Source organism: Fundulus heteroclitus, chromosome 4 (assembly GCF_011125445.2).
Source record: "Fundulus heteroclitus isolate FHET01 chromosome 4, MU-UCD_Fhet_4.1, whole genome shotgun sequence".
Lineage (NCBI taxonomy): Eukaryota > Metazoa > Chordata > Actinopteri > Cyprinodontiformes > Fundulidae > Fundulus > Fundulus heteroclitus.
Genome location: NC_046364.1, coordinates 30,704,034 through 30,847,404, shown reverse-complemented (window position 1 = coordinate 30,847,404; position 143,371 = coordinate 30,704,034). Strand labels below are relative to the sequence as shown.

General features: G+C 42.0%; 4 protein-coding genes and 1 long non-coding RNA gene across 10 annotated transcripts in view; 2 read left to right on the top strand and 3 right to left on the bottom strand.

Annotated features, from left to right (window-relative positions):
• myo1ea (myosin IEa) overlaps positions 1-51,592 on the top strand; it is a 69,514-nt gene extending 17,922 nt beyond the window's left edge. The window contains exons 2-29 of one of the 2 annotated variants that reach the window (XM_012882425.3): positions 12,069-12,212; positions 13,025-13,114; positions 15,250-15,344; positions 21,654-21,741; positions 24,369-24,458; positions 25,277-25,408; positions 27,568-27,702; positions 27,867-27,999; positions 31,876-32,072; positions 32,178-32,258; positions 32,529-32,615; positions 32,703-32,786; positions 34,138-34,305; positions 35,002-35,087; positions 37,167-37,248; positions 37,440-37,546; positions 38,826-38,924; positions 39,069-39,213; positions 43,536-43,650; positions 43,767-43,936; positions 44,030-44,175; positions 45,468-45,614; positions 45,711-45,868; positions 45,955-46,041; positions 46,138-46,345; positions 47,760-47,795; positions 49,798-49,967; positions 50,062-51,592. In XM_012882425.3, coding sequence (XP_012737879.1) covers positions 12,069-12,212; positions 13,025-13,114; positions 15,250-15,344; positions 21,654-21,741; positions 24,369-24,458; positions 25,277-25,408; positions 27,568-27,702; positions 27,867-27,999; positions 31,876-32,072; positions 32,178-32,258; positions 32,529-32,615; positions 32,703-32,786; positions 34,138-34,305; positions 35,002-35,087; positions 37,167-37,248; positions 37,440-37,546; positions 38,826-38,924; positions 39,069-39,213; positions 43,536-43,650; positions 43,767-43,936; positions 44,030-44,175; positions 45,468-45,614; positions 45,711-45,868; positions 45,955-46,041; positions 46,138-46,345; positions 47,760-47,795; positions 49,798-49,967; positions 50,062-50,138 — 3,357 coding nt within the window. In that variant the 3' untranslated portion in view covers positions 50,139-51,592. The remainder of the gene's footprint in view (positions 1-12,068; positions 12,213-13,024; positions 13,115-15,249; positions 15,345-21,653; positions 21,742-24,368; positions 24,459-25,276; positions 25,409-27,567; positions 27,703-27,866; positions 28,000-31,875; positions 32,073-32,177; positions 32,259-32,528; positions 32,616-32,702; positions 32,787-34,137; positions 34,306-35,001; positions 35,088-37,166; positions 37,249-37,439; positions 37,547-38,825; positions 38,925-39,068; positions 39,214-43,535; positions 43,651-43,766; positions 43,937-44,029; positions 44,176-45,467; positions 45,615-45,710; positions 45,869-45,954; positions 46,042-46,137; positions 46,346-47,759; positions 47,796-49,797; positions 49,968-50,061) is intronic. The other variant, XM_012882426.3, reaches the window with a different exon arrangement.
• Positions 51,593-55,474: 3,882 nt separating this feature from the next.
• Positions 55,475-91,524, bottom strand: rnf111 (ring finger protein 111). Of its 3 annotated transcripts, none has more exons than XM_036136369.1 (15): positions 91,038-91,524; positions 84,608-85,550; positions 80,428-80,560; positions 71,189-71,343; positions 68,740-68,937; positions 68,251-68,627; positions 66,507-66,753; positions 66,028-66,385; positions 65,811-65,936; positions 65,597-65,714; positions 64,812-64,895; positions 59,253-59,348; positions 58,879-58,965; positions 58,336-58,439; positions 55,475-56,181 (listed from the first exon to the last, which is right to left on the bottom strand). In XM_036136369.1, the coding sequence occupies exons 2-15, from the start codon at positions 85,473-85,475 to the stop codon at positions 56,064-56,066; spliced, it is 3,069 nt and encodes a 1,022-aa protein (XP_035992262.1). In that variant the 5' UTR covers positions 85,476-85,550; positions 91,038-91,524; the 3' UTR covers positions 55,475-56,063. The 3 variants fall into 3 exon arrangements, with proteins under 3 accessions (XP_035992262.1, XP_035992263.1, XP_035992264.1); XM_036136370.1 differs by having other exon boundaries at positions 58,879-58,962; XM_036136371.1 differs by lacking the exon at positions 58,879-58,965.
• Positions 91,525-94,490: 2,966 nt separating this feature from the next.
• sltm (SAFB-like, transcription modulator) lies at positions 94,491-113,176 on the top strand. Of its 2 annotated transcripts, none has more exons than XM_036136368.1 (20): positions 94,491-94,660; positions 96,304-96,391; positions 96,488-96,543; positions 100,976-101,003; positions 102,212-102,785; positions 103,451-103,494; positions 103,592-103,689; positions 105,437-105,586; positions 105,679-105,791; positions 105,875-106,035; positions 106,109-106,200; positions 106,287-106,343; positions 106,430-106,572; positions 106,666-106,846; positions 108,550-108,668; positions 108,870-109,040; positions 110,178-110,474; positions 110,557-110,650; positions 111,784-111,938; positions 112,027-113,176. In XM_036136368.1, exons 1-20 carry the CDS (start codon positions 94,526-94,528, stop codon positions 112,136-112,138), a joined length of 2,868 nt encoding a protein of 955 aa, XP_035992261.1. In that variant the 5' UTR covers positions 94,491-94,525; the 3' UTR covers positions 112,139-113,176. The 2 variants fall into 2 exon arrangements, with proteins under 2 accessions (XP_035992261.1, XP_035992260.1); XM_036136367.1 differs by having other exon boundaries at positions 106,106-106,200.
• Positions 113,177-115,496: 2,320 nt separating this feature from the next.
• Positions 115,497-121,003, bottom strand: LOC118562973. Its single transcript, XR_004930932.1, has 2 exons — positions 116,276-121,003; positions 115,497-115,858 (listed from the first exon to the last, which is right to left on the bottom strand). It is a non-coding gene; the product is annotated as an uncharacterized LOC118562973 (long non-coding RNA).
• A 26-nt stretch (positions 121,004-121,029) lies between these two features.
• On the bottom strand, positions 121,030-140,052 carry mindy2 (MINDY lysine 48 deubiquitinase 2). 2 transcript variants are annotated; one of them, XM_036136366.1, is made up of 9 exons: positions 138,587-140,052; positions 138,360-138,417; positions 135,356-135,420; positions 128,697-128,855; positions 127,655-127,757; positions 125,601-125,743; positions 124,020-124,193; positions 123,534-123,698; positions 121,030-121,707 (listed from the first exon to the last, which is right to left on the bottom strand). In XM_036136366.1, the coding sequence occupies exons 1-9, from the start codon at positions 139,490-139,492 to the stop codon at positions 121,519-121,521; spliced, it is 1,962 nt and encodes a 653-aa protein (XP_035992259.1). In that variant the 5' UTR covers positions 139,493-140,052; the 3' UTR covers positions 121,030-121,518. The 2 variants fall into 2 exon arrangements, with proteins under 2 accessions (XP_035992259.1, XP_035992258.1); XM_036136365.1 differs by having other exon boundaries at positions 121,030-121,704; positions 123,510-123,698; positions 138,587-140,050.
• Between the last annotated feature and the right edge of the window lie 3,319 nt (positions 140,053-143,371).

Below are 143,371 nucleotides of genomic sequence, written 5' to 3'. Positions count from 1 at the left end.
GGTTGCTAACGAGCCAGCGGTTACCTGCCCGCTCAATTTTGGTTTCCACACCTGCATCTTTAAGGGTCATTCTAGCCTGACAGTTTTGTTCAGGAGATTCATTAGACCACACAGGTAATTGGTAACGTCTCTGATAAATGGGTTGCTTGGGCATACCCAGTGGATGTCTTTGGTTTTGGTACACAAATCCAAATTAGGGACTAAATAAAGCTTGGGATCAGCATCATGATAGGCCAATATTGAGGGAGTTTGTAGGTGTACGTGGGTCTCACCTTGCCAAAAACCGACATTCAATACTGATTTAAGCCTATACACATTAGCTCTTTCAATGATGGGAAGGTTTAGCATAAATCCTATCTCCAAGTTGTCAGGATTTACAAATATCGGAATTGCACTACCTAGGCTGTGCGCCAGGTGTATTTGTGGTGGTTGTAGTGTTTCACTAGAGGCAGATTTGAGAACCTTTTCAACCAAATCTACTGGTACCAGGTACGGAGGAATCCGTCCTTCAGCAAGGCTATTTATGGATGAACTAACCTCTCGAGTGAGGTCCTGCATTAAATCTCTAACAACCTGAGTATACATCATGTCATTCTTTACCACTTCTGTGAGCGTTTCCAAAGCAATGCATGGTGTTATGGCTGAGTGTGAAATTATAGACGTGAAGTTATGTATGGACATTTGCTTTGTTAGTGCATGTTTAAAATGTCCTAATTAAACGTGCACTTGTCCTATTTAATGCTATGCATTGTTCTCTTCGGCGGGGGCGGAGTTAGGCTCCCTTCCCTGTGAGGAGAGTTTAGTGGACGGTTTAGTTCGGTTCGAATGAACCCATGTGTACTCTGGACTTTGCACGCTGGCTTCTAGGTTCTTTCGAGGCCACGCGAAAGTCGTTCGGAGACGGTCTTTTAAGTCAGTGATGCACTGGTGTGCCGTGTAGACGGTTGTCACACTGACGTCTTCGGGCTGGTAGATGAGATTCAGGGGAAGTGTCCTTTGTCTTCCTGTCATCATCTGGAAAAGTGTCACCCCTGTGGAGCATGGTGAGGTAGAGCGGACTAGCATTAGGACCAGGGGAAGCTTTGTATCCCGGTCCCTGTCATGGCTGCTGGCATGTTCCTTTGACATGCTGGCCACGGTGCAGTTCATTCGCTCCACCTGTCCGGATGACTGTGGGCGGTAGGTGATGTGGAATTTAACTTCCACGCCCAACATGTTGAAAAGCACGGTCATAATGTTTGACGTTCCTCTGTCCGAGTCGATGGACAGGGGAAGGCCCCACCGGCTGAAAACGTGATTTAGCAGCAGGGCTGCTGTGGTGACAGCGGTGTCATTCGGTGCCGGCAAACATTCGACCCATTCTGTGAAACTGCCTGTTATTGTCAAAAGATATTTGTTATTTCTTGACGATTTGGGGACTGGACCGATCCAGTCAGTCTGCAAATGTGACCATGGAAATATAACCCCCCTTCGCTGAAGCAGGGCTTGGTCTAGTGGTCGTGTGGGTTGTAACTGGCTGCAGGTTAAGCAGCCTTGTACATACTCCTGGGTGTCCTGGACCGTTGAAGGCCGGGACGTCACCTGTGGGAGAGTTGTCAGATTAGCTTTGCAGCTTCTGTGTTCTCCTACTGGTGAGTCATGGACGTGTGTCAGTGTGATCCCAAGTTCGTTTGAATCTTTGGGCTGAATGGGCTGAAACTCATAAAACAGCTCCTTAAGTGCCATTTCCTCTGTTTCAGTGGTCAGTGCATCAGCTTTTTCCAGCTGTTGCATAATTTCTGTTTCGAAACCAGGGTAGCGCTCAGTGGGTGAGTCCCGGTCTCCTGGTTGATTTGGTGCTGGTTCTGTTGGGTCGGTTGCTGTCGCATACACCAACAGATTTCCTTCAGCTTCAAGCGTTGCACCACAAATAGATCCAGCAGGCCGAGCTTCATGTCGCCTGATTTGGATCATGCTGGAAGGAAAAGTAAACACGGTGTCTGGAGAGTCCTGTCTTGTGCCAATCTGTGCATAAAGTATGCACACCCCCGTTGCTTTCAGAAGCCGGCGAGGCCAGTCTGCTGAGAGCAGGTAGTGGCTGTGTTTTGTTTCAGCCAGATGGGGCTTTTCACGGCACAGAGAGCTGTACAGATCTCTGCTGATCGCAGAATTCTCTGACCAAAGAGCCAGCAGCACATCTGGCATGAGTGTGTTTTCCAGGTGCACACCTTCAGCCACTCTGGGGTTATAGGGTTCAACTCCAGAGTGTTTAAGTGAGCAGAGGAAAGGTGTGTGGCTGCAGAGAGAAGTTCTCTGATCGGAAATCGGCTCTGTTGAAGGCAGAAATGGTGCTAAGAGTTCTTTGGGCTCCTCGGAGCATGTCACCTGGTTGATAGGGACGGACAGTCCACTTCCAGAAGTGAGGGGCTTGGGGGTCCCCACTTGGGCCCAAAGGTGACCATGATAGCAGTCAATGAGTGGGGCTAACCTGTTCATCAGGTCCTGACCCACAAGAAAAGGTTCTGTGTCCAAAGTACATATGTAGATGGGGTGCACCAGGGTCATGTCACGGAAAGTGATGTCTAACCACGCCCGTTTGGTGATGCATGACTGATCCTGAGTGTAGCTAGTGATGCCCACGTTACAGGTCTCCACCTGGAACGGTTTCCCAAGAGACACCATAGCTCTGGTCACCTCATCAAACAAATCTGAGCACATTAGACTGATCTCGGAACCCGTGTCTAAAAGAGCATTTGCAGTTACACATCCTCCGATAACTGTCGAGCAGTATAAGCGGTGTGCATTTTCATGATGGTTTAGCTCACCTAGAAACCTTAGAAAAGGGGCTTTCTGATCACCTGCTGATGGGATCTTAGAAGGTTGTTGGTGATTTTTCGGTTGGTCCCCCCCCTTAATCAGATAAACTCTGTTAGAAGGGGAAGCCTGTTCCACGCCTAGTCATGCTGGCTGGGGTTTTGGGCCTGGCTTACCTGGAGGGTCGACAGGATTGGATGATGGCTGGGACGGCTGCGGCGCGATCTGACGCACTGTTTCGGCTAGCAACCTGCGAAAAGTCTCCTCTATCTCCTTTCTCATTGACTCCTCCATGCGCAGGTTCCAGCCTTTGTTGTCATGTGTGCTTTTCGACCTTTCTGGCCAGTCAGTTTGCTTACCGTCTCGGGCTGGATCCGGCCTGTGCCATTTTTGAAACCTCTCACCTTCCATGCTGCCATGCTGACCTCTCCTATCCTGGGAAGCTTTCTTCTGCTGCGGCTCAAAACCATGTTGCTTCTTAGGACCAAATCTAGTTTTAGGTTTGAAGGGAGGCATCTCATGTCCCTCCAGACCTAAACTCTTTTCTGGTTCGGCTTGAATCTGCAGAACCTTTTTATCACTATCGGCTCCTTTGTTGGGCCGGACACGTGTTTCCCATGCCACCTGCGCGTATTTCCTGATTTCCTGCATGGTAAGTTTCTTGGTTCTACAATGCATGGTAACCTCATAACGCACGCTTTCATGAAGATTATGGAGGAACAAAGATTTGAAAGTGTGGTCTTCCTCCAAGCCGGGAGCATTTCGTCCCTGAAAGTAAGCAGCCCGCAAGCGACGGTAGTACTCTTTTGGTGCTTCAGTTCTCTTTTGCTGAATTGCAAAAGCTCCAAGAGTGGCCGAAGCTGGGTCTGTAAACGCCGAATATTCTTCTCTTAAAGCCTGACAAAGAGCTGAATAACGGTCACGTGTAGCTGGAGGGAGGCTTTCTATGAAAACATGGACACTTCTGGACGTGGTTTTCCAGATAAGCTTCAACTTTTCTCGAGCTGAGGGGCTATATAAGTCTAGCAGACAGCGCTCTACCTCTCTGAGATAGTCATCAATGGTGGATTCTGTATTGCTAGGATCAAAACGCTCCATGTCTCGGGCCAGGGACTCAAGTTGACGCATCCGCAGTCCCTGTTCAGGGATCGGAGCTGGTCCATCTGAGTCCTCTCCTGACGACTCCTGCCTGCGGTAACCAAGATGGGAGGGAGGCTCCAGTTCTGACCACCTACCTGGCGGAGGCGGCCGTTCGTGGGATGCCGGGGGACCCTCCCTGTCATGAACTCTTGTCTGTGGACGCAGTTCAGAGGAGTGGGGTTCCCCTGTGTCCCAGGAACGGTGCTCTCGTCGCCCTGGTGGGGGGAAAAGATCATAGCGGGCCGTGTCAGGGGTCAGGTGGGAAGCAGGTGTTTTCCCATGATTTACATCATGTGGATCAGTCCTGATTGCCACCGTAAGTTGTTTAGGCATTTCTTTCCGTATCACACTGCTATATCTGTCCTGACCTTCGCTTACCCTTCGCTCAGAAGGTGTCTGAGGGCCTAGTTCATCCAATGTCCTCCAGGTGTGATCTCCATGTTTTCCTTTGGAGTCCTCACACTCAGATCCTTCTGTCTGCAAGCTAATGCGATCCTCCTCTCGCTCCTCTGTGAGATGACAGCTGCCCTGAACACTTTTCTGTTCTAGCTCCCTAACTCTTTCCTCAGCTGCGATCCGTATCTCAACCTCTCTGTTACGCAGATCGGTCTCTAGCGTTAACCTTCGGTGGTATAACGCAGTTAATTCACCCAAAACATCTGCTACCAATCTATGTTTAGGTTTGCTCTGGACCTCCTCCACCAATTCCTGAATTCTCCTCTCACAGTCTTCTATGCTAAACTGATTCAGACGGGTTTGTTCGTCCGGTGTCATTTTAAGCAGTGAGCTAATGACATCCTGGGCCTCCATTCCAATGGAATGGTTTGGACCTTCAGCTCCTTCAGCTGAAGAACCGCTACTATCCATTCTTTGTCAGCTATGGATAACAACACAACAGGTAACAACCTGTAGTTTAGCTCAGCGCTAAACAACAGACAACAAATAACAACGCTGTATTCTAGCTTAGCACTAGGTAACAACGCATACACTTTAATTTAGCTCAGCGCTAAACAACAACTGCTAACAACAACTGTTAAGTGGCTTCACTTTAACTGTTAACAGCAAACACGCACTATGACTGGCACTTTAACTGCAGTAAGTGGGTTCAAATACGTGCGTTTAATTAGGCTGCGCAGGGGAGAATCAACCCTGCGACTTACAACTCCTTAGTTTTAGGAACGGTTAATATGCTTGTTTAACTTTGAGAAAATTAACTTTGAGTGACATGGACCACTAACCTTTCGGCCAGTAATTAAATGATAAAGCTGTGGCTTTGTTTGTGATGCAAGTTATTTCAGAACAGGTGCTCTACACATGTGTGGAAAATAGCAGTGTCTTGGAGCTTCAGAGGTGGCAAAGAATGACAGTTAAAAACCGCTAAATTGCAACCTTAGTTTCAAAATCACAGCTCAATTTTGACCACTTATGATGAGCAGAAGGGGGATAAGGGAGGAAAGAGAAAAAAAAAAAGAATAAAATAAAATTAAAAAAGACAAAGGGGCGTAACCGTAAGGTAAGTTTAAAGAAACTGACTTTCAAAACTGTCCCTCCGGGACACTGAGCGATCTAAGCTGTCTTTAAAACCGTGACTGCAACTACCTATCCTGGCCACCAGATGGAGGCAAGGTCTCTCTTTTCAAAGCAGAACACGACACAGACTCTGATTGACAAGTAGCAGACGCTGGCTGCTGTGTATTTCAATCTAGCTGACTTCCAGTCCAGAAATCAATATTCAAACCCCAGGTTAACAACCTCAAACCACCACAAACACGTATATATTTAGTAATGATACCTCCTTAATCAATTATGACTGAATAGTCCTTTTGGCAAGGTGAGCAGTCAAAATGCTGGAATATGGATTGTGTTCATTCAATTCATAAGTTGCTGGTTATTCGATTTAGTCTAAAGGAACGCCAATAAGTAGACTCCAGCCCACCCAGGGACGCCAATTTATGCTATGCCATAAGCTGGTTGAATATGCTTATTATTATTATTAATTATAATTTGGTATTATAATTTAAATAATAAATCATTCAACTCAAAATTCCGCTATAACAAATATAGTTCAAATGGTGGTGATGTTAGCTATAAGCTTATAAGTATTTATACCACTAATGTATTAGTTAATTTGCTGTTATGAACTCATTTATGCTGGAATAAATGATCAGGTCGGACTGTTAACCGACCAGGTTTATCCAGCAGGCTGTGAGAACCCCAATGTAACTGCAATTAGAGTTTAAATCCTTATTCCTTATCACCATCCAATGATATTGTCTCTGTATTAATATCAGATGTTAACTCCAAAGGAGGTTAGCTCTGATTTCTGAATAACCAGGCAACTGTGAATTGGACTGAACACAAAACAATGTCTATTCCGCAGTGGTTGGTTTTATTGAACCAAAAGCAATTCCCTGTTACAGTAATTCTCTGATTCAAACAACTTTGGAATTCTTACTCATTACTAAACTAACATGCAAAATATATATGTGGAAATAAAGAACAAAAACAAAAATAAACAATGGATTAAAATGAGCGGTTAGCAGATCTTAACTTAACTCAAAGTTGTTTAACACCGCCCTCGAAACACCGGCATTTCACGTATCAGCATTGATAGACAGAACAGCTTCGGGAATCTCACTGGACGCTTTGATGTCTTACACAAAGCTAGTTCAGCTAAGCTACCTACAGTCCAGATACCGTGACCCTCCCAAGATGGCTGCTACGATGACGTATGAGGGGAGGTCCTAATGACGTAACCACGCTTACGCTGATAGGATAATGCCTCGCTTCGAGGGGCGCAGCTAACTGGGAGTTTAAAGCGAAGCCCGCGACTTGCTCGGACAAAAGATTAAATCGATAAGAAGAGCGAAAAGAGAGAGGGGGGAAGCAGGGAAAAAGATTAAAAGAAATAAGGTGGTAACCCACGGCGGGGTTATTGATGGATCACAAATCAACACAGCAAATCAATTGTACAATGCATGCACATACAAAGAAAATGTTCAGCAAAGTAATTCCAACTTCGTCGTGGAATAAAAGCATTAACCAACACCTACAAAGTTCTACCGCCTGCCCAGGCACTTCTAAACACCCTGTTGGTGAGACAGAAATGAAAGGGGAAAAAACCCCGTTACTTTGAGTTGCCTCGGGGCTGGTCCGGAACGCTCCGAGTGTGGCTTTCTGGACGCGCTTCGACGAGCGCAGTTGTCCACAGGCTGCAGCGGGACGGGGAAGAAGCTGCTTCGTTTCTTCCTCCGGGTTCAACAGTCGCTTTGTTGGCCAGACAAAGCGGGGTCCTCTTCGATCAGTGGGAGATGCGGCGTCTCTCAGTCTTTTGATCAGAGGGAATTTAAAAAGTACTTATTTAAGTCGACCTCCTGTTATAAAGCAGGGAATAACCGTTGCGTCGAAAAATCTCGGTCCAGCGAGCAATCGAACACGTGGCGTGGGAATCAGCTGTGCGTGTCTTCTCGGGTTGGCTAAAAGCCAGGGAAGAAGAAAGATGGTCGTGGGTGATCGGCTTTTATAGCCATCATCATAGCAACCTTATCTTGATCGGCGGCCATTTTGCCGTGTTGCGTGATGGGAGTTGGTGGCCATTTTGACCACATGAGTTGGTGGCCATTTTGACCACATTGCATCATGGGTAACGTAGTCCGTTACGTCCCGAATTGATGCAGCTTTTGTCACGTATGAACTACATGAGTTGGTGGCCATTTTGACCACATTGCATCATGGGTAACGCAGTCCGTTACGTCCCGAATTGATGCCCGCTTTCTGTCACGTCTGAACTGGCACAACAGTATACTATGCAACCGGGGTTGATTTTCCAGCGAGGCTCCCCCCAGAGGGCGAAAGTAAAAGTGCACTGTCATAAAGATGCTCAGCTGTTCTGGTTTCTCCGTCAAGCCAGGCGCGGTTGTTTTGAGCTTAGCAGACAGGCGAACGCAACGAAAAGTAAAAAAACGGCAGTACAAACAATGACTAACACAGTGAAAGTAGGAACATGCACACAGAGAGAGAGAGAAACCATTCCAATGTTACTTACAATCGCATCAGCAGAAACGCGAGGTCCGCGTCAGCCTTGCAGCCTTCTTTTTTTTTTTTAGCTCTCATCATTCAGAAAAAGCTTGCCCGATGTTCACCCGTGTACGACTCCTCTCTCTGTCCAGAACCCTTTTCCTCTTTCTTGCCTGCTCCAACATGGGCTTTCTCTGTTTTCTCGCTGGTTCTGCCATGATAACTACACAAATATCGCCACTGCGCTAGCAACGAGCATGCCTTTCACTGGGGGCGTGTAGCAGTTCTCGCCGTAAAGCAAGACCGACTCTCGCGATGCACACGAGACTTCTGAGCCTGTGGGTGCGGGCCGAGGGCTCCTGCAATTGCAAGTGCGGTATTTCCCCCACAGACCACCAGGGCGGCCGAGAAAACCTTTGTTCGACCTGAAATGACTCATTTAATCATCCAAAACGGTATGGAACACATTAATTAACTGAAAAATGTTGCATAGTATGCCTTTAATCTCAGTGTTTTATGCGTCAGGATAATAATCCCCAGTCATGCCAGCAGGTCCACATCTGAATGATTCACAAACAACTAAATGAATGTTGTGGCTTATAGTCAGTGTTAAATCAGACTGATGTGCTTGTGACAGGATTTTAATACTCAAAGGAGGGAATTGTTATTGTTTTTTCACTTGGACCAGGTTGGTTTGGATCAAAAGTATTTTTATCCTAAAATGTGTTTTTTATGAAGCATTGAAGTGTGTCAGGAAAAAGGAAAAAACAGAAGAAAGCTGTTAGAGGCGAACACATTGTGTTTTTCTACGTCATTGTTGTTGCCGGCTCTTTGACTACTGCCACCAGTGGATTGACTTCAACCCAACCCTTCATGCTGTCTCAAACCAGAGTTGAAATTATCTGTAGATAATCTTTGCATCACTTTAACTTTGGGTGAAATCTATATTTCTATGTTTTTCTCTTTTTTTTGTGTGTGTGTTATTTTTGGATGGGAGTGAAAGCATAGCTCTTTGCTCTCATGGCCATATACACAAACCTGACTAGACTTGACCTTTAAAAACTGTTACGCCGTGTGATTTGAGGACTCCCCGAACAACATTTTGCTCTTACAGGAACACACTCCCTGAATTAGTCAGAAAAGCTGTTAACATTCCTCAGCGCTGCTAAAACCCCAGACTGTAAAGTGTTTCTAATTTGGTTGCCTTAAACGAATAAATTTACCCTGCAGGACATGAAAGGCGTCAGGCCCTCCTACGGGACTTAGTCATTTAAAGCTAATTACTGAAAGCCCAATGACTTTTACTGCTCCTTGATCCTTGATTTATTTTTTATTTATTTAATGGTTTTTCAGCGGCTGCATTTGGTCCGTTCTGACCTAATGCAACGTTTGTATTGGTCTTTCTTTTCACACATGGAGCAACATTCACATTAATGTGTTTTTAAATCTAAAATCCCTGTTGCAATTTAAACATTACATCACATGATTCAATACAGAACAAGATTCCCTAATTTCTTAAGGTGCTGATAAACAAAATGCCAACATTAGTATTTTATGAGATAAACTCAAAGTTTGACTTCTATCATTATTATAACATTCAGTTCTCTTATAGGTGTAGATAGAGTTGAGATGTTTTTTTTTAAATTAATATCTGAGGCAAATTTGAAGGCATGTTTACATTGACCACATTCTGAGACCTTTATCAGCCAGACCTCGTTTTAGACCTCATTGTGGGATTCATTTCATCCACATTCAGCCAACGTGGCTGTTAAAACAATCCCAGAGCTGAAGCCAGCAGGTTTTCTTGCAAAACCAGTTGTTTCTTTGTGATGTAGCATAATTTAATATGTAAGCTTGTTGCTGCAAACTAAGCAGATGGATGCTTTTGCAGGTGGTTAGATGACTAAGCAGCTTCAGCAGTTTTGGCTCTTTCTGTTTGGTTTAGTTTTAAATCGGTGAATGCTGATACGCTCATTATGAACAAATATATATTATTATATGTAAAGCTTTGTATTTTTTTTCCTCAATGTTGCTGTTTTATGTTGCACACTTTACCTAACAATTACTACATCCTGTTTTGACATGTTTGTTAGAATCAAGAGTATGTTATTAATCCAATAGGGAAATTAAATGTTTTTGTAAGTCATTATTGGAGTTTCTTCAATGAGTTGTTGTTAGAAACGGTTATAAGTTGGGAATATGAGACTAAAAAGGTTGTGAAACTACTGGATTAAAGGATTATTTAAATCTAATTTGGGGAAAAAAAGTCTGATCTTTCTGAAATACAGAAAAGTTTTAGCCTATTAAGATTAACAGGCTATTTTACTTTTTTAATGCATTAGCTGCTGTTTTGGTTTCACATGAAATCACCGCTGCATCTTGGTCATGAAATTTACACTTATTTTAGCCTCCGGGAAGAAAAAAAGCCCTTTAAAACTAGAGATGCACCAGTGATGCATAACCTGGCCAACATTATTTTCTTGTTTTCTTTGAGGTCGGACCTACTGCTTTTTAATTTAAATTATTTTTTTCTGATTTTCTTTTTTTATTCTTGGATCTTAAAATACAAAGAATTGTGGCAGAGGTTCACGTGTAGTTCTGAATCTAAGAAAAAATAAAGACACTACAGGTTCATCTACATTAATGCATGAGAACATTATGTCCCTAATCTTAAACTTATTAAACTCAAAAAGTGCATCAGAGTAGACAAATTGATCATGTTGGCCTACCTATCACCAATCAAATGTGTTAAAGGGGAAATTAGCCAATTCTGATCTTTGGCTGATTGATTTCTGTTTCTCTACAAAACAAAAGAAAAAAAAAGAAAAAAATCAACACATGGCTAAAATTGAATGTTTTTTTCCCACAGATTATTGAGAATGGTACAAATGAATTTACCACATACTATTTTTAGTAAAATTCCCAAATATATCTGACATTTGTTTTACTATCTTTTGAGAAATGCTGAGGTATGCATTATTTTGGCCTGTTTCATAGTATTTTATTCACAATTTAACCACAAATGTGTGTGTATGAATGTGTGTGCAATTGGGTGAATGTGGTCCTAGTGTACAGTGCTTTGGGTGGTCAGTATGACTGGAAAGGCGCTACATAAGTTCAGTCCATTTACCGTTTCCTTTTACAAAAAGTATTTATTAAATTAGATAATTTACATTAAGTTTACGTATTTTGCCCTAAAATCATATGTTTATTCCTGTTACATCTGTTACACTGTTAATACAGAGTCTAAAGCAGAAATTTAATCCAACGGTATAAATCTGACGATAACAACCCACTATGAAATGGCAAAATTGTCATTTTCTTGTAAGTTACACATGAGATTACCATTTATCTTGTGTTACTCACTTATAAATGAAAATCGTAACTTAAACCTATGTGCTGTCGTTGTTCGATTGGGTGCGTGACTTTTCTCTCTCTCTCCCCTGCAGGATATTGTTTAATTTGCAGCATTGTTCTTCCCTCTGCTCATATTTCCCCTCTGAAGACCGCGGAGGTTTAACCTGTGTGTGTGTGTGTGTGTGTGTGTGTGTGTGTGTGTGTGTGTGTGTGTGTGTGTGTGTGTGTGTGTGTGTGTTGACTCTTGCCCCATACACCCGTTCTGGTTTTTTGAGTTGTTCTCTGCAGCCAGGAGAAAGAGACTCACCCTTTCGCAGCTCACTGTGATTCTCGTCCACAGTAGCCAAGCGGCTCTGACTCACAGCGCATGATGGATGACCTCAGATCTGAGACGCGCTCGGCTACAGGAAAAACAAGGATGTGGAGGGAAGGAGTGTTGGGATGTGGATGAAAGTCAAGTCTCGGCATCTTTTTAACACTTGAATAAATAAGACGCAGCACTTGTGGGACTCTGAGCTCGCGTTATTTCAAAGCAAACATTGTCCACGGTCTTGCAGAGGTCAAAAGATTTGCACGCTTCGACTTTTCGGCTTGAGGTTTATCTCATTAGTTCAACAGGACGACTAAAAAAACCCACACCGCCTCGTATTGTAGAAGTGCATCTGGTCAAGCCTGATGTCAGACTCTAGATTTGTTCACGCCATTGTGCCTCTCTGACTGAGCTAACAATTGTGCATTGTGTGCGTTTGTGTTTGTTCCAGGGGAGCCGGGGCCACTACCGGTACCACTGGCAGAGCCACAATGTCAAACACAGCGGCGTGGATGACATGGTCCTGCTCAGCAAGATCAGCGAGGACGGCATCGTGGACAACCTCAAGAAGAGATACATGGATGACTACATCTTTGTATCCTTTTTGCTCGGCGTTTTCGTACCCCTGTGAGAAGTGGCCGCTTTCCCCCCCCCCGAATAGCTGAATGCCCGCTCACTGTCACACGCTGGCAGTGAGTAATCCTCCACGGCAGTGTTCGAAGGTGACAAATTCCCCCTGAGATTCTGCCATGAGAAGGCTGGAAAGGGCCTCTTTGTGTGCGTGTGCCCTCACCCAAATATCTGGCTGCTGTTCCTCCCGTGAGTCAGACGAGCTGCAGTTTATCTCGCAGGGGCGTGCGAAGCGTAAAAGAAAAGGCGTGAGCAACAGCAGACTGCTTTCGGGACAGGATTTTAATTCAAGTGTTCTGCACAAATGCAACATTTAGGCTTTTATTGCATGGTTTGCTGCAGACGTAAGCTGCGCATGACGTGCAGCGAGATGAATGAATGAATAAACTCTTTCAGTGTTCTGAAAGCGGCTCATTGCAGGGATCGTGTAGTTTAGTAAATGCTGGCTGTTTTTTTTTTTTTTTTGGGCTCTTCAGCACTGAGTCAGGCCTTTTGATTTGGGTCAGTGAGTAGCTGTAACTGGGAGGTCTCCACGCTAAGGCCGCGGGTCACTGTGGGCCACCCACAATAGCAGCTTTATTTGCCATGAGCGGCCTTTCTGTGTTCGGAGCATAAAACCTCAGCATTACATGGAAGGTCCATTTTTACTGGGATTTCTAAGCCCTTATTTAGGTCCAGTCACCAAATTCACCGTTTCACTTGTACTACAATTGGTTGTAATGTGATATTGTGTCTTCCTCAATGGCTTCTCTGATCTTTAACCCGTAATCTCACCAGACATACATCGGCCCTGTGCTCATCTCTGTCAACCCCTTCAAACAGATGCCGTATTTTGGAGAGAGGGAGATCGAGATGTATCAGGGCGCCGTAAGTACATCCAAACTACGATACTATGCACAACAGATTTTTTTTTTTTTTTGTCTGGGGGGGAAATTTGAGACGATCGCCGCCTGAAAGACACAAAGACCGGCCGACGTTCAAACTTTCCAGCAGCTTGGCGCAGATGTTTCTGTCAGAAACGGGGATTCAACCATTGAGTGCGCTTGGCAGCACCTTCTCAGAACAGCCTGTTCAAGTCTGTTGACTCCCTTGGCCAGCCTGCTGAGCGTGGGCCCGTCTCCTTAAGCCAGGAGCAGACTGAAATCCAGTTAAATCTTTGACAGACTGTGAGAACGCTGAGGGTCTCTGCCTCAAGAACATTTTACTTTCTTAAAGATTGAACACAACAACTCTGCACTTTTATTTTTATTTTTATTTTTTTTTTGTTGGCAGGGTACAACTGTGAGGTCCAGGGTGTAGATTATACCATCCCACGTGTAAGGAGGGCTTTACTTTTTCTCTACGAAAGCCAATCCCTTACAGTACAGGGGTGTGCTTTCATTGGATGGACTCTTTTCAGTATTGGCATTTACACAGGTTACAACAGATCTATTTCATGAGGAATAAAACGTATTATGTCACAAACAAAGTATCATGGAGCAAAATTGCCATTTGTTTCTCATCATCATTAAATTCAATAAATATATGGGTAGAATGAACATTTTCATGCTGTTTAGTTTCGTTTTATAGAGAAACAATGCAAATGTGTGCCATGTCTATTTTGTTAAGTCCCCACTTTCAGTAATTGTAGACCTAGTTTCTACTGCAATTAGACTTTTCTTTTTTTTTTTCCAAGACTAAATATTGAACTTTGTCCCCTTTTTTGCCAAATAGCTCAAAGTCAGTCAGATTGGATGAAGAAGAGCTCTAAAGAGCAAATATCAAGTATTGCCAAGTTTCTCAAATAGATTTAAGCTCTTTGCTCTGAACCAGGGTTGGGTGAGATCGAGTCCTCAAGAGCCAGTGTCTGGAATGTTTTAGATGCTTTCCATGTTCAATGCGCCTGATTGCAATTAATGATTCATAACGAGGCCTCTGCAGAACTTCACAACATGGTAAGGAGGTAATTCATCATGTCAGCTGTGTTGCAGCAGGGTTATATCTAAAACATGGCTCTGGAGTTGACCACCCGGGATCTTGGACCAATCCAGTGTGGCTCTGGTTGGTTTTCTCCCAGGATTTTCTCCTTTGTTTGGCCTCCTCCATCCTTCCATCAACCCCAACCATTTTCCCTTTTCCTCCCCAAGAATAGTATCCCCGCAGCATGATGTTTCTGCCACCATGTTTCACAGTGTTGCTGTTCGTTTTCCTCCACACGGTGTTTTGTAGGCCAGACAGTTTATAGACCCCAAAACCTTCTTTCACACGTTTGCGGCGTAACCTTTGTGGCTTTTGGTAGACTTTAAATTGGTTTTCCTATTCTTTCATCAATGGCTTTTTATTCCCACTCTTTTTTATATATATATATATATATATATATAGATATATATATATATATATATATATATATATATATATATATATATATATATATATATATATATATATATATATATATATATATATATATATATATATAAGAAGTGTGTAAAATAGACAGATGATCTATGCAGACTTAATCTGGGCCTCTTGGCTGCTTCCCTCATTATTTCTCTTCTTGCATGTCAAATTGTTCAGATTTGCATTTGCAAAAAAAAAAAAAAGATAAAAAATAAAATAAAACCCTGAAACAGGTGTGCTGCTGGAGAAGAACTGCCACTAGCCCATGTGAAGAGTATGCTGAAATTAGTTTAGAAATGTTTCAGAAGTTAAAAAAAAAATGCTTTCTAGGTTAAAAGTAAATACATACAACTGATCTCACAGTTTTTAACCACATTTCTAAATGTCTTTTTTTAAAAGTTTTAATTCCTGTGGTAGCAGGATGTACCCTAGGAAACGGATGGAGCCATTTTAACATAATTTCCTCAGTCTCCAAACTGTTTCTGAATCTATTGCTGTTATTTTTTTTTAACTTCATTTGTCTTTTTTTACAAACACCATTGTTAATAAGTTGTCTTTGCTGTTTCTCCTCTGGGATTCATGCAGACCAATACTTTTAACACAGCTCTTTTTCGGACTCCTAGGCTCAGTATGAGAACCCTCCTCACATCTACGCCCTGGCAGACAACATGTACAGAAATATGATGATTGATCGTGAGAACCAGTGTGTCATCATCAGGTGAGGCCGTTTAAAAGCATTATGAACGTTAGCGTCTCCTCCTCCTGTCTCATTGTATGAGTTAATGATGTAGGACAACCTAGAAAGCAACACCAGTTAGAAGAGAAACTTTTTCCATTACTCTTTTAAGTGGACTTTTCTTTGTCCTTAAATTAAATGTTGTTGTTTTTTTTTAATCAAATACTTGAGTGCTGGGGGAGAGAAAGATGAAACCAGGAGAATTTGATCTCTGCAGGGTTGATCTGTGAGCTCACAAGGGAAGACAAAGCTGTTTAGGTCACGACAATATGTGAGAGTAAGAGGAGAACAGGCCAAACGGGTTCCACCGCATGTTTTGGCACAGCTGACCGACTGGGAGTGTTGTGCTCCCGTGCTGTTTTCCATCACAATGGTGTCAGTTTCAGTCAAATCCAAAATGCTGAAAATCTGATTACATGCAGCAGAGAGGACTGATTCAAGTGCAGCTGGATCTGCTCTGATTTGGCTCAGGATGTGCGCTTAGGAACACGGCAGCTGTTGGCCTGTATCTCTGAGGAACTTCCTGGGTTGGACAGAAAGAACACCTGTCCCTTTTTATAAAGTTTGCTGGTGAACATTTTAAAGCCAACAAAGCTGGAGACAGAAAAGCGTGCGCTCATGTTTCCAGTCATATCCTGTGTGCCAGTTATCCGAGTGGCGCGGTTCCCTTATTGCTTACCTCATTATGAGTGACCCCTGCTTCAGCACTTTGGCCGTTGTTTGGACAGCCAGCAGTCGCTGGTATTTCATGATTGACTAAATCGGCAAACAAAGGCTGGGAAGTGGTTTTATGATGAACCGGTATCGGTAAACAAAGGCTGCAGTGAACTACTGACAGTGCATTGTGGTCAGCTGCAGCCTGCTGTGGCTCTTTCTCTCCTTCTCTGAGAAAATGGTTGCCCTGATGATGAGCCACACAGCTCTGACCCGCTGTATCTTCTAATGTTTATCATCCTCTACTGTAATTTAAAGAGGAAGTGTTACGTTTTTTTTTTTAGTTTCAGCTTATTATAGCTTTGGTGTTGTCAGATTTTCCTTCTAGATGTTGATCAGTACTGGGGAGCCATTTTAAAAGTAAAGCACACCCTCTGTCAAGTCTGTGGTTTTCACATACAGTGGTTAAAAAAGTTTATTAAATAGGACTTTTCACATTTAACCGTGAGAAAAAACTGATTTTAAAAGGCAAAAGACAAATCAAACAGTCCAAATTAATAACAAAACTAATACAATTATAAATGTTTAAGAGATTGTGTTAAATGTGTCAGTAAAACACATACAACAGACTCCGCCAGATTTATTACGCAATGAAGGGAAAACCGAAAAGGTCTGTGAAACAAAGTTCAAACACTCAAGATAAGGTAGTAGCGCCTCTTAGCCGTGTTGAAGTATTTAACGTTTCTAAACCAATCTCAATCCATAAATCAGTCTGATAGATTTTTTTATTTACCTTCCCATGCAGCAGTCTCTGTCACCTTTAAAAAAACCTTAAAATCAGTCAAATATTCAACACTCCAAAAACATTTATGCAAAGAAAATCAACAGATTTTTGATTTTAGTGAATAGCTCTGACCATTCAGTGTCACATGGACATTTAATAATCTTCAATATTTCCCTTTATAATCCCACAGAGGGGAACTTTGTCTCTGCTCCTTAAGGAATGGGTGATACTTGGTGTGCTGCCACACTGAGCGGCGCACAGAAAGCAATCTGGTGTCAAGGGTCTTGCTCAGGGACCCGGAGTGACCCACTGAGCTTTGAACCAGCAATCTTTGAGACCTTTCCCAGATGCAAATGCCTAGCTCACTAAAGCCACTAGGCCACCACTCCCACTTGTGTAGAAGAAATAAAATCACCTAAAGGAAGCTATTAAGGGGTGCTGGGCACATGTCCAGTGGGTAAGCAGGAAAATAAAACAAAATCTTGCAGTAGCTTTACACAAAAATAGATAAACATAACGTAGTGTGCGTTGCAAACTCAGTCTTTGAGACAAGAGCTGTGTCAGTTTGTGCTGCCAGTGAAGAAAATAATGTTATTTCATCTAAAACATGTTCTTTGTGCTCGGATCAAAAACCTCAGCTGTCTTTTCCTGTAGCCAAAATATTATTTCATGACTATTTTACACGTGTAATCATTCTAAATTGGCTAGAAGAAAATTAACAATTACCTTTATTTATTTATTTATTTATTTATTTATTTATTTATTTATTTATTTGACAGGGACAGTACAATTAAACATTGCAACCAAACAGGTGGCCGATGTCCAAGTACATAAGGCTTGTAGCCATGGGCTAATTTGCAGCCTTCGTCCCTGGTTAGGCTTTTAAAAGGTGTAAGCATTAAGGGGGAGGAAGGTTAGTAAAGACACACAAATGCATAAAAAACAAGATAAGTTAAAACAAACAATACAGTACAAGCCAGTTTAGTGCTCACACTTTTGATTGTCTTTGAGCCATTTTTTCAATCTTGTGGAGAAAAGTCAAACATCAGTCTGTGACTTAAGCTCCAGAGGCTTAAAAGTTATAATTAATCACAAATTATTTTAGAGCTCGCTGGATTTCCAAAATGGCAGAATTCGATCATCCATACACGTTGACAAGCGTTTTACGACATAACGTCACACCGATATACCTCTAGGCCTCAGGATGCCACCTGCATGGGCATATTGAAGACACCTGGAGTAAACGTAGTTCCTTTTAGGGTCCAAGTCAAATCTGAGGTGTTGTTGTGCTGTGCATGCGTAGAGAAACCCTGTAATTTTAAAAGGATTGTGGTCTTTTTACCGTCTGTAAAGGTTGAATTACTGCAGCTAGATTTCCTCCTTCAAGCTCTAGATTAAATCGGGCTTATTGGGTCTTACTGAAGTTTGACTAAAACCCAGTTTTATTATAAATCCATCTGTTTAGACATCTGCAAAAGTTTGGTAAGAAAGACGTAAACCAAGGAGGCTTAGCAGCCCCCTATACCAAGTCTGGCTAAAAGCAGCTTTAATTGGCATATTTGTCGCTTATATCGTAAATTATAGTTAATCTGTAATCAAGCACAGTTGCAGGTATATATTTCAGGTTTCCAAACACGTTTACTGCATGGACTTTGCCCTCTATCTGGTGCGTTTCTGCTGTTTGTGGTGATGTATTGTTCCTACTCATTTTTTATGCTCCAATGAGGTTTCAATTGTCTGTCAGGAAAAAAAAATATTACACAAAGTACATTTAGTATTAATTTGGTTTACTTTGGAGGATTTTGAATGAACTTATTTTTCAGTCAACGACTTTGACTCCAGTTTATTGTTGACAGGCCGATAATGTCGACATAGTATCATCCGTGTGCATTAAGTCTTTTGTTTTCTGGGGAAGCCTTCCTTTTCAACTTCCTCTCCTAGGACGTTAGAGGGGCAGACAAACAATACGGGGCCCAACAGACAAGCAATGGGAGTAGCATAGTGTGTTGTTTTCATAGTGGTCTCCACAACACTTAAGATGTAATATTGTATCTATCATCTCAGAGACCATTTTCCTGCTGGTTTCTTGTGCTCTTATTATGTATGTAAAACAAACAAGCGGAGGTGAGTCTGGCCACTGAAAAAAAGAATTTACACTTCATAGCATGTCCTTCTTTTCACTGGACATAAATACATCAACATGCCAGATTGTATCGTTACATTTTAACCCGGCAGGCAAACAGACCTTTAGCCAGAATACATTGTTAAACGGCATATGAAGTCTGTCATTTGTTAACTGAATTACACGCTCAGCCTTTTGTTATCTGCTCGGTGTTAGCATTTCATGTAATATCAAGTTTTAATTGTAAAACGGATCCTAGAAGCTCAGAATGTATGCTATATTTTCAAACACAATGTCTGCAGCTGGCTGCATTAGGATCCAGACTACAGCGAGTAAATCTACAGTTTGGCGCCGACTGTACAGCCTTTGCATGGTTTAAGTTTGTAATAATTTACCCAATGCCTCTTTTTGTGTCTTGTCTTGTGTAACTTGTCCCCTTGTTTGCTCTGAGGTAACAATGCCTTTAGGATTTGCGAGCAAAAAAAATAATGAGGCAGAGCGAGAACGTGACTCTCGCTGGAACTTGAGCTTAAAATAGCTCCTCAAAGATGAACTTTCAGGAGGAAAAAACAAAAAAAAACAATACTTTGAGATGTAGATCAGATGGGTTCTGAGACTGAAAGTGGAGCGTCGAGTTTGAGTTTTCTCGCAGTTGCTTCTTGTTGCCTGACTTTAAAGTGTGCCGAGGAAATCCATGCGATGTTCTAAGGATTTTGCTAAGCGCACGGAGTTACATAGGGGGATGGGTGCAGCCGTATAGAGACTGCTGTGTAATAGAGTCGCTTCCATGACTTCCTCTGGCAGCCCCTTAACAGTCTGCAGCTGTGTTCCTCACAGCAGCTTCTCTCTAACCTGACTCTACTCTGAGGCAAATGGCAGAAAAAAAGAAAAAAAAAAAAAAAAGAAAACAGACTTCACCGTCATTTACTGCCAAACCACGCGGATCACAGAAAGTAGAACCCCGGTACAGTTAAAGGCGAAGAGGGGGAAAAAAGTGTGGAGGGAGCAAGGAAAACTATGCCCAGATGTGACTGCTACTTTTTCTGCAGTCGAGCCATAAGTTTAAAACCTCTTAGTGTGCCTTCTGTTTTCAGAGCCGCATCTCTTTTACCGATCAGATATGATGGCCGGATGAAGAGGGAACCCAGTCTAGGCTGATGGTCAGACTTAATCAGAACGCTTTAGTGTAAAAAGTTGTCAATTAATCTGCTCTTTGTCTTTAGACTGAACAGACGCAGCTCAGTACTGCGCCAGTGTGTGCTGTGGTACCAGCTTACTCTGTTAGGCTTTTGTGTCTACGTCTAAGAAACATGTACAAGGATTGCCTTTTGCACCCAACTCCATAGATTTACATGGAATCACTAAGCTTCTAAGGGTAGTGTGAAGCACAAGATGTTTCAATTAAGCTATTTTGGTTGGCATTTTAAAAAACAATTATAGTTTGGTTTAAGACTTTATTACCAGACGTTTTCACTCACCAATCCAATTAATTGACGTTCAGGTGTCTCAATCAACTCCGTGGCTGCAGGTGTGTAAAATCCAACATCTGGGCATGCATGCCGCTTCTACAAAGATTATTGAAAGAATGGGTCGCTGTCAGGACGCCACCTGTGGGGCGAGTACGTGAGTCAGTAGCTATAGGACTCAAAAAGTCAGATTATTTCGAGAACAGTGGGTAGGAGGCTTCGTGGAATTGGTTCCCATGGGTGATTGTACATCACCAAGTACAGTGCGACCCTTTGATGCAGTGGTTGTAAAGCATCCTACCTCTGGACTCTGCAGAAATGATCATGCCTCTGTGTCTGGCAATCCAGTGAACTAATCTGGAATTGGGCATTTGCCAGAAGAGCGACTCCCGGCAAATCGTAACACTTGCTCTTCGAAACAGTGGGCTCCTTCCTGTTCCAGCATGACTTTGCACCGGCACACAAAGCGTGGCCCCAAAAAGAAATGGCCTAGAGAGTTTGGTTTGGAAAGACTTGGCTGACCCGCACAGAACACCTTGGGACGGCGGAGACCCCAATTCAAGCCGTATTGTCCAACATCAGCGTCTGACCTCATAAATGTGCTTCTGCAAATTTACAACACCAGTGACGAAATGGATTATTATTTATTTTAAAACCCTTAAATTATTGTCTATATCTGTAGAGACAAGGCAAGACTAATGGAAAGATTTTAAATCCCAACAGTCCACTTGTGAGCCTATAACATATATACATGTATATTTTCAGAAAACCTTTTGGGTTAGGACGCCCAGGTGTTGCTTAGTTTCAGTTCTACAACACGGGTCCATAAAAGCTAAAGCCAACACGGCAAGCAAGTGTTTCCCAGGAACCTGAGATGTGATCTGAACACAACGGCGGTGGTTGGTCCTGGAAGCTACTCCTAGAAGAGCAGAGCTTTGAGAAGGACCCAAAGAAAGCAAGATCTGTGGGATTTATGCAGAAATGTGCATGCAGACTAGTGGGCTATCATCTAAGCCAACTTTATACATCTGGCGCAACACTTAACAGTGGCAGCTACAGAAATGTTTTTGAACAATGACTAACGTTCGGCATGCAAGAGACTAAACGTGGAGCCTCCAGTGTGGAAAGCGAACGACTTCGGTTCAACCTGCGTCGATTGTTCAAGCAGATTTTAAAGTCTCACAAACCCTTAGATGCTTTTAAACGTGTCCCAGAGGCTCATTAAAAAAAATGTGTTTTTTTTAAAGATTTTCTTTGAATTTCAGCGGAGAGAGCGGAGCAGGGAAGACCGTGGCAGCCAAATATATCATGGGCTACATCTCCAAAGTGTCAGGAGGCGGACCCAGAGTGCAGGTAGAGATCTGATTTTCCTTTTTTTCAGAACACGACATAATAGTGTACATGATACATGTCTCTGATGCATACAGGGTTTGATGTCTGGGGGGGAAAAAAACCTTGAAGTTCAGTGTAAAAGAGGCTGTTATCAGATTTTCAGAGAAGTCCAGTAAGCTGATAGGTGGGACCAGTTAACATAGGACCCAAACCAGCTCTGGTTAACTAAACAATATTTATAGAAAGCTGTGATATTGTTTGCGTATTTAAGGCAGACCTTTGTGAACGTTTGCTCTCAATAGACTCAGTCGGCAGAACATTTTCAGCAATTAAATGTCTCTGGAAGTGATCCTAAGACTTGCAAATCAGCTTCAAGTAATGTTTGTACAACTGTTTTAACACTGCGATGATTTTAGTTTTTCTCAACTTCTCTGCACAAAATATTCATTATGCTTAGCTTGTGACAAACACCTTTTTGAAGGTTAGTGGGTGTGTTTTTTTTATCTTATGTCTATACTTATCATGCAGTAAAAGGTAATTTGAAGCCAGTTGTATAAACCCAAAGAAACCTGTTGTTTTTTTCCGTCCCCCCTCATGTTCATCCCTTTTATTATCAGCCTACCATCAGCCTCTTACTCACCCAGCCCCCCTGCAGCCATCTGGCTCCCACCCCCCCATCCCCCCAAGCCCAGCAGATGTCTAGTTCCTAATCTTAATAAAGATCTAAAGTTTGATGAGGAAAGGCCCACACCAACATTGTTTTTTTTTATATACATTTAATGCGCTCAGAGCTGATTCCACCAAGGCAGAATCTGAAATGATGTGCACCTGTGTTGTTTTCAGAAGAGTAAGCTGCAGCTGCTAAGGTCATTTATGAACGCTGCTTACTTGTTACTCTTTGTTTATTTAAATGCTAAAGCTTTGTTCGTCCTTCTCCTGTTTATTGTGCAGTATTACATTTCATCGACATTATTTCGTTCTGCTCTACACGCGTCAGTCAAGGCGCACATTCTTTTGCAACCTGTTGACCTTGTGGGCTCGCACCTTACAGGGCTTTGCAAAATCACAGATAAAATCTTCCACATTTTGTCGCATTGCAACCACAAACCTCAGTGTATCATATCAGTTTTTTTATGTGATAGGCTCTACTTTGTGTTGGTCTAATAGTAAAGTTAAAAAAAAACAGTCGCATGGCACTGAACTTTTTCTACAAATCTGAAAAGTGTGGCCTTCATTTGAATTTGCCTTTCTTTTGTGGCGTGCCTCTGCCATCTTTGAACAGCTAGAAAACTGATATTTTTGCCCAGTGTTCTTTGTGAAATAGGAAGGTTTTTTTTTTTTTTAATTGCACTGAGTATTGCTGCGTCCATCTTCCCTCTAACCAGGACCAGCTTCGCCATCTCTGCTGAAGCAAAGCATTCCCCCAGCATTAGGCTGCAGCCACCACCACGTTTCACAAGGGGGGGGGGGGGGGGGGGGGGGGTGCCGTGTTCAGGATGATTAGCTTCTTTATATGCGGACCAAAGAATTTGGTCTTAGTCTTATCTGACCACAGCACCTTTTCCACACGTTTGCTGTGTCCCCTAGAAGGCGTGTGGCAGACAGCATATTGGACTTCTTATAGCGTTCAGTGGCTTTTTTTTCTCTCCCACCTGAGCATCTGATCCCTGCAGCTCCTCCACTGCTACCATGTGGCTCCTGGCTGTTTGCCTAATTAATGCTCTCCTTGCCTGCTCCAGCAGTCAGTCTAAGTAGGTCTTTAGCTGTTATTTTCTCTTTCTTCACATTTTAATATGACAGATTGTCTGGTTGGATGTTTAAAGCTTTCGATATTATTTCACAACTTAATCCCGGTTTGAACGTCTCTGCAGCTTTTGTTCCTGACCTGTCTGGTATTCATGCAGCTGTTTGCTTACTGAATTGTGCACAGGTTGACTTTATTTACTATTTGCTCATTACCGTAACCTCAGAGAGCAGGCTAAATCATGCAGAGATGGACTCTACTTACTAATAAGGTGATCTATCTTGGCAATTGTTTGGACCAGAGTAAAGGAAGCTTAATACAAATACAAGCCAGGGTACGTCAAAATCTGAAAAGCATTCAAGATAGTTCTCCTATTTCACAATTATGCACTATTTTGTGTAGGTCTGTCATATAAAATAAATAAAATATACTGTAGTTTGTGGATATAAAGTGACAAAATGTAAAAATAAAAAGAACAAGCAGCATGAATACTTTTGTTGCACACCACTGTTTATAAGATCTATTTTGTAAACCCCAGCACTCCGATTAGTTTCTAAAGCATTGTCTGGCATAAAATGAACTGTTGATCCCTTTTTTTCATAGAGGACTGAGTATAGGCTAAAGAAAAATATTCCATTCAGCTTGTGTGAGCAATAACAGAAGAGGGAACCTCTCTGTCTGCAGTAAAGATTGGAAACTCATGTGTCTCTGATGCACACATGGCTCGCAGAAAGGATCGTGTGTGTGTGTGTTGTCTGTGGATGAGTGCGTGTTCGTGCACTCGCCCCCGTGCGTAAATCTGAGTGGAAACTTCCAAACCCTGGGCCAGGCTGTCGGCGAGGGTGTGAAATGTTGTGGCGTCTCTTACCTGTCTGCGCGTAACCAACCATTCGTCTCCTTACAGCACGTCAAAGACATCATCCTGCAGTCCAACCCGCTCCTGGAGGCCTTCGGAAACGCCAAGACTCTGAGGAACAACAACTCCAGCAGATTCGTAAGGCTCTTCCTCGCTCAGCTGTTTGTGAATCGGAGCAGCTTAAACACACAGAAACACACTGAGGACTAGATCTGTGACGCACAAAAGCCATTTTTAAAAGCCTCCATAACATCTTTTTTCATGTTGTTATTTAATTTCTTTATCTAAATGATATTAAAACCTCGACTCGCAACAAACTACATACCCTGCAGCTATGTTACAGCAAGAGGGTTTTTGTGGCTCGCCTCTGGATTAGACCTGAGGGTTTTTATAAAGTTTCGAGTAATGGTTTGTATTCTGTTGCTTTCTCGCATGAGGCAGCAAAGCTCATGTATGTCCTGGTTGAGCAGAAGTGCTTTTTGAGGACACGCCGCGGCGAACGGCACATGTAGGCCTCTTCGGTTTAGCCGAGATGGAAAATCGAAGCGAGCTCGTGGCAAAAACTTACTTTCCACAACCTTTAACCAAAGTTTTTCTGGCTACATTCCCACACAGAGTAGAATACAGGAAGATTTTTATTTTTTTTAATTGGTTTTGAAGAAAAAAATAACTGGCTTGGCACCGATGGCCTGAGATCACGACATTCAAAATACACCGAACAAATAGTTCTTGTGTTCAGTTCTGGGCCTCTGCTCTCAGCTTGACTGAAACTGATACATTACAGGCTTGTCTGGAGTCCAGAGCCTGGGAATAAAAAATAAAAAAATTGGTAGATGTAAACACACACACATGCAACCCTTTAAAGGGCCAGGTGCCAGAAACCTCGACCGTATAACTGTCATTTCAGGTTCGTTTTATCCAGCTCCGGTGCTAAGAACGGTGCTTTGATCCAACAGGGGAAATACTTTGAGATCCAGTTCAGCTCCGGCGGCGAACCAGATGGGGGTAAAATTTCCAACTTCCTATTGGAGAAGTCACGCGTCGTCATGAGGAATCCTGGAGAAAGGAGTTTCCATATCTTCTATCAGGTGAATCTGGGAAAAACATTAACTTTTTTTTTTTTATTACTTTTGCTTGTGCACGGTCTGAGGCCCAGTGAAAACATTATGAGACATCATCTGAGGATTTTAAGAGGGATCCAAAGCCGGAGACAGCCTGAAACGTTGACAGAATATAAAGAGAAAGTACCAAAAGCAAACGTTTGGATGTCTTTACCCTTTTAGAACTGCTGTAGAAGCTGTGCCTTAGTTCTTGTTACGGTTTTGGATGTTTTGGATCAGGCTCTCAAAATTAACTAATTGGGTTTTGAAATCTTTTTAAATTATGACAATGCTGTTACGTGAATACAAACAAAGTGGATGAACTATCTAAAAATCAGTCTTCAGTCCTTACAGGGAGGTCCAGCTTGGCAGAGGCTGCTGGTTGGTGGTTTGTGTCAGAAGAGATTAAAAGGATCATTTGTTTCAGCAATTCCTGTCAAAAAGTTAAACTTACATACTCTATAGATTTGTTAGACACTGCGCAATCAAATTCAAGCGTGTATATCTGTACCTTTTTGCTGATTGTGGCTTGTAGCTAATCTAAAGCTAGAACTTCTCACAAGCATTGGGGACGACTGCTGACTTGATGGTTGTCCAGCAGACAGCCTCACCAGGGAGGGGAAGCTACAAAAGGCCGTTGCTAAATAAGGCTACTGCTCTCAGAGAGCTGGATTCAAGCATTAACACAGAGTTTAGTTTAGGGCTGCAAAATTAATCGCATTTGCAATATAATCGCAATTTTAAAAAAAACGCATTCTCCAAATTGCAGAGGTATGCAATTTTTGGCTATGTAACAATTAGTGAATCTGACATGTTATTTAGGTGTCAGTAATATGCTTAAAGTGGGTTTACCTCCACATGGAAGGGAAGACAGTTGCAGCAGTGAGATAATCAAATTTTATTACTTGTTTTAGAGTTTATATAATCATACTGTTTCACCAGAAACTTTCAGGAATCTCACCATAGCATTAAGTTCTGCTCAATCAGTTTAATACATAGAGTTGCTTGTTGGTTGCAGTCTATGTTCAACAAGGATTGATGTCCAAATCAATTAAAAACTGTTCTCTTGAGTAATATTCTGATTAATAAAAACATTAAAGGTTCTTGTTTTAAATAGTCCTTGTTTACAAACATCTTTATCTAGAGGCCATTTTTGTTGCTTGTGGTCAATGCAGAGAAAAGTCAAAATCAAATCGCAGTTTTGGTCGAAATATACCGTAGTCAGAACGCAATCGTTTCTGCTCCGAGTTGAGACGCAGCGGCTCTTTTAGCACCTGATCTGCACAGCGATGAAACAGGTTGATTAGTTGTTTGTGTATGTTTAAAAAGACATTATAAATGAAACTGAAAAAAAATAATTGCATTAAATCCCAATATTAAGATAAAAAAAAAATCGAAATTAGATTCTTTTCCAAAATTGTTCAGCCCTAGTTTAGTTGAAATTAAGGGGGTTGTGAAGCCATTCTAAACTTTGGGAGGGATTCACAAGGTGTGGCCTTCAGCTGGAGGCACCATGCAGAGATGTAACCAGGACATGGCCTACAGCTCCACTGTGTTCTACCAAGTCCCCGACAAACTTTGTGGACATGCCGATTTCATTTTTACAGCTTGACATGGCAGCATGTCCACAAAGTACCAGTAGCTGGTGTAATGGCCATCACTGTGCTTGATGCAGCTGCTGTTAAAGCCAGCAGAGCCACAGGCTGGTCGACCTCCACGCCACTCTGCATTCATGCAGTAGTTCATGCAAAAAGGAGCAAAAATGGTTAAAATATCTGTGTGTTTTTATCTGTAATATGTGGGTTTTACTTTTTGGAATTGAATTAACAAATAAAATGCACCTTTTGATGACATTCTCATAAATCTATTTTTTATGTGCGTTAAGACTTGTGGATGTGTAAACTATAGATCGCTGTCTCTTTATTGCTTAGATCTCAGACTATGCAGAATGGTAAAAGTTTTTGTGACAATATTTTAAAGAAGTCTGTACTATTAAGAGGGATTCATCTTCTTTTCACCAAATAATTTTCTTTGAAAGAAAGGTCCAGAAAAGTTATGCTGGTTTTCGCCTACAGCAGGTTGTTTAGTATGAAGAAACATCTCCGGCTGTGTAACGCTCAAATAAATGTGGAATATTTGCTCCTCAGCTGATAGAAGGAGCCAGCGGGGAACAGAAGAGCAGCCTGGGAATCACCACCCTGGATTACTACACTTACCTCAACCAGTCCGGCTCCTACAAAGTGGACGACATCAATGACAGGAGTGATTTCCAGGAGACGATGGTACGACCGGCTCACCTCTGCTTCTCTGGTCGTTGTGGATCTCAGACTCTGGGATTACGGTCTTTTAATTTTTGGTATTTTTGTGAAACCACTACAGAACTCATTAGAGCGCACGCTGTAGTCCTGATCGGGCATGCTCTTTCTCTTCCCCTCTGATTCTGCAGCAAGCCATGGGTGTGATCGGCATCTCACCAGAGGACCAGTCCATGGTGCTGCAGATCGTGGCCGGAGTCCTGCACGTGGGGAATATAACCTTCAGAGAATCGGGCAACTATGCTGCTGTGGAGAGCGAGGAGTGTAAGTAGAGATATATATATATATATATATATATATATATATATATATATATATATATATATATATATATATATATATATATATATATATACATATATATATATATATATATCTATATATATATATATATATATATATATATATATATATATTTTTTTTTTTTAGTTTGTTTAATTAGAATAAAGCTGCTGCTGAGATATTCTGGTTGGGCACAAAGTGGTGGAGGACAGTTTGTTGGTCTATTCGTCCGTCGTCTGCTGTGCACCCTGAGCCGTCCTTAGGCTGGCTTTGGAGGATATTTCTCTCACTCACACACCCTAAAGTTTTACTACGTTAATGCAGGCCTGCCGCCAGCAGTCTGAAGAGATCCGGTCTGATGCTGGACTACCAAAAAATCAAGTTATTTTTGCACAACTGAGACTTTGCACTCAGAGACTAAATGATGTTTGGCGGTACTATGCCGTTCCCTCTCGCCTGCTCCTGGTTCATTTTATGATCTTCCTCTCTTAACCAAATCTCTATAATGTCTCGGAAAGCCTCGGAGAACAAAGCCTGATTCTGTTCTGTGCAGACCTAATAGTGCCACTTCATAATTTCTGCTCCTTCCTGCTCTTCCCAGCCTCCCCGTATGGTTGCACTTAGTGATCTGAAGTTACTAAAGCTTTGCACTTGCTTGAACAGATGGTTTTGAGCTCTTTGACCCTGAACTGTAAAAAAAAAAAAAAAAAAAAAAAAACTTTTTAAATTGAGGTAACTCATACAGGTTCATTTGATTGAGTAGCATTAGCTTTCTTAACTATAAATAGACCCCACATGCGGTATTTTCTTGTTTGATCCTGCAAAAGAGTGCACCATAGCTACCTGGACAGGTAATTATGTAAATACGTCCTATGATGTAGCAACAAGAAACAACCTGAGTGATTGGTATGACCGACTCCTGATTAACTTTGCACCACTTTTGATTACTTTTCTTTAAATCTGTTGGCTTTGAACATGGATAACTCCACTTCACGTGCAGAAATGTTCATTTCCACAGTCGCCTGTTCTTACTTGTAAAACGGCCATTTACGTGCAGCGCCTCATAGGTCTGCTGGGACATATTGAGGCTCTTTAAAGCAGACCCATTGTGCCTATTGCAGACAGTAAATTTGTGTTCTGAAGGTCTCCTAAATTATATCTGCATGTTTAGCTTGAAAGCTGCCCCCCCCCCCCCCCCCGCCATAAAATGTTCCACGTTAAAAACAGATGGCATGCTGTTTGTCGTAACACATTGAAGTGTTTGCTCTAAAACGCCCAACATATAGAGGTTATCCTTTTTAGGAAAGGTCCAATCAACTTTAATCAGCCAGTTCCACTTGCAGGCACCTCCCACCGACACACAGCAGCTATTTCAGTGCATCAATTTCTTCATCCAGGATGAGTCATCAAAGTTTTTTTTCTTTGCTTTAATCAGCGTGTTGGTGACAGGGAGCCGAGAGAGTCGCATAGCTTCTGGCTGTTGATCGGTAGAGTCAGCTTTTCCCACTCCTCTGTATCCAAATTAGTGAAAAAAAAAACAAAAAGGAAATGGCTAAAGTTCACTGCAAAGCCCTTCTCTGTACAATATAAGTTAAACAAAATGATGAATATCATCTAGACTTAAATGTGTACGCTTCACAGCTAAATACTGAATTTCAGATATGAGACTATGAACCATATTTGGTGACACAGGCTTGCTGAACCTGCCCATTGACTTTAATATTTCTAATTTGTACCTTTTTGTTTTTTTTAAACTGTTGTAAACAGAGAAGTGAGTGAAAGGTGGCAGAAACATGTTTAGTTGTGAATCTCTGGAAGGATCCTTTGGTTTGTTCCCACCGTTGTTAACCCACGGTGGCTTTAGTTTTTTTAGGCTAAGGGATAGAGACTACTAGAAATGTTGAGTTAGTGGGAACCCTTTTTTTACGAGTCATAATTTTACTCATGCAATCAAGTTGCATTTAAGCAGTGATTTCTTTTTTTTTTTTTTTTTTTTTTTTAAGTATTTTTCCATTTAAAGAAGGCTGATGCTGTGTTTTGTGTTCTTCTCAGAAATTAAAAGTCAGATTTCCATGTGTAAAAACAAATTAAATTAAGTAATTAGTATCATTAATTAGTGACCGGACTACGTAAATGCTGTTAACAAGGCAGCCAGATGGCGATAGTTTGCTCTCCATTTTTAGACGTTAAAAAAAGGAAAGCACAGATAGACTACAGTCATCTGTGTGCTTATGGTTTAAAGAGATACAAATAAACAGTTTATTCCTGCAAATCAAACTAACTTTTATACAAGTGGCAGTCATATAGCATATTAAACTCTGAATAGCTCAAGGATATTTGAATTTCAAGACATAATTCATACGTCAACTGTTCAAAATTTTTTATTTTCCAACTAGAACTTGGATGTTAAGACTTCCAAGCACAGCTCAAACGCCCCATATGGCTTCATATTCAGAAGCTCTCTTTCTGAACCTTTTTAAAATCAGTATCGCCGCTTTCACGTTTACACTGGGCCTCCACAATATATGATATATGACATTTCCCCCATTATTCGGACAGACTTGCCACAGTCTGGGTTTTTGTTTTTAATGAACTGAAAGCAGGAAGACATGATCTCTATTCGTTTACTTATTGCATTTCTACATTGTAAAATCCACCAACGTAATTGCATAATGCATGTTTTCCAGATATCATTTTTATCGTCCAAGCAGTGCCTTACTGAACCTCCACCGCAGGAGGACCCAGCCCCAAACATTTTTCATTATTCAAATGTTTTTAATGAGAGGAAGCATTGACTCACTGGGTCATTGTTGTTATGCGTCTGTAATCGGCTCTGCTCTGACAACACCCTGCCTATTGCTCCTTTTTATTCTCTCGTGCTTTGACTAACAAATCTCCTGCCAAGAAGCCGGCTTGGAGCATTGTCGCCGAATGTTGGACAATGTGTAACATAGTTGGGGTAAACTTCTATAGTTCATGCTAATTGCATGGAAGGACCGTTTTTTTTTTTTTTGTTTTTTTTAATGCTGCTGAGGCACGCGTACGGTCAGTCGGACCCTAATCTCCAATAAGGGGAGCAGCTAGCGCGGTCCGAAGCATTCCCAGACGCAGGCCGGAGAGCCATTTCCTTTTAGGGGAAGTGAGTCACTGTAATAAGGCAGGGAGGGGGTTCTCCAGGGACAACATCAACACCAGGTCATGGCAAGTAGTCGGTGGTGGGCAACCTTTTTCTTTTAAGTGTTGGGCTGAAACCATTGTTCTGCAGATCGGACCTCAGTTTAGCTATCCCAGACACATATCAGTTTTTTTTTTTCTAATGAGAAGCTTTTTGTGCATTAGGGCTATGAGGAGAGTTTTTTTTTTTTTTTTCTCTGAAATGTTATTGCTTATTGAAAAGAACAAATGAAGTGCAAAAGAACCCAGTTTTCTGTGGCTTACTGACATGCAAAACGAAAACGGGGCGGTGTTTCCAGCAAGCACTGACCCACAGATTGATTTGCATGGTTGACATTCATAGAAATTTTCAACGCAGATATGGGAATTAATCTGCATATCATAACATCTCACATTTTCTGACCTTTTTTTTTTTTAATCCCATTTCCCTTCGAACGATCCCAAAAAACATGTTTGTCTTGTTCAACTATGGTGACAGAAATTATCAAAATGTGAAATAGTGAAATTGTTTTGCACACTTATTTCGATGCATTTGAACTGTTCTTTTAAAGAAACTCACAGGAATTAATTCGGATAATCACATATTCACCAAACAAAATGAACATTTATGGCTCTTTCATAACTCTTTTATTACCTTCTGTTATGTTTAATTGTGTTTCTTTTTTTTTTCTTTTTTCTTTTTAGTTTTAGCATTCCCTGCGTTTCTGCTGGGGATCGACCAGAACCGTCTGAAGGAGAAACTGACGAGCAGGAAGATGGACAGCAAGTGGGGGAACACGAAGGAGTCCATCGACGTGACCCTGAACGTGGAGCAGGCCTGTTACACTCGCGACGCTCTCTCCAAAGCCCTGCATTCACGCGTGTTCGACTACCTGGTCGAGGTACCTGTGCATGATTGTTTCAGGCGTTTTGATGTATAGAAATAATTCACATGGGCAGCCTGGGATTGACGTACATTTAGCTGATGTTATCTCCTTTGATTTCAGTCCATCAACAGAGCGATGGTGAAGGACCACCAGGAGTTGAACGTAGGAGTGCTGGACATTTATGGCTTTGAAATTTTCCAGGTGAGTGCTTATCAGCAGCACATGAGTCCGATTAAGTGGTTCAGCATTTAAACAGATTTAATGGAGAGGATGAAACTAATCTATAAAGTATGCGGATTAGAGCCCATCTCATGATTGAGACGACTTCTTTTCTAATCTGATTACAAGTTGGTTTGGCTCGATTACCCAGAGGCCCTGGACTATGGATTGTTTTATCCTGGTAAACATGAACCTTTGTCAGGATGCATGGTGTTTATTAACTGCCTTTTTATTTGTTTTGTTTTTTTCCAGAAAAATGGATTTGAACAATTCTGCATCAACTTTGTGAACGAGAAGCTTCAGCAGATATTTATTGAGCTGACTCTAAAGGCGGAGCAGGTGACGTTTCCTCATGCTCACCTTTTGTTGTGCACGTTTCTGTGGGTTTTTAAGCTCTGTCTAAACGTCGTTTTTAATCATTTGCAGGAGGAGTACGTGCAGGAGGGCATCAAGTGGACTCCGATTGAATACTTCAACAACAAGATTGTCTGCGATCTCATCGAAAGCAAAGTAAATAAAACCTGGATTATCCACACCAAATACTGATTAATCGCACTAACTTTAATCAAAATCAATTTTTTTTTATTTGAGGGAAAATACAAAAATACTTGCCTAATCTATAAACTAGTCAAACACATGGTCGAAATTAATTCTTCAAATGTGAAATAATTCAGCAGAGATTATTTAACAGATAATTGGATTACAAAATTCATTTCCATTTTCTACATGCCTCAATAAAAAAGCAAGGGGATATTCTTTATTACATTTATTTTTTTCAGTGTTCTTTAAAGTCAGAAGTTTGCATAATTTTATTTGTATTTGGGAGACTTATTTCTGAAACTTTATGACTCGGGTGTTGCTGTAATTTTAGCCCGTTCCTCCTGAACTGGTGAGGAACTGAATGAGGTTTTTAGGCCTTTTTGCTCAAACACTTTTTCAAATCTGCTCACAAATATTCTGCATGATTGAGACCAGAGCTTTGTGATTACGGAGAGAGCCTACGCATGCACAGAAATAAACATGCAAACTCCATTCAGAAAGACCTCAGGCCAGGGTTTTTGACACCTGGACGTACTACCAACTTTGACACTGTGCAGTCCAGCGTCAAATATATTATCTAAACAAATTGTCCTGCATTTTTATTTACATTTAGCTAATATAAATTATTTTGGTAATCCTAACTGACCTAAAACGTGAAAAGTTTATCATAAAGTGGGGGTAAATATACATTTGGTGTTGTATGTAATTATCTGTTTGCCTCTGTATATCATGTAGGGAAGTAGGGACTTGCCCTTCTGAAAACTATTCCAATTATTTAACATTTCCCTATTAATAAACAGATTGAAACCAGAACAAATGACAGATTTTATATTTTTGTTCACTGTTATTGAGTTGGGGAAAAAAACAACAACTTCCTTTCAAGTTTCTCGTCCTTTGCCTCGGCCCAAATGTGCCGACATGCCTCTTAATTTGATTGATCATTTATGCCGAGAGGCTTAATCCACCAAATCCACAACAAGAGCTTTAAAGCATGACTGCGTCTGAGCGGGGCAGGGGGGGATTTGTATCCTAGGCTGCTGTCACACCACTGAGGCTCCAGAGGAAGCTCAAAGCGGTGTCCACAGTGTTTTATAGACGCTGCACTGAAATGGAGCTGCTTTTTAAATATGATTTGTATCTAATAGAAACTGTGGTGTGTGTGACAAGAATTTTCTCGCTAGCTTAGGTGAGATTTTTAGATACAAAACGATGCTCAAAAACTCCAAAAGGATGTGAATTTTTGCTCTGATACCTTTTAGATACTTTGAGATTAAAAATAAGAATGCAGTCAGAAATGAAAAGGTCTTCCTTGTGATCGCAGAGTCCGCCCGGCATCATGTGCATCCTGGATGACGTGTGTGCCACCATGCACGCCGTGGGCGAGGGAGCCGACCAGACCATGCTGCAGAAGCTCCGCATGCAGATCAACACGCACGAGCACTTCAACAGCTGGAACCAGGGCTTCATCATCCACCACTACGCTGGCAAGGTCAGTGCGCAGCGATGCAGTTGGAAAAGACTGGCGAGGCGCGTTACGGCCTTCCCAGAATCACCGTACACCTGTCTCCGTTTTGCCATTCGGTCTGACGCTGGCAGCTCTGACGGTCCAGGCCTGGAAATAGAAACTTAATAAAGTGCGTTTTTTTTTTTTATGGTTTTGGCCGGAGAGCCGTTCCTTGTATGATCTGTCATAAACACCAGTGGCACAGCTGGTGTTTCGATCTCACCGTCTGCGTCACCGTCTCGGTGCCTTTTTTTTTTTTTTTTTAAGGTTTCCACTTTAAAACCAGCTCCACTCTGAGCCCGACTTGCTTCTCCCTCCTTTGTGCTTTTAGCATCATTGCACCTCTTTCTGTATTTAAACACAACATGCTGGCAGCAGCCTCACCCAGCCTGAGGTAATGCCCACGGTCCAGTGTGTGTTGCCGCGCACAGAGGTTGTCCCGTGTCATTCTCCAGATGTGTGGCGGCGCTCAGCCTGGCACACATGCCGCAGGCTTAATGAGCCTTGCAGACAAAAAAAAAAAAACGCTTAAGGCTCCCATGGCTGAGCTCTAAACCTTCTCATCCTACAGTACAACTCGGGTTACATGGCTGCCGGGTGAAGGAAGTGTACGTTTGTTGTCGCCGATCGGTATGTGTTTTAGCGGTAAGCCTTGACGTTCCTCTCTGTGCCGCTCCGCAGGTGTCCTACGACGCAGAGGGGTTCTGCGAGAGGAACAGAGACGTCCTTTTCTCTGACCTCATTGAGCTGATGCAGAGCAGCGAGATGTAAGTCGTTTGCACCGTACACAGACGCCACACATGAAGGAATCCTCCCCGTTCAGAACCATTCATTTATGATTTAAGCACACGTGAATGAAAGCTGCAGAAGTGTTGCGGGACAGGATGGCATCCCGCTCCCCGAGTAACGTCTGGCTTTTGTCTCATGATGCGGCTTCTTCAGGCTGTGCTGTGGAGTGTGGTCTCCCTCTGTTGCAGTTGCGTGGCCATCTGTGCAAACAGCAGTTTTGTCTGTGCCCCCCCCCTACAAGGCTTCTTTGTTCAAATGGCCACTGAGCCACGAGGCAGCAGGTTGCAGCCAATTCCCGTTCGGACAGGTGGTGAAAAGTGGACAAATGAAACAGAAATGAACGTAGGATAAAGTCACATACGTGAACAGTTAAATAAAAGCTGCAGAAATGAAGTTTAAAAAAAAGAAGATACAGTCTCGCTTCCTTATATCAGCCAGGCTGAAAATGGATAGAGACGACAAGCAGATGAAAAGATGAGAAAGAAACTACCAATAAACTACCAATAATAAAAAGCATAATTTAGGTAAAGTCATAGTTTGCAGGTTGGTTGAAAGGATCAACAGGATCTCTGTAGTCAGGAGGAAGGTACCTGTAAATTTCACGTTATTATTTGTATACCAATCGACATGAACATGTATCTAATATTGTTATTAAAACAAGATACCGGCTGGTCGTAGAGGTTTCCAGGAGGTTGTGTCCTACTGGTGACATCTCCTGCATTCCTCATTAGTCTAGGCCAGCGTTTTGTTTTTTATTGTACTTTTTATTCTTTTATTCGTTTTTGTAATTTGGACGTTGAGTCTGTAATAATAAAATCTATCTATCTATCTATGGCTCCAGAGCCATCAGTGGCTCTTTGGGCCTTCCACAATGGCCCTTAATACAGATGGCTAATTGTTTTTTAAACAACTGTTTTTTTAAACATATAACAGCAAATGCAGGTTTTAGCAGTTCTTTTTTTCCATGAACTTATTGCAATAAATGTCCACAACAGATGACACAAAGTACCCGGAATGTTTTTTAGATACATTTTTCTTTTGTTTGTCATAAAGTTGGAAAATATGTCTTCTTTTTAAAAAAAAATATTAGCATCCATTGCAATGGTTTTAAGTATTTCTTTAATTAAAAACATAAAAATAGAAATAAAAAGAAAGTCATTTCAAAATAAGAACAAATTTCCTCCTGTAGATATTTATAAAACTTTGAAATTATGTTTTTTTTAAACGGTGAGGTAAAATTTGTGGCTCTACATTAGTTTTCTTTAGCCGAATCCGGACAGAAATGGCTCCTTGGATAGTAAAGGTTGTAGACCCCTGGTCTAGGCTAAGGTGTGGTGCTACACGACTAACATCAGGGCTTTTTTAAAATCTCCCAAACCCTTTTTGGTAGAATGTGTTGTGGTCTGATAAAGTTGAGTTTAGGGTGCACTTAAAAAAGACTTGCTTGGCCTAAAAACAGTGACACATGGTGGTGGCAGCATCATGCTCTGGGACTACTGGGGGAAAAAAACTTGGGGTTTGCCAATTTGTTTTGACCCAAAACCTTCAGTTGTCTGCTTAAAAATTGAAAGTAAAGAGGAGTTTTATGTTTTATCATTACTGAGTCCAATCATGCATCTAAACCAAAAAAGGGCTCAACTCCACTAGAAGAAAATGAAAGCTTTAAGATGGTCTAGCTAAATGTCCAGGTCCGACGTTGCCTGTTCCCTGTGGGGGAACACATTTATTATTCTGAAAATCATTAGTTTTTTTCCTACTAAGCAACAGCATTTTCTTCCAAGGAAATGTCCCTGCAGATATTTGCTACATGCACGCACCTCTCGTGTTCCCAGCCTCCCCCAACTCAAACTTTCCCAAGTGTTTCAGGAATTTAGATTTTGCGACCTTAGTCGGGCAGATATCCTTGGTTCTTTAATCATTAACCGCAGTTTTCATGCTGGCAGCCTGGAAAACGTGCCGTTGTGGTACAACTCTGAGTGCTTTTTTTTGTTTTTCTTTCCTGTTGATCTATGAACAAACTCCTCCGTCTAACTTCTCCTCATCTGTGCCCCCCACAGTGCCTTCATCAGAGCGCTGTTTCCAGAAAACCTCAACGCTGAGAAGAAGGGCCGGCCAACTACGGCAGGCAGCAAAATAAAGGTACATGTTTGATGCATCGTCTCGTAATCAGGGTTGGTGTGGGAAACAACGTGTGTTCAGTGGATTGTCCTTCACCTGCTTACCCTGAGCAAATAATCAGGCAGACTTTTTTTAAGTTTTTAACCACTTTGACATCGTGACAGCTTTAGCCTCCTGTCCTTTTTAACGTTTGCTCTGACTCCTCCCTTTAGAAACAAGCCAATGACCTGGTTAGCACACTAATGAAATGCACTCCCCACTACATTCGCTGCATCAAACCAAATGAGACCAAGAAGCCCAGAGACTGGGAAGAATCACGGTGAGTCACAGCAAAAAAAAAAAAAAAGCACAAACAGAAACAAGCGCCATCCTCTCTGCCGGTATATTTAAACGCTCTGACTTCTAAAACATGCAACAAAGAATCGAACGTGAATTTTTTTTTGTTTTTTTTTGTTTCACTAAACACAAAACATGCACCATCATTTAGACCAGGGGTGTCAAACTCATTTCTATATGGGGCCACTTTGGCGTCATGAAGTCACTAAAAGGGCCGGTTGCACGTGTATAGACGATACTTTTCATTTCATAATTTCATTCCAGTTCACATAGAAATATAAAAAATGCACAGTAACATAAAAGTAGCAACCTTAGGCCCAATTTATACAGTTTATCTGCAAAAAAAGTTGATATTGGGTTGAGTTACACTTACAGGAGGCACAGTTTTAGCCACTTTATACACTTTAAAAGGATATATGCCTCTACATTATGACATGAAGTGCCTTTTTTTTTTTTGGCTCTTGAGGGCCGGATAATTTACCTTGACGGGCCGGATTCGGCCCGCGGGCCTTGAGTTTGACACCTGTGATTTAGACAATTTACGAAACAGAAATCTGGTCTGCAGGTTTGGTTCTTGGAGGGAAAATGTTGGCATAATGACTTAAAGCGACAGGTACATCTGTTCTCTCCCAGGTTGGGGGTGGGGGGGTTAAATGGTTAAACGCAGATGAAGGCCGGAAATGTGACGTCACGTTTAAAGGCGACTGTGATTTTTAGCAAAACAAACAGAAACGACTTTGTTTCTGAAACTTCTTTTCCCTCCTGAACCCACTTTTTTTTTTTGTTCTCTTGATGTTTTCTGTCCGTCTGAAGGTGTTTATTTGAAGAAACCCCTTTGTTCCTCTCTGCGCTTTTGTTCATCGGTTTCCCGCTCCTTTCCTGCTCAGTGCAGTCTTTGGGTGCTACGTGTTCCCACACAGACCGCTGCTGCATTGTTCACGGCTCATGATGACCTTCCTGTTGGGAGCGGGGCGCAACGCGGCTCGCTAATTAGCAGCGGAACCGCCGTCTCACAGGAAGTCCGACCGTACAGAACCAAACGGCGCTCGAGCTCTTTGTCTGAGCAAGAAAACAAGTTAAACCTACTGTTTTGCATTAAATGTCCCACAATCATCGATTTCCCCCGGAGGAGTAGCTCCGGGGGAAACCGGCTGCTAGCTGTTACACATGAGAGTGCTGCTCGTTTAGAGAAGCTGATTGAGGATGTGACAAAAAAAGGAAACACACCAGTGCACTTAATGCCATAATTGTTGTGTCTCCAGAGTGAAGCACCAGGTGGAGTATCTGGGTCTGAAGGAAAACATCAGGGTGAGGCGTGCTGGCTACGCCTACCGTAGAGTCTTCCGCAAGTTCCTCAACAGGTATCGTACCTCCGACTCCTGAGACTTGCATAAATAACGGTTTGAGCCGCTTTTCCACGGTTCCCAACCACATAACGCCTAAGATCGCCTGGTTGAGTCTCAGTTTCAGCGCTGACTCTAGCGGCCGTGCGTTCTGCTCCTCAGGTACGCCATCCTGACCAAAGAGTCGTGGCCGACGTGGCGGGGAGACGAGAAGCAAGGTGTGATTCATCTCCTGCGCTCCGTCAACATGGACCAAGATCAGTTCCAGCTCGGCAAAACCAAGATCTTCATCAAAGCCCCAGAGTCGGTGAGTCTGCCTTTTCTTTTTCAACACGTTATGACCACAAGTTGGGTTTCTTTTTACTGTTAATTCATATCTCTGAACTGGATTGAAAATAATATGAGTGGTTTTAAAAAAAAAAATCCCTAAAGTGTGGAGTGCATTTTGTATTTAGCACCGCACCCTGAGCTAATGCTTTGTTGAACAGCCTTTGCTGCAGGTATTGCTGCGAGTCCTTTGAGACACGCCTCTATTGGCCTGGCAAACCAGCTCAACTTCAATAAGACTGGATAATGGAGAACATCTCTAAACATTAATTATTTAGTCAGGCCACAGATTCTCATTTGGATTCAGAAAACACACTGAAAGAAAAGAAACCCCACAGAATGATGCTGCCACTACCGTGTCTCACCCTGCGGACAGAGATTTGGGATATTGTTTTATGACTTAACCCCGACTCTCCCTGACCTGTCTGCTGTGCTCCTTGGTCGTCAATGATGTTCTCTAACAAACCTCTGGGGGCTCCACAGAGCGCCTGGATTCATAATGAGACTGGTTTACTGTATTTACTAAATGGCTAACTCCTAAGAGCAACTGGTTGTGCTGGATTTATTTAGGCGTGTCAGAGTAGAGGGGAGAAGTGAACCAAACGGTTTACAGAAAATGTTAAACGATGCGTAGCTTTCAGTGTTGTAGTCAAGTCACTATGCCTCGAGTCCGAGTCCAGGTTCGAGTCTCCAGTGTTCAAGTCTGAGTCAAGTCCAAGTCAATAAAAAAAAAAATCAGTCAAGTCCACTACTCATCAGAGTCAAGTCCGAGTCGAGTCCTTATTGATCAAGTCGAGTCCAAGTTCTGCACTAAAGTAAGCATAGCCTACATGTTTTTAAACTAAAAAAAAAATCCACACTCCACCACATTGCACTAATATTTTAGATATTAAAATCATACACCAAATAATATTCTAATGATATAAAAAAAAAAAGTCGAGTCTTTTTCTCAATTTCCGAGTCAGAATGATCTGAATGTAGGAGTCAGAGTCCAAGTTCGAGTCATCAGTGCTCAAGTCCAAGTCAAGTCACGAGTCTTTAAATTTAGCTAATGACTCGGACTCGAGTTCGAGTCTCGGACTCGAGTTCTACAGCACTGGTAGCTTTCAGGACTCATGCTCCACTCGGTGTTGGTCCATCACACATGATCCAACTAAAACGCATGGAAGTTTGAGGTTGTAGCAAAATGTGGCAAAGCAGCCAGGAACTGTAATTCATAAAGCCGAAGATGAAATCCGTCGGCCTCCTTTCCTTTCTGCCAGCAAGGGAAAAACTCGACTCGGTATTTTTACTCTAAGCACCATAAAAGGCAGCAGAGCCCCAAATCACGCTGGAGTCTTTGTCATGGGGGCGGAGCTTGAACCCGACCCCTTGTTAAACGTCAGCGGTGAGTCAACGCCGCTCTGAAACTGAAAACACAACCTCAGACTGCGGCTCCGCAGATTTTTTTTTTTTTTCTGGGGGGGTTATGGGGAGAAGGGGGGCATGATTGAGGCTTCTCTTCTTCTACTATAACTACATTGATTCTTGTGAAAGCGACGCTTATATACAGCCCCCCCCCCCCTCTCCCCTGCTTGTTAACAGCTACACACATCAAGCTGCAGCCAGCAGACACACACCCACTGATGTATATTTAGAAACTCGCACACAGACGCCTCAGTTTCAGTCAGGCCTGGCGTTTAACCCTGAATGCCTTCACTCATGTACCTACAGCCGCGCTCCCCGCCCCGCAGGGCGAGGGCTCGGGGCCGCTGACTAATGAAACGTAAATACCACACAGGGCAGATGGCTGAAACGAGCTGACAGGCTTCTCAAAACAAGACGGCGGGAGATAAGATGCTGACCCCTGTTAATTAGCTTTAGGAGTGAAGACGTCTCTCTGTTGGACGTAGAGAAAGAGAAAGTTGTCTTGACGGCAGGTGTTGCAGGAGGTTCTCTGCCAAGGTGAAGCCTGGTTTGCAGCATCGAGCCTCCAAAACCCTGAACCTTCAGTTATTACGCAGCGTCAGGCTCGCAGGCTGTGATTCAGCGCCTTTTTTCTGCTTAGTGTTTGTTTTTTTTTGTTTTTTTTTTGTGGCTGGATGCGCAGCGCTGTGTCCCGGGCTCGCTCGGCGGCGTCCTCCGTCACGCCGCGGCCTGTGGTCGGCCTCGCTGATGCCAGGGGCTGTCGCAACGCCGGACAGGATGTTTAGTCTGGCACACGGCGAGGGCACCGAGGGCGATTGCGTGTTAAGAAGCCCGGCAGGAAATGACATAAACTGGGGGGGGGGGGGGGGGGAGAAGTCCGGTGGTCTCAGAGCGCACTGATAAGCGTATTAATCGCTCCGAGCAAATGGATCCCAAACCGGACGGGCACAAAGTGAACCTTAAACCCTTTTAATGAGTTGCCCACACCGTCGTGCCGCACTTTTGTTTAACTATAAAATGCATGTTTTTCAATGCGCACTTTGAATAATCTTCTTTTCGGCAGCAAAAAAGCCCGGCGTTGCTTATTATATAAAAACTATTTCCACATGAACACCTGTTAAAAACACAAAACCTGTTACAGAGGAAATTATCTCACAGTTGCCATGTTTGTTACATATTACAGAGGTATATCAATAAATTACAATATAAATATAGTTTTTCTGTAAGTTTAGTAATGTGTCATAAAAGTGTAATTTGGGTTATTTTGATCATTATAGCGTTCATCTAATGAAAACTCAACATTCAGTTCCTCAGCTCTACATTAGTTTTATATAATAATCTTATTTTCTGAGTTTTAACACAGAAATTTGTAGTAGCTTATACCGGGGTCTCCAAAGTGCAGCCTGGGGTCCACAAATGGCCCCAGGCAATTCAAGAATAATTCCCCTCACCAGCACAAAGATTGATGCAGAAGGCCTTTTCTTTTTTTTTTTTATTGCCGCAAAGTTCAAATCTTCAAGACAAACTATTAATCTTTTAACGAGGATATTTTTTACCATCTCTTTAACTTCATTGTACCACATCAATCCAATGATGGACTCTAATGCAGACTTTGGTGCACCAAAATCTTCATTTATTAAAATTGTCTCGATACAGCAAGCATATTTAAAGAAAGATTGACCCAAATCTAGTTATTACCGCTAAGATTAGACATAAAACAAAATATCTGTACTTTTTTCTTTTTTTACTGAGCCCTGAAGCAACTAGATGGTCATCTTTATAAGGCAAATGTGCAAAACCCTTTTTTAGATTTTATCTAAAATTAAAAATAAAATCCCATTCCTACAAAAATTCCGAGTCATTTCATAAAAATATTGCATGTTCATATTTTGTGGAGCAGGAAAAAACCACAATATATTTTTTTTTCAGCTTTGAGTACTTTAGGCTTTTATAATTTTGGCCGATGTGACGGACATTTTGGACACCCCTGGCCTATGCCGTCATGGTAAAGTCCTCCACGATGAGGGGAAAACACAAACCGTAAAGAAAATGACTCCTCACGTGTGTCCAGGCACCTTAATGAAAGATTTAATGGAATAAAAAAGTGGTAGAGAAAGGTGCTCAAACAACACAGAAGCAAAGTCCGCTCGATCATTTGTTTGGAGGTGAAACTCATGTTAATGGAAAGTTTGGTAGAAGAAAATAGTGTGATAGAAAAAGATACACAAGCAGGATGAGACATTGTTTTTTGTTTACATTTGGTTTTATGTAATGTAAACATTTTCTGAGAAACTGAATTTAGATATTTTTTTTTTGTTTAATCATCAAAATGAATAGCAGAAAATGCTTAAAGATATCACTGAGTAAAGAATCTGCTTACTATGAGGATCTATTTTTTTTTTTTTTTTTTAAATTCTGAAATTTTAATCGACTGATTTCATCTAGCAGAGGTAAAGAAATCTTTTTCTGCTTGACTTTCCAAACTTAATTCCTTCAACAGTATGCTGGTGAAGATTCTCAGTCATCCAGGTCATGGTCATTAGAAAAAAAGTAAAAAACAAAGCAACTGGACTTGTTTTTCGTAGTTGAAGACGTTTCGCTTCCTCTCCAGTAGGCTTTCTTAAATTCAAAAAGACACTTTTTGAATTGAGAAAGCTTCCTGGAGAGGAAGCGAAACGTCTTCAACTACGAAACACAAGTCCAGTTGCTTTGTTTTTTACTTTTTTTGGAACTTTAACAGGATGAAAACAATAATCTAAGAGGATAACCGGTAGTTAAAAGGAAAAGTTTTAGTCTCACTGAAACAGAGCTCAGTGGGTTCGGGTTTGGTGCATCGTCTTTCCGGTGCTCGTTGGCGTGTCTGAGGTGTTGTTCTTCCTCCGTTTTTCCTCGTAGCTCTTTCTCCTGGAAGAGACGAGGGAGCGCAAGTTTGACGGCTACGCTCGGACCATCCAGAAGGCCTGGAGGAAATACGTCGCCCGCAAGAAGTACGTCCAGATGAGGGAAGAAGGTGAGCAAAGAGACGCTTTCTGCTTCGTATCTTTAATCGTCCTTTTTTTTGCTGCTGGTCTCTTTAGCTTTCACGTGTATTTCTGCTTCTTATTTTATTTTTTTTATTTTTTTCAGCTTCTGATCTGCTGTTGAACCGGAAAGAGAGGCGGCGACACAGCCTGAACAGGAACTTTGTGGGGGACTACCTGGGGATGGACGACAGACCGGAGCTCCGGCAGTTTCTGGCCAAGAGAGAAAAGATCGACTTCGCCGATAAAGTCACAAAATACGACCGCCGGTTCAAGGTACGATCTCTACAGTGAATCAGTTAGCTTTTCAAAGCTGTTTTTAACAACTACAAAGATGGTAAGACTCTTTCTGTTTGTTTCTGTTAACAGGGCATTAAGAGAGACTTGATTTTGACTCCTAAAAGTGTGTATTTGATTGGGAGAGAAAAGGTGAAGCAGGGCCCAGAGAAAGGTCAGGTGACCGAGGTGCTGAAGAGGAAGATTGACGTGGAGAAGATCTTGGCGTTGTCTCTCAGGTAAAAAAAAAAAAAAGTCTTTTTATTGGGATTTTATGCGCTGGACCAACACAAGACAGGCAGCACATAATTGTGTCTTGCCAATTAACCTGATTGCAGCTGAAACCAACACTGGTTTGATCATTTTTACCTGAATTTTCTCTTTAATCATCAGTGGCCACAAATAAATAAACTTTGTTTCAGCAGATTTTATGCTTTTCCTACCCAAGTCGGGTTTCTTTCTGTGGGTTTCAAATATAATTTCAATTTTCTAGTGTAGGTTTTCTTCTAGCACTTAGAAAAATCTGCATAAAACGTACACAGATTAGTTGAGGAGCACCATCAGCTGATCCACCTCACAATACTATAAACCAGAGGTCAATGGCTTCTTAAGGTATGTTAATCTGTAACCTGGCTGCAGAGCATTAATTCAGTTTAGTTTATGTATTAAATATGTGAGGGTTCCTCTTTGTCTTCAGGAGTCTGAGGTTTTAATTAAAGGCCAGGTAATTTCCCCTTCTTCTGAAAAAAGCATCATGCTGAGGGCTTTATGTCCCAGAAAATGTTCTGCCTGAAACTTACATTGAATGTTCCAGCTGATCGGGTTTTAATTTTCCTATAATTTGGCTTAGTTGGGCTCCGTCCATCAGAAGCCAACCTGGTTGCTGCGTTGAGAGCCTTTGACTGTGACTTTGCGCTGGTAAAAAAAAACAGCTGTTGTCTGAAATGAGCCGATAGCTGCAGCATGAAGTCTGTAATCACCACAGTGTAAAGTCAAGTTTCCATGTTCTTGTAAAAGTCACATAACGGACAGTGGAAACTCGTGGAGAAGATTCAAAGCAGTTGTGGGTAAATGCGACTGAGGACAGTTTGTTGCTGAAGTGCTTCACAGTCGGAAGCAGCTAAACGACCGGGACTTGTTTAACGCGGAGAAATCGGCCAAAAAAAGAAATAAACAGTTTTTGGTCTCGGCATTGTCGATAGAAACGCTGTGAAACTTGGGCCAGAGGCAGAAGTTTGTGGCTTTTGGACTCCATGGGGTAACACAGCCCAGGTGGTGCAGCGGGTCGAGGGAAAGCAGGAGAAACTCATCAGAGGAAGAACAAGCTCTTCTTGTGCGGGGCCGCATGCCCGGGCGGCCGTCTCTCCTCAGATCTGAGCTGCTTTGTGAAGCTCCTGAATGCTGAAGTGAAACCTGACTCCACATCCCCGCCTAACAAGACAATGGAGGGAACCACGATACTCTTTTCTTTAAGACGACTCTCTACTCGCTCCCTCTAAAGTCCTTTTCTCATGGCTTGTGACGGTTTCAGCTCCATGCAGGACGACTTCATCATCCTCCACGAGCAGGAGTACGACAGCCTGCTGGAGTGCGTCTTCAAGACGGAGTTCATCAGCCTGCTGTCGCAGCGCTTCGAGGAGAAGACCCAGAGGAAGCTGCCGCTCAAGTTCAACAACACGTACGTTCCCGCGTCAGGCGCAGCAGGCGTTCCCACGGCGTCGCGGTTCTGAGAAATAGATGGAAAATAATCTTTTATATTGCTCGCGATTTGCAGACTGGAGATGAAGCTGAAGAAGGAGAACTGGGGCTTCCTGAGCGGCGGCGGCTCCAGGCAGGTGCTGTTTGTGCAGGGTCAGGGAGACGTGGCCGTGCTCAAGCCCTCCGCCAAAGCCCTGCAGGTCAGCATCGGACCGGGCCTTCCCAAGAACACACGTGAGTGCGAGTGCTGAAACCTCACATACGTGTCAAATCTTTCCTGCAACACGTTGGCTTCACGTTTTTGCTTGTGCGTACGACAGGTCCGACCAGGAAGAGCTTCAGCCAGAGCCGCTCCAACGCGTCCAGAAACCACCACATGCCTGCAAGAGCGGCGCCGGGACCACCGGGTACGCCCGCTCGGAGCCTTCGCCTTCTCTCTCGTTTTGGCGTCCCGCGTTAAAAACATCTCATGTTTTTTTTTTTTTTTTTTATTCTCTACACAGCCGGCCACCAGAACGGCAGCGTGAAGAACACCAACCACATCGCCAACCAGAGGAACTCGCACCACCACGGCCAGAGGCACCCGCCGTCGGCCAACTCCACGCGCCCGTTTCTGCCCAGCAACATCCACCAGACGAGGGAGCGAGATGGCGGCAGCCGGCAGCAGCCCGACCTGGCGTGCCTGAGGGTCCCTGAGCAAGGCGCTGCAGGGTGAGACCCGACAGGGACCACAGATCCACAGGGCGGGGTTAAGATGACGAGCAAAACATGACTTAGACTTAGACAACTTTATTTGTCGTTTTGTATGCACAGAGTTGCGTACAGAACGAAATTTCGTTGCATACAGCTTGTAAATTGCAGTAAAATTAAATTACAGTTTAAGGTGCAGCAGTGATTTAAAAGTAAACGATTTAAATGTAGACAATGCAGGAGAAAGTCACAGTGTACAGGTGAGTATTTTTTTTAAAAACATTTGTATGTGCAGAATTGGTTGTGCAAAGAATACAGCTTGTAAATTACAGTAGATTTAAAATACAGTATAAGGTGCAGCACTGAATTTACAAGTAAAACAATTGAAATGTAAACAATGCAGGAGAAAGTCACAGGTGAGTATTTTTTTTTTTTAAACCAACGATAGTGCACCTTTCCAAGTGGTTTCTCATTTTCGCCTCACCTGCACAGGTAGTGTGGCAGCTTTAACGTCCAACAAAGAGGAAAAAAACAGTTTGGTCCAAAAAGAGTCATTCCCTCTGGTTGGTTTAGGTTTAATGTTTTCATTTTAGTAAAATTTTTCACCTGGCTACAAGTGATAGCCTTTTAGACCAGAGTCCCAACTTGAATCGGAAAGATTAGGGTGATGGTCAGGAGGCCTTCCAACACGAAGCTCAAAGGGCGCATGATCAAAACACCAGTGGAAAAAAGTAGAAAAAAGCTCCTCGACTGCCATAAACACAACAAAGATTTTTCTATTGATTATTGAGAGGGATATAGTTATTTTCAACACGCCATGTATTCATCTAAATGGGATTTAAATCAGAAAAGAGCATCGTTGTTGATTGTAAATAAGCCAGGAAATGAATACTGTAGTTTTTTTTTAAAGAGGTTTTGGAGATGCCTTTTCATTTATAGTAGAAACAGTTATGTTTTTTTAATTTTAAATGTTTTTTATGAGAACGTAGCCTATATTTACTTAAACCGTATTACAGATTGATCAAACACCCATTCATCACTTAATGGATAACTTAATGCAGTCAGTGTCTTTCAAGCTAACAGCTGTATAGTTATTTGATTTTTGATTAATTTAAGGTTAGCTATTACCAGATGAGCCGTAGTTTTAACTTCACAGAGTGAGTTAATAACCAATGTTACAGTAATGTGTCACAAAAAAAAGCATATTTAGAAAACACTAACAAGATATTTGTTGTTGATGCTGTTTGTATTGCCTGTTTAAATATACTCTACTGGTAGTGGAGGTTATGGCTCTCTTGCTGTGCTTTTGTGATTGTGAACCCAGGAGGTTTTGGGGAACCCCAGAATTTTGGAGAAGAGCATATCCTGACAATGTAATGCCTCTGCTGCTGTTCCTGTAATCTGACATAATTTGGCTGATTCGTTCTCTTTTTAGCTCTGGAGACGGACGGCCAACATCAAACGGAGGAATGTGAGTCTGAGTGCCTGCCGTGTGTTTTTGGTGGTGGTTCAGGACAGGAGAGAAGGGCAAAGTCTGTCAGCAGCAGTCACGCTAAACCTGACGAGCGTAGCGGGATCAAGTGTTATTTCATCTTCTGACGCTGCTGATGACAAGTAGCATTTGATAGGATTGCCCTTCGTAAGCTGGATGTTTAGCTCTGCAGCCTAAGATGTTTCCATCAGCAAAGATGTCCCTGAAAGAAGTGTTGGTGCTTGTTTATTTAGTCCAAAACGTGCTCACTCCCCACTATAATGATTAGCATCCAGTGTTTTACCAAGGGCACGTCATCGTCTCTTCTGGGTTATTTGTTTCTCATTTCCACAAAACCTTTCTGCTCAGGCGTCTCTATTATGTTTGGGTCGGTGTTCAAAGGTTAATGTCCCCGGATCATTATCTCCTTCTCTTTTCTCTTCAGTTTGAAAGAGTGAAACCTCTTCAGTTTTCTGTAGCATGCAAAAAGTGAGAGCCTGTGCTTGAGCGCCACCCTGTGGCACACTCAGGAACAGCTTTAAGATTATGATGTACATCCACTTTTGGGGAAATATATATATATATATATATATATATATATATATATATATATATATATATATATATATATATATATATATATATATATATATATATATATATATATATATATATATATATATATATATACTACAAACAGACCCCTTTGTCAATTCTATGGTTTTAACATATAAATGATTTTCTCCATTATTATTTTATTTACATTTAATTTCTAACCCTAATTGACAAGCTGTGGCACCCCATAGATGCCATAATGTTAAACTAAGATGAGGCAACAATTGCAAGATCTGTGAAAAAATTAAGTACTTCCCAAAAATCCTGAATATCATGTTAAAAGTATGTTAAAAGCCTAGAATTTACAGGGGATGTGCGTGTCTGCCATGTCTGCATAGAGAATAGAGAATTTCAGCACTTCCATGCAAAGGTTTGGGCACCCCTGGTTTAGATTCACATTGCTGGGATGATGATAATCTGGTTAAAAACACACAAGAAATTTAAAGCATATTTTTATTTTTATTTATTGTGTAAAGACCAATAAAGCAATGCTGGGCTCCTGAAGCCTCCTTTGTTAGGTTTGGCTGTCGCCACAATCATCATGATTAAGAAAGGCCAGCCGATGGAACATTTGTAGCTTTAAAAATGTATAATTTTATAAATAGTCGGATTTTTTTTATTTTCTTAGAATTAGGACTTCTAAGAGCATACTCCGATACATTAAAATACCTTTCAGCAGTAGAGACCGCATAGCAACTTTTAAGTTGACAGACGATTGTTTTCTAAATGTTTATAAACTATTTATAAACAATCTTTCCAATTTAAGTTTCGTTAGAAGATTGAAAATGACGTCGTTTGCCATCGGTCCTGTGATTTGAGCACACATTTTTAATTATGGCTCCGAAAAATGTTTCGTGAAAGAATTTAACCGGATTTCACAGATCTTTCCCCTACTTTTCTTAAGCTATCTGCAGAAATGTGTGACATATGAGAAGGAGACCTCCCGTAACACAATGGCAATGCTAAATACACAAACACGAAGATTTCTCAATCACCCTCATAGTCGTACGGCTTAAAAAGGATCGCTTTAAACAGGGACTTAATAACTTGGGTGTCACAAAAAAACACTGGAGTTCAACTTTGTTTCCTACACCTTTGCTTTATTCTTGCCAGGAAATAAAAGGTGAACTCGCCCGAAATGGTAGAGGAATGTTTCATATTTTACTTCTGGATGTCATTCTGAGACATCTCCTGCATAATAAAAGAGGGAAAAGTCGCCAAGGATGCCCAGATGTTTGCATGCAGCTGTAGTCTGACACGCTGAATAGACCTGTGCTGCCCCTGAGTCACCGCAGCACACCTTTTAAATATTTCACTCAGCGTCCTCCAGCAGGTAGCTTACCCTGACTGAGGAGTGTTTTTTTTTTTTTCTTTTTTTCTACACCAGGGCCCATCGACCGTCGGCCCACAGGCCTCCACCAGGAGGAGGGCGACCGAAGCCCGCGCCCAAACCCAAACCCCAGGTGCCCCAGTGCAGAGCCCTGTACGCCTACGACGCCCAGGACACCGACGAGCTCAGCTTCAACACGGACGACGTCATCGACATCGTCAAAGAGGGTGGGTGTCCGGCCGAACGCGCCGCCTTTCTTTTCCCCCCTTTTCTCCGTCTCGTCTGTTCACGCGTCCCGCAATGTGATCTCGTTTCGAGCAGACGCGTCCGGATGGTGGACGGGACGACTTCGCGGGAAGCAGGGTCTTTTCCCCAACAACTACGTCACCAAGATCTAGGAGCGGCTGGCTTTAGGCACAAGACGACGCGCCCGCCACGCTGGCCCTCCCCCCCCCACCCTCACATCGTCTCTTCTCTCTGAGGACGGCACCGAGCGTACGGTCGGGGAAGGCGGAGACGCTGTGAGACTCTTCTTCCACTACTGCCTTACAGTTAACGAATGTAACTCACAGTTACGCCAGCAGACCAAAACAGCTGTCCTGTCGGGTTTAGGATGAGGCTATTCTCCAAAGACACAAAGAGCGCTGGGCCCCGCCCGGGGTCTGTCCCCTCCGAGTACTGAACAAACTATTTATTGTATTTATGGATCTCTGTATTCCCTTTTACACGCCTTTATATCATCTTTTAGAGGATTTGTGCTCCGGCGTTTTTGAAGCATTCAAATCAAATCGGCTAAATCTCTGGGACCTGGCTGTGATTTCAATTTTTCTTTTCTTTCTTTTTTTTTTTTTTTTTAACTCTCACTATGTTGCTTTTTTTAGATGAAGGTTTTAACTGTCAAAGGAAACTGAAGTGATTTCCATTTTTACTAGGAATATTTATTGTGATGCAGGAACAGACACTTAAAGAATCACGATGCTGAAGAATGATTAAAAAATAATTGAAATACCAAAGCAGAATATATACTTCTTTCTTGTTTATATTCTGAGGGCATTGCGGTGAGGTGGAGTATTTACCTGGAAAACCTCCCTCACCTTTATTCTGTTTTTTTTTTTTTTTTTAATCTTTAATGACACCAGCATGTTTCAGTGTAAACTTTAAGCAGAGCGTGAAGTCTGTGGTGTATTAGCACTTTATTGGCACAGGTACTACCTTGGACACAGACGGCGCCTCGCGTTCACGCCCCGGGCCACCAAGCTATTGCGATGAGCGACGGCAATAGAAAGACCTTGTTACTGAGGAGAATCATTTGTTTACATGAAATTAAGACAAACAGGCCTTTTCTGATCTCATTCTGTATATGTGTTTATATGTTGGCGCGTGCCTGTCGGTGGGTAGAATTTAAGAGGATTTCTTCGTGTTTTTACTCAAAGGATGTAAAGCTTTGTTGTTGTTTTTTTCTATCCGTTTTGCTTCTGAAAAAACACACAACTGTTTTTTTTTTTTTTTTAGAGTCCAGTCCTGCTACAGTGATCACAGACTTGGGTGAATGGATAAATGTTTCGTTAAGCTGTTTTAGGTGTTTCTAGTTAGTGTTTCTGCGCATCATTTTTTTTCTTTTTTTTTTTTTTTTTTGCACTGATGGTGCTGCAGTCCTTCCACACATTCCTTAGTTTTGTTTTGAATGACATGAACACATTGTGCTGCAGTCGGTAAAAAACCTGCTGGGACTTCTTTCACACAAACGGCATCAATAAACGTAGTTTGGTCTTAAGATTGGTGAACAGATCCTTGTGCAATACACACTTATATTTGAGTATTTTAATAAAACGTATAATATTGCATCAATAAATTCTTTGCTGATTCTTATAACAGATTTGTTTTTAATCATTTCCCCCACATTAAGCTTATTCTATCTTTCTATATCAAGCAAGACATGGCGCATACTTACTTTGGATGCAGGAGTTTCAGGAAGTGGTGCTTTTTAGTCAGTTATTTTCAGCTAATTACCGCCCCCTGCTGGGCGCTAGAAATATCGCAAGTTTGAATTAGTTTGCAGTAACCGGACGCCTCAAATGTGTTGAGCAGGGTTCTGTTAGGAGCTCATGAGCTGTAAATAAAATATGCATCTCCTTAAATTAGGACGTCACTAAAAACTGGATTTCAGTAGTTAAAGCTCAGAAAGCCAAGAAATAAATACTTGACTGTCCTGAACAGTGAATGAACCACAAAAGGTAATTGTTTATGCTTTTTTTTTTTTTTTTTTTTTTTTACAGCTACATCATTGGAAAGACAAATAGAAGGGCGTGCCATTTATTTATTTATTTTACTAAATGTTAACCTCCTTTTCATTTTTCTTTCTTTTAAAGGCAAAATATGTTTTTGCCTTGCGGGCAGCTGTGAATTTATTGTTAGTTAAAATTAAAACAATCAAACAAGCAAAGCAAACAATCTTCCCCTTTATATTGTCTGAATTTAGACAGTATGGCACAAAGCTTGCTGCAATCGTAATTACTTTGTCTTTTGTTTCCAGGGAGCCAGACTTTCTTATGATTTCAAAAAGCGTGCATTATTGCTACTTGTAGAGGCTTTTTGAAGGCCTGTCCCGAGTTTTTCTTTAAATTTGCAAGCAGGACGAAAAGGAATAAATGCCCAAACAACCCCTCTTTACACCAGTCTGGTAGCCCTGTTTTTAGGAGAAAGAAATAAAAGAAATGCATTTTCCTTCAATTAATTCTCTACAGACACAGCTCAATAAATTGGAACATCATTTGATTCAGAAATTTAAATTTCACAAGTGAACCTGTATCAGAATGGTCATTTTAAGTGTTTCTAGGCTCACAGATCATTAAAAACACAATATTTACCTTCAGGAAAACCAGAATTTTACACGAGACGTTGTCTTACAAGGTCTTTTAAAACGGAAATGACAGCCTGCAGAAAAACCTGTAGCTATGTGCGCTCTAACACCCAGTTGGGTGACCTTTCAGATGAATTACAATGCTACATTGTACCTGAAATACAATGCTGTTTGAAATTATTCTATGTAAACTTACATTTTTTAAATTTAATTGCTGAAATAAATTAACATTTTCAACGGTGATCTAGTTTTAAGACGCACCTCTGGGTGAAGGTTGTAGTTTGAAGTCTTGGTTTATGCATGTAAGACAGTTTTAGCTTCTTAAAAGATAACACATTATGATATTTGCATTTTAATAAATATTAAATGCATGAAAACGGGAAGCATTACACTCACGGTCTCCAGTAAAATTTTCACGACATTCATTCAAACGTGGATCTCAAAGAGGACAGCAATCAAAAGACTCAACAAGAGTTATCCAACTTTATTAATATTATTTTTCAAAACTAATATAAATCCCACATAATATTATGATCCTGGTGCCTTTTTAAGTCGATGAATGCATGGATACCTGCTTTAAGTACTGCATTTCAACACTCAGTTCAAAATATTTTTTTTTTTCCGCTTTTTTTTTCTTGTTTGTTTCATAATCCTCAGAGTGGAAACACATGGCCTCAGCGCACTGTCAAGTTCACTACTAATCTACCGTTTTCTCTCTTGTGCAAGTCTATGCGAGTGAGTTAGTCAACAGTATTAGTGTTTTTTGTTTTTTTTTCTTCTTTCTGCAGCATCCAAGATGGACGCTGCTGCTCAACTACAGAGAGAGACAGAAAGGGATGGTGGCTAAATCAGTTAGAAAGTGTGAGAAAAACAGGAAATCTGTGTTTTTTTCCCCCTCTGAACACACACACACACACACACACGGGAGTTTGAAAAGTCTTCGGCACTGCCAGTATCAATTAAACAGCATGATCAACACTTTTCAAACCTCTTCAACACATGTACCGTATTTTCGGACTATAAGGCGCACTTAAAATCCTTAATTTTTCTCAAAAATTGACGTTGCACCTTATATATGATTACTGAAAGATTTTATGTGGTACAAAGCGCACAAAAATCTGTTAAAATCTGTAAGTACGACTTTGGTAACCAAAGAAGCCACTCCGCTTGATGGCTATTCAGAACATTACGGTACACTGTGCCACTCACTGAGCTATATTATACACTGAAGTGCTGATTTTGCCGAAAACCTGAAGTCACTGGCCGCCATCTTGCTACTCCCTACTCTCACAGAACCCCATAGGATTTGGTTGCAACAACAAGCAGTTTTCTGGCTGTGTGAAAACGTTTCACAGGTAATTCTACAGTCAGTGGATGTACTAACACTATCAACTACTAGGAAATTAGGTGCTGAAATATTTTATATGTTGTTCATATTAAATATATATATGTGTATATATAAGTATGTGTATATGTATATATATGTATACACATATGTAAATATATGTTTTTGTATATTGTTATTTATATATTTATAAATGTTAAACATATATATTTAAATGAATAAAATGCAAAATATTTCAGCACATGACTTTCTCAGTACTTGATATTTTTAGAACATAACATAAAAGTATATGGCATTTGACATTTTAAAAGTTTTAAGCCCCCCCTGAACATGAGAAAATCCTCGTTATTTAATGCTGTAGCGCACATATTCCCTAGTTACTGGAGGAAATAGGGAGTACCAATATGGCGGCTGGTGGCTTCAAAGCGACTCGTTTAAACAGACGTTGATTAGCACTCCAGTGTATTATGTAGCTCAATGGTGCCACTACCTGATCGGACCCCTAAGCTGTCTACAAGACTGCCTGACTGTAATGTCGAAACAAGAATTGCATTCATGTAAAGGCCCCCACATTCTCGGGCGTACAGGTACATTTTTATGACTTCTCGGGGCAAGATGTCTTTACATCAAACTATTTTATACGTGACACTGAGCTTGATACACTCAGCTACTCCAAGCAGGCGGTCACAGCATCACAGTCCCTCTCTGTTCTCACTGACAGGTGCGCGGTGGGAGCCTGCTGGAAACCCTAACCCTGGAAAACAAACGGCTCTAGGTGCCCTCAGCTAGCTAATCACACATTTTACCATCCGTTTCCACCGGAAAGTGTGGGAATTGTAAGAATTTGCCACGTGAAATGAAGGAAACAGTACGCGGGAGTCTTTGTGGTATGTGGGAGTCTTTAGGCAGCACGCGCTCAGAGTACGTGCTAGCAACAATAAACCTAGTAAGTTAATCCAATGTAAAAGTTATGTTCATTTTGGCCTTATGTTAGAAACAGGGCAGTGTAGTCCAGCTACTCTGTCCTCCCCACAGAGACGGATAGAGAGCCGTGTATGTGAAGGGGCGGAGTGATATTACACATGTGAAGAATATTTAGTGCGCCTTATGGTCCGAAACATACGGTAGGCCTGAGATCATCTCACTAAAAAAAAAAAAACCTAAGTTAGGCTTCGCACATTTGTCTGTGGGAAGAAGCCCGACTGGGGAAAAAAAAATAAAAATATAAGAAGAAGAAAAGATTCACAGCAGTTCCCGACAATCGCTCAGTTCAAAAACAACAGTCAAGAGAGGGGTGTGACATTCTTTTTCCTTGTTCCCTAAAATACACGGGATGAGGGCGATGATAACGGTGCGGTCGTCGAACGGAGGCGCAGCAGGGTGGTGTAATCGTTGCAAAGCATGTGCATATTCTGGGGGTGGGCGGCGTGAACCATGGAGTCCATTTTCACTCTAGAAATACTGAGTGTGCACTAATACAGCAGCTGATCTGTCAACATATTTCCTTAGTTAGGAATGTCTTGATTTACTTTAAAAAAAAAAAAAAAAAAAACATCTTTCACTAACAATCCACATCTGATAAACATAAACTAATTAATACAATGACTGGAAAAATGAATCCTGCAATGTTTTTTTTTTTCGTTTTTTTTGTTAAACTGAAGGTTGACATTCTATTCTAGTAAAGCAAGGCATTAGGTTTACAGAAATGCATCTTTACTAGAGCAGCGCCCCTCACCTGCAACTCGGCGGGCCGTGTGAGCCCACGTTAAAATGTGCAAAGAAATGCATTGCAAGGAAACATGCAGAGAAACAAAAACGGAAATGACGCTCGAGGAAACAATCAAAAAGCTACATAAAAGCTTCATAAATACAATAAAATCTTGAATCCATGATGGAGAAATCTAATTGTTGTTCTGCTATGTGAGAGCTGGCACTCTAGGCTCGATGCTTTTCTTTTTTCGTTTTTTGTCTTCTTTTTAGTTTTGTTTATCGTTTCGCTCGTAGCCGAGCTGCGCGGGTGATTCATGCCATCTTTGGTTGACTGCGGTAATGAAGAGAAAGTTAATATGATGTGAAAATAAACTCCGAAGAAACGAAAGGGTCGTTGGGAAAACAGCATCAACTCTCGGCCGACAGCTGCGCCTCAATGTCCACTCTGCAGATGGGGCACTTCTTGTTGGTGAGGAGCCACTGGTCCACACACAGCTGATGGAAGAGGTGCATGCACGGCAGGCGCCTGCAGGGGACACGCAGGGAAATCACTGTTAGACCATCGAGGTGCTATCAGATTTCCAAAAAACAGTGACTGCAGACATCAAAGTCAGTCTAATATAGTAAAACACCGTTAGCACAAAATGCTCTCGTTAGAATAATTGCCAACACTGCGAAGTTAACATTTACTCTCTGTTCACTATGTCTAACAGCAGCTCGTATGATCATCACTAGCTTAAAATGCTGATTTATTAACAAAAAGGCTAACATTAGCATGTTAATTACAGTGTATTAACAATAAGTACTTATTATCAACAGCTTATACTCTATCCTGAGCTAAAAAAACAACAACAACTAACCATCTCAAATGTTAACATTAGCATGGCTGTTAGAATGGAAAATATCCTTTATTATCCCGCAGTGGGGAAATTCAGGTGTTTCAGGAGCAAATCGAAAGGCAAATGGAAGCATGCCGATACACACAAAGGTAATATATTTATATATATAATATATTTTACAAATATATATATATATATAAGGCTGCACAGTGGCGCAGTGGGTAGCGCTGTTGCCTTGCAGCAAGAAGGTCCTGGGTTCGAGTACACCCCTGGGTCTTTCTGCATGGAGTTTGCATGTTCTCCCTGTGCATGCGTGGGTTCTCTCCGGGTACTCCGGCTTCCTCCCACAGACCAAAAACATGACTGTTAGGTTAATTGGTTTCTCCAAATTGTCCTTAGGTGTGAGTGTGTGCGTGAATGGTTGTTTGTCCTGTTTGTCTCTGTGTTGCCCTGCGACAGACTGGCAACCTGTCCAGGGTGTACCCCGCCTCTCACCCGGTGAACGCTGGAGATAGGCACCAGCAACCCCCGCGACCCCATGAGGGATAAGCGGTTCGGAAAATGGATGGATGGATATATATATTTATAAAGAAATATAGACATAGAAATAATAGATAGAGAGAGAGGGAGATATATAACATTATAAATTATATACATATATATATTATAAATTATATACATATATATATATTATAAATTATATATATATATATATTATAAATAATAAAAAATATATATATTTTATAAATAAAAAATATTTTTTATAAATAAAAATTATATATATTTTTTTCTAAATAATAATAATAATAATAATAATAATACTATATATCTATATATATATTATAAATATATATATTTCTCATATATATTATATAATATATAATATATATATATATTATATATATATATATAAACAAAAAAAATAAGATTTAGAGACTGTACAGAAAGGGCAAATCAACAATTATTTGAAAATGTGTGAAATGTGTGTGTGTGCGCATTTATGCACAAAAAACGCAAACAATTTACAAGAATGAAAAATAAAAAAATGAAAAAAAGACAATAGCAAAACCAGCAGGGAAGCAACCACTGAACTTCATCTACTATACTTTAGTCAGATAATATGCTAGTATTTAGTGATACGCTAAAATTGGTCGCCATGATGCACGCCTATGATGGCTGAAAACGCAACAAGGCGGAGAGTAATGGCTGCCTCCATTCACTTGCCAGGCAACTTTCCCTTTTAGCGTGTAAAGTTTACCCAATTTTTGAGTCCCACTTTTTACTGGAAGAAATCATCTTCATCACACATGAAGTGTGATGTTTTTACATACAACCACATCGCTCATGTTGCCCGTCGTGTCTTCTTACAACAGAAAATGAAGCAGTTTAAATGTAATGACGACGCCTTACTCGGTATCTGCACGTTAGACCATTAAGCTCAGGTCTCAGCGGCATTAACCAGAAGCAAAATGCAAAGGTAAAGTAGGAGAGAGAAAAGGTCAAACATAAACACTGCTTCAAAATAAAAAATAAAAAAGCTGCTTTTATGCCATCAGAGGGCAGCATCTCCTCCTGGAGAACCTGAGCCTGTGCCAAAAAGCAGCTCCATGAGGCCGGTAATTTTAAGGCCCTCTGGGAGCTTTCTGCTGATTACCAGAACTCCTTTGGGTTGTTTTTAGACAGAGAGAGAGAAAAAAAATCAAAATAAAATCCCACTTGACTGCGGGAAAACTGGAACGACTACACCTGTCCTCCCACCTGTGTCTGCGGTCTCGCCCCCTCTGAACGCGTAATTGAACACGTTTAAAGCTGTGAGAAAAACACCCGGGGAGAGGTTTTACCTGACGTCCTCCCCCTCCTCCAGTATCGACAGGCAGATGGTGCACTTCTCCTCCGTGTCTTCGTCTGCGCCCTCATCTTCGTCTTGCTTGCCGTGCAGCTTTCTCTGTCGGGGGGGGACAAACATTTGGAGACACGAGCGTCAACCTGCAGCTTCAGTCCACGCAGCGAATTATCTCAACAAATCACTCACAACTGCTCAACTAAACCCCTAGAGTCACATTACAAAATAAACGACTTAAGATAAAAGTAACACTTTCTTTTTCTTTTTGTGTTGTTTCAACAAAACAAACTTAAAAATTTGGGAACAGAGAGAACGGTCGTTTCGTCCTGAAACAGAACAAAAGAAAAAAAAAACTTTCTACCTCTAAGTCTCAACAAATCAAACGAATCCAAACAATAATAAAGCATTGAAAAAAAAAAAAAAAAGAATAATTAAAAAAGATATCAGCCGAATTTCCCGGCCCCCATGGATAACAGTAACATCTAACGTACATGTGAGCAGAGACATGTTTCCAAATTGATTTGTTCGCTTTGATTCTCACCGATTCTGGGGTTGCGTGCATATTTTTCCCAATAGATGCCCAATCTTCAGGGGTTAACTGTTGGTCAATGTCTCTCTCCAACACCTTCTGTATTGGGTGGCAGGGTGTTAGATTGCTTGTTTAGGTACAATTGAAAACCTCTAAGGAACCCCCCCCCCCTCTCCCACCCCCAACATTATCTTCACGGCTACAGACTCTGGTAAAAGACACTACAGTGTTGTTTTCCTCTAAAAAAAACAAAAAAAAAAACAGCAGAGACTTCGTACTAGAGCAGAAAAGACCACTGGCGCGCTCTGTCCCAGAATGCACTGCGGCAGACATGCACACGGATCTCCAACAGGTTGAGAAAATGAAAGACTCTGAGCAGGTTTCACCTTCTTGTACTTGTGCGGGTAGGTGCACCTCTCTATGGTTCCCTGAGAGGCTCCTCGGTTCACAGTCCCAAGCCGTTCCTCCAAATGCAGCAGGTCCTGAGGAAGACACGCAGAGAGAGAGAGACACCGGGGTCGTCAAGGTCGCTCACGCTCAGGAATGGAGCGGGCTATAGCATTTACCACGCTTTTAGCTCGTAGGTTGATCTTACTTAACTGGAAAGATTCTCAACCCCCTTCACATGCCCGCTGGATTCGAGAGGTGCTTTACAACCTTAAAGTAGAGAAATTGAGGTTTTCTCTTAGAGGCTCCATAAAGTTATTTCAGGCTACATGGGACCCTTTTCTTAGGTATTTTGACTCTTTGAATCTTCTTGACCCCGAGGATACTTGAATGCCCAACATGATCTCTACTTATCTATCTACATTTACATTCATGTCTACCCCTTTTTTGATATGTTTTTCTCTTTATACTTTTTATTTAGATATAAATATATATATGGAGGGGGACGCATGAATAAGCACCCTAATTATATATAATAAATAATATATTATTTATTTATTTTTGTTTATTTATTTGTTTTTTGGCCTGTGGGTGAGGTGGGAAGCCAGAGTGGATTGGGGGTTGACAGATCTGTGACATCGAGATTGTATTGATACGTTGATTTTGTCCCAATAATGTCTGTCTTATGTTCAAAATGTTCAATAAATAAAGTTGGGAAAAAAAAAAAAAAAGTTGCTCACGCTCGACGGCAGCGCCTGCTTCAATGACACCGCTGGTAAAGAGTACGAATGGGTCACGTTTGATGAATGACCAGAAGAAAAAGGGTTGACATGAATCTGCACCCAGGTGGTCAAAAGTTTTGAAAGGAAACTTTAGATCAAACTTTCTTACAGCATGACTTTGCGTTGATTTTATTTTTCTTTTACGCCCGCCCGCTCCCTACGGTCTGCCAAGCAGCAGCTCCTTATTGTCCCTAAATCAAACAGAAATTAAGAGGAGATCGTGCCTTTGCTGTAGCGGCTCCACAGCGGTGGAATAATCTGCCCTTGGATGTCGGGCAGGCCTCCACTCTTTCGGAGTTTGAGACTCTTCTTAAAACATGCCTGCACATCCTGAGAGGTAGACTCTCTTTCTTTAATGATTCTTTTTTACTTATTTTAATTACTTTTACTTCATTTTAACTATTTTAACAGTTTTAAGCTATATTTTTCTATTTTAGCTTGTCTGTGTTTTACTCGTCTATTATAATTTTACTGTTATTTTCCGTTGTATGTACAGCACCTTGATAACTTTTGTTATTATAATGTGCTTTATAAATAAAGGGGGTATGGTATGGTTTGATAATTAACACACATTGAATAAGATGTTTTAAAAGCAGACTCCAGGCAAAACTTCACTTTTTGTTATTGTCTTTTTCTTTGTTTTCACACTCTTATCAGAAGTTTGAAATCAGTAATGTTCAGGTTAGGGTGCTTATTCATGCGTCCCCCAACATTTTTAACAACATTGTCTTTCTTCAGTCCATCAACCCAATGTTATCTCTCTCACTGCAATGTTGCATTATTCCACCTGGAATCTGACTATGCTCCTATAAGCAACGAAATTTCGTTCTGTATGCACTCTGTACATACAAAATGATAAATACAGTTGTCTAAGTCTCTCTGAAATACATTGTCTGTAGTTTATTCTTTAAATCCCTTTTCTAGCCTTCTGCCGTTTTCATATTAGTATTCATGAGCCTCATTGTTTTATCGGGTCTTAACTCTATGTGCCCTGCAAAGAAAGGCTGACGGTCGGATATACGTGAACGACAAGGCAGCATCCATCTCTGCCAAGCTCCACCAGCCATGTTCTGGGCTCTGACCACATCGCGCTCCATGGAGCTGCACACTGAGCCATCTTGCACCGTAGAACAACGCCTCTTGTAGCCGTTTCCAAACTTTGGCTATGTAGTGAGATAGCATTTGGATTATGAGACCAACTGCAGTACATTAAACTAAGATTAAGAGTATAAATAGAAAAGACAATTTGACAGAAAAGCTAGCTTGCTTGCTAGCTTGCTTGCTTGCTAGCTTGCTTGCTTGCTAGCTAGCTAGCGTCGGCTTGCCACACAAGGTAATTTCATAACAATTCACACCTTGAAACGCGCAGCACCAAAACATCTTGTTGTTTTGTTCCCCCATTTGTCTCTTTTTTTGTGGTTGTTTTAATAATAAAAAAAGGTAGCAGATTGTTTCGACCCCTCATCCACCGGAGTGAAAAGTCCGTAAAGTAAAGATGCTCTGAGAAAATTAGCTCAAAAATAATTGAATGAAAGTACCATAAATAGGTGCTATCAAGTAGGGGTTTCAAACTTCATACAATACTAAGAAAAATACTTGATATCATTTACGATACTGCAACTTTTTTTGAAGGAGCAGGGTTCTTTCTGGTTAGGAGCTAAATATATGATTAGGGTTAGGGTTACTTCCTTAATTAGGGCAAAACTCAATATGTAGGGGACAATACAGCCCTCGTTTAAAGAAATACATCATTTAAGTGTCACTACACTGTTTGGCAAAACGGTAGACAATATAACACAAATTTTAGGTGTTTATATCCTTTATGGAAGTGTTTACCTTTGAGTCAGTTGTGCAGTTATCTTATTATAATTCCTTATGTTTAATGTGTCACAAAGTGTCTCTATTTGTCTGTCAATATACTCCTGAAACAAATGCATTTCACAACGGCAGGACAACTAAGATTGGCACCTCCTCTAATAGCTATTCTATTGGTTTTCTGTACAGCACTTTGTGATGATTTCGTCTGTGAAGGTTAATTAATCAACAAAATGTACTAACTTGCAAGTAAAGGATCCTTCAATACTGAAATACATTTTTTTTTCAAAACAAACATTGCTCTGGGGCAAACGAAACATAAATCCACCGTGTAAACAAGGATCAGATCCATGCAAATGCATTCACCAGCAGCCCTGTGCAATTTGTGTCTTTCTGGTAATTTTGCATAATATTTTCATGAACGGGGAGCTCAGACGGGCAGAACCTTCTCATTGGTCCATATTTAAACACAGCGCTAGCTCATGTCGTCCAGGTTTACTGCTTCACTGTTACAGATCCAGGAGCTTTTCTGGCGTTGTTACGTTGCTCTCAGACATCAGTGTCGTAGCGATAGCTTGTAGCGCTAGCATAGCTAATTTTGTTTTTCCAGACCGTCTGCCTCAAAGGGAACATACCTATGAACGGCACTTTCTGGCTTGCCGTTGTAGACTAAAACGATCGCATGAGTTTTCTTCTGGCTGCTCTCGTTTAGTTTAAAACTTCCAGCAGCGGAATTCAAATGTGAATAATTTATTTATATCAATTTTGACACAAATGAGAATTTTTTTATTGTTGTCGTCATTAACTATATGGCAATATCAGTTATTTTGTCCACAATACTACTAACACCCTGACATCAAGCAGCAGTTTTTTATTGTTGTTATATGTCCCATACAACTAAATTACTAATCCCCTACTGCTCTAAAATTAAAAAAATTAAAAGTAAAGAAAAAAAAGCATAATAATGGCTAGAACAACAGAAACAAAACAGTATCGGCACATTTCTGTATTGTACATACAGTGCATGTCCACACAGAAGAACACTCGAGCAAAGAAGACTCAAAGTTGGTAATTTTCAGCGAGGTGTTAGAAAATTGAGTCCCATATAGGAAGACAGGATGCCATTTAAAAGAATAACTGAATTTTTTTTTTTTTGACACGCTGAGACATATCTGCATCTCATTCAAGCTGCGAGATAACAGTAACAGGGAGGAAGAACAGGAGTATTGCAAAGTCAAACAGTTTTATCCATTTAAGGTTTCCACCTCTGTCCGACATGGATTTGGAAATCTCAGCGATAAGTTAAGGATAAGTTAACATTAACCCCACTAATTGTTAATTAAAGACGCTAAAGACAGATTATAATGTTAACTCAAATAATTTTGTCTTTGTTTTTAACTAGTAAAACCTTGTCTTACGGCAACTGCTCTATCCAGCACACATGATGGGACATTATCTCTGCTTTCAATATTAAAGCTATAATTGGTAATCCTGTTCAGAAACACTTTTTGTTATACTAAGTAAAATGGTCCTTCCATCCTGAAAGTAGTAAATATATCATGTAATCCCCAAAATTAGGTTAAAAAAAAAAAACTGTATTCTGTGGGAGCTGCAGGCCTGTAAAAACTTTAACCAATCCCTGCCATGCGGTCCAAATGGCAGGGATTTATCAGAGTTTTGGTTCTGCTTTCACCTCTCACTGTTCCTCAAGTTCCGGCGCTATCATCTTATCTATTGGTTGTCCCACACGCCAATCATTCTGATGCTCTCACATAACACCGGTGTGCGTGCTCTTTCCTTCCGAGTTTCCGCTTGCTGGCCTAGCATACGCTCTTCTTGTGTTTATGTATCCGGTTAGCTTAGCGGTTAGCTTAGTGGTCAGCCGTTCACTGCAGCTCCACTGCTCTCACTGTATTATTTGAACATGGCTGACAGCTGTAAGAAGCTAACCACGTTCATGTTTATAAAAAAAGGAAGGCCTCAGTAGAAAGAAAAAAAGACCAGAGTGAATTTGGGAGATTTTTTTTCCACGCGATCCCCCTGAAGAGCGGAAGAGCAAGGTTAGACGCGCTTCCGGAAAAAATCGCCGACCCAAGCTTTAATAAATAATATTAATAATAAAAATGACAGAAAGACCTCAAAATCTTCTCAATTTATAGCGCTTATAGAGAAATCAGAATTTGCAATCATTTAATTTGCAGATATAATAACAAAACTTTGATTAATGATCCATCCATCCATTTTCTTATTCGCTTTATCCCTCATGGGGTTGGAGGGGTGCTGGTGCGAATCTCCAGGAGTTCAATGGACGAGAGGCCGGGTACACGCTATGTAGATAAACTTGAATTAAATTGACTTAATTTATTTAGGGCTTTTTTGGTCATACTAACCTAACCATTCAAAGCGCTTTAGAGCCACAATCCCCCAATCAAGCTCTCTAACACGCACACATAAAGTGCCTTGTCCAGGGGCACATCGGCATGTGACAGGGGAAAACTGGAACCATTGAAACTCAGGAAATGAAAGAAATCTCAACATCAGCAGCTGCAAATATTCCATTTCTCTTTTACACAAACAGTTCAAGAATTAAACTCGTCTCATGGAGCTCATCTCAGCATTTCTTGCTGAGTCATCTTTCAAAAGAGCAGTAAGACTCTGAAACACCGTGACCCGGTCATGTTGTTGTGCTGCTTGTTACCCTGGGATCAGTCTTATTAAGGGTTTCAAGGGTCCACACCAATGAAATGGAAAGTCTAAACCTTTGTACTGGGCTCAAAGTTTCAAAACTGAATAAATGTATGTTTTGAATGCAACTAAATGGCAAGTGTTGTGACTAAATTTAAGTGATTAAAGGTGGTACTGAGTTGAAATCCATGTTAATAGTGTTGATGGCTGCAGCGTAGTGTGTGTGTGTGTGTGTGTGTTTGTGGCAGGCTTTGTAAAAACCTGTGCATTGCTCACCTCGTAGGTTCTTCCAAAGCCAGTCATACGAGATGAGATGTACCTAATGTGCGGGTAGGTCACTTCAGAAATGCCAGTAGTGTGCTGCAAGAAACAAAGGAGGGCACATGTAAGATGTTACCACAAGGAAAGTACCTAAAAGCAGCATATGAATATTGCGTGCAACCCATGAGGAGGGACATCCACGTCATTCGGCGATTAGCTTTTATTTAAACATTTCCCAATAACTGATTTCTCCGACTAAACTGGGTATTTGATAAAAGCAGACCTAAACTAACACATCACACGACATATCTACAAACTAAACAAGGGACCCTGGATTTGCTGAGCACACCTGAAACGCTTCAGGAGCTCCAAATTAGCAAGATTCGCGAGGGCTGCAAAACTATTCTTGGGGTAACTAAAGTTAGAAGTGGGTGCCAGCAGAAGCAATCCCAGGCAGACTTAGCACACTGCAAAAACGGAACTAGAAATAAGTAAAATGTTCTTAAAATTAGTGTATTTGCCCTTAATTTGAGCAGGTAAATAAGATGATTTGCCAATGGAATAAGATTTTTGCACCTAAAATAGGAACAATTCATCTCCATCATCTTATTTCAAGTGAAGGATGTCTAATTGTCTTATTTTAGGGGTCAAAATACTCACTCCATTGGCAGATAGGGTTATTTACCTGCCCAAATCAAGGATAAATACACTAACTTTAAGAAAATTTTACTTATTTTTAGATCCGTTTTTGCAGTGCATGAAGGGTTCTTTGGTGTCTTCCATGCGAGCGTTTCTCCTACCATTAGGGAGATGGGGAAGTGGTGCAGTCTCGGAGGAGGGTGGTAGTGGGGCAGGTGGGAGTGCAGGTGCCCTGAAGTGTACGAAGCCACGGGTACGCCGGCCTCGATGCCAAGCTCCCTGTTGATCAGGAAAAAGGTTGTTATCACATCAATGCTGCAGGTGAGCACCAAAATGCTTCACAAGGAGCTTTTTGCTATTAAACCGAAAGCCCACCATGTCGTTCTCTGCTCAGGCTGGCGAGGGTGGGAAGACATAGTCTGTGGCACGTGGATGTGGTGTCCATGGCCGTAGTTGGGGTGCATCCTGTGGGGGTGTGGGGGTGGACGCTCGTGTGCCCGCCTGCGAGGAGAAAGAAAAAACAAAACAAAAAAACGGGTTTCATCGATAAAAAGGTCTGCGACTTTCACCGTGCTGCGACGCCGACACTCACGTGGGGTGCTGCATCATCCTCCTCCTCTGGTCCTCCATCCTCTGCAGCAGCATCTCTCGCTGCAGCCTCGGCACCGAAGGCCCCAGAGGCGGCATGTGGTGCTGCAGGGTCTGGTGGTCCGACGGAAGGTGCTGCGCCAGGGGGACGCCGGAGGCGGGGAGGTGGTGGGCAGAGAGCGGAGGCGGAGGAGCCGGGGGAACGGAGTGACCCGAAGGGTGGGACGGCAGTGGCGTGTGGAAGGAGTGGGGAATGAGGAACTCGCCTTGCGGAGGAGGCTGAGGCGTGAGCTGGGGGTTCCCGTGGGAGTGAGGGCAGGCGGGGGAGGCTTGATGATGCAGCGATCGAGTCAGGGAGCCATCTGGAAGTTCAACGACAGAAAACAGGGAAGCAGTCGGTGAGTGGTGAAGCGGATTACTCCTAGAACCAACGACCCTTCCTGGCTGGTGCAGCGCGTGCTGAACAATTAGAGCGGTACTCACAAGACGGGTGCATGTAATGTCTGCAGTGCTGAGGTTGTGTTTGCGGCTGAGCCACCAGGGTGGAGCTGAAGGAGTCCACCACAGCTGGCTGACTGGGCCCTGGGGTGGCATGGGAAACATACGCGGGGGGCCGCGAGGAGGAGCCTGGGCAGCACGGGTCAAAGGCCGAAGTGCTGCCATGGAAACTAGCGCCGCCGGCTCCGCTGCCTCGAACGCCGCTGTTGCTCAGGTCCACTGGCAGGGTTTGCTGTGGAGGCAAAAAAACAGACGCAGTCAGGACGGAATGACACTGGAGTCTATTTCACTACTGCTGCTGGAGTTTGTTTTGCTTCAGGCGTACAGCATGTCTACGTTTGTACATTCATCAAAGAGAAGAACGTTCATCTCGGCCGCCCACCACCTTATTCAATTCTTAAATAAAAAGGCCTAAAAATCAGCAAAGCTTTGAGTTCAGGGACAAAGCCTGTCACATACAACACCCGGTCATCACTTCATCTACAACTACACATTCCCAAAACCAACACTGCCCTTGGTCTTCAATCTGTTGCCGCTCGTGAAACTGGAACACTCTGCAAAATATTCTTAAACTGGATAAACTAATCTCAATTTCATCCTTTAAAACAATTCTATCATTCTTGTTCACAGACACTCGCAGTTGCTTCTCTACATTTTTGGGTTGTCTGTTATGTTTTAAATTGTCTTTTATGTATGTAGTACTAATGTATTGTATTTATTTTAGCCCTACTTCCCTTTTCCTAAGTGGTTACTCCGCTTGTAAGGCCGCCATTGTAACTAAGAACTTGTTCTTAATGACTTGCCTGTAGAAATAAAGGTATAATAATAATAATAACTAGAACATTTCTGAAGAAATTTAGCAAGGCGACTGCCTCGTGGTGCGTACCGTACCCTTACTGAGGGGAATGTGTGATTTTGGTGTCTTTGGAGCATTTCTGCAGTATGTAGCAGAGACAAAGACGGGTAAAAAATGGATGTTTGACACCTCATAAAATAGGCATGCTTTATCCGACATGGCCCACATTTATTGTGGAGCTTTTTCTCTAAAGGAAGTACAGACTCTGTGAAGCAGAAGTTTATACAGCCTTCCTAGAGCTACTTCCGGTTAGCAACAGGCTAACCGTTAGCCGCTAACAAGGTTGATTTCAGTATCACCGGGTGATTGTACTCTGTCAGTTTGGTCCAAATGCTGTACTGGGAAGTGCCTCAAAAAAGAGAGAAAATGCGATTTTGCATGTTTTTTGTTCATGAAGTCGCCATGGTAACTCAAAATGGCGAACGATACAAAAACAGCAGTTGACTGGATGAATACGCACGTTTTGATATACGGGGGTGAAAAAGTAATTGTCTAAACTTGCCACACCAGGTCGGATCCTGCGACCTCTAGACTGCCAGTCCCAGAACTAAACCACTGTACCAAAGACCAGCACCATATATGGTCATGCATTATGTGGTTGTTCGCTAATTTCGCCGCCATGGTAACTAGAAATGGCGTGAAGTACAAATAGCCCACTTCACGGCGTTGAGACGCACGTTTTGATATATAATTTGTGGGTGTACACCCTACGGTTCAGGCTGTATTAACTGTGACGGAAGAAAAATAAACTATAAAGAAACCCTTAGGTGGATAGTAGTAGGCCTGCCCATGCATTTGCATGGCAGTCGCCTAATAATTAAAAAAAAAGGACAGAAAAAAAGGGCATCTATGTGTAATTTAGACCAGTAATACCTGGTCATGGTAGTGGGCTGCATTGCTGCTGCTACTGGTGTTGCTGCCGTTGCCGACTCCAGCGCAGGGGGCAGGCAGAGCACTGGGGCGCTCCACGGGGCAGCTGGGCTCCTGAAAGGGCAGGGTTCCCGGGGGCTGGGGCGCAGGGTGGTGGATGTGGTGGACAAAGTGGTGAGTGTTGCTGTGGCTGTGCTGTGAGCCGGCGGTCTGCTGAGAGGACGACGCTTGCAAGCAGCTAGAATGGGAGTGGCCGAGGGACATGTGACCAGGAGAGGGCCCGCTGCACGGCGAGTGCTGCTGACAGCAGGATGGGAGTCTGGGCATGGCCGTGCCTGAGTTTTCTCCTCCCGTACCGGACAAGCCCGGTCTGTTGTCATCTGAGGAGGGGGAAAGAAAGACAAAAATAAATAAATCACAACACGGATTCTTTCAGCACCGAAGGGAAGAGGATCTGTCCGGTCGGCAGCAGCTGGTTTCACGTCATCTTACCCTCTGCGGCTGTGCGAGCGGAACCACTCGCCCTCTGACTTTGCACGCCATCCGGTCCCAAACCCGCGCAGCTGGTGGAGGGGCCCGGGGCGTCGTTGAGCTCAGAGGTAGAGGCGTGATGGGAGGATGAAGAGGAGGATGACGACCTTACTGTCTGAGTCTGAGCGCTGCCAGAGGTTGTTGGCACGACCGACAGATCTGGGGAGGGGGGTAAAAAAAAACAAGCTAAGCTGGTTAAAAAAAAAGCACATTAATGACATTATTATGACTATTTCAACCTCTTCTATATGCCGTTAGTAAAAAAAAATGAGCAGCAGGAATCCTGTGAATGTATCATATGAACATTGGTGAAGCCAGGATATCACCTTAATAAGGGGAGTTAGACTAAATGTTTGACGCTAATCTGTCAGAAAGCATTCGGACTGTAATCTGGACCCGGTTTACCAGGATCGGCACAACCCAAGTATTTAATCTCCACGGCTTCGGAACATGCAGTCTGAAATCGTTTTACTCAGATGCTGGTAAAACTGCTGGAGCGACCAAAGGTTTTAATGGCAGCTTAGAGTGCTGCACCTCCCATGGCTGGGAATCTGCGCTGCTGGTCAGCTGGCTGAAAGAAAGCAACCACGCCCCCCCCCCCCCTCTTTACAAAAAGTGTCTGTTTTGAGATATTTCTGGGCAAGAAAAGCACAGAATGTAGAAACCGTAGGAGCACCGGACATCGCTCTAATGATGTGGCACCTGACTGCAGGCTTTGTACCTTTGGCTGACTAAGCACTAATGTCACTGCTTCCTTTTGTACTTTTCAGACCAGCTATTCAACAAGGAGCTAAATAACAAAAATGTATTTCATTTTTAAGGCACTGCTAAATGTAGCTGGTGTTTCGCTTCGATCTTTGCATCAAATTTACAATAAAAAGGGTTTTAAATGATTAATACTACAAATATTCAGCTTAATGTTGTTTCAGCAGCAGCTGGTATATTTTTTGCATTTCTAAAAATAACAAGTTTTGCTTTAATGTGTGTGGCATTTGTGGTATAGAAGGGTATCACCAGTGGCGGTTCTAGACCAAATTTACCAGGGGGGCAAAGGTAGGGCCAGTGTTTTTTTTTTCACAGGGGCACATAAAAGAATGAAATCATAAAACAGGGCAATATTTAATTGCTTAATAATATGAAGTGAGACACATGTGGCTCTGGTACTGCAAGTTTCAGATCCCTGATCTAGCAGATGAAAACTGTGATCCCAGCTCAATACAGCTGAAGCTAAAAGTAAAACTTGATTTTTAAACCCTTGTTGGGGTGAAATTGTAAAGGTAAAAAAAATAAAATTGGTCAAAGTGACAAATCAGATGTGGTTTCTTCACCAATGCATAAAATCGTAAGAAGTTTATTTAATTTATGTCTTTAGTACAGGGGCCAGGACCATTTCTACAAGGGCACTGGCCCCTGTGGGCCCCTGTCTAGAGCCACCCCTGGGTATCACCCATAACCTGACCCTAGCCATATGGATTTCGCTCCGCCTAGCTTCACTCACATCCGAGTGATTTCTTCAACCAATTTTATTGTCCAGCCAATCAGGACGCAGGGCTGGAGTTTCATAGATGTGACGTAGTGAAGAAGCGACCGTGAGACTGATTCAGACAATGGCGGCTCGCATCGAGGAAGCAAGTGTTAACATTGATGCTGCTATTTCTTCCGTGTTGTCCAATCTACCTAATATTGTTTCATTAAAAGAACATCATAGAACGGCTCTGAAGGCTTTTAAGTTAAAGTGCAAACACTTTGACTGTTCGCCATCATCTGTGTTCATAACTGGGCGGACATTTAACGAGGAGGGGGTGACGAGCTGTCTGGTACCCACTGCACGTCCCAACCAGCACAACGTTTATCTACGCTTGCTTCCTGCTTCCTCTAACAGCGGAGCGGTGATGTCCATCAGAGTGAAATGGCTCCGAGTATTTGCATCCTTCAGGTGAGGGAGGGGGAAAAAATTCATTTGTAAATATGAAAAGCGGATAGACTGCAAACATCGAGAGGCTAATAAGGTTTGTTTCTCTAACAGAGGAGCCCCTGCAGACAAACACACACTTTAGCTATTTTATATTAAAAGCCAGTGGTACTGTACTCTTAGTCCACCCAGTGGCTGATTAATGAATAATAACTTCACTCTTTGTTATCTACAACCTCTCGTAAAACGTGTGAATAAAATAAAAGGCCTAAAAATCAGCAAAGCTTTGACCTCCAAGGACAAAACATTTGCACAGATATTTAGACTTTTTAAAACAGCTGGCCTCCAAATTATGAGCATTAATGAGTCGAGGCGTCGTGTAGCACAATCCCAAACAGACCCTCGGCACTTTATGCGCTTCTTTAAACAAGCAGACGGTTCTCTACACGTTAAAAAGGTTTTATTGCTTCAGGACGGGAGGTCGGAGGCCATGTTTACCGTCCTCGTCCACGGTGAGATCCACCACCTCCCCGGGATTCTGGCGCAGCGGCTGGATGACGGTGGAGAGTCTGTGACGTCCGCGCGGCTCCTGCAGACGACTCTGGGCACAGCTGCTGCCCCACACCCTGCTCAGACCCCCGACGGAGCGAGACCTGCAGACACACACACAAAATGAAACTCATTAGCTCGAAGCAGAGCGAGAAAAACGGGAGCAAGTGCAGCGGCTCACACTGCAAACATAGAGCTAAAAATTTGTGCTGCACCGATGCCATATTTTGGCCCCGATACCGATACCATCTGTTTGAAATTGATGTGTGTGTGTATATATGAAGAACTGCACTGCAAAAAAGGAACTAAAAATAAGTTAATTTCTCTTGAAATGAGTGTATTTGTACTTTAATTGAGCAGGTAAATAAGATAATCTGCCAATGGAATAAGATTTTTGCACTTAAAATAGTAGGCCGTGGGCCAGAATCTGTAGGACGCTTCCTTAAGAAGTTTCGTATGAACTGTCAGGGGGCAACTTTCTTCCACCAGGATAAGTTGCTACACATAGCAGTGATCTCAAAACACCAATGTTCCCACGTTTTCGCTTGCACATTAATAAGTTATAGCCGATAAAAAATCTAAACTGTGGCGCTCCGGTCCAAGAGGTCACGTGATTCGATTTTTGCTGCTCAGCCAATCAGATCGCTGTATTGTCAGCTGTGCGCGTTCATCAGTTCATCATGGCTGCGCTCGTAAGATGTTTGTATGCATTTGTTTCCAGATGAAGAAAGCCCAATAATAGCATTTTCTGGCGCCAGCTGGCAGAGATCTTGATGGCAAGAAAAAAATAAATAGCCCAGACCATCTGTCCATCCATCCATCCATTTTCTAACAGGCTTATCCCCGCTGGGTTTGCGAGGTGCTGGTGCCGAGCTCCAGCTGTCAATGGGTGAGACGCGTTGTATAAACTCGTTGTGCCAAACGAGTTATCCCCTTCGGAATTTGTAGAATTTTGTATTGTATTTTTGAAATCAATAAAAGTTTTAACCTCCAGCTTTGTGAAGTCTAAATATTTTAAACATCACATTCTAGTAAAATGAAATTTATTTTTTTTAAACTCCTAATACGTTGTTCTATTTTTAAAAGAGACATATCTCGTTTTCTTAATACGGTTAATATCTCGATAAGGTTCTTGGTTGAATTAAAATCTTATTAAATCTGATAATTTTGGCTGTGCCTTTATTCAGTGTTCATTTGATCACACGTGAAATCCGCTTTATATAATCTATTCATGCGGGTTTAGCTACCAAAAAAGAAAAAAAGAGAACCAGCAGACAGCTGTGATGGACTTAGGAAGGTGGATTTTGGTTTCAGCAGACAGACATTCGACAATCTAATAACATAAAGCTAATATTTTCGTGACACATCTGGAAATGACCGTTTTCTTTCTCATAACGTATTATACTGGATGGATGGATGAACGATAATGTAACGACACCATTGCTATATTTCGTTAAGAAAAGTAAAACATCCTCATTTCCACGCCTAATAGGTTGGAAATGAGGCGGAGTTGACTAGATTCATTCTTCCAGCTGAATGCGCTCTTGGCGCAGGGAATACAAATTCTGGCGGGGATAAGTCGTTTGGCACAACGACACCTGTGCTATCCTAGCGCAGCAGGTCTTGGTGATATCACAGTAAATTGGGCAAAAGTCTGGACTATTTCTGCCCTGCGATGGACTGGTGACCTGTCCAGTTTATACAACGCCTCTCGCCCATTGACAGCTGGAGATAGGGACCGGCACCTCGCGAACGCAGGGATAAGCGTGTTAGAAAATGAATGGATGGATGGATGGATGAATGGATGGATGGATGGATGAATGGATGGATGGTCTGGGCTATTTAGTTTTTTGTTGCCATCAAGATCTCTGCCAGGTGGCGCCACAAAATGCTATTATTGGGCTTTCTTCGTCTGGAAACAGACACAACAGAAACAACCATCTTACGGGCGCAGCCATGATGACGTGGTAAACTCGCTCAGCTGACAATACAGCGATCGGATTGGCTGAGCAGCAAAAATCGAATCACGTGACTTATTGGACTGGAGCGCCACAGTTTAGATTTTTTATCGGCTATAACTTCTTAATGTGCAAGTGAAAACGTGGGAACATTGGTGTTTTGAGATCACTGCTATGTGTAGCAACTTATCCCGGTGCAAGAAAGTTGCCCCCTGACAGTTCATACGAAAAGTCACCGTACAGATTCTGGCCCACGGCCTATAGGAGGAACTGGTCTCCATCAACTTTTTTTTAAGTGCAGGATGTCTAATTATCTTATTTTGGGGGTAAAAATACTCTTTCCATTGGCAGATCATCTTATTTACCTGCTCAAATCAAGGACAAATACACTAATTTCGAGAAAATGTTACTTATTTTTAGTTCTGTTTTTGCAGTGTGCATACTACTTAGGGTAGTAGAACTTTTTATTGCCTACCTGGAATGGGTGACAATAGTTGGATAAACTTTTGGTTCTCAAAGGCCAAAATTGTGCAACATTTGTGAAATTATAACATGTATAATAGTAGTGCAACAGTAAGACAGTAAAATTACATTAATAATTGAATAATATCTTTTAAACCCTGAGTTTTGGCTCTCAAATGCCAAAATAGTGCAACTTTCATGAACTTATATAATATGTATAATACTAGTCAGGAGAGACATACAAACATCAAAATGCTATCAGTGCTATTTGTTGGTACTCGCCGATACCGATACCACCATTTTAGTGCTGGATCTTATTCCATTGGTAAATAAGACTATTTGCCAATGGAATAAGATTTTTGCACTTAAAATAGGAACAATTCATTTCCATCGTCTTATTTCAAGCGCAGTATATCTAATTATCTAATTTTAGGGGTAAAAATACTCATGCCATTGGCAAATAATCTTATTTAGCTGCTCAAATCGAGGGCAAATACATTCATTTCAAGAAAATTTTACTAATTTTTGGGTCTTTTTTTGCAGTGCAGTAGCGGTTACGCTGGAAACTAGAACGACCAGTCGTACGAGACGGATCACAAGCCGTCAATATATAAATGATGACAAAAGTAAATAAGTGTTTGCAAACACAAAGTTAAGGCAATAAGATGCCACCAGGAGGTCACGGCCTGCAGCGAGTCCTTCCCCTGATTCCCCAGACACCTTTCATTTTCCCGCATGCCCCTCAAATGTCAACCGCCCCCGCTCCTCTTCCTCTTCCTCTCGCCCCCCATTCTTTCCCCTTCTTTTAATTTTCTCTCTCTAAGGCTCCTGTCGCCCGCCTCCTTCGGCCTCTGAGAACGGGAGTGAGACACGAGGGACCAGCCGCAGCTCCCTCCATGCTGCGGTAAAAGCCAGGTGAACAGAGGGAGGAGGCCAGACCCCCCCGAGGGAGGAGGCGCTGTGTGCCATGAGGCGGGGGCTGTCATGGAGACGCTGAGGCCGGGGACTCCAGCGCTGCCAAACGAGAGCTTCAGCAAAACACACAGCAGAGATAGAGAAAGGGAGAGCGTGCATATCTGCGGTTTAAAGGTGAAACCTCAACTATAAACTCAATAAAACAACAATTAACTAATAAATCTGATTTAAAATCATCGTTTTTCCTGCGTGTTTGAGTTACGTGAAGGACGTGGATTGCTTTGACTCTTAGATGTTTAGCAGCTTACTGTGAGAATATTTCTATAACATGTACAAGAAATGGTTTTCCAGCCTGATTACTAGCGAGACTACACTGCAAAAAACGCAACTAAAAGTAAGTAAAATTGTCTTGAAATTAGTGTATTCGTCCTTGATTTGAGCAGCTAAATAAGATAATCTGCCAATGGAATGAGTTTTTTGACCCGTAAAAAAAGATAATTAGATATAATGCACTTGACGTAAGACGATGGAGACGAGTTGTTCCTGTTTTAAGAGCAAATAATCTTATTCTACTGGCAGATGATGTTATTTACCTGCTCAAATCAAAGGCAAATACACTTATATCAAGAAAATTTTACTTATTTTTTGTTCCGTTTTTGCAGTGTAAAGGGAATCTTTGCGCGATTTTTGCTTCGTTGTTTTAATTTTACCGTCCGCGTCTTCACACTAAGCGGCGCGTTGGTGCTGCCGCTTGTCTGCCAGGCTTTGGCTTGTTGCTTAAAGGAGGTCGTAAGGGACAGAGGTCTGCTTTATTTGCTTCTAGTGCCTCGGTGTTCATCTAAATCTTTCTCTCTCTGTTCATGAAATGTAAATTCACCTTCGCCTTCGACCCCCCCCCCTTGGTTTGTTCGGCGCTCGCTGTGTTTATCGTGGAATAAGAACAAAGTTTACCGTGCTAGTTTGCTCGTGTGAAAGTGCAGGTCAGACCTCAAGGACGCGAGGAAAGCCTGATCTTACTGCAGCGCGTTGTATGCACGACGCAGCCGAGCTGGATTTTTAAACCTCTTTGAGTCGTAATCCCGATCTGCAGAAGCTTACGGCAGATTTTCTGCTGTTTCCAGATCAAACCTTCAACTTTTGGGTTCAAATGTAAAGAAAAATGACACCTGGAACGACCTGGTTACTGATATGAGAGCCGTGTGCACGGAGGATTTACCCCAAAACACTACTTTCAGGCAGTTTTTAGTCATGTTAGCTCAGATTTCCTGTCTGAGATGCAGACACACATCATGTAAAACCGCCACGTAATGCTGTGTGTTACTTAACTAAATGAGCTCTTTCTCGTTTTGCAGAATCTAAAAGTTGGCTTTCATTACATTCTTCAGATGCCTGCAATGCAGGAAGCGCCTCTATTCACGCCGTTTGCAACAGGGGGGGGGGAATTCCCACGTGCTCACGCCATCCACTTCCTTTCACATACGCAATCAAACAAAGACGAGGCTTCAAACCCCGTCATCCTTTTACAAATACCAGCAGCGGCTTATGACTTATAGCAAATTTACACAAAATAAACACATTCTTGCAACTCCCAGCAGAGCCCGGCGGTGAGGCTGCGACCCAGGAGGGAAAGGAGATGCAGGAAGATGTGTGCGGAGGGTCTAATTGGACCGCCTCGTCTGCTTTGGCTCGACCCCCAAGGAGCAAGACTTGACACTAGGGAAGGGTTGCTAATTAAGCAGACCTGGGATTATTTTGTAAATATCTGTTTACCACAGAAAGCCTCTGGGGACGAGGGGGTGCCAGCAGAGAGGAAAACAGAAGGTTATAAATATGATCACTATGGGAATGGAGGGCAGGGGCCGAGGTTGTGCCGGTGCTGGGGGGAAAGCTAAGGCTGGGAGTTTGGGAGTTAAACGGGAAAGGGAGAGAGCAGGAGAAGCACCGTGTGAGGAGGAGCTGTAAACAGTTCATGGCACCGAGCCTCACGGTGGTGAAGAAAAACCGACAACCTTTCTTATCGCCACTTAACGTTTCTGACACTTTCTCTGGAAACCAGAGGACACAAACGAAGTAGAAAATCTGTCGAGCTTATCAGAAGATCCAGAGGAACGGGTCCGAGGTGGCCGACCCTCCTCCTACCAACACCCGCCACCGTCAGTGGAAACCACCAATCAGCAGAAAACGTCCTCCAACGCACTAGTTTACAGAGTCAGGGGTGTCAAACTCATTTCTATATGGGGCCACTTTGGCGTCATGAAGTCATTAAAAGGGCCGGTTGCACGTGTATAGACGATACTTTTCATTTCATAATTTCATTCCAGCTCATATAGAAATATAAAAAAATGCACAGTAACATAAAAGTAGCACCCTTAGGCCCAGTTTATACAGTTTATCTGTGAAAAAAGTTGATATTGGGGTGAGTTACACTTACAGGAGGCACAGTTTTAGCCACTTTATACACTTTAAAACACAGGTGTCAAACTCAAGGCCCGCGGGCCGAATCCGGCCCGTCAAGGTAAATTATCCGGCCCTCAAGAGCCAAAAAAAAAGGCACTTCATGTCATAAAGTAGAGGCATATATCCTTTTAAAGTGTATAAAGTGGCTAAAACTGTGCCTCCTGTAAGTGTAACTCACCCCAATATCAGATAAACTGTATAAATTGGGCCTAAGGTTGCTACTTTTATGTTACTGTGCGTTTTTTTATATTTCTATGTGAACTGGAATGAAATTATGAAATGAAAAGTATCGTCAATACACGTGCAACCGGACCTTTTAGTGACTTCATGACGCCAAAGTGGCCCCATATAGAAATGAGTTTGACACCCCTGCTTTAAAAGGATATATGCCTCTACTTTATGACATGAAGTGCCTTTTTTTTTGGCTCTTGAGGGCCGGATAATTTACCTTGACGGGCCGGATTCGGCCCGCGGGCCTTGAGTTTGACACCTGTGAGTTAGACGTTTCGTCAAACATATACGTGTTAATGTTTCTGATTACTGCGGGGACAGAGTGTGTCCCCCCCCGTGAAGGACCACCTGTTAGCTGTAAAGGGGAAAAAAACGGCATTCTCCTCTTGATAATGTCAATTTAAATGTCACACATAGTTCAGAATACGGACATTAGGTTCTGGCTCGGCTTAAAATAACGCAATACAGGGCCGCCGGCCTCGGGTTCTGCACCCCCACCTTTAACACGTCAGAATATCCAGCAAGGGAGGGAGAGCCGAGAAAGCATTGGACGAGATCCGGGGACCGCTCGTTTCAGGAAGTGACATTTAAAAGATTCCTGGTGACTTGATGTTAAAAAAAGGAAGCAGGGATGTGGCTACAGAGGCTGGGGGGGGGTTTACCTGGACGTGCTCATGAAGCTGATCGCCAACATGTGGTTTTTCCTTAATAAATCTGAAGCGTTTACATTTAGCATACTCAACACAGGCTGCAGTCCAAACGTCTTAATTACTGACCGTCAAGTGGCTCAGAACAAGCTTTTTTTCTTCACTGCAAAAACGGATCTAAAAATAAGTAAAATGTTCTTAAAATATTGTGTTTTTGTCCTAGATTTGAGCATGTATATACAATTATCTGCCAATGAAATGAGTATTTTGACCCCTAAAATAAGATAATTAGACATCCCGCACTTGAAATAAGATGATGAAGATGAGTTGTTCCTATTTTAAGTGCAAAAATCTTATTCCATTGGCAGATCATCTTATTTACCTGCTCACATTAAGGACAGATACACTCATTTTAAGAAAATATTACTTATATTTAGTTCTGTTTTTGCAGTGTTCAACTTCAACTCATTGTCTCTTTTTACTGAAGCACTTCTACAAACCAACACACACACACCAAGCTACGGAGGCTCTTTCAGGTTCATAAAACTTCAGAATGGAACCGAAATAAACGCCGCATACCAGAATAATCTAACGGACTCAAACAGCAAAAAAATAAACGTATCAAAGGCCGGCGGCGGTGATGTCTTCTTGTCGATTGCACACACACTGCAGAATCAAAGTAATAGTCAGAGGTGCCTTTATTACCCCAAGAGGACAGAACTGTGGCTGGGAAAAGAGCAGGAGCCTGTAAATGATTCAATCAGAGTATAGAGCGGAGCTTTGGAGCGATCCAACTCGGTTAGGCCCAGTTCGATAAGTTTAGGCGACTCAAAACGTTTCGGTCTGAACCGAGCCGTCATGTCGGATTTTTTGTACTATTTCATCTTCGTGCAGCTAACAGAAGCTTCCTGCAGCGTTTATTTGAAGAAATGATCTCCCTTTCCCGGGTCAGTCCTTCACCAAACATTTGCAGCGTAAATGAACAGCATGTTTGGTTTGTGACAGGCTTTCGTTGTCTTCGTGCGCCGTGAAAACATCCGAGACACGAGTTTCAGGGAAAGCTTTTCCGCTGAGACCGAGGTCAGCGCTCTCAGTCGCAGGTTTCCAAGCTTAATTTGGTTAATTGTGTAAAAATCCTGCACGCATATGTCACAAAATCGAAAGCAACGTGCATAAGGTACTTCATGAAGTACGCAGCACAATGATTCCTCTGCACGTCATCTTTCAACACCCAGCTTTACTGCAAAAACGGATCTAAAAAGAAGAAAAATGTTCTTAAACATAGTTTTTTGTCCTTGATTTGAGCAGGTAAATAATATCATCTGCAAATGTAATGAGTATTTTGACCATTAAATTACGATAATTAGACGATGTAGATAAATTGTTCCTATTTTAAGTGCAAAAATCTTATTCTATTGGCAGATCACCTTATTTACCTGCTCAAATCAAGAACAGATACACTAATTTTCAGAAAATTTGACTTATTTTTAGTTCAGTTTTTGCAGAGTAATCAGCGTTTACTCTATTTTCCCCAAACTGTAAATTGTTCATTTACTTTTTTAAACGACCAGACGGAGGGATCGCTCACAAGTAGACCTCAAAGCAATTCAGGACTGGCGGTCCTCGCTGCAATTAAGAGGAGGGAAACCTGTTCGCCGATGCTCCAGGATTAGCTCACCGGTTGGCCAGCCAAGCAATCGGAGAAATATTAAAAGGCAAATAAAACAAAAACGTTGCAAAGTTGCCAATGGAATAAGGTTTTAGAAGTAAGCGTGTTTTCGTGGATATAGTACAGACACCTTGTTACGGTTAATTAAAAGTGGTCAAATAAAGCTGTGAAGAGTGACAGATGTAGGTTTGACGGCACACTGCAAAAACTGATCTAAAAACAAGTCAAATCTTCTTAAAATTTGTGTTTTTGTCCTAGATTTGAGCAGGTAAATAATAAATAATATTATCTGCCAATCCTGCACTTTAAATAAGATGATGCACTGCAAAAAGGGAACTAAAAGTAAGTGCAATTTTCTTGAAATTAGTACACATTTCCTTGATTTGAACAGCTAAATATGACTATTTGCCAATGGAATTGGTATTTTTACCCCTAAAATAAGATAATTAGACATCTTGCACTTGAAATAAGATGATGGAGATGAATTGTTTTTATTTTAAGTGCAAAAATCTTATTCCATTGGCAAATAGTCTTATTTACCTGCTCAAATCAAAGAAAAATATACTAATTTCAAGAAAATGGCACTTAGTTTTAGTTCCCTTTTTGCAGTGTGGAGATAAGTTCTTCCTATTCTAAGTGCAAAAATCTTATTCCGTTGGCAGATCATCTTATTTAGCTGCTCAAATCAAGGACAGATACACTCATTTTAAGAAAATATTACTTATTTGTAGTTCCGTTTTTGCAGTGCAAATATAACCACCAGGTCGTAACAAGAGCTCAAATTTACAAATATTTACGATATATGATGAGCAAAAAGAAGAAGAAGAAGAAAGAACCTCCATCACCTACCTAAACCCATCTCCCACCGTGACGATCTCCACCTCGCTGTCTGTTGACGTGACGTTGATCTCCTCGCTCGCAGGAACCGCCGGCGCCGGAGCTGGCGAGGCCTCGATCACCACCACGTCCTCATCCAGCGCACCTAAACACACCGGCAGGCGTTAGCGCGTCACAAACACACACAGAGAATACGCCACCTGTGGATCGCGCCGTTTAATCTGAGCCAAAAAAAAAAAAAAAAAACACAGCGGGGATGTTTTTAATAAACGATTCAGTCAAAGGACATAGATTTAAATGAGAGGAGTCTTCTTTTAACACATCTATTAATGATGAAACGAGTAGCTTTCTTTAAAAATGTTATAGAACCATTTCAACAATGGTCATAATAAAACTTTATTATAACCAATGGCATAAACTAAACTATCCCCTTAAGCGCCGTGGGACGTTAGGGATTACAAGTAAACAAATTAAAACTACAATACTTTATAACAAGCAACGCTTTGGCGTAAAAAAAAAACGCATTTGCTGTCGCGTTTGAGAGTCCAAATATGTTTCACTGCCAGCCTAAAATGCCTGAGCTAGAGACGTAAACCCAGCTGGCCAGTGGTGGGCGTATCGTATCCGTGCGTAATAGTGTAAGGCGCTTTACCAGGTCTCCAGGACTTAGAACAGCGCTGGATAAATTCAGAGGCCAGAAGTCTTGACATCAAACTGTTTTATATGTGACTCTCAGCTTGATGCACCGAGCTGCAACAAGCAGGCGGTCACAAAGACGCGCAGCATCACAGTCCCTCTCTGCTCTCACTGACAGGTGGGAGCCTGCTGGAAAAGAAACGGCTCTAGGTGCTCAGCTAGCTAATCACACATTTTACCATCCGTCCCGCCGCTTCATCCCACGGGCAGAAAATATGGGAATTGTAGGAATTTGCTATAAGAAATGTAGACGACAGTACGCTCGACTATTAAGGGTAAAACATCCGCTCATAGTATTTACACACACTGCAAAAACGGAACTCAAAATAAGTAAAATGTTCTTAAAATTAGTGTATTTGTCCTTGATTTGAACAGATACATAAGATGATTTGCCAATGGAACAAGATTTTTGCACTTGAAATAGGAACAACTCATCTCCATCATCTTATTTCAAGTGCAGGATGTCTAATTATCTTATTTTAAGGGTCAAAATACTCATTCCATTGGCAGATAATCCTATTGACCTGCACAAATCAAAGACAAATACACTAACTTTAAGAACATTTTACTTGTTTTTAGATCAGTTTTTGCAGTGCAGTACACCAGAGTATGTGAGAGCCTTTAGGCAGCGTATGCCGTAGCAACAATAAACCTAATAATAAGTTAATCCAATATAACTTAGTCCAGCTACTCTGTCCTCCCAACAGAGACGGATAGAGAGCCGTGTACGTGAAGGGGTGGAGTGATATCACACATGAGAAGAATAATTAGTGCGCCTTATGGTCCGAAATTGGACCGCTTCAAAGCCTGATGCACGGATGTATCAAGAGGGGTCTTTGTTTCAGTCCAACAAGAAAAAGAATGAGAAAAGGCCCCGAAATGTTGCAATAATGTTTGCACCCAAACTGTGATTTGATTTTGCATAACTAAAAACTTAAAACATGCTGGAAAAAGTTATGTTTTTTTTAACAAATCTATTATAAAAGACTTAACATAAAACCCCGGGAAGGTGACAACGTGGAGCAGATATTTCTGTCGCAGCCTCTGGAGCTCATAAATCTGAGACGCCGGTTACCGATGCCGAGTTCTCACAGTCGCAGGCCTGTTTCTAATTTTTGTCACGAGATCTGGGTGTAAGTGAGAGCTGCTGACTCATAACGCTGTGTGTGTGTGCGAGTCCAACTCCAGGAACAGGACTGAGCTTATTGTGTTAAATCTGAAGCTGTGCGTCGCTGAGAAAGTCACCAAACTGAGCGTGCAGAACCAACTCAGCAGTCAGGCTCCTTGGCATCAGGCAGAGAGCTCAGAGCCTGCTAGAGGACGTCGGGCCCTCGTGTTTCTGCTCACAGACGTTCGCTACGCACTGCAAAAAACGGACTTAAAAATAAGTAAAATGTTCTTAAACTTAAATTTTTTTGTCCTGGATTTGAGCAGGTAAATTATATTATCTGCCAATGGAATGAGTATTTTGTACCCCTAAAATAAGATAATTAGACATCCTGCACTTGAAATGAGACGATGGAGATGAATTGTCCCTGTTTTAAGTGCAAAAATCTTTTCCCATTGGCAGATCGTCTTATTTACCTGCTGAAATCAAGGACAGGTTCACTCATTTTAAGAAAAGTTCACTTATTTTTAGTTCCGTTTTTGCAATGCGGTGGCTTTGCAGGGATGAGGCGGTCCTCATCCTGCTGCTCCCGGCACAAAGGAGCAGACTCCAGTCGAGGACCTCTGTCCAGCTCTCCTAGAGGATCTGGCCGTCTCCTTGGATCGCCTCCTTGCTTCCTGTAGAACCATTTCTGGTTTTGGTAGCGTTGACCCTTTATTATTCATTTGCACACTAAAAGCAAAGTGATGTAACTTTTACCTTCATGTTGCGGCTGTACGGTCTGCCTCAGAGCGCGGCACTGACTTCCTCATGGAGTCCCTCTGTGACTCTCCTACCTACCGCGTCTCTCGTGAGAGCTGCTGCTAAGCACCCTGCGCAGGTCGAGCTGCCTGGCACAACACGCACCGACACTCCTCCTTCCTGCCAGCGCAGCCAGCTACTCTCCTCAAACCGGAGGCAGAGGAAACTTTAAAGGCCAGCGTGTTCTTCATTCACCTCGGTTTTAAAACGGCGGGGCGTTTTAACGGCGCCTCCATTCACCTGCGCCGGCGTTTAATTTTAAAGAACTTCCTGTAAACTCGCCCCACAGGTGGGACTGTGGGGCGCGCCCTCCCCAGGTCTGGACATTCGGGAGGAAGGTTTCGTCACTCGCCTCCTCCTCCCCCCCCTGCTGTAAACAAACCCCATGCTTCTCCCTCAGGGGGCCCCGGCGTTTCTATGCCCCCCCCCCCCCCCCCCCCCCCCCCCCCCCCCCTCGGGCCACGGCAGCAGAAATATTACCGGCGCTGAACGGCGGCGCGCCTCCGCCCGCTCCGGGGGGGTAAGAAAGCATCAGAGCTCTGCTCCCAGAAGCCAGCGGCTCCCGTTAGGGCCTGCCGACACAAGCTGCAGCCTTTATCACGTTTATCAGGAGCTCTGACGAAAATGATCAATGATTTTACATTAAAACTATTAAGAGTCCTACATAAGAAGATGTCAGAGTTTTCACTGATCAGGTTAAAAAAAAAACACTACAGCAGTTTTCACACGAATAAAAGCATTATAACCCAGCGTATTTAGGCTCTTTACTATTAAAACAAAAAAATATACCGTCTCCTACTGGCTGCATATTGGGCTTTGTAGCTTTTCCGTGTTGCTCTTTATTCACAAATACGACACTACACTGCAAAAACGGAACTAGAAATAAGTAAAATGTTCTTAAAATGTGTGTATTTATCCTTGATTTGAGCAGGTAAATAAGATTATCTGCCAGTGGAATGAGTATTTTGACCCCTTAAAATAAGATAATTAGACATCCTGCACTTGAAATAAGACGATGGAGATGAGTTGTTCCTATTGTAAGTGGAAAATTCTTATTCCACTGGCAGATCATCTTATTTATCGGCTCAAATCAAGGACAAATACACTAATTTAAAGAAAATGTTACTTATTTTTAGTTCTGTTTTTGCAGCCTGTTGTGTTGTTCTGCGGGGCTTTAAAGCATGAAATAAAGAACATGATGTATAGTTATATACACTGCAAAAACGGATCTAAAAGTAAGTAAAATGTTCTTAAAATTTGTGTTTTTGTCCTAGATTTGAGCAGGTAAATAAGATTATATGCCAATGGAATGAGTATTTTGACCCCTAAAATAAGATAATTAGACATCCTGCACTTGAAATAAGACGATGGAGATGAATTGTTCCTATTTTATATGCAAAAAAATCTTATTCCGTTGGCACATCATGTTATTTACCTGCTCAAATCAAGGAAAAATACACAAATTTTAAGAGTATTTTACTTATTTTTAGTTCTGTTTTTGCAGCCTGTTGTGTTGTTCTGTGGGGCTTTAAAGCATGAAATAAAGAACATGATGTATAACTATATAAGTGACGGCTGTGCGCCCACCTGAGGCGGCGGCGGCGCTGTTGGGCTGGCTGCTGGCGCTGCTGACGTCCACGTACAGCTCGTCCTCGGCCTCCGTGGAGGACGGCGAGGACGAGTCGCTGCTCAGCTCCTCGCTGGAGCTGCTGGTGCTGTGGAGCAGAGCGTATTTCCGGCGGGCGATCACCTCCCGCTTCTTCTTCTGCAGCAGCAGCCGCTCCTTTTGCTTCTGAGTCCGCGGGGCTCCCCCGGCGCCCGCTTTCACGAAGCGCTTGCGGTGCGGGGGCCGCCGGCCGCTCAGGCACGGCCGCTTCAGCAGCACCGGCTCCGGCTCGGCCCGCACCCACTTGTGGGGGCGGGGGCCCCGGGTCCGGCCCAGGCCGGGGCGCAGGCCCACCGCGGGGCCTCCCCCGGCGGGAGCCCTGTGCTGGCCCCCCGTGGCGCCGCCTTCCCCGTCGTCGTCCGAGCTGAGGGTGTCCGAGTCTCCGAAGCGGAGGCTGGAGGAGGGGGAGGAGGCGCAGTCGCTGAACGACGACTCGTTGTTGTGCTCGTCCTCGCTGGGGTGCTGCAGGAGCTCCACCCGGGCCCGCTGGGGCGCCAGCGAGTTCTCGCTGAGCTGGTCCTCCTTCAGCGAGCAGTCCGACGGCCCCGCCTGCTGGCCTTTTCGTTTCCTGCGCCCCGGCAGGCTCCTCTCCGGGTCCCTGTGCGTCCCCGTGTCCCTCAGGGGCCGGTGCCTCGACTCGCAGAGGGGCTCAAAGTCGCCGGCGGCCTTTCCGATCACCTCCATGCTGCTGGGAAAGTTCTTGGCCCCCTCCATGGACTCCGGGTTGACCAGTGGCTCCTTCAGATGCTCCTGTCTGCTAGAGGCCTCAGGTGGCACTTCGCTCTTCATGGCGGCAGCTCCGTCTCCGTCTCCAGGCTCACGCGCATCAATCCTCAGGCTATCGTCCGCAGCATCTCACGCCACCTGGACCAGAAGCACAGCGTTAGTGATGATACGGCCGTGAAATAATGTAGCCGATCAACTAAAAGCCGATTTATTCACTGCAAAAACGGAACTAAAAATAAGTCAAATTTTCTTGAATTGGGTGTATCTGTCTTTGATTTAAGCAGGTAAACAAGATGATCTGCCCCACGGAGTGAGATTTTTCCACTTAAAATAGGAACAACTCATCTTCATCATCTTATTTAGAGGGCAGAATATCTAATTAACTTATTTTAGGAGTTAAAACACTCATTCCATTGGCAGACCGTCTTATTTACCTGCTCAAATCAAGGACGAATACAATCATTTCAAGAAAATTTGACTTATTTTTAGTTCCGTTTTTGCAGTGTTCAAGGTAGGTAAAGTCGAAAAGGTGAAACTTGTTGTATAAACAATGCTGATTATTATTTTTCTACGAAAGGTTAAACTTCAGCGCATCAGCTTATCAGACCGAATGAATTATTTGATTTCTAATGAACCGTCAAAAAGAGGACTTTTCTATCCCTCCCTCAGAACGCAGGCCTACTTGTTTCTAACACATGTCGTCCTTCCAGTCAACTTTCCCTCCGTGTGCTCGGATGTTTGCAATGTTCCTGCGTTTAAAATGTTTATTTTGCACATTTAAGTTCCCCGAGACTGAATTATATGTTTGATTGCATCAAAACGAACTGAAATAAATCATTTTACATCTAACGGGTCTACACAGAGAGCTTTCTTTTTCTTTTTTTACTGATTTATTCTTACAGACGTGTGAACGGACCAGCGGAGGTGATCAAGTTGACTCTGGACACGATTGAAGGTTCAGCTACCCTGCTGTTTAATAAATATTAATTAAATCTAAAATCCTGCCCTCCAATAAAACTGATCCACACATTATTTATATGGTGATCTGTGAAGGGATTCCTCAAAACCAGGAGTTTTTTTGGTCAACTTAAACTTTAAACCAGACAGCACAGAGTCATTTAATGAATGACTTAAACGCCACAGTCTAAAACTGACCGTCAGACACAGGATAATGAGCTCACATAGAAAAAAAATAGTCATTAGGTTGGAAAGAGGCGAGGGAAGCCTACTGACCACTGGACGCTTTGCAGCTCGACAGACTTAGTGGACTTGAATCAAATGGCTGTTTTCTGTGGTTAAAAAATTAACACAAGTAATTCATTCATGCTGATGAAAGTACATCCACTGAGCCGATGAGCGAGAAAACTCAAAGTTACCGGAAGGAGTTTTTCCCTTTGAACAAATACTAATGACAATAATAATAATTATTATTGTTATTATAAATAGAAGAAAAGACCTAATTCTGCTTAGAAAGGATGTGAATTTAAGTCCTTTTATTGGTGCACATGTGGGTCTTAAAATCATGGCTTCTGGATAATATGTTTTTATTCTGGGATTCTTAAATTCACTTTGCAATTAAATGTACTGTAATGATATGTTGTTTTTGCGTTTTATGGCTTTCTCTGTCTTTTTAGGTATGCTAGCTGGTGTGTTTTTGTTTTAGCTGATTTATTCAGACTGAATTTATATTCATCGTATGTTACATGATACCTTAATGGACTGCATGGCTAATGTGTCCCATTTGAAATAATAACATTAATCATCATCATTTTAATAACTTGTTATCGTTATTGATTGCATTAGAAGCTCTTATAAATCTGGTTTTGTTGTGCTGATTATGCAGCTGGAGCGCCTGGTCAGTGACAGACTGCTGCATCCCAGATGCTCAGAGGAGCGTTTCCACAGCTCCTTCCTCCCAGCTGCTGTCACACTTTATAATCTCTGCAGCTTCTAACAGACTCGATGACGTGCTAATGGCTGCACGGGGTCTGATCTGATCATGAATCGTTTACAGTCTCTCACTTGCATACGCCGTTAACTACTCTAGCTGCTGCTGTGCCATCATGCATGTTGCATTTTTCTCTCTCACCTCATTCTGTAAGCAGGCTGGTGTTTCTACGCCATCTTTTCCACTGGTTAACTTGAATATTTCACCTTTTTTTCTTTCTTTTTTTAACCATAGGATGCCGCTTCATCAACAATTAGGCAAAATTTACTTTGTTATTTATTTGTACTTTTATTTTTGGCTTTTCTGGTAAATCTCGTTGCTTAAGAACCGACTTTAGATTAGCTTGTTGTTACGCTGCTAAAAACTGAGTGTAACTCTGTGTCTTTGCCGCTGTCACGCCCCGTGTTATTGGGACAATTAAGGAATCTCTTATCTTATCATTGGCAGCGAGGAACATCCGGGCTTCTTCTTCTTCTTCCAAATAAGCAAAAAAAAGGGTGGGAAGCATCTTTGCTGATGCTTTAGAGTTTTTACAAATTTGTGTAATTACTGCATAAGACCTGAAATATGACCTCATATTCATACCAGGTAATATTATCACTAGTGTGTGGCAGGTTTTTTTTTTTGTTGTTGTTTTTTGTACACAACTTTGCAATGAAAAGTGTGGTAACACTTTATTTGAAGGGGTCTACATAAGACTGACATTACACTGTCATAAACATGACATAACACCTGTTATGAACATAAATGACTCTTTATAAATGTTTAGGACTGTTGTCATTAATTGTCATTCGGTAAATTATGACACTATTAAAGCAAAGTTCACATTGTTTAAAATGTCTTTGTTATGACAATTTAACATTAACAGAGACATGGTTAAATTTAGGGCTTGATTTGGGATTAGGTTAAATTAAGACCTTGATTTGGGATTAGGTTAATTTAAGGGCTTGATTTGGGATTAGGTTAAATTAAGGGCTTGATTTGGGATTTGGTTAAATTAAGGGCTTGATTTGGGGTTAGGTTAAATTAGGGGCTTGATTTGGGATTTGGTTAAATTAAGGGCTTGATTTGGGATTAGGTTAATTTAAGGGCTTGATTTGGGATTAGGTTAAATTAAGGGCTTGATTTGGGATTGGGTTAAATTAAGGGCTTGATTTGGGGTTAGGTTAAATTAAGGGCTTGATTTGGGATTAGGTTAAATTAAGGGCTTGATTTGGGATTTGGTTAAATTAAGGGCTTGATTTGGGGTTAGGTTAAATTAGGGGCTTGATTTGGGATTTGGTTAAATTAAGGGCTTGATTTGGGATTAGGTTAATTTAAGGGCTTGATTTGGGATTAGGTTAAATTAAGGGCTTGATTTGGGATTGGGTTAAATTAAGGGCTTGATTTGGGGTTAGGTTAAATTAAGGGCTTGATTTGGGATTAGGTTAAATTAAGGGCTTGATTTGGGATTTGGTTAAATTAAGGGCTTGATTTGGGGTTAGGTTAAATTAGGGGCTTGATTTGGGATTAGGTTAAATTAGGGGCTTGATTTGGGATTAGGTTAATTTAAGGGCTTGATTTGGGATTAGGTTAAATTAAGGGCTTGATTTGGGATTGGGTTAAATTAAGGGCTTGATTTGGGGTTAGGTTAAATTAGGGGCTTGATTTGGGATTAGGTTAAATTAGGGGCTTGATTTGGGATTAGGTTAATTTAAGGGCTTGATTTGGGATTAGGTTAAATTAAGGGCTTGATTTGGGATTGGGTTAAATTAAGGGCTTGATTTGGGGTTAGGTTAAATTAGGGGCTTGATTTGGGATTAGGTTAAATTAGGGGCTTGATTTGGGATTAGGTTAATTTAAGGGCTTGATTTGGGATTAGGTTAAATTTAGGGCTTGATTTGGGATTTGGTTAAATTAAGGGCTTGATTTGGGATTAGGTTAATTTAAGGGCTTGATTTGGGATTAGGTTAAATTTAGGGCTTGATTTGGGATTAGGTTAAATTAAGGGCTTGACTTGGGGTTTTGTTAAGTTAAGGGCTTGTCATAACAAAGACATTTTAAACAATGTCAACTTTGCTTCAATAGTGTCATAATTTACCGAATGACAATTAATGACAACAGTCATAAACATTCATAAAGAGTCATTTATGTTCATATCAGGTGTTATGTCATGTTTATGACAGTGTAATGTCAGTCTTATGTACACCCCTTCAAATAAAGTTTTATTTGTCATTACCTATTAGCAAATTTCTATCAACGTGACAAACCTGTGTGGGCACTTACAGGAGGGCCGCCCTGTGCCTCAGACCCCATCCTGCCCAGCATCAAAGACATCCTGTGTGCGTTTTTTAGCTAAAATAACAAAATAGGCCATAAAAGGGGCACAACACGCGTCTCTCCGCCTCTGTTATCTACCGAGGATGTTCCATGTGCTCAGCGAAAGCCCTGTGGTTTTCAGCAGAGAGCCGCACACTGCCGCTGGGACGCTGTGCGCTCAGCCTGTGGTGACAGCAGCAGGAAGACCACAGCGCTGCGCTCAAAGCAAACTGAATCCAAGCTGCAACAGAAAAAATAATAATAATAAAGGGAGGAAGAAGACGAAAGCTGCTGCTGCTTGTGTCAAAACGTGATTTAGCTACTTATTTAGCCTGGAAGCTCCCGCCGCATGGAGCGCGCGAAGGAAACAGAAGCGGTGCCTCCAGAGTCCATCCGCTCCGCGCGAGCAGTGCGCGGCACGAGGCTGCCGGCGTGTGACGGCAGCGTCAGGTGCGTTAAAAAAAATAAATAAAAAATAAAAATAAAAAAAGCAACGCTCTATTTCTCTAACAGAGTTTAGTTTCGGGACTTCTCGCTGAAAGGCAAAAGGGGAAGCCAAAATCTCAGATGGAGCGCGCGGCAGGGGTGTTTTTGACGGAGCAAGTATGTAAATGTGCGCGTGATGGACTCTTGCAGCGTGCGTGCCATCTGCTGTCAAACGGGTAGGGGAAACGCACACAGGGCAATGTCGCCGCTTTCCTCTTTCGCAGCTTATTTCATAACAGCAGGGCTGCTGGCTGCCACTTGACCCTGGGGATGTGACGAACAGCAATTTATACAAAAGTCCATATAAAGCACCCAATTAGGTTTCTTTCCTCTATTAGAGGTGATTGAGAGGGGAGGGGGGGGGACTAATGGGTCCTCAGATGCTGCGCAATGACAAGGCCCCCCACAGAGGAGAGAAATATCCCCCCAAAGGATTCAGGCAGAGTGAGGCCACAGATTTCTAATAATCCCTCCACGTCGCTGTGTTGCCATCACCTCCAACAGTGGGGACTGTGTGTAAAAGGGGGGGAAATACAGTAAAACAGTGATCCAGTTGAGTTATTGAGCAGAGATCCTGCACATATCTGCTGTCCCCGCTGCTCGGATCAGGCCAGCAACAAAAAACACAGCTAGGTTCAAATGAGCCGGGGCTGACAGCGCCGACCCACAAGCTGGGGCGAGTTTCCCCGTCTGCCGCCCGCTTGTCCGGGTCCCGCGGAGGCTGCCGGGGCGGCAGGAGCCTCAGCCTTGTGATAATAAAATAAAATAAAATAAAATAAACCCACTGCCAACGAGAAAGCTGGTCTATAAGGAGCAGAAATCAAAGTAGACAGCTAGCCGTGTAGCTCGCGGAGAACACCGTCCAGACAGAAGACAACAAAGACAACACGTACCTGGGTTCGAGTCCTGCGTTTCTAAACGTGCCGCTGTCCTCTCCGCGACATGAGCGGTGAAATCCTGAGTGGAGTGGGGAGTGGGGGGAGAAATGGTCACTTATCTGGGTGGTAGCCCGGGCGGCAGCACGGCCCCGGGGCCTGCGCTGAGATCGCGACCGGAGGGAGGTTGTGACAACACGGTCCCGAGCTGAGCCGAGAGACGAAACCGAAGGCGGCGGGGCCCTCCGTAGCGGCGGGCTAAGCTAAGGCTAGCTCCACTTTACTTCTGAAATGCTCGGTTAGATTCAGCCATGGTGGCTCGCTGCGGCGTCCCATCAACCTTCAGAAGGTCGGAGGAGAGCTGGATGTTCCGTCGCCGTTTACCAAGACGGAAAAGCCTCCCTGTTTGCCCTGAACCAAGTTCCCATTCCTGCCTTCCGAGGCATCCACTGTTGTTTACCCAGCAGGTCGTCTGTTGGCTGGCCGCTACAGCCACAGCGCGGCGGTTCTCCTGGCAACCACACGGGGGCGCCAGAGCCCTGCCACCAAGCAGACACTTCGCCATCCTCCGCTTCAAAACAGCCCTTTGCATTGGAAAACTGCTTATTTTCTGATTATTTAAGCCTAAACGAGAGCACAGAAAAACCTAACACATAGGTTTCAACGATTATTAATATAGGATCAAAATAGGATTATTGAACAAGTCTACCCAGTCAATGGCCTCGTCTTTCTCGATTCGCAATCCTGGTGCGCCCTCTAGCGGCCATAGACGTGACTCAAAGGTGGGAAACTCGCAAAAATCAGTGTCATAGGAGTTAATTGTTTCATGACATAAATATGCCGTCGATAATGAGCTGTGCACACTGAAAAACGGCCAGCCAACCCATCCCTGCAAATAATTTAACATTATTCAATGTAGCAGTAAGTATTACTATCACAAGAGTTTGTGCGAGAAGAGTATAATAATCGCTTATGATCATTTTTTTATGCAAAAGGACAAACGTCCGCTGTAGCTGAGTATCTGAGTTAAATGCATGGAGAGCCTAACTGTTTCATAACGATTCACAATGACAAAAACAGAATAAAAAAAAAAAATTCTCATCAATGGGGAAATTACCAGCGCAAACTAATACATTTAAAAACACAAACACACTATATATATATATATATATATATATATATATATATATATATATATATATCTATATATATATATATATATAATATATTATATATATATATATATATATATATATATATATATATATATATATAGTGTGTGTGTGTGTGTGTGTGTGTGTGTGTGTGTGTGTGATCTTTGTGGATGTGGTTTCCCAAATAAAGTGTCCAAATTGAAGAGCAGAACTACTGGATCTGTTTAAACCTGTGTATGTATGTTCTGTTCATGTACAGCACTTTGAATTGTCTTGTTATTGAAATGTAATATACAAATAAACAGGTTTTGCCTAGTTCTCCAGTGTTATCACAATGTCATGTATGGGTTAGTAGAGTTTGTTCAGGAGTAATGTCAGTCTAGCTATAGTGCTCCTATCTCCTACTACTGGCACTGGGTCAAGGGGACAGAGCTGGCCTTCCCGATCAGCTTATCTTGTTGTTTCTCCTCAGCTGCTGGATAAGCTGTTGCTTCACCAGATCACAACAGAGGATCTGGCTAATTCCAACAAGGAACCATGAAATGTTTACATTTGCTCATGAGTTATTTTTCAATTAGGTGCACGATAGTGTGCAAAAAAAACAAAAAAAAAAAAAACATCCACAGCAGAAATGTGAAGATTGAATAAAGTCATCCTCAAAGTCCAACCTTTCAAGGTCAGCTCAAGCAAACAATGGTTATTAATTATATGATTGCAGTTATTCTTCTTTACTGAAAAACAGATTTGCTTGAAGTCAATGTTTTAAATGTAAAGGTATCATTCAATAGATGCAATTGCAATCTGCTACTGTGAGGTAATAAGAAATACCTTTCTTGTCCAACAATGGGGAAATCCAGGCTTGACAGTTGCAAAACACATAGACAGAGTTATACACTAGATTAATACTGAATAACAAGCTAATTTAAAGTAAGTTCTAAAGCAAAAGAGAATGAACTTATCAGAAAGCAAAAAGAAAATATTGTGCAACTATTGATAATATGGTATATTCAGATAAAACCCACATGCTCACTTTAACATTTCCAACCATCTTTTTGCATTACTGGACTTACCCATACTTACATTCTGCTAACACTAAAACATCCAGGAAACAAAGACAAGTATAAAAAATATGCACTGCACCCTTTTCCATGTATATAACACTGATATAATCATTTAAATTATCTGATGTTTAGTTTCTAAATGGACTCACTAAACAAATTACAACATGGCTGAAAGTCTTACCATAGTAGTTTTACTTCTCAAAAACACAAACAACAAAAAAAGTTTTGAGCATGTAGTGTTATTGTGTATTTCGTTAACAATATCACTTCTGCCTTCCATTTTTTGTTCCAGTTTTGAAAGAAAGACAATAAAATGCAACAATGAGAGGGCATCACTAATAGATAATATAATGTAACCATAAAAACATAATATAAGAACAAGAACAAGAAAAACAATGTTGTCTTGTGCAAGGTCAAGTGATTAGCACATTCAAAAAGAGTGTGCTGAGTTACAAATGTGTCCAGAAAGGGAAATACCTGAGAATCACAACAAAGGCTCAAGGTGATATTTACTAATTAAGTCATTAAGGCAACATTTTGAAATTAAACATTTCCAGAAATATCTGTTTTTAATTGCAATAATGTGAGGCCTTACAATAATCCCACCACCCAACGGTCACTGTTAAGATGGATGTAAAAATAGTGTGTTTGCCACAAAGCCGATATGTTCTCTATTCAAATCTCCACCAAACCTGTCAGTAGAAGTTTGTTTGGACTCTCTTTACCTCTGTGATTTCTTATTGGTTTGAAATTTGCACTTTTTGCCTATATCTACAGGGCTTTTGATATTGCAGACACACACACTACAAATCTGCCAATTTTATACCATTCTGTCAGTATTTTGGTTTTCCATTTCTGATTTTCTTAGTGTTTAACACATTTTCATTAGCTGTTGCTCTCTTGAGTTTGCTGTGTAGTTTCCAAATGTGTGGATCTTTATTTGTTTTTGTGCCTCTGAGTAATTGTTTCGGTGATCTAATGGTCACACAGTGATGATCTCAATGTGTGTATTCTCGTGTCCTGAATGTCTGTCTGAAGTCATTTTTAATGTTAAATTACCAAACAATAAAGGAAAACAACGTTGCTTTGTTCTTATTAATGATTTCCACACAGTAGCATCTTCACGCTCGGTAAAAAAATGTCCACATTTAAACGGACTGCATCTCTGGCTCTGGACTGTGTCCACTCAGCGGCGCAGTCGTCACCCTGCCAGTAGGTGGCGCTGTGAAGTCTGACCTACTATCAATAAAGACAACGAAGAAGAAATCGGTCTCGCTAATCTGGAGGTAAAATGGCGTCGGGTGCCATTTCAACGGAGTCAAAGAAAATATCAGAATTAAGGGTTGTTGACCTTAAATCCGAGCTCAAGCGGAGGAGCTTGGACACTTCCGGTGTGAAAAGCGTTCTTCTCACGCGGCTCAGACAGGTGAGCGTTTTAGCAGGAAGATGGAGTGATCACTGCATGCGAGTCAGAGATGCTAGTGCTAATCCTAGCTAATGTTGTGACGGCTTTCCAGCCCTCCTACTTAATGCCCAGTTGGCCAAATGGCCACTCGTGCTGTTTAACTTTTAGGTTCCGGAGCTTCTTTTTCCCCCCTAAATGTGAACACTTGTGCAGCATTGTTTTCGTAAATAACGCGGGTGCAGTACAATCTTTTAATGGGCATCCCATTAAATTGATGCGACGTAAAAAATGAAAGTATAAACAGGCCTTCAGTCAGCCACTGATCGGACTCTGATCGTAAATGTATGCAAAATGAAACGAGTAGTCTGCACTGATTTATACCGTGTGGAAGGGGACTGGACGGGTTCATTAGGATCACCAGATGCTGCAGGTTACACGTGATCAGACTCTCCAGTGCGGCTCTGCTGCCGCAGATTCAACGAAATAATGTTTCCAAGGCTTATCACCGAGTAATTTATTTTTTTATAGATCGTAATTGTTAACATATTAATGAATTGAGTTCATTCATCTTTAAACTTTTAATCGGCCTTGCATCTCCGGGATTCAAACCCTGGCCTGAAGTCTTTCTGCATGGAGCTCTCCTCCTGCGTTTGTGGGCTCTTTCCGGGTACTCCTGCTTCCTCCATCCAAAGATCATGCGTTTCGGGTTAACTGGCTCCTCTAGTTAATCTGTGTGCGTGTTTTTGTTGTTTAGTGTCTCGGTTGCCCCTGTGATGGAATGGCGACCTGTTCAGGTCAATGGCCGCTGAATCCGGGCACCAGGCCCATGCAACTCTGCACAAATAAGCGGCTATAAACCACTGAGCTATATTATACACTGGAGTGCTGATTTTGCCGAAAAACTGAAGTCACTGGCCGCCATCTTGCTACTCCCTACTCTAACAGAATCCCATTGGATTTGGTTGCAACAACAAGCAGTTTTCTGGCTGTGTGAAAACGTTTCACATTTAATTTTACGGTCAGTGGATGTACTAACACTATCAACTATTAGGAAATTAGGTGCTGAAATATTTTACGTTATTCATATTAAATATACATATATTTGTATCTATAAGTATGTATATATGTATACATATATGTAAATGTTTTTATAATATTTATAAATGTTATTTATATATATATATATATATATATATATATATATATATAAATAAATAAATAATGCAAAATATTTCAGCACATGACTTTCTCAGTACTTGATATTTTTAGAACACAACATAAAACTATATGGTATTTGACATTTTAAAAGTCTTAAGCCCCCCCTGAACATGAGAAAATCCTCATTATTCGATGCTGTAGCGCACATATTCCCTAGTTACTGGGGGGGAAATAGGGAGTACCAATATGGCGGCTGGTGGTTTCACAGCGACTCGTTCTAACAGCGACTATTAGCACTCCAGTGTATAATATAGCTCAGTGGTTTAAACAAGGGGTGGTTAAGGAGTTTAGTTAATTTTCCAGAAGTGTATTCAACACCTCAGGGTTAATATATTTGAACCTGACCAATCTTTTTTATAGTATTTGTTAATCATCCCATATTAGTAGGTAGTCGTCGGTCGATAATTGGATTTTCTTCTCTGTAAAAAAAAATATCCTTTTTTAAGGCTATTGAAGAAGAAGGCGGTGACCCAGAGTACATTCAGACCCCTCTGTCGACCGATGCATCCCCAAGGATAAGTGGGAAAGTCAAAGGTAATGCTGGTTAACTCCTTACCTCGGCATTTCATCTGAGCATGAAGGTTGCTTATCCGTGTACCGGCTCTATAGTGTGCTTACTTAATCTTTCAGGGAAGAAATCCGATCCCGATTCGGAAAACACAGCAGAAGAAGACAGTGTTTCCAAGGTGAGTGTAGCGAGGTGGATAGCCACCAGGTTAGCCTATAAATATGTGCCATTGCCAGAAGGGATGCTGTGTCACAAGAGCATGGAGAAGATCCCAGGAGACGGGCCGTTACTCTAGGAGAGCTGGACAGGGCCACTGGAGGCCCTTAACCAATCAGCAGGACCGTTATCAGGGCCCAACGGGATAAGTTCTGCCAGCGCTCTTTGAAGGGGTGAATGTCTGACCAGCCCTGACGTCCTCTTGTGTATTAAGCCCTTTGCTCACTGCTGGGCACCGTGAAGCTCAGCTGGAGTTTGGATTTGGCATGTTTGTTAATGGTGGCGTGTTCTTTTAACACATGAGAGCAGCTTCACACTGAGGTCCTGTTACAGAGGTGAAAGGCTCTGGAGAAGCTCTGGCGAGAGTTATCCCGCCTGCAGCGTTGTTCATCATGACTGGTTTCACGGTGGGACTGTGCTGGTCTGGGGAGGCGTCTCCATGGAGGAGCACACAGAGACCCGTAGAGGATCAAAGCTTTTCTGACTTCTTCTGTGGTGTGAAATGATCAGTCTGAACTTGGATTACACAACGTTATCGGCACCTTTCTGTAACGAGAGTGTGTAGATGAGACTCCATATGTGTAAATGTTGTTTTTAGGTAAGTTTTTTTTATTTGTTAATAGGTTTTCTTTGATATTTGTTGCCCAGGCAAAGGCCCACCAGCCTCTTTTGGGTCAGGACCCTCCAGTAGAGAAAGGATTGAAATGGATTGAACCGCATTTAGAGCAGAACTGCAGAATTATAGAATTGGGAAGGGGTCTGAATGGCTTCTTTCACACAGCAGGCAAACACAATCCACATCCGATGTTTTTACTGCAGTCTGTACGATCTTTTCAGATATTTTCAGTCCTCACAAGTTCCGATTTGTGCCACTTCCACGTATGGTAACAGGAGTCACGGCTCCAAAAAACATTATTGTTAATACATGTGCTCTGTTTTCGGCTCCCGTTGCTCAATAACTTCATAATAACACAGACGCCGGTGTCCATTATCACATTATTTATTTTTTTGAATGAAGCTTTATTCAGCATTATAGTAAAAATTGATGTGACAGCAACTGTAAGATCAGTCTGCCCACACAGAAGTGTACACCAAGTCCAGCTAGTCAGGATAGTGAAGCTCTCAGCGTTAACGGACACATTTTTGCCTCACCTACCAACATTAAAGCAAAAAAGACAAAAAAAAATGTTCAACCAAGTTTACATCAGGTCAGTGAAGTTATTTCAAGGTGACCGTGGGTGGATCGACGTTAAAGCCCATGTTTAAATGCCCAATTAATAATATATATTCGTAACTTTAAATCATTACTGCAAACTACAGTAGATGTTTTCATGCTGCTGTAATTTATCGGAGTCCTGTTAACTGATCACAGCTGACAAAGTCAACTTCTGCAACCAGATGTTGTTACATGCATATATCCAAAACGCATAAAACACAGCAGCAAGCATTACCCTTTTTAATTTAACCACTAAGGTTTACAGCCACATAATATATGCCTATACCAAAAAGTAGGGCTGCAATGATTAGTCAACATTAATTTTTAGAGGCAAAAAGTCCTGTGTTGAGGCGTTGGGTTAAAAATATATAAAGATTGCTGCTTTCAGTGATTGTTTAAATCACATGTAGTTCACTAAGGCTGCAGCAGAGGGCAGTATAGCGTCAGAGCACCTCTGACACATGAACCTCCCATATGGCTGCAGCTCCATGCTCTGAATGAAGAAGTTGGTATACTAGTTTTGTACATTACACTTTCTCTGATACAAAAATAACTTTTAGATTGATTTTAGGCGAGAATGTGGGTGTAGAGCTAAACTATTCTGAATGTACCGCTGCAATTCAATGAGATGATAGTTACCGGTTATTATTGGGTTCACTTCAGTGTTCATCGCTTAGATTAATGGTTCAGATCAGTGGCGTCTCTGGCATGATTAGTTAAGTGGGGCACAAAAACTCAACACCTATTAGTAGCAACTAGTTTTTTTGGTGATGCATACAACCTGACTTTGCATAAACAACACACTAGAAATGGCTTTTTATATAAGCTAAATGTAATTTCATTTTTATAAATATTTTAAAGGCTCATAATGTTGATTTATTGAACAGAAAAGATTCACGCCAATTCTTCATTGAACTAGCAAGGACAACCAACATGAGATTAATATTTTGTTTTATTTTACATTTTCCTGTTTTCCAGTTTTCCTACATTTTATTCCAACTGTTTTTTTTTTTTCCCATGTTTTAATCATGTAAAGCACTTTGCATTGTCCTTGTACTGAAATTTGCCTTATCTAGATAGTCGCACACCATCTGGCCGAACTCAAACATAAGATGTGCAATTCAAGTATTTTTAATGGACGATCCGAGCTCGGCGACGTAGTATTTGTGCCCCACGACTCTTTACTCAGAGCGTGTTGGGCATGCACACTGTGATTACAGATGTTCATAAACAAACATTGGTGGATCGGCCCCAATATCAAGGCACCTTTAAGAGGGTTTAGCCTACAGAGCTTGTTGGTTTTCTGGCAGACTTGGATATATAAACACAAATGCAGAGACGCCACAGGTTGAGACTAATGTGAAGCTACATGAGATAGTTTTATTTAACTTTAATGTCTGGCTAGAGCGGTGAAGTTTATTTTGAAATGAATAATTAGCTTGTTTTTAATATTTATGCCTAATTAAACCTGACTGTAAACGCGTTAATATGCTCCACATTTTTACACTGGGCTATAGTATAAAATCTTTTTAGACGTTAAAAGCTTGAAGGTCGAAAGATTGTTTAAAAAAAAAAATATGGTAAAAAAATCTTCTTTAACAGAAATATAAAAAATAACAGTTAAAAAATATATATATATTTTTTTATGGAGGATCATTTATAAAGCTAATAAAGGAGAGTGACAACAAGAGGCAATAAAGAGGCGTTCAAAGGTGCGTGGACAAGAACAGGTGAGTAAAAGTATTTCTACAAGCAACTGAAGTGATGATAATCATACAAAAAATAATCGTTATTAGTGAACTAATCGAAAATATAACGGATAGATTAGTTGATAATAAAAATAAGTTAGTTGCAGCCTTAAAAAAAACCTAAAGCCAGTTGATTATGATAAAGTAAAGCTATATACTCCAAGCGTCTGTCCATATAGTGTTTTGATCGTCCTTTTGAGCCTGAATAGAACCCCAGCAACGGGCGCGATAAGCTGACATTAACAGACGTGGCGCCATCTAGTGGCAGTACAGCAGAACTATTAGAAAACCAGATGGTCAGGATTGACGCAGCAACTAAATAAGTCCCAACCGAGCCGACCACGCTGCAATGCCGCGCGAAAAACCGACAGAAACATCTTCTTAAGCGTTTTTACACTTGATCTTTGATCTTGGACTTTACTCTCTTTCTTTTTTTTCGGAACTACCAGTTGTACGCATGCGCAGTGACGCAACCCCGGTCACCTGATGTAATGGTAAATATAGACAGAAAAGGCTATATTTACCAATAAATTGGGCAAAACAAAGCTTAAAAGACAAAAGTCACACATTTTACACCAGCAGGACGTGATAATTGTTCAGAAAAACGTGAGTGAGCTACTGGTGTATAAATTTAAAAAATGTCAAATAACGGGAATGTGACCTTTAAACATGTGATGTTTATGAATATAAAGTTGCGTTACCTTCGTACAGAGGAACATGCATACATATTTTGTTCAGCTCGTCATGAGGTCGACTGCATATCCATCTTTTCCATTTTTGTAGTCTTCTTTTAGTTTTTGGGAAAGGAATAAGCTGTTTTGCACCCTCTAAACGTTCGGGATAACGCACGTCTGATTTGTACTGACAACAGTTAACCATATTTACCGCAGTTTTGCAACAATATCCCTCTGACTGCAATGTATTCGTAATATAAAATACAGGCAATGTTGTCGGAGGGTAAAGGCGTGCAGCTCCTGTAGCTGAGCCGCATTTCATTTTGTTCACACTGAAATCTGATGGCGGTCGCATTTAATTGGCAGTTTGAACGACCACCCAAAAAAAAAAAAAAAGTCGGGTTCAGCAATAAATGGGAATTGGGCATCAAGACCTCCAATGTGAACGTAGCCAATTACCAGCACCGTGCTTTGCAAATATATTTTGTTGGTCATGGTTAACATGGTGAATAATCAGAATTTCTGTTTCTAGTCGCCCAGACCACTCAGGACACTTAGTGTCACTCGTTCAGGGCCAAAATGACTTGCCATTCTTTTTCCCAGGTGACAATGACAAAAAAAAAAGAAACTAATCCAAAGGTGTTCTTGTTTTTTGGATTTAATGTTTTTGTTGATGCTGGCAAAGCTAAAAACATACAATAGATTGATTTTTATGTATGTATGGATTTCTTCTGATTTCTTCTAATCTTTTTCCAGGAAGCTGAAGAGTATGAGTCAGAAAAGGGTATGTATGCTGCCACACAAGCCTTTTAATTTAAAAAAAATTTTTTTTTTACCTTTTTATTTTTTTCCCCGACACACTCTTGTTTATTTGTGGCGATAAAACCGCAAATAAATCTGGTTCCTTGCGTCAGACGGCATTTAATGCATTTCCCAGCTACGCTGCATTATCCAGCCTGCCGATGGATAAGAAGCGATGGAAGGACGTTTTTGATGAACCGGTCCTCTGGTTCCCTTACCTTCCTTTGGGGGCCACACGTGACCCATCAATTCACCTTTAATGTTTCCGCATTCAGTCGCTTTTGCTCATTTGTCTCTTGGGTGCAACTTCTACGAAGAGCGCAGCTTCAGCTTCGCATTGGACGCGTTTTATATCCCGTCAGATGGAAAAAAGCAAGTGATTTCAAGACGAAGACACTTACAGCAGCGACTGGATACGCCTGTGATAAACGGACGGGTAAAAATCTGAATCCATCATCTCCCCTGGAGTCGGCTTTATCAAGGCTAACAAGGTGAATCTGGGATTGAGCGAGCTCGGTACTCGGCTAAACTCGCGGACTGCTACATTCGTCGCTCCCCTTTCATAAGGACGCCGTAGCCTAAAGGCAGCACCGCACGGAGGACGCTTGTTTCTATCCAGCAGTTCCACCATGCTCCTTACGGGAAGAGATCTCAGAGCACATGCGGTTTTTAAGACCTGCGCGAACGGACAGGACGCGCCTTTTATGGACCGCGTGTCGCCGAGTGCGCACCTGGGAGCAAGCTTTGTTTTGATGACGGATCCTTTTTTGTCGACGGGACCTTCAGACGCATTCATAGCTGAAGAGATTTGGAAAACTGGAAGAGTTTCTGAACCCTTGAGGGTCTTTTGTGGACTGGACTCTGATCTTTATGGGAAGAAAACAACAACAAGTGATGCTTCAGCACCTTATATGGACGTGGTATGAGCTTTTCCACCTGGAGAAACAGCGGCGCCGTTAAGGAAACTACGCATCCACTTCAGCCCGAGATGTACCAAGAAACGACCCCCCCCTCCCCACCGACTCATCCCGTGTTTTTGTGAAGATTGTGTGTGTTGTCTTCCTGTGGTACCCGCGACCCTCGATGACCGCTAACGCTGAATGTGCTTTCTATTCTACCTATCTAGGTCACATGCAACTTGTCAATGTTAAGATGTCTGTTTGCCCTGTTTATCCTTATTAAATCCCTCAGATGTAACTGATACCGATGACGGTAGTCGCGAAAATTCAAAGCCTCCGCCCTGCGAGGACAGCCTCGCTCACTCTGAGGCTGAACCGGAGTCTGGACCCGTGGCGGCTGAGGCGGACTCAGAGCCTGAGCCAGAGGTAGACGCCGACGCGGAGGCGGACGAGGACCCAGACCCAGACCCAGAGGCAGAGACCGAAGAGGCCGAGAGGGACGCTGAAACCATGAGCTCCTCTAGAGAAGCAGAGGACGATCACCTGTCCGTCTCAATCCAAAACGAAGACACCCTCACCCTGGATGTTGATGGCGACGACCTCCTGGAAACAGGTAAACATGTGAAACTTCCAGATCCAGAGGCAGAGAAGGGCACTGAGGCCGGTGCCGAGATGGGCCCAGATGATGACATGAAAGAAGAAGAAGAAGAAGACATGGAAGAGCACGAAGATGGCAAGAAAGACGATGACGGAGCCGGCGATGAGAACACGAAGAAAGACGCCAGAGAGGCTGAAACCGAAGATAAAGAAAAGGATTCTGGGAAGAAAGGCCTGTCCACTACTGGGGCCTCAGGTCGAGCAAAGAGGTTTGTCTTTCTATGTCAGTTCTTTGATACTACTACCAAGTCCGCCTCGCTAAGAACGCAGCATTGTGGGTAGCCTCAAGATGATTTTTATTTTTTGGCCATGAGGGAAGTGTTCACTGATGTACCTTATCCTGCCGTTTGCTGCTTTTGTTTTTTTGTTTTTTTTATTTCTCTGAAGTTGGTTAAAATGTGAAATTAACCCGGAGACAAGAAAACAACTCTTACTTTGTTACTTTGAACCTTTTGGTGAAGTTTTAAAACCTTTTGCAGTTTCTACAGAAGGCGGTGTAAAAACAGCATTAGCCTCCACGCTGATTTTTTTTTTTCTTCCCTTTTTTATTTTTATTTTTTTGGTCCAATGATTCACTGACGTTGAACAGACCACTGAAGATTTCATTGACTCGGGGACTAAAAATTGGCTGACCACCTTGACCCATCACGGCCATCACCGGAAAAAAAAAAACACACAAACTATGAAGCTTTTGAGACATTGGCGCAGAATCCACCCCTTGCCTAAAAGGATGTTTTTTTTTTTTTTTTCTTTCCTCAACAGATGCAAAGGTGCTATTTAATCCACTAGATGTCTGTCTCTCTCTCTTTTGTTTCACGGTTTTGTTTACCTTCACTCATTTCCTGTTTGGTTTTTTGTAAAATTCATGTTCTAGCTCTTCAAGAGACAGAGATGGAAAGTCTGCAAAGGACGAAAAGGGTAAGATGTCTAAATGTAAAAACCAAAAACTGCCAGGTCTCTGTTCAACTTGCAGTCGAGGCTGGGGAGCTTTTACAAAAACCTGTTTACCACACAGGCGTCGGCAGCGGCTCTTCTCGCAACATTTGGGTGAGCGGCCTCTCATCCAACACCAAAGCGGCTGATCTGAAGAACCTGTTCGGCAAATATGGAAAGGTACGGTTTGGTAAACTCCTCGCTTGTTGCCAGCAATGTTTAGTTGCCTCCCTGATTTAAGATGTGTAAAAAAAGAAAGACATTTGTGGGAAATCCCGTGTTAATTCCCAATAGGAGTACTCAGCTCATGCAGAACCATTGATTCTCTTTTCTATTGGGTCTTTGGACTGATCAGAAATTACTGGAAACTGATCGACTTCAAGTGAAATGAGTCTTAAAAATACTTCAGTTTATTGTAATTTCAATTCAATTTCATTTATATAGCGGCGATTCATGAAACATGTCATCTCGAGGGACTTTACAAAGTCAAAATCAATCATATTATACAGATTGGTCAAAAATGTCCTATATAAGGAAACCAGTTGATTGCATCAAAGTCCCGACAAGCAGCATTCACTCCTGGGGAACCGTAGAGCTACAGGAAGAGTCATCTGCATTGTCCATGGCTTTGCAGCAATCCCTCATACTGAGCAAGCATGAAGCGATAGTGGAAAGAAAAACCACCCATTAACGGGAAGGAAAAACCTCCGGCAGAACCAGGCTCAGTATGAACGGTCATCTGCCTCGACCGTCTTGGGGTTACAGAAGACAGAGCAGAGACACAACAAGAGAGACAAAAAAGCACAGAAGCACACATTGATCTAGTAATCTGTTCTACATTAGATGGTAGTAGCGGGTGAGCCGTCTTCTCTGGATGATGTCACAGTTAACAGTACGCCAGACCAGGTGTACCTACTATGAAGATAAAGAGAGAGAGAGCAAAAAGTTAAAAGCTGAAATGACAACAGTCATTTCAATGTAATACAATGCAAAACTGGAGAACAGTAGAAATCAGTAGAGTGAGAAAAATAGACCCTGATGTCCTCCGGTAGCCTAAGCCTATAGCAGCATAACTATAGAGATAGCTCAGGGTAACATGATCCACTCTAACTATAAGTTTTGTCAAAAAGGAAAGTTTTAAGATTATTCTTAAAAGTAGACAGGGTGTCTGCCTCACGGACCAAAACTGGGAGTTGGTTCCACAGGAGAGGAGCCTGATAGCTGAAGGATCTGCCTCCCATTCTACTTTTAGAGACTCTATTTCATTAAATTTGATGTTTTTTTTTTTTTCATAAATCTTTACTAGGGGTAAGTCTTATCGATTTTTTTTTTTCAGTATATATTACACTAGGGCTGTGCATAAAAATCGATATAAAGATTAATATCGATATTTTTAAAAACGATTTAATATCGATATTCTGGCTTTCAATATCGATATACCTCCCAACCTCTAGGGGGCGTTATTACAGCGCAACCATTACAGTTCACAGCGAAGGAGAGCAAGTGAGACGAATTTGTGGAACGGCCGACAGGATTTTAGAAGCTCCTTTGTCCCTAAAATCAGATGTTTGGGCACATTTTTGGTTTCTGTGACACGTTAAATGCATTGAAGCAAATGCACTTTATTTTCCTGTTAATATGTCTGTGATCAATAAATAGAACATAAACATAATATTTGGCTGATTTTGGTGATTGAATCACTGAGCATTAATTCAAAGTAATAAATATCGATATTGGAATCAAAGCAAGCTGAGCTATGTATCGAGAATCGTATCGAATCGGCTCATCCTAGATGATGCCCAGCCCTATACTACACTTTGAATCGTTTTGTTACTAAAAAGTTCCATATAAATAAACTTGCCTTGCCTGTATACATCGAAACGGACCTGAAATGTCCTCTTAAGGCTCCTCAACTTGTTCTCTACAGGTTCTAAGTGCCAAGGTGGTTACAAACGCTCGCAGTCCGGGTTCAAAGTGTTACGGCTTGGTGACGATGTCTTCCAGTACCGAGGTGACGCGCTGCATCTCCCACCTCGACTGCACGGAGCTCCACGGGCAGCAGATCTACGTTGAAAGGGTAGGAGAGGCAGGGGAATATCAGCTCCTCTGTCGTTTGTCTCAACCATACTCTTATTTCAACTCTTTTTCTTTTTTTTTTATCTTTTAAAGGTGAAAAACGATCCGCTGAAGAAGGAGCCCTCAAAGAAAGAAGCGGAGGACAAAGCCGGGTCGGGCAAATCTAATAATAAGCACAGCTTCGCTGGGAACAAACAGACAAACAAGTGAGTTTCTTTTTAAATGTTAAAATCCTCTGATTAAAAATAATAATAAACAGATTAAACAGTAAATTTCAATGAACATTTAGAGCACAGCCAGCTCACAAGAAAGAGGAGAAGAAGTCCGATAAGCCATCAGAAAAAGACAAGGATTCATCCAAGAAGCAGGAGGCGAAAGGCGGGAAATCTGAGGCGCTCTCCTCCGGCTCCGACCAGGAGTCTCCAAAGAAAGATGACCGAAAGCGCGGCCGTGAGTTTTCCTCCAGTTTCCACTCCTCAGGCGATCTTACTTTGCTTTCTTCTGATTACTCGTGTTTTAGTAGAAGCGAAGAGTCCGGGGAAGACGACAGCGGAGGACGAAGGAGAAGGCAACTTTGGGAAAAGACCTTTTAGAACCGGAAGATATTTTAATAAAGTAAGATTTGAGTCATTTAATGTTGCCACTCATCATTTTTTAAATCACCAGGACGTAAAGTAAGAACGTGTCTTCTGTTTTTCCAGCCCTTTGTGAACACTAATTTCGAAAGGCGTCCCAAGTGGTTGATTCCTCCTGAAGAGGTCAGGCTTTTTTTTTCTTTATGGACAGAGAACAGATTTTTATCTTAGTTCTTCGTCGAGTTTTAACATTTTATTTGTTTCCTCAGGTGCAAATGCTGAGAGAGAGGCGGAAACTCCTCCATAAAGGGGGCGAAATGGACATCCTGCCTTTTGACAAGTTTAAGGAGCAGAAGGAGCAGAGGATGCGTGAACAGATGGAGCGCTTCCAGAGAGCCGCCGAGCTGCGCAGGTAGCCGGCTCGCCTTTAACGCACCTAAAAGGTCTGGAAGTACAGCAAAAATCCCAGGATTAACGTTTTTTTTTTTTTTTTTTTGTCTTGTAGGAGGCGTGAAATTGCAGAGCAAGAGCGGCGGGAGCGCGAGAGGATCCGTCTGATGCGCGAGCGCGAAGAACGGGAGATCCTGCTCCGAGAACGCCAGAGACTGGAGATGGAGAGGCAGAAGCTGGAAAGGGAGCGCCTGGAGAGGGAGAGACTGGAGAGAGAGCGCTTCCGTATAGAACAGGTACGCTGAGCGTGGCTCCAGCTGGGGTACAGGAGAAAACCCTGTGCAATGTATTCTTTATATCTGCTCCTTCATTTGACTCGAACACGTCAGAAATCTATAAATATCAACCAAGCAAAACGCTCTTTGCTGCCAGTATGTCGGCCGCTGGCTGCTAGTGACGTTTCCCCGTAAGGGAACCTTTTCACCAGAGACGGGAACAAGCTGAACCAGGCGGTCGAACAGGCCTGCAGGATATTCAGTCACCAGCAAACGCATTCTCCTTTATTTACATTTACATGCTTTAAAGCAGGGGTGTCAAACTCATTTCTATATGGGGCCACTTTGGCGTCATGAAGTCACTAAAAGGGCCGGTTGCACGTGTATAGACGACGCTTTTCATTTCATAATTTCATTCCAGATCACATAGAAATATAAAAAATGCACAGTAACATAAAAGTAGCAACCGTACGCCCAGTTTATACAGTTTATCTGCAAAAAAAGTTGATATTGGGGTGAGTTACACTTACAGGAGGCACAGTTTTAGCCACTTTATACATTTTAAAAGGATATATGCCTCTACTTTATGACATGAAGTGCCTTTTTTTTTTTGGCTCTTGAGGGCCGGATAATTTACCTTGATGGGCCGGATTCGGCCCGCGGGCCTTGAGTTTGACACCTGTGCTTTAAAGAAATAAGAAATAGAGGTTTATTATGACGCGACACAACCCCTTCTATCCTCCTTTAAGCTGGAGGCTGATTGTCCCCTAACTATAAAAACTCTTTTATCCTCTCGTCTGTGTTCGTTTTGAACCAGGAATACTTTAAACACACATTAATTTGGTCACTGGCTTTATTTTTTTATTTTATCAACGGTGATTTTAGAATCTTGAGTTTATGAAGCTGTTGCTTTTAGCTAAACAGTTTTTAACTATTGTTTCATTTTTATCTCAACTTTTTATTAGCGCTTGTTTTGCCAGATATCGAATACAATGATGCGTTCAGACAGAATTGATGTAAAAAAAAAAAAATGCTTTTAATACCCTTTGCCTCCTTTTAAAAAAAAAAAAAAAAACTTTCAACATCACTGAGAAATAATTTGTTTTTTTTAATATTAACCAAAGAACTACTTTTCCTTCCCTGTACTGAAACATCCCTGGTACTGGATGTTTGGAAAGCTACCTGGTCACAGGTTGAGCCTAAAGACGATGGACCCCTGATTTACTGCAAGACGCTATAAAGAGCGAGTTAGAAAAATGCTTTATATGGTGGTAATTCATGACAAATCTCCTCTTAAGGGACTTCACAAGACAGAGATCCAGATCATATCCAGAAAACAGATGTTCTCTTCAAATGGACCGATTCAGATCAATGACGGGCGTTCAGGCTTGGCTCTGCTGCCAAGCATCTTAATGTCGTTCATCAACTCGTTTCACCAAGAACCTGCGCATAAATGCAGAATGTTGGATTACTGGGGAAGACTTTATTAGGCATGGGATAATTTAAATGGTATAACCTTTTGAAGCGGCTCAACCCCGCGCCAAAGGTTCTCCGGTCACAGCTTCTCCAACGCTGGGTGCCATCAAGGCAAAGACAACGATCAAGAATCAGGAATCAGGCTTCCTGTAGCTGCTTTCTGTCATCAGTCGATGGTTTTCATTGTGATGAGTTGAGCCAAATGAACCGTCTCCTCGTTTTGTTTTTTTGTTTTTTTGTTTTTAAAGGAGCGGCGTAAAGAGGCTGAACGCATGGCGCGGGAACGGGAGGAGCTTCGGCAGGAGCAGCTTCGCTTTGAACAACAGAAGAGGAACAATCTAAAGAGGGGCCGTGAGGTGGAACACGGGTATTTATCTGCTTGTCGTCTCTCGTTTTTCATTTGTTTGCAGTTTTTAAAGCACTGCTGCTTTATGCCAGAGCTCCGCCGGTGTCTGCTGCAGGCAGGGAGCTGAGCTCTATTAAATAATTTTTAACCTCAGCTTAGAAGCAGGGGCTGCTCCTCCCAGCGCTCCCTGAGCTAACGTAGCGGTGTTTCTGCATGCGTCAGGCGGCGCGACGATAACTACTGGAACGGCAACAAGAAGATGCATCCCGAGTCGGAGGTGCGTTTGAACCAGAGCTCCACCTACAACCGGCAGCAGAATCGCTTCCCCAACGCAAATCCTCGGGAGAGGGGCCGATTTCCAGACGCTGGCCAGCCGCCCAACACGTTTGACAGGTTGGTGGCGACTCCGAGGATTGGCCTCAGTGTGGCGTACGGTTTGTGGGTCTGCGCTGCCACTGGTCTTGTGTGTAGTTTATATTAACAGCAGCAGGAATGATGCAAATGTCCCAGAAATGAACGTAACGGTACTTTGACTCAGAACTACTGCTGTTTGTCCTTCAAAGGCGGACTGAAATCTGCCGAAGTCATTAAATCTGTTTTAAAGGTATACTATGCAACCGGGGTTGATTTTCCAGCGAGGCTCCCCCCAGAGGGCAAAAGTAAAAGTGCACTGTCATAAAGATGCTCAGCTGTTCTGGTTTCTCCGTCAAGCCAGGCGCGGTTGTTTTGAGCTTAGCAGACAGGCGAACGCAACGAAAAGTGGAATAAACGGCAGTACAAACAATGACTAACACAGTGAAGGTATGAACATCAAGCGCCGCGGTAGCGTCTCGCCAACATAAAAAAAAATATAATAATAATAATAATAAAAAACTCGATATGCTTGCATGTTTATTTGACGTTAACATGCGGTTCTTTGTTGTTGCTTTCGCATATAGTGAATGGCAGGGCAAAAACACATGGAGTTCTCGCCGTAAAGGGAGACTTCTGTGTGTGCGGGCCAGGGCTCGCAAGTGCGGTATTTCCCCCACAGACCACCAGGGCGGCCGAGAAAACCTTTGTTCGACCTGAAATGACTCATTTAATCATCCAAAACGGTATGGAACACATTAATTAACTGAAAAATGTTGCATAGTATGCCTTTAAACGTCTCGTGGCTGAAAAACGTTCCGACTTGAATTTCTCTGGCCTCGGCTACAGCAGGCTTTTTGAATTTCTAGGTGTGTTTTTGGTTGCTGTGTAAATAAAATAACTTTATTTCAAGCCGACAACATTCCTGCCTTGCCATTTAATCTTTCCTCATCCAATCTAAGTGGCCTTTAATAAAGGTTTCTGCTAAATAAACGTACTGTTTAAAAGTTGAACGGCAGCTCTTGGGCATTTTTCTTTCTTATAGTTTAAAGCATTTGTTTCTGGGCTGTAAAATCGGCCTGTTTTTTTATTTTTTATTAATGTTGCTCTCCACGTTTTCAAACGTCTGAGCTCGTTTGCTTCTCAGATGAATCTTAATATTTCTGTTTCCTTTCCCAGGCGCAATCGATACGACGGCGAGCCGGAGGCGAAGAAGAGTCGCCCGGCTCCTCACAGAGAGGGCTCGGGCTTCGACAGATACCCCAAGAACTTCGACGGCGTCCGCAGGCCTGAGCCGCCCCCCCGCGGGGACACCGACCGCAGGGACAGGGACGAGAGGCGTCCTCCGCCCATGCACGAGCGCCCTGTGGGAGCCAGGCCTCCGATCCCCGCCTTGACGCACAGCCGCCCGCCGAGGGACGCGGGGCCAGGGTGGAAGAATGATGGAGGGATCAGCTCCAGCAAGGGGGAGATGAGGTAAGCTGTTTTTGAAGCAGCAGCTGCTTTATGAGACGCTCACTGGGAGCCGCGCTGCATAAAATCCCCGTGCTTTGTGCAGAGGGCCGGTGCGACTACGTGAAGATCGTCCAGGCAGAGATGCTGCAAGGAGCACCTTTAATAACCGAGGCCAACCCATGGGGATGAATGATCAGGTCAGTTCTTAAAGACAATTCGGTTCTTTTTTCTTTAAAAAAAAAAACAAAACAAAATCTTAACTAGATATTTTTAGCTGAAACAATAACGGAGCGGTTTGGTGAATGAAATGAGTTTAGATCTGTTTAAGTAATAAAAGCATAAAATAATCGGCTGCAAGCAAATGGCCCAAATGGCCGGAGAGCTGAAATGTTAAAATTAAGTCCAAAATGATTCGTACCCCTGTAAATTAATATTTTAAATTATTCAACCAATAAGTGGTTTTCTGATGGGAGACGGCCTTTTCTCACGGATTCATTTGGTGACCAGCTTTTTGCACGTTTCCTCCAGATGAGCTCCGAGGCTGGAAGGCCTCCTCACCATCACCCTAATCTATCTTTGGCTCCCTCCAGTTTCTCTATCAGATTCAAGTCTGAACTCGTTAATATTTGCAGTAATTACAAACATGTTAGCTGGAATCAATAAAAAAAAAATACTTTAAACCACAATCTGCAAGGGGTAGGAATTATTTTAGGCTTAACGGTAGACCATAACTTTAAAAATAAAAACATTTCTTGGACGCAGATGTATTTTATGCATCTTTTTATGCAGCTTTAATTTATTATTATTGCTATTTTTTGTTTTACATGTTTAAGTTGAGCTTTACACTAAATATGTGTTACTGATAAGTGCTACAAATGTTACAACACTTTTGTTCATATGGCAGCAGAACATTAAAATAAAAGTGCTCTTTACACTACTTTTGAATTCATTCTTGGAGTTTGTAAATACAATGCGACTAATCATGATTAATCAGGCAAATTATGCGATTAATCGCGATTAAATATTTTAATTGTTGCCCAGCCCTAATTTTATGTTTTGGAAGGAAGGTGATGTACTTCCTGGTGGGTTTTCTATAAAAGACTTTGTGTATTTCTGACTGTTTATAGACATGCAGGTTAAAGTGTGTTTGCTGTAATACCAAATTTTATGTTTTGTTATGCTCCTGTTTTTTCTTTTTTTTGGCTAAATTTGCTGTACTGTGATGAATTCAGCTGGTTTAAAAAAAAAATAAAAATAATAATAATCTGAAAAGTGAAAAATCTGTGTTTTACTGAGTGACTAACATCACCTCACGTCCCCGTCGCTGCAGCCGTTCACCTCGGGGCGCCAGGTTGTGGTGGAGCGGCACAGCAGGGACCCGGGACTGAGGAAGGAGTGGCACGGCAGCTCGGGCTCCCAGGGAGGCGTCTTTTCTGACGGCCGCAGGATGGGAGACAGCCGCGGAAGCATCATTGCTGCGTCCAGGTACCCAAACCAGGCCGCGGTGACAGAATAAAAAAAAAAAACCCGCTCCGTCCCAGCCCTGATAAATACGCCCTTTGTCTCCCTGCAGCCACTCTTCGTCAGGACTGAGCCGGATCGTCCAGATCACCAGCAGCTCCATTTCCAGCAGCGGTACCGTGGGAGGATTCAAGGCTTTCAAAGGGCCGTCGCGGCCCTTCTAACACTCACTGAGTTCAGCCACTTTACGAGCACCGGAGATCTTTGCTGAACATTTTTTTTATTTTTAAAGTAGCTGTCTCGGGCGGCAGCAGCCCAGGAGGTCGATTGCTCTGTTTTAATCCACAAAGACGGCGTTTTCCTGTCGGCTCTGCTGTCGCCACCTTTTAATATTTTCCTGAAAGCTGCTGCACAGCCCTGCGTCTTTGTAACGAGTTTTTCCAGTGGTGATGTAGGACTTCTCCTATTAAGTGTTAGTATATTTTTTAGTAGTGTAGCGATACACTCAGTTTTCCTGTGTAATGTTTTATTTTGTGTATCATAGACTTAAAAAATAACAGGGAAAGATTTGGATGTTTCTCTAAAACAGTTTTTTTTTTTTTTTTTATTTATACATTTTATTTTTATGTTGTTTGGAAGTCATACTTGATGAAGGTGTGATGTTTTGTAAAGCCTAGCCGATCTGCTTAGACGGGAGTGTTGAGCTGCATTAAATGATGGGAGACATCAGGTAGAAAATAAGAGCAGATTCCTCCTAATGATGCTGAACTCAGCTCTGGACATTTTACAAATACAATTTGTCTTTTTTTTGTACCTTTCTGTTCCGAAGTCATAGTTGAAGCATCCCTTTCTGGTGAATGAACCTTGTAAACGTCAGAGTTGTTCTGTTGAACGCGTGGCACCGTGTGAAGTCTACCAGGAGCTCGTAAAAACTTGAGACGCCACCCCGACGCGAGAGGACTCTGTCCGCTTTGACCAAACCACCATCTGGAGGCATTTCTCTTATTTTTAGCGCTTCTGTGTCCTTTCAAAACTGCTTAGACACCTTGATCTTACACTTGTCCTCACACTCACTTCGTTGTACCCTTAACCACGCACCGGATGTTCTCAAACTTTGATTAAAATACAAAACCTGTAAGTGAAGTGAGTCGTTTGGGGAAGCCACTGCATAAATGTGATGAATGTAGTCCAGTCCATCCATCCAGTGTTTTACACATGAAAATAGTCTAGTTTTTACCAGGTTATAAAATGGGTTAAGTTTACAAAGTAACACATTTCACTTATTTATTGAAATAAAACCTTGGTGACACCTTTTAGCAGCAGTTGCACGTCTCCAAAAACATGAAAATCTAGTTGAGGTCTTCGTCTGAGCTGCATGTTTCTGTGATTTCTCCACTCCTGGGTGGGTTCTCTGCAGAGGTGGGGACTCAAGTCATTGATTAAATGACTTTAGACTTGACTTGAAAAAGTGTTCAGAGACTTGTGCCTTGAACTTAAACGCCATTGACTCGAGACTTGATATTTTACCTAAAATTTAAACCTTAAGAAATCTTATTTAACAAGGTTTGCACCATTAATGTCACTCAATCAGTATCTACAAACGCAGACCATCTGTCTCTTTCTGCGCTCTGTACGCATGTCTGCGTGAGCTGCAGCACAGCCAATCAAATTAATCAGATTTATTTTTATTCTTAAAAAAAAAAAAAAACTAAGGACAAAGATGCTCCCAAGAGAAATTTCGTTTAGGTGTGAATATGAAGTTCTGCTGTTGCATTTTTACCGTACCGTTTTTTTCACTGAATATTCTGGGAAAATATGATTCAGACTGTTCTTAAAGTTTAATTTTAATATTTTGTAAGGTCAGTTGCACTAGTTTCATCACGTTTTGAGATAAATACTCATTTATGCTCTATTATTTCAATATTATTAAAGACTTGAAACGATTAGAAATTTCAGACTTGGGACTTGACTTGAGAAATACCTGTTTTGACTTGAGAGCTGACTTGGACTTACTTGGTCTCACAGCTGGTTCTCCGGCTTCCTGCCGCAGTCCAAAAACACACTGCAAAAAGGGAACTAAAAGTAAGTAAAATATTCTTAAAATATGTATTTCTTTTTTTCTTAATGTGAGCAGCTAAATAAGACTTTTTGCCAATGGAATGAGAATTTCTACCCCTAAAATAAGAATTAGACATCCTGCACTTAAAATGAGAACTATTCATCTCCGTCATCTGATTTCAAGTGCAAAAATCTTATTCCATTGGCAAATAGTTTGATTTACCAGTTCAAATCAATGACAAATACACTAATTTCAAGAGGATTTTACCTACTTTTAGTTCCCTTTTTGCAGTGTAACTGTTGTTACTTTAGTCTTTCTACATTGACCTGAGGTGTGAGGGAGTCTTTGCACGCATGGTTGCCCTGTGATGAATGTATACGGTGTAACCCACATCTCACCTGACGACCACTGGAGACGAGCACCAGCTACTGAAAACAGATGGCTCAATTTCTTTTGGCACCGGGGGGCACAAGTGATTACGACCACCGCGCCATCGGGTGTTTGTGCCGATAGGATACAGCTGCACTCTGGGAACATCAAAGGTCCCAAACCACCTCTGGCTCAAGGATTGTTGCCTCAAGTTTGGCCAGGAGGAAAACCTTTGAAAGTTTTTCTTGCCAGCAGCTGCTTTGTTTTCCTAAACGTCACATCGTACATCACAGCCCTGCATCTCTACTCTGGTCTTATCTGTACCGAAAATATTGTTCCAGAGGTCCAGTAGTTCTTTTTAAAGCAAACTTAAGTCGTGGTATTTCATCTTTTCCACAGGAGGCACACGTCGTACAAGCCAGACTTTCTTCTCCTAGTTCTGTTGTTAAAGCTCAGTGGTGTTATTGTACACTTTAGGTTTTAATAACTGTGGAACCTGGTAAAGACCAAAAGATATTTGCCATCATGGTAATGTTGAAGCAATAAAGGAAAAATACAAAGTTGAAACAGTTTTTTCTTCAGCTCTGTCACTATAGTTAAAGCTGAGGATTTTAAATAGGGAAGCTTTTCTATCAACCTGTTCAAATATCCTCACGTTGTACATTTATTTCAGTAATTCAAGTCAAAAAAGAAAATTAATTAAATACAAGGATTTATTCCAAGCTTTCACGCTGGATTATGGCTTACAGCAAATGAAAACTCCAAATTCAGTTGTCAACAAAGTACAAATTTTTACTTGAGACCAATAAAAAGTAGTTTATCCAGCAGCCATTAAGATGCTCCATAAGAAGGGTAACCCACAAAAGGTCCTTGCTAAATAAGCTGGCTGTTCACTGTGACGGAGCATGGAAATGAGACGTTAAGTGGAAGGAAAAAGTCTGAAAAGGTAATCAAGTTGCAAAGATGACTAAAACCTTGAGAGGATCATAAACCAAAGCCCATTTGTTAGACAACAGAAAAGCCTCTTTAGACCAAGTAAGATGCTCCTGTCGTCTCTGGTGCAGAAATTGTTCATCACAAGTAAGACCGTTAGAGCCCATGCCCTGGAAATGTTTTTTTTTTTTTTTTTTTTTTTTTAAGGGGTGGGGGGTCCAGATGTAGGCTGCACCTTGCAAATCTCCAAACCAATAAATGGTCATTGCTTCACAGTCACTTTAAAGCTGCTTTTACACTTTTTTTCTATAGCATGTTTTCCTTCCACTTAATTTTTTTATCAATACGACTGGATTCCCAACGCCCGCGTCATTTAGCGGTGAGCTTATGTGGTTTACCATCTATATGGATGCTGGCGTGTCACTAGTCTTCCCCATGATTGTGCAGATCCCAACATGGCAATAAGATTTCTGTATTAAAAATCTTTCTGGGGGGGAAACAAGTGGCTCAAAAGAAGAGGGGGCCCCGCATGTAGAGGCTGATGTCCTGGGTTCGTGTCTTCTCCTTCTCTCCATCTTTCCACCTAACAATGAATAAATACTACCAATGCCACAAAACCTTTCTTAAAATTAGTCCAAGCTAAAATTTAAAATTCATTTTCAATATTGATTAGATAAAAAAAAAAAAAAAAAAAAATTGACGGTGACTAAAATGTCACCAATTATGAGTGTCTTGGGTTTCCATTAAATTACTGATTGAACAAAACTAACTTTTGATCACGTGACTAATCGCTGTAAATAAATAAATAAAAAATATCACAAATTCTCCAGGGGAATTGGTCTAAAGAATATATACACTTGTCCAGGTTTCTGTCGTTACAACAAAGTTGACATTACAACATATCTTTGGTAACATATATATATATATATATATATATATATATATATATATATATATATATATATATATATATATATATATATATATATCAGATACCCACAGATTGTCATGTAAGTCATCCGTGGGGTCTGACGGTGACATTCACACCATCACCTGTTAGAAACAGTTCAAGGACATTCAGGTTAGCAGCTTAAAGATCCGTCAGGTTACTGTTGTACGATGATCTGCGTAGAAAACAGAGCCACTAACATTTGTCTTGATTTGTTCGCCCTGTAAAATAAGAAAGGATTATTTTCCATTTTCAAAGGAAAGTTTAGGTTGTCTTGGACATAACGACAACAAAACAGGTACTGATCTTATTAGTTTTTTTATTATCCAGGTAACTTCTAATCAGGTTGAATGTCCCTCGTCTATAAGGCATTTTGTTATATATATATATATATATACACATATATGTATATATATATATGTTCATATTTATATATACACACATCACCATATACAATATGTGACTGTCATGTGAAAGGCTACATACATTATTTGGTCATTTAAGTAATTAACGATCAATGAAAACGAGTAACCTCCCCATATTGTCAAAAAAAAACAAAAAAAACAATAATAATTTTGCTTGTTTGCGTGACGCTCATAGCATAACAGACCAAACACTGGAATCAATGGCGATGAGTGGCAAATAATGAAAATGTCCTCGTGCCTCATATTTCTTTCCCCACATGCTTCACAAAGTTTAATCTGGGAGTGTGACGTTGCGTCAACGTCTCAAACGTCACGCGCTCCTTCGAAAAGGCAAACCTCTCCCCTCCCGTACTCTAGTTTGAGCTTCTCACACTTCTCTGAGAACATTATGAGCATGCTTAGCTAATTAGCTTCGATCGGCCAAATCTCTGCATCTGAGCTAAACGGAGGAGAGTGTTTAAACGTAGCTGCGGCCGGTCTGTATACCAGTATTATAACTTCCTATCCATGCGAGACACTTTTAGAATTAGCTTGAAGTGACTTTTTTAGGGCCGAGCAACATATGGGAAAACTTAATGCAGACAGAGCTTTAGAGTTTCAGATTTGTGACAGACTGTGTCCTGGGAATAAAGTTTTGACAGCTACATGAGTGCAGCTAAACTCTTATGGGTAAAACAGACTTGAGTAACGTGGAGGAGAGGGAAACTGGGGACAACCAGGACGAACCTGCTGATCCGTGCTGTCAGAGTAACAATGCTGGTCAGAACTGGAGCAGAAATAACTATGTGAATGCAGGCAGAACATTAGTGTTTCCAATTACATGCGTGATCACTAGTGGTTGTTTGCTGCTGTTGTAGAGTGTTTATCTTTCTTTTTATTTTTTTTAAGCTCTGCAAACCACTGCTCTCAGACAACATCTCTCCTGATTCCTCCTTGCTGGATAAAATTGTACTTGATCAAATGTAATTGAATATAAATGTAACATCGTCATCACTCTCAGGCAACTTTCAGCTGGGTTGTGCTCACTTCTTTCCTCGCGAAAACGATCCCTGCACTTTAGCCGTTTTGTTTTAGCAATTAGAATCGATCTCTAGGTTTCTACCCTCAACATCTTTTCTCCTTCCTCATGATACAAAACTCGCTATCTAGAAGCTGTGTGTTGCTACTCAGTCATGTTTATCGGTAGCCATAAGACAGATGGACCACTAACCTGAGTAGTATATTAAATTGCAGCAAGTTGTATTGAGTCGGTGCTACCTTTTTGACAAACTTGTTTTTTTTTTTTTTCTTCTGAAGCCAAAACAGCCCTTTTCAAACCTTTACAATTATTACTCAGCTGGCTTAAAGACCAACTGCAACCAACGTTAGAAATTATTTGGCCACAGTTTCTTTTGTACATCTTGTTTTTCTTTTCTTTTTTTTTTAATTTACCCCACAAAAAAAAAAAGCAATAGCACTCTTGCACAATTAATGTTCAATAGAAAATGAGGTATGTTTCCTTTTTTTTTTTTAGTGCATATTAATGTAACAGTGCAAAACCAATCGCAAAAAAATATATACATGTGTTCCACGATCACCTTGTCAAAATACTAATTTTACAGCATTTACCCCACCATCACTTTCACAAAGCATACAAGAAACCCACTATGAGACACAGAACATTGAATCTCTCGATTATTTCATCATGAGAACCCAGGGTGAAGCGAACACTTGAAATATCAGACTCAGGTAACAGTGACCGGGAATATCTAGCTAAAGCACAGAAGCATGTTTTTCCAATAAGAGGTGGCATGTCACTTCACACGTTTTTTTGCACAAACCAACATAGAAACAATCCAAACTTCCCTTAGTCGTGCTTCATTATTATTCTGAACCTCTACTGGAATGTTTAATAATGTGTTCAGTCAATTGGCGGAGACAGACATGAAGTAAAAAAACTAAACAAAAAACTAAAACATTCAAGTTTATACGGGGAGGGGGAAACAAAAAGAAACTTCAATGAAAAGTGCAAACACTTAATGCTATTTAACCCTGTCCGAAGCGGTCTTTATTTGGGCAGCCAGTTCATTGTTTTTAGTGTGCGGACCAAAAACGTAACGCCGACGCGTTAAATTCGTCAAAGTGTCAAAAGTTCTTCGTGTGTGTGTGTACATAATGCAAGGACTAATAAGTGGGGACTGAGAAAAGAGACTGCAGGCCGAGAAACTGTGCCATTGAAAAGCATACGAGCTAGAAAAGACACGTGAGGATATGTCCCTTCATAAAAAGGGCCTGAGAGTAGATCTGTTGTGAAAAATATGTATGGATTGTCTCAAAAACACAGCCAACGTCGTGCCACCAGACAGAGCTCATAAAAAAAAATAAGGGGTTACCCCTCAAAGTCGGGTCGCCTGCTGCCTCCATGCGATCCTCTTGTCCAAACAGTGTATCTGTTTCCAGTCAAGAAAGTAACGGAGACAACCTCATGAGCACTGCAAGCCCCCCCCCCTGTGACGACTGTCTCCCAGTCTGTGACAGAGTGCTTGAGTCAAGGCATCCAGCTGGAATGTATAGATAGAAAAAAATGTCTCTGGAGGCAGTCCAGTAATGGCACAAACGACCGGCTAAACCCAATTCTAAGAACGCAACAGGGTTAAATATGTACATCGCGCGGTGGCATGCTCAGTGTTGCAAGAGAAACGCGCACAGAAGCTGAAAAGTGAGACCGAAGAATTTCAAACGTTGAGAATGTGCGCCTCTGCACAGCCTGAAACCGAGCCGGCTTGCAGCGCCACCGCCATCTGAGCTCGAACCTCTGCTGTCTGTCCTGATCCAAACCCGGATCTGGAATTAAACGCAGCCGTGCCTAACCAATGTACACAAAATACAACATTGACTATAAGAATTTTGAAAAATTAAAAATACGCTTTTTTCCTTTTCATAGCCTGGCTGCAGAGCAACGGCAGACGGGGGACAAAAAAAAAAAGCCAAAAAATAAATAATCTGCAAAACTGACCTTGGAAGAAAGAAAAAAATAAGTCTGTTTAGTACTACCCTCTCAGAACATACAGCTGCAACCTAATAAACCAGAGGGGCATTGAAAAGTTAATGTGTTTGATTAATTCAATTAAAAAAAAAAAAACTCCTCACATAGATTAAACACAGACTGATTGACTATAAGCACCTTTGTGTTGGATTTGACGGTTACGGCTTACAGCTCATGAAAACCCCAAACTGACCCTCTCAGTGCTTATTGTCCTGTACATGGCCACACTTTTTGGTCGGCTGACATTTCTGCATTAAGAACGCGGTTCCTAATGGAGAAATCCTGAATATAATTCTTATGTAATAATTTGTTTTCAGAGAAACTAAGGATTGCGTTTTCATTGGTTATAAGCCAAAACTATCAAAACCAACAACAATACAAACTTATAATATGACCCTTTTTGTGTTATACATCTAGATAATGCAGGAGATTTGAATGAAATGACTTAAATCCATGATTTTTTTTTTTGTTTATGATAGTTAAATGAGATTGTTTGGCGCTATAATGATAGTAACCTTCGGCTTTTAGATCTTCTACAGCTGCGTCACAGTTTCATATTTGTAGAAAAAGATTATGCGATACATTTCTTCATAGAAAAAAAACAACAACATAATTATTATAATGATTGTTCGAAATCTGGACTACAACGGGATCATTTCGTTTCAGCATTAGAGGGTTCTGCTTTTTCCTCCCCTTTAAAAAAAAAAAAAAAAAAAAAAAAAAAAAGCAGCAACGGTCCAGCATCTCATCAGGAGGCGGATGTCCAGAAGTGAAAACGAGAAGAGGAAACAAAAAAAAAGTGTAATCGGCAGAAGAGCGTCGTGCCTAACAGAATCCCGACCAAACAAAACGGAGCAAACGTGTGGCGTAAGTACAAAACAAAGTGTTTCCAAAATCAAACTTGTCACAAAAACGCGCGCCACCGCTTTGCCGAACGGCGTAACGCGCGGCGCTCCAACAAGCGCGCGTTCCCGTTCGGGCCGAGCACAATGCAACGATGCCGCGCTCCGGTAAGGCAAATCTGATCGGAGCGAGCTGCGGTTATAAAGTCGTTATTAAACAGCTACAGTGTACGGCAGCTATCTGGCATTATTAACCCTTATTAGTGTGTAGTGTTTCAGAAGGGACACAAGTGGTGTGGAAGCTGACTTCCAACAGGCAAGGTAAAAAAAACAAAAATCCCTCTTTCGGCTTGAGAAACAGAAAACGCTCCCAGAAGCTACCTGTGTAAATGATAAATAAATGAAACTTGCATCTTGGCATCAACAGCTGACTTAATAATAATAATAATAATAATAACAATAATAAAAAAAAAAGTTAATATTTCAAACTATGTTTTGTAAATATTGCTGCCTATAAAAAAAAAAAAAAAAAAAAAAAAAAAAGCTTATAAGCTGCACAAGTGAAAAACAAAGGGAAATCAGTCGCACAAATGTGGATTTGATCCTTTTCTATAAAACGCAGCGCCCCGGGTGGATTGCGGCTCGCGGCACGTATCTGCGGAGCAGCGCGCGGCTTGTGACCAAGTCTGGCCGACTGTATGAAAGAGCCGTCGCTGCTGTTGTAGCGTCCCTTCCTCCCGACGGGTCAGGCTCCACTGAGGATTGAGGAGAACAGGCACCAGTGGTTTTTGGGAACAGCCAGTCCTCGGTTAGTAACATCTCTCCGTCCCCTTGTTTGTTGTCCTGTGTTTGGTGGTGGTGGGGGGTGGGTATGGGGGTCTGTACGCGGGGTGTCCAGTTCGCAGCGACACCAGTGCTGTCTCTTCCACACGGATAAGAAAACGCAAACAACGCACGCTCACACACACACACACACACACACACACTTAGACACGCCGTGTGTTACAAAATGACACACTTGTCTTTTTCTTTCAATTCCTTCTTGGCCTTCCGCTCCCCGCCTGATGACTGTTTCCCTGGGCTGGGTGTGGCCCCGCCCGCCGCCGCCGCCGCCGCCCCGGCTGCTGCTGCTGCTGCTGCACTTGCTGGGGCTCCTCCTCTGTCCACCTCGCTTCCTTCCACCGGCTCCTGCACAGACGGGAGGAGAGCAGGTCTGGAGATCTAGACTTGTACTACGGAGTAACCTATGCAGAATATGGTGTGAGATCAACTCGCTGCAAAATAGAGAAGGCAGCACACGCAGCCTTAAAGCCTCCATTATATAGTTCAGCTATAAAGACAGAGGCGCAAATCACGTCCTCTGGATATTAGGGCGCTTAAATGAACATACTGAAGTTACTTTTTCATAGTCACTCTCCACTCTACAGTGCAGTGGGAAAGTATTTGACTCCTTATAGATTTTATTTCCTGCTTCTGCTTTTTTTGTCACACTTAAATGTTTCAGATCATCAAACAAACTTTGACATAAGACAACTATAACTGGACCAAATACAAAATGCTGTTTTTTTAATCATGACTTTTTTTTTTTATTAAGGGGAAAATTTATCCAAACCAACCTGGCCCTTTGTGGTAATATAACTGTAGGCTTCTCTAAATCATGAGGTAACTGTGAAAAAAATATTGACCCCGTTTTTAGGTTAAATTTTACGACTGCCGATCCTGCAGAGTCAACAACTCTCCTAAATCGAACCCGCTTGACAACATGAAGTAGGTCCTAATAGGGCTGAATGATTTTGGAAAAGAATCTAATTGTGATTTTTTATCTTAATATTGGGATTTAATGCAATTATTTTGTTTCAGTTTAACTTATGTCTTTTGAAACATACATAAACAACTAATCAACCTGTTTCATCGCTGTGCAGATCAGGTGCTAAAAGAGCCGCTGCGTCTCAACTCAGAGCTGAAACGATTGCGTTCTAACTATGATATATTTCAATCAAAACTGCGATTTGATTTTGACTTTTCTCTGCATTGACCACAAAAATGGCCTGTAGATAAAGATGTTTGTAAACAAGGACTATTTAAAACAAGAACCTTTAATGTTTTTATTAATCAGAATATTATTCAAGAGAACAATTTTTAATTGATTTGGACATCAATCCTTGTTGAACATAAACTGCAACCAACAAGCAACTCTATGTATTAAACTGATTGACCAGAACTTAATGCTATGGTGAGATTCCTGAAAGTTTCTGGCAAAAAGTATGATTATATAAACTCTAAAACAAGTAATAAAATTTGATTATCTCACTGCTGCAACTGTCTTCCCTTCCATGTGGAGCAAACCCACTTTAAACATATTACCGACACCTAAATAACACGTCTGATTCACTAATTGTTACATAGCCAAAAATTGCAGACCTCTGCGATTTGGAAATTGCGTTTTTTTAAATTGCAAATGCGATTAATTGTGCAGCCTTAGGTCCTAAGAAGCAACACAACTTGCTCCGACCGGAAACGCTTTGAGAACAGATGAGATTCGTTGCTGGCGTCTGTCTGCTGTTACAAAACCATTTCTAGCGCTTTGGGGCTCTGACAGAGCTGAACCTTCTTAGGAGTGGCCAGCCTAGAGAAATGAGAGCATCGGCGATTCATCCAGGAGTTCACAGAAGAGCCCAGAACAGCTGATCCACTGCGGACCCCACTGTCCTCCCGTAAGTTCTGTGTTTAGGATTCAACAATAAGATCAATAATCTAAATTGCTCTAAAACGAGAAACCTTTTTAACCAAAAAAACACATTTTTGTTAATATTGTCAAACCGCTCCCAATATTTTACATCCCTACATCTAATCTATTAAGTTATATCCTTATCACTTCGGCAGTTCCTTGTGTATAACCAAAACTCTTTGGTGGGAAACATGGATAAAGGTTCAATATCCTAACATTAAACCCCACATTTGCTTCTTTCATCACCAAGTCCTGCCCTCCCTACCTGAGCTTGTGCCTGCGCAGCTGCAGCTTGCTCCTGCTCTTGCTCGTGATAGTACTGCGACGCTCGCCGGTCCTCCTCCTCCTGAAGCTTTTTGGCCAGCTCCAGGTCGCTGATGCCTTCGGGGAGCTGCTCCCATTGCAGGTCTTGGCTTTGTTGCTCCTGTTGCAGGGAGAGCGCCATAAGATAGTCCTAAAAAACAAACGAAAAGATCCAAACACATCACGTCACATTACGTTTTCTACAACTAGGCACCGCAACACGGGTCATATTCCTGCTACTTCTTTCCAGAAGTGACAGGACAATAGTTAATACATTTTTCGTGTTTTTAAATTGTGTGAGTTATTTTGTGTATTCATAAACAAATGTATTAGCCAGCGACCAATAAAAGTTCCCATATCCAGGTACAACTACAGTCCCTTCAGTTACGTTTGTTTAATGCTTCTCCAATTCCCATTGAGTGCCACTGATTTGAAACCGATTGAGTATTCCGGTTTTACTTTGTGCTCCGACCTGGTCTATCTGATCCTGCTGTCCACGGTACACCGTCTCGGGATCCGACGGGGGCCGCAACCTGAACTCTGAATCGCAGAAGTTCCCGTCTCCGTCCACGTTGTGCAGGCTCTCCCAGACGACCTTCTCCTCCGTCAGGAAGCCCTGGTCTGTAACCAGAAGGTAGAGTTGGCCCTACCAAGCAATGGGAATCACAGTGGTTAGAGATACAATATGATACTACCGTGTACTTCTCCACTAAGTTTTCAATAAGTGATCGCACGAGTACATGGCTGTCCTGAAGCTTCGCGCGCCTGTTATCGTCCAACACACGGCGCTTTGCTCGCAGTGGAAACCACTGCAGACCCACTTCCCTCCTGTAGATAACAGGAAAGGTCTGTTCCCTCTGCAGATATGTGTCGAGCTAGCTGGGAACGGTAACAGATGGGACACATGCGCCGCTGGAAGTGAGCCTAAATACTTGCCTCTGATCGTAAAGCAGCAGCAGCGCACACGAGCGTAGCCTTCATTAGTTTCAGAAACTATTAGTAGCACTTCAGTGGTGGAAGGAAAAACGAGAGGAGAGAGGAAAACCAACGGCTTCATCTCAGTCCACCGTGTCGCTGGTGGGCGCCTTGCACCATCATTTCAACAGAAGCCTCCTGAGTAAGCTTATAATCTGTTTCTGCAAGGACAGCCAGGAAGAATACATTTTTTTTTATCCAAAAACAGAGTGATGAGCTGAGCTGAAAGGTTAGCTTTTGCAAAACCCACAAGACATAAAGGGAAGAAGGCACAGCCCAGTTTGATCGACCTGCATCACACACCATGACTCTGACCTACAGTGCTGTGAAACAGCTTTTATTGTTAGACGTTGCTTACCTGAATGAATGTGAAATATTGTGTTTAAATGATAGATTCTCTCTTCATAAATTAAACTATCAAAACCGAGTAAAGGCTCCCTCAACAAATGTTGAGGGAGCCTTTACTTGTTGCCAATTAGACTGCCCTGCACAACCAGGATTTTTGGGTAGGGAAGAAAACAAAAAGAAGTGTGTTCCTGTTAATTTCAGTAAGTCGTCCTGAAATCAGCCCTAGACGACATGGTCGCTAATTTAACGCGACGCACACTTTCCAGAAAGTTCAGTCCGTGGAATAATTTACCAAAAGTTTTGGGAATCATCCAGATGAATTTAGAAAATGTGAACTGGACCTTTATGGTCTTTTTAGTAGAAGTTTTTTTTTTTTTGCCACTTTTGTGAAGACTTGGTGTAACTGAGGCAAGCGAGGCCCTCAGGGCTTCAGATGTCGTCCCGAGTTATTTTGGGACGACATCTGAACATGTCTGACAGCAATCATGTCTGGGTGTGGTGAGGGAAATTAAACCAGCATCTTCCCTTCATAAATGAAACGATCATCTGAAAACTGCATTGTTACTCTGGTTATTTTTGTCTGACATTAATTCTAATTAATGTCTTAACGGTTGCCCGCTTAAAAGGAATGAAGACACACATTTTGACTTATTATTTCATTAGTGGTCGAGTCGATCCAGCGAACCCAACTGTAACTCCTAATTGTCACCGTAGTTCTACACGTGTTTACCTTGTATTTGATCATGGTGCTGAAGTGGTTGTTCCTGAAAAAGACGCAGAGCTCTCCCTCCTGCACAGTGGACGTGAGCTCGCATAAGCCGTGGTACGTCAGCTGGGTGGCCGTGCTGCTCAGAAACTGCTCCGCCACGATGCCTGTAACAGGAGGAGGAAGAGACACAAACATGGGCTTCATTTTCATCCGAGACGCCGACAGACTTAAAAAGAAAACCCCAAAGAATCAGTAATATGTCTCAGATAGTTTTATTTTGATATTTTTCATCTATCACAATCTTCAATTATGTTGTTGGGGGCCGGTCACAAACTGTCTGATTAGACGATCCTTACTCATTTATAAACACTGTGTAATGTCTGCGGTGCAAATACTCAGAACTCAAGCAAACAAGGGGGGAAAAAAACGTAATAATTTTAACTACATGTAAATATAAGTAAATACAAAAATATAGAAAGGGATTGCAATTATTCACAATGCTACCAAACAAAAAGCCTGCCTCAACTACAGAGTTTACAACTTGTGCTTCTACTGAAAATCCAATCATGCCAATGAATTAATTCATTAATACTGTAAATGAATGTATGGATGGAAGTAGGGCTGGACAATAATTCAATAACAATATATATCGATCGATAGACCTATGGTTTAATATGAAAGACAGGGGTCAATAAAAAGTTCAATAAAATAACAGTGCATTCTAGCCTATCATGTAGGTTAATACTATAGTTATTACATCCTCCCAACCAATCACAAATCCAGGTAAGCTCCATCAGCCTTCAGAGAGTTCAGAGAGCACGTGCTCTTTTTTCTTTTTCAACACTAAACACGGTTTTCGTAAAAAGTTGGCTGAATAAAGGGTTGTGTTTGAATCCATTTATTTAAAAATAGGTCATTAAGTTTAAATGTTTAAAGTTTCTCAGTGATAGGGATCCGTCTTTGGAATGATTTACCAACGGAAATAAAAATAGAAACTGACCTTAAAACATTTAATAGAAAGGTGAAACATTGGCTGAAAGAAAATCAAATATGGGAACATTAAGTCATTATGATTATGTTGGATGTGAGGTGTTGTTTTGTGTAATGTTGTTAGGATTGTGTAAAATGTTAATGGTTGTCTTTTATAATGTATTTTATATATGATTGTGCAATGTGAGCTACGTTTTAGGAAAATGTATTTTATAAAGGCCTGACTGGGGACTGGGGTTGCAAATTAGCCTATAGGCTAGAAACCTTTCATGCAACACATCTACACATTTTGTTATGGCTCTGCCTATTACAATTATGAATGTAATAATGTGTGCTGCATTGTCCCTGAAAAATACACTAATAAAAAAAAGCAACAGCTTAAAATGGCCAGGGCTGCACTTAAAATATTTTGAATTTTTGTTTTGATAATTATCGATCAATATGATTTCTATTTTATCGATATGCTTTTATTCTATATCGTCCAGCCCTAGCTGGAAGGACGGTACTCTCAAAGTCCATTACGTACGTTTCCAGACTGAGTAGGACCTCCGTACAGAAATGCAGCGCAGATGAGCAAAAAGAAAACGAGATGGAAAAACGGCACCAGAATTCAAACCTTTGCTTGTGCGCCACTCAGTCAGGAAATAAACTCTCTCATCTCTAAGAAATGCTAACATTCAGTTTGAAGGGATCTGCTTTGCTTTACTTACAGTAGTCCTCAAAGAAAGATCTGGGCTACAAACGAGGAACTACAATAGCAAAGAGGAAGCATCAGTCCTGTATCAGTCCATTATTGACCAAACATCAAAACGTTGGCTATCAGTCCTGCTGAGGCGGCTCTCAGCTGAATGAGCAAATATTTGCTAGAAAAAGTTCCGGATTCCACAAAGAAGACGCTGACCTGAACGAACTACGTCATTTAAAAATAGTCACACACGTAAAAAACCCTGGATTCATTACATCAAGCCTGTACGTCTAGAAAGAGTCAGGTACTCGCACAACTCCTTGTGACTTCATGTCCTCAGCTCTGTGGAGCAAAGACACGAGACAGACCGGCAGTAAGTGGACAGGAAGCAAGCTCTCACCTTCCCCTGCCAGCTCGCTGTTGTCGGACTGTTTGCAGGATATTATCTTCTCCACCAGCTGGTTGTAGCTGCAGTTGCCCACTGCCTTGACAATATCATGCATCTGCAAACATAACATGTTAACCGTGAGAAAGAAGCTTCCACAAAAGCAAGGATGTTAACCAACAAATGGGGGGGGAGGGGAAGAGGGGGGATAAAACACGCTATTTTATGCAAGATTTCGCATAAAACGATTAAACAAATGTTTAAATATTTCACTTTGGCAGATTTAATCAGAGATCTTTAAACTTTAACTTGCTTCTAAAATATTAACATCCTGGAGCCAGACGCTGCAGGATGCCTTCATTTCAGCTGCTCATAGATGCGGCGTGGTTGGTGTAATGTTTGTGGCCGACTGGCGTTTCATTAGATGTGAACGTGATACGGGGGGCAACTTGATGAGGAACCATGGGAGACTGATTCAGACCACTGAACTGCAAGATATTTTTTGAAGGCCTCATGAATACTCTGCAAGAACAGAGACGTATGTTCTCTCGCCCGGGGCTGCAAGAGCAACATGAAATCATCCTGCTGTCCAGTCCTGCTTCTTGTTGCTGACACCATGGGTTAGAAAATTATAGTCTGTTCTTCAGGAGTTTATAGATGCATTAACTCTTTAGATTAAAGCAGATTTAGCTTGAAAAAGAGAAATACGTGAACATAATACAACCAGTACCTATTAAGATTATGACTTACAGTGACACATATTTACTTATCTCCCATTGTAACATTCCATTTTGAAATTAAAAGCTCCTGCTTCGAAAATATCTGCTGTCCTGCGATACATTTCTGTGGAAAACGTTTAGTTCCTCTTGGTTTTATTGTCTTAATCCAGCAATCCATGCTCATCTGTGCAGGGTTTGCCGCTTTTTTGTGGTCAGTCATATCAGCACCACAGCAGTTCGTTCACGTCGCGCTGGATCTCGATGAATACCCAGAGCTGTCTGAGTGCAATACAATGTGGGTCACGGAGTTGAGGCAAAAAAAAAAAGACGAGCCTTACCTGGGGGTCGACAAGCCAGCCGTGGTACAGGGGGATGTCAAGAAGGTCAAACACAATGCATTCTGGGGTGTACTCGAAGACCCGCACGCCTGTGAACTTCACGTTCACGTCCAGACCCGTCTGCAGCTTGTGCAGCACGGCCATGGCGTCGCTCATGTTCTGGAAAACAAAAGGGACGCGGGTTATCTTGAAAAAAAACAAAAAACGCTGTGGGGTGGGATTAACATGTAACAAGACCTATGCGTTTATGTTTTGATAAACTCAATCTTTTACAGTACCCCCGTCTCTCTGTCTGTCTGTCTGTCTGTAGCACCAGCAATAATTTATCCTACAAACTATCAACCCATCCATCCGTCCTGGTGCCCACATTATTTATATTGTATTCGGTACCCATCCAGCTGTAAATTTAGTTCACAATACTAGTTATGTATATATTATACTCATAGGACAAATCTATCAGTAAAATTCTGTTTATAATAGTATCCATCTCTATATTTATTCAGTAAAAACCCATGTCCTGTACATATGGAACCATTGTTTATCCTGCACTTGCTGCTATTGCACTTCTGGTTAGACCTAAACTGCATTTCGTTGCCTTGTACCTGTTCCTGTGTAATGACAATAAAGTTGAATCTAATCTAATCTAATTATGTGAGAGGCGGGATGCAAATCCTGGATTGGGCTCCAGGCCATCACAAGGCACCACATAGACATACAGAACAAACAACCATGCATGCACAGAGTCACTATTAAAGGTAATTCAGAGTGGCCTATGAACCTAACATGCATAGAACCGTAAGGGAAGCCTGCAAACTCCATGCAAAAATAGCCTAGGCCGATATTTGAACCCGGGACCTGCAGCCCTGTGGAGATGAGCAGGTGCACCGCTCTGACCGAAGAAACGGTCTAAAGGTCAGCATCCACTGCGATACGCCATCGAGTTACTGCACAAGGCATGAGTGATCTAAACATAAGCAAAAACCCTAAAAAAGCTGAGCAACATATACAGTTCTTAATAGCAGACAACCCCATCTGAGGTTATTTTGAGGGAAGGCCTTTGCTAAAACAGAGATAAGAATCTGCTCTGGGCTCGTAACACATCAGCAGGTTTCCATATTAGGGACTGTGAGCTGAACTGACCTGTCTGCAGCTCAGATCTGTCCATTATCCACTGAAAACGCCGAGCACATAAAGATAGTAAAAACGGAGCCTGATCGACGTGGCAGAAAAAGATAACAAGGAAGATTTAAAGGGAGTTTATAAAGATATATAAGAGGTGATGTGGGATTATGGCTAAACGCATTTTAAATATGTGGTGATACGGCATCCAAAAGGAGCACACGTGTATCACAAACGATTAATTATAACGCATTTATCAACACGACAGTGATAGTTTACATAAACTGTAGGGTTTAAATCCATTATAGCCAAAGAAGTTTGGAAACGGAACAGATCCAAACAAGGAAAACGCTGATTTTATTTAGTTTTGCTTTTTCTTTCCCCCAATAAAGTGAGGGCGTAGGTGAGAAGCGTCAACAAACCCAACCTTGTCAAAGTTTTAAAAGTTATAAACGTTTAAGTAAAACAAAAAGAATTATCCTCCTTAATTTTGCTGGTCAGACTTTAATTCTATCTTTTCTTTCTTCATATTTGCTCTTGGCGTCCAGCGCTTTAAAACTCTCAGAGTACGTGGGTGACATACATCCTTTTAAAGCCTAACTTCACACACTTTCCAGTTTCCAAAACACATCCTATAACCTTTATACAGAAAAGCAAATCTTAATGAACGACGGCGGGAGAACAGTATAAAAGCATCGCATCAGACAACCCCATGAAACCAGCTCGGTCTTGTTTCCAGACCCACGGCAACGTTTCCCAGCTGCTTTCAAATCTCTGCTCCGAGCCTGCAGCTGAGCCCTGATGTGACATCGCCGGTGGTTTCCATTTGTTTAAACTTAAGACAAGAAACACGGAAAAGGGAGAGACCCTCCCAGGCCTCATGAATCCAGAACGTATGTCTGGCTTTAAATTAAACCTGATCAAACAGATCAGTCAAAAGAGCATACTGTACAATAAGAATCAACCATGTGCTGTATAAGTCATCGTAAATTAGCTTTGTTATATAGCTTTTAGTTTAAAATATTAGTTGATCTAAATCAGGGATGTCAAACTCATTTCTATAGGAGGCCACTTTGGCATCATGAAGTCATTAAAAGGGACGGTTGCACGTGTACAAACGATACTTTTCATTTCATAATTTCATTCCAGTTCATATAGAAGTATAAAACATGCACAGTAACATAAAAGTAGCACCCTTAGGCCCAGTTTATACAGTTTATCTGCAAAAAAAGTTGATATTGGGGTGAGTTACACTTACAGGAGGCACAGTTTTAGCTACTTTATACACTTTAAAAGGATATAAGTTATGCCTTGATTTTATGACATGATATGCCTTTTTTTTGGCTCTTGAGGGCCGGTTAACTTACCTTAACGGGCCGGATTCGGCCCGTGGGCCTTGAGTTTGACACCTGTGATCTAAATGGTTTTATACTATAAAACAGTTACTTTGAATATTTTCCAAACGTATAGTTTCTGCAACCCAGCCTCATGAGCTAATGTTTCATATCTAAGCCTACTTTGTGCTAACGCCAGGTGGTCTGAAAAACCTCGGCGGTGACTTTTAATCTTTAAATCTTCCATGATGAGACACCAGTGCATAAAGCCTATACGCCAGAGCGCTTCTCTGTTTTCCAGTTTTGGCCAGGGGATGTGTAAAGCCGCAGCTGTGTCCTCGGAGTCTGTGGATTAGGATGCTCACAGGCGGCGGCGGTGGCGGCAGGATTATAGCGTGGCTGTGGAACGGACCGAATCTCGTCACTTTGGGGCACGGCGCTCCGAGGTCAGGAGATGAGCGCGGAACCGCCTGCGTTCATCCATGCAGCCTCGACCCGGACGCTTCGACATGGAAACGTTGGTCTGCTCTCGTCTTCTGCATTTGGGGGTCTCCGGTTTGAAAGTCAAAGCCGCCCCTGCTTCTCTATCTCTTTTTTTTTCCCGCCTTTTGTCCAAAATGTCAACAACAGAGCAGAGTAGATGCAGTTAAGTGTTTGTTGACGGTTTCCACGATAGCTGCTTTTCTGGCCAGGACTGTCCTGGCTAAAACAATAGTGTGTAAATCCAAAAAGAGTAAAAAAAAACAAAGCAACTGGACTTGTTTTCCGTAGTTTGAAGACATTTCGCTTCCTCTCCAGGAAGCTTTCTCAATTCAAAAAGTCTGGAGTAATGTGGAGTACCAAGCTTTATACTACTGCCCAACAAAGGCCTTGTACACTGCCAAAACGGATCTAAAAATAATTAAAATGTTCTTAAAGTTAGAGTATTTATCCTTGATTTGAGCAGGTAAATAAGATTATCTGCCAATGGAATGAGTATTTTGTACCCCTAAAATAAGATAATTAGAAATCCTGCACTTGAAATAAGATTATTGAGATGAATTGTTCCTATTTTAAGTGCAAAAATCTTATTCCATTGGCAGATCATCCTATTTACCTGCTTAAATCAAGGACAAATACACTAATTTTATTTTTTTTTAATTATTTCTATTTCTCTTTTTGCAGTATAATGGCTTAGATAACATGCAAATTCAACAGAAACAGGTCCACCACTTTTTGAATTGAGAAAGCTTCCTGGATAGGAAGCGAAACGTCTTCAAACTACGGAAAACAAGTCCAGTTGCTTTGTTTTTTACTGTTTTTGATAGACCATGACCTGGATGACTGAGAATCTTCACCAGCAAATCGTGTGTAAACTGAGAATCAGTCCTACGTTAAACCCTCCTCCACAAAAAATCCCACCATGCATCATGACTACGTGCCCTCATATGCAACAGCCATGGACCGTGCAGTAGTGTCTGGCTCCAAGGTGTCAGCAACAGAGCCTTTAAATGACGGCGGCGGCGAGGCGGGGCCTCCGTGGGTCGGACTGGAACGGGGCACGGAGGACTTGCAGGTCAAGTCAACGTGTCAAACTCGTTTTGCTCTCCGAATTGTCCCTGAGCCGTCCACCCGGTTGATCTGAGGCCGTGTTCAACAAGCTGCCAGAACCACTTTTACCTACGCCGGCATGGTTGACATGCTGGATCGACACTGACGGCTTGCAGACTGGGAACGGCCCCCCCACGAGAAGATGCTCGGACCTAGTCCTCGTCCCAGTTTAGCTCTGGCTTCCTAAAGAAGTCAGCCTGTTTCTCCTGGTGGCTGAACTGTCATGGTGGATGTAGCGCTGGGCCCGGCTTCCTCGGCTCTTCTCTGTAAATATTTAACAAAAGCTAACGAGCGGCCGGGCAGCTGCTATTTTAATCCAAATGCAATCCCGTGACAAGCTGGGGTTATAAATAGAATAACTTCTGTTGCGTCTGTTTTTTCAGAGGAAAGCTGCCTTTTACAGCTCGTCATAAAGGACTAAATATTCCCTCCTGAGATATCAGGAAGACAGCCTCCTTTCTGTGACAGAGACGTTGCTGCTTCCCTGAGGTCGGCCTGCAGCAGCGGCCTGAACGCTGAACCGGCCGCGCCACGGACAGACGGCGAACGGACGTGACGACATCACATGTAAAGCAGCTCCCTGACCCGTCATTAGACGGCCCTTAATAACATGGCAGCCCGGGCCCAGGCCCCTCCCTCCCTCACTACAACTCTGCACGCCGCGGGCCCATTGCTGATTTATTTAGGAGGCTGCGTTCCGGCGCGGCTTAAATTTAGAAGCCATGCGCTTCCACGAGGAAACCGTGCGTTACTTCCAGTCGTCTGTGACTGACGGGCCTGAAATCATTCACAGATGTGCTCCTGCCCTGCCACGCAAGAGGGAGAGGAGGCGGGGGCCCCTCCCACGCCGTAGGCAGGCCGCGGAGACGGGAGGAAGCGAGACGCTGGAGCTCCATCTCTAAGTGCCTTCCATGGTAAGCCCCACACATACACACACACACACACACACACACACACACACACACACACACACACACACACACACACACACACACACACACACACACACACACACACCCTCAGCAGTAGCTGGTAGCTGGACCCAGCCATGCGTCTCCAAGCATTCGCCGCAATGTGAAAGAACTCAATTTGACACCACTAAACCCCCGTTGTTCCCGGAGTCGTCTTATGTAACCCGCTGAGGAGCAGGAAAAAGCTAAACTGCGGTTTCACACAGCTTTCAATCAGCTCTCTGCTCATCTCCATGTCAATGAATGGCCGTTAACCCAGGCCCGGCTCCATGCAGATCCCCAGACCTGCACTGGTTGGAATGTGCAGCTACATCAGACCAGTCACTTTGTACTAAGAGGGAAATGGTATTTACAGGGTTCCCACACCTTGGTGAACATCAAATTCAAGGACCTTTCAATGACTTTCCAGGACCAATTTCCTCAGATTCAAGGACCACACGTAGGCGGCATTTACCTACTGTGACCGCTGAATAGGTTATCATATTTTAATACAATGCAAATTCAATAAAAGATTAAACGGCATAGAAGTCGTTGGGTCAGAAGCAATGCAAGAAAGTGGACTTAATTTATAGCCTACATTGATATTGATCATATTCATAGCCTACATTTATATCCACAGTACATGGCTATGCCATACTACATTACATATAAGATGTACATTAGCCTACCGTTTCATGGAATTTTATGGAAAAAAGTGCAGCATTGAGATGTTCAGAATTATATCAATTTGTTTCACTTACTGTCATCTTTGATTAAGCTAGTTTTTGACTTTGACTCTGAAAAGTCGCTAAATATAGCGACAAAGTCGCTGAGTTGGCAACACTGCGTGAATGTAACCTATTATAAGCACGTAGGCCTAAACCGTAGCCTACCAACTAACGAAGAAGAGCGAACGTACTTTTGCAAATTAAAAGTCTGCAGAATAAATATAATTTTAAAAGATCGTGTGATAGTAAAATAATGACACATGAGTCGTCATCCGTGTGAACTTTCAACCCCACAAAAAAATTCAAGGACTTTCAAGGACAAGGTGTTTTTTTGGCTGTTTTCAAGAACTTTCAAGGGCCTTGAATTAATTTTTTCAGATTCACAAACTTTCAAGGATTTCAAGGACCCGTGGGAACCCTGTATTTAGAAAGATCAGCTGCGATATTCCGAATGCATCGATGAGACAAAGCAAAGTCCTGAGCTCAACCTGAACATTTACGACTTTAGCCGCTGGCTTCCTGTACCACAAACAACTGGAAATGCACCAAAATCAGCCTTAGACTTCGCCATTTTTCCCTCAGCCAGGTCCATTACTGAAAATCTCTACTCAGTAGATGCATCAAAACTAAGTTTCACTGTTTTCAGTCCATAAACACTTCGACCAACCTACTTTGATTCACCTAAACACAAATCAGGTGAAGGTTAGGGGCATGTGCTTGGAAGAATACATGACAACAATGTTGTAACTCCTTCATTTTCTGCTGGATTCAGAACTACTACCTCGATTAAAGAATCTGTCGTCTGTTTGTTTTACTTTCATGCGTTATGGATGTTAGGGGGAAAAAAAACACCAAATATGAACAAGTCAAAATATCTGGATGGACTATTTATTGGCGCATCTCTTCACCGAGCGCAGAAATAATAACGCGGATCTTACCTGCTCGTAGTTCAACCGCTGAACCTCTGAGATCTCCTTAGGTTTGGTTTCCAGGATGTAGTCGCCTGCAAAGGAAAAGTCAAAGGGTGTTGTTTCAGTCTTGATTCCTGGTCAGCAAAAATAATCAGTACAGAAGCTGAACGTGTCGTTTCTTCTTGTGCACGCGTTGGATTGGACGTTATGCAGATCCAGACGCATCTCTGTTCTCTGTTGATCCTTACCAGCTAAGCTCTGAGCCACGATGACTTTCAAATCATCACAAAGTCTGGGAAATATTTGGGTTCTCTGATTTTCAACAAGCTGCATTCTCACATTTTACATTGTTTTACAATTACACATTTTGACATGGTTATGGTTTTAGCCCTGCTTGGTTTCAACTGCACAGAAAGCCTCACAAAACGCAACGATATAGCTGCTGTGAACGTTTTATCGCAGCTAGCCTCTAACTTTCAAAGGTCTAGAGTTAGCATGCTTTATAACAGGGGATCTTCCATCCAATTAGGAGGTGGAAAAACCTTCTCGCTACACTGTCGACTCGTAGCATTACTCAGATGAATACCGTCAACTTCCAGTCATCAAACCCACACAGGGGGAAAAAAAAAAAGAAAAGCTCTCATATGAATCAGACTCAGAAGGAGAAGCATCCACCTAAAGGGTGGCAACTAACCAGGGAAGAGTGGCTTCAAGAGACCCTAACCTCCATATCACCAACTAAACCACACTGCAAAAATGGAACTAAAAGTAAGTAAAATTTTCTTGAAATTAGTGTCTTTTTTCCTTGATTTGAGCAGCTAAATAAGACTATTTGCCAATGGAATAAGAGTTTTGCACTTAAAATAAGAACATTACATCTCCATCATCTTATTTCAAGTGTCGGATATCTAATTATCTTATCTTAGGGGTAAAATTACTCATTCCATTGGCAAATAGTCTTGTTTAGCTGCTCAAATCAAGGGGAAATATATTATGCACAATATTTGTGCAGTACAAATCCAAGAATGATGCAGCACTGGAGCTAATGCACTGCAAAAACTGAACGAAAAATAAGTAAACTTTTCTTAAAATGAGTGTATCTGTCCTTGATTTGAGCAGGTAAATAAGATGATCTGCCAATGGAATAAGATTTTTGCACTTAAAATTGAAAACAACTCATCTCCATCATCTTATTTAAAGTGCAGGATGTCTAATTGTCTTATTTTAGGGGTCATAATACTCATTCCATTGGCAGATAATATCATTTACCTGCTTAAATCAAGGACAAAAACCCAAATTTGAAGAACATTTGACTTATTTTAAGGTCTGTTTTTGCAGTGTGAAGTCTAGTCTTGTCAGAGCTTTAATTTCCCAAGATGTCTGATCTGACCCACACTGCAAAAACAGAACTAAAAGTAAGTGAAATTTTCTTGAAATCATTGTAATTTTCCTTGATTAGAGCAGGTAAATAAGACTATTTGCCAATGGAATAAGATTTTTGCACTTAAAATAGGAACAATTCATCTCCATCATCTTATTTCAAGTGCAGGATGTCTAATTATGTTATTTTAGAGATGAATTGCTCCTGTTTTAAGTGCAAAAATCTCATTCTATTGGCAAATAGTCTTATCTACCTGCTCAAATCAAGGAAAAATATACTCATTTCAAGAAATTTTTTACTTATTTTTGTTCCCTTTTTGCAGTGCAGGGACTCCTCTTACTTCAAGCCGTCGTCCCCAGGTTAACGTCGCTGCAGGGGGAGGCGTTATCCCCCTCACTCCTCACAGGTTAGGAGCAATGCAGAAGCTTCTGAACGCTACTCAAGACTCTGTGTGGATTGTGTGAATAAACGCAAGAACAAGATGCACTCTTCTGGCCTCTGCACGAAACAAGCAAACAGAGCGAACGCACACCTTTGGGGAGAGAAAAGCTAACCGCAGGCAGCGCTGCACAACTCACAGCAGTTTCCTCAAGGGAGCTTCATGGAGATGAGTCATGTTGGCTAAAGGAACGCAAAAACAAGTCGGTGAACAGAACGCTACGCTGTACGTCTATTAAAAATACATTTAGCAAATTCTACTGCACCGCTGACACAGGTGGGTTGTGTAAATCCCAGACAACACCGTGACGTTCCACCACGACTCTTGGTTCCCCAGCTGTGGTCTCTTCCTCTGTTGACTCTGGGATATTGAACTGTATGACACTTCAACATTCCCTGAAGGGAACAAAGTTGCTCCTCTTTAACCTACTGAGGAGGGAAGTTGAATCAGTCGACGAGCCTCTGCCTTCAAAGTGTGTGACCGCTCACTACGTAGGGAGAGCATGAAACACAAGAACGTACACCGGGAAGTTGGGATCGCGCAGGACCAAAACATCAACAAAACACATTCAGTTTTTTTCTTTAAAGAATCAGGAGATTTTGGCAAAGGACACACAGAGGAGGCGGAGCAGAAATGCACCGATCGCTACGGTTTCTGGGGACGATAATTAGCGACTTCTTGGTTTTTCCGACACGATATTTGACCGATTCGTATTTCAGCACATGAACACGATAAAGAGGAGGAAGAAATGAGCTGCAGGCTCTCTGATGGCGTTCAGCAGCAGAAGAAAATAAGACGTTTATGCATCAGAGCGTATGTCCAAAACCCTTTATCTGATATTTAGTAAACGCAAAACGAACAGCGTAAGTATAAGCCGTTGGTCGATCCGATTATAGACAGAATATGGTGGAAGTTCCTCGTTTTAATGCATTTAATGCATACAGGGGGAAAGCTGATTCTCATACCGATTTTAGTGCATCTGCTTCATCTCGCTGAAGCACCCTGAACGCCCCAGTTTCTGGTTTTCACAGCATCTGACCCGCCAAGGATTGATCCGAGCAGATCAAGCGACAACTGGCCGATTCTGATCTCATGGGCGATAGATCGGTGCATCTCTGCTTAAAGGCTTCGACGTGACTCGTATTTCTTCTCCTTCGTAGCAAAGCGTGGGTCTAATCTGATCTTTTTTAAACGTGGCTGCAAACACTTACCGAGATACTCCATCAGCTGCTCAGCAGTTATGATCTCCATCATGGGCGGCATCTTGACCTGAAAGGGAAGGATGCACACCCACCGCTGGTTATTTTTTTGTTTAACTTGAATCAGAAACACAGTTTGGACAAGGGTAGATCGCACCAATTCTTGGACGTGTTGACATGTTGTGATCATAAAATTCTGCAAATTCTGGGCTGCTGTAGAGCCAAGCTGAGCATTTTACCTTCCATGCGAGCAGAAGGACGTTCATGATGGCTAGCAGCGGACAGGGGCCGTTCTCGTTCTGGGTGATGATCGGCGTGTTCTCTTCCCTCCATTTGATCCACTTTATGTGGTATATGGACTGGCCGGCGGCGCGGTCCTTGGCGCAGGAGGTCTTTGTCCCGTCGGAGGCGTAGTCGCCCTGCAAGGCCAAGGCCAGTCCCCGCTCATCCAGCCCCTCGGAGCTGGGACACGAGTTGAGGTTGGAGAAGGACTCGAGTGAGTCTAAGCTCCGGGACTCTCCGCCGAGGCTGGGGTCGGGGTCGCTCCCGCTCGGCGGTCCCTCCGACAGGGTGCGATCGCCGGACTGGCCGGATCGGACGTCCGCCGCGCTAGCGCCGCTGTCCGGACACGGAGCGGTCGGTTCGGCAAGTTTCGTCCGCTCCTGCTCCCCTCCGGCTGGGACCTCAGCCTGGACATGCGCGCTCCCTGCAGCGGGAGGCGAGGACGGGCAGTCGGCTTTGTTGTTTACCAACTTTGAGGCACCTCCCTGGCTGTCTCCTAGCGCCTGCTCCAAGTCCTGCCCCATCCCGTTACTGATCTGATCCTCACGCCTCAGCGACGACGGGCTCGGCGCATCGGCGTTCTTCCTCTGGTCCTCCTGCACGGCGGGGGCTTCGATGACCACCGGCACGTCCGGCTTCTCTGCGCTCGGAACCCCGCCGTCGCCGCTCGGAGGACACGCATTTGTGGCGCTGTTATCACAGCCAACGTTATCCAAAGTGCTGAGGGGAGCTCCACTATTCTTCAATTTGTCGACGGCTCCCTTCACTTCGCCCGCGACCGTAACGTCGCCCATTTCGCCCGCAATGGTGGCACGCACAGACGTCATCTCGGTGTCTCGGTGCGGCTTTGCATTTTGCTCCATTTCGGTGGAAAGGCTGGATTTTTAGCTCAACTGCAACGGTAGCTTCGGTCTCGAAGACGCCATGACAACTCTGCGAGTGACGTCACCAGAATAGAAAACCAACGGCTGGGTGATGCGTTCGCGTCCGCTCGTATTCTGCAAACTCCACGCTTCTGGTTGGGGCGCTGTTTGTCCTTTTGTAAACAATAAATAAATGTCTTCGGAGCCGATGTGAGGTTTTCAAACAGACAGACGACGTCGAAGTTGGAGGTTCGCTTAGCAGCTTTTAAACCCATGACAGCTGTTAGCTGCGTGCTGAAGACTATTATGTACCCATTTTATAAGGCCACTGTAATGTGACATTTACGGGAGCCTGCTGTGGCAGCGTTCACGTTCACTGGCTGCACGTGAAACAAAAATAATGGCACGCAACTGCACTAAATGAAAAAAAAAAAAAAAGAAACATCCTGAGAGGACAGCCGTAAATGCACAACCACGCGTGTTCTTATTGGGACATCGCCTTGACTTCCCTAAACATCATCAACCATTAAGCACATTATCCCGAACTTGTCTTGACCTCAATTCACAGTTTTGATCTTATAACCGAACAGCCAAATATGACGTTAGATTGCATTCGCATTTGGCTTTGGCATCTGTAGAATCTTGAAAAACGAAAAAATGTATCACCCAAGGGCTACACAAACAGGCCTGATAAATGCATAGTTAGTACCCTCATACAACCGCTAGCGGGCAGCAAAGACTCTTCTTAAGAGAAGGTTCTCTGAAACGCTTTCAAAAGCGAATGTGTAAAATACATTATGTGCGTTTAAGTAAATTACCTTTCAAAATAAAAGGCGTTGTCTTGTCAGACAATTCTATATGTTGCTGACTGTGTTGCTCACTTAAAGAGTCAAAGTGACTTGACGATTGGAAGGTTGACACAATATAATCACACTATTATTATTATTTTTTTACTAAACAGCAGAGGATACGTCCCAAATGAGCCCATTAGTCAAACAATTACAGAAACAATTTAATCCAGATATATAAAATCTTGTAGTGTTGTACATTTGTAGGCTACTCATAGTCTTGCTTCTTTGTATAAGATGCATATCAGCACTGATTTATTCTATGGAAAATATCACCACAAGAGGTACAAGAGAGACATCTTAAGATGTTATTATTTAAATGTAAAAATAATAACAAAAAAGGTAATACGTTAATTTTAGCTACATAATTTCATGCCTTACATCCTTCATGTTATCAGGGCATCAAGATGAGTTGTGACCAAACCTCTTTTGGGTGCAGGAAGGTGAATAATAATTCCCACTTCTGCTAAAATAATTTAACATGTTTATTATTAGAAGTGTAATAACATTATCTTTAAAATATGATGACTAAAATTTTAGTGTGCTACGTCAGGTCCCCCTGGACAGAACATCTATAAATGATTAAATTAAGCTTCGATCACTCATGCCTGCTTTCAAACGATTCTGAGATTTTTTTGTTTTATTTTATTTGTTTTATTTCTACTGCACAAAATAGAGTTTGCTACTAAAAAAAAATAACAAAAATAAAAGTTTTCATTTAGTGACAGTAATGGATGTAGCTTCACTTTCTGAACAGAGTAACAGAGAAATGCTTCCATTACAACATAACGCTCTACACTCAGAGAGCCTATCAATAATTAAATTCACTATAAAATCAATATGTCTCGTAATAAGTTCTTTCATATTAAATTGTAAATTATCCACTGCCTTCAAATGTATATCTAAGGACTAATTGGTGTATGTATGTATTTATTTAATTTTTTTACCTTTTTGTTTTACAAATAATGCATTTCAGTAAATATTTAGGGCCGTGTAGCCTACTTGAATAGAGTGTAGTCCACTCACAGTTTATTCAAATAGTCTTCAAACCTCATACATTTTTTCCACTTTTCATCCCATAACAATTGACATGATGCAGCGCATACAAATAGTGAGGAACCAATGCATAGTTTTCAAAGGTTTCTTTTACTAATGGAACAAGTATAGGGTGGCTTTGTAGTCAGACCTACTGAGCCTATTTGTTGTCCAACCGCCTTTACCTGCATTGTCTGCAAGTCGTTAGGTGTGTGCCTCTACCAACGTTGCACATCTAGTAACTGAAGGTTCTGCCAATTCGGTGATTTAAGCTCAGTCAGACTGGATGAACATCACTGGCAACATCAATTTCAAGTCTTGCCACAGGTGGTCAGTTGAATTTAGGTCTGCACTTTGACTGGGACATTCTTACACACGAATGAATGTGCTTTGATCTAAGCCATCCCATTGTAGAGCTGGTTGTTTGTTTAGGGTTGTGTTTCTGCCGGAAGGTAAAATCCCAGCACCGTTTTATGTTCTTGCCTAACAGGTGCTCTTGCAGGATTTTTTTCTACAGTACCTTGGAAAAGTTTTTAACACCCTTAGCATTTTTCATGTTGTGTTGCTTCACAACCCTCAAGGCAAAACTTCTCCAGCTGCTTCATGACTTGGATCGGTTTCCCTGTCCATGCTGCTGAAAAACATTCACACAGCATGATGCTGCCACCACCACGTTTCACTGTGAAAATTCTGTTATTGAACTGGTGCCGATCCATATCATTAAATAAGATAATAAAAGATATTGAAACTACCGGTTTGAATGTAACAAAATAGGTAAAAAGCCAGTGGGTGGGGATACCTATACAAGGCACTGTATGTTTGTCTCCACCCATCTTCCCCGACCCTACTAAAGAGAACCCTCCCCATTGCATAATCCTGTCGCCAATATGTTTCACTTTGAGGATTTTGCATTCAGGGTTATACTCATTGCATGAATGAGGTTTAATTTTGGTGTCATCTGCTTTGAAAACACAACTTTACCCCTGACTGCAGTACTCCTTAGTCTCTGTGATGCTGTTCGGTAAATAATGTTGTCTAACAAACCTAAGCCATTCACAGAACAGAATAAACAACACACATGTGGATTATATTTCAAGGTTTTAAATCAAAAGAGGATGTTAAGGATAAAATACATATATAGAAAACATATCCACGCCACATTAAAAAAAATCTTTAATATTGTTTCTCATTACAACACAGCATACAGAAAACTTGGAATCTGGGGCATTGTACTTTTGTGTAGTAAAACAAAGTTTTACTAGGTGTTCAAGCTGATTACTTGCATTTATATGTAAACCATTTTATCTAGCATTCATTGAATGTGTGTCCTTTGATGTGTAGAAAATATGTCATCTTCTCCATAGATTGTATCTCCTCCATGATTTCTTGCCATTGATCGGCCTGAGGTGAGTCCTATTCAAGCAAAGCCCGTGTAATTGTTTTTACTTGCTAGAAATTTAAAGAGATAAATGTCCTGTTTTTGAATCACTTCACCAGTTAATAGTCGCAACAAGAATAATTTGGGGACCCTAGGGATGACACAGCCCATTATTCTCTCAGTAGTTTGAAAGACAATTTTCCAGAATGGCGCTAACTTTTGACATACTCAACTTATGTGAGAGTGATTGGTCTACACCACACTTTTAAGATTTTTGCTTGTAAAAATGTTTTTGCAAGTTCTGGATGTTTTACCCTCGGTTCCCCAATTTTGCACCTCTCTGCTAGTGTTTAACATAAATATCTTAAACAAATACAATATAATTTGAAGTTTCAAGGTGGAAATAAACGAGGGGAAGTCAAAGGGGATGTGAATGCTGTTGCAAGGCCTTGTTCAAAATGTTTAGATTTTGTTTTTCAAAAATAAATTAAAACTAGAGTTCAAACACTTTCTGTTTGTCTTTATTTTGAACATAATGCAAAATAGATTGTGGAGGATTTCCTGCCCCTCCTTACCCTAGCATTCTGCCAACAAACTCATGATTCACCTGAAATCACA

Bases quoted from the DNA above. Each gene is read 5' to 3' on its own strand.
- sltm (XM_036136367.1), top strand. From the start codon at position 94,526: ATGGCGTCGGGTGCCATTTCAACGGAGTCAAAGAAAATATCAGAATTA. The intron at 101,004-102,211 runs GTATGTATGCTG...TAAATCCCTCAG, and splicing joins AGAGTATGAGTCAGAAAAGG to ATGTAACTGATACCGATGAC. The intron at 106,201-106,286 runs GTAAGATTTGAG...CTGTTTTTCCAG, and splicing joins CCGGAAGATATTTTAATAAA to CCCTTTGTGAACACTAATTT.
- mindy2 (XM_036136365.1), bottom strand. From the start codon at position 139,492: ATGGAGCAAAATGCAAAGCCGCACCGAGACACCGAGATGACGTCTGTG. The intron at 135,421-138,359 runs GTAAGTGTTTGC...TTTCCTTTGCAG, and splicing joins GCAGCTGATGGAGTATCTCG to GCGACTACATCCTGGAAACC. The intron at 124,194-125,600 runs GTAAACACGTGT...ATTGCTTGGTAG, and splicing joins GCACCATGATCAAATACAAG to GGCCAACTCTACCTTCTGGT.
- rnf111 (XM_036136369.1), bottom strand. From the start codon at position 85,475: ATGAAGAGCGAAGTGCCACCTGAGGCCTCTAGCAGACAGGAGCATCTG. The intron at 65,715-65,810 runs GTGGGCTTTCGG...CCTGATCAACAG, and splicing joins CCTGAGCAGAGAACGACATG to GGAGCTTGGCATCGAGGCCG. The intron at 58,966-59,252 runs GTGAAACCTGCT...CACCCAATACAG, and splicing joins ACCCGCACAAGTACAAGAAG to AAGGTGTTGGAGAGAGACAT.